At 44.8% G+C, this 136,574-nt stretch overlaps 2 protein-coding genes across 2 annotated transcripts; one reads left to right on the top strand and one right to left on the bottom strand.

Annotated features, from left to right (window-relative positions):
* The first annotated feature begins 15,535 nt into the window (after positions 1-15,535).
* On the top strand, positions 15,536-63,894 carry DHX58 (DExH-box helicase 58). The gene is made up of 13 exons (XM_029573245.1): positions 15,536-15,641; positions 18,754-18,947; positions 19,734-19,938; positions 21,948-22,138; positions 33,269-33,385; positions 35,233-35,359; positions 36,123-36,314; positions 41,285-41,541; positions 44,426-44,575; positions 49,774-49,935; positions 56,052-56,242; positions 58,043-58,136; positions 63,684-63,894. The coding sequence occupies exons 2-13, from the start codon at positions 18,780-18,782 to the stop codon at positions 63,870-63,872; spliced, it is 2,043 nt and encodes a 680-aa protein (XP_029429105.1). The 5' UTR covers positions 15,536-15,641; positions 18,754-18,779; the 3' UTR covers positions 63,873-63,894.
* A 6,322-nt stretch (positions 63,895-70,216) lies between these two features.
* LOC115073643 (zinc finger protein 658-like) lies at positions 70,217-95,056 on the bottom strand. The gene is made up of 7 exons (XM_029572243.1): positions 94,851-95,056; positions 83,693-83,819; positions 80,656-80,769; positions 80,103-80,216; positions 78,057-78,149; positions 74,160-74,267; positions 70,217-72,299 (listed from the first exon to the last, which is right to left on the bottom strand). The coding sequence occupies exons 1-7, from the start codon at positions 94,872-94,874 to the stop codon at positions 71,086-71,088; spliced, it is 1,794 nt and encodes a 597-aa protein (XP_029428103.1). The 5' UTR covers positions 94,875-95,056; the 3' UTR covers positions 70,217-71,085.
* Between the last annotated feature and the right edge of the window lie 41,518 nt (positions 95,057-136,574).

Raw genomic sequence — 136,574 nt, 5'->3', positions numbered from 1 at the left:
TTGGAGGAGAAGTCCATTACCTGCTATTAAGTTCACTTAGAGAGTAGCCACTGCCAGTAGCAATGGTAACATGGAATAGACTTAGTTTTTGGATACTTGCCAGGTTCTTATGGCCTGGATTGGCCACCGTTGGAAACAGGATGCTGGGCTTGATGGACCCTTGGTCTGACAGAGTATGGCATTTTATTATGTTCTTGGAATTGGGGGGGGGGGGGGGATCAGGTAGATGCTCACCATCTCTTCTCACTGGCAGGCTTTGGAACCCCCACCAATGCATCACTAAACAGCACCACCAAGCCTCTTCTCGCTGGCGGGGCGTGGGAGCATTGGTAGCGCATCTTTAATAGACCTGTGCTGCAGTGTCATTCTGCTGACAAGTGGCCAACGTGGGGGATTTTGGGGGGTGCTTTCTGCTGCCCCCAAATTTTGTGGCCTGAGGTGGCTGACTTATCCTGTCTAATTTATGGAACCTCCCCTATGTTTGATCTTTCTCTCTCAAAAGAACTCTCCTGTTCTCATGGCTGGAATTCCAGGGTTGGATCCCAGTTTCCTCTCTTCTCAGCTATGGATTCCAGTTGATATTGAATCATTTCCTTTCTAGCTCTTTTAGATGATACAGAGATCTTTCAATCTGAAGAATAAAAAAGTACTGTAGACAGAAAAACTACTACCCCACACCTCTCAGGTAGAAAGTGTAGACAAAAAAAAACAACTTCCTCCCAACAAAAGCATACTTGGCAATTTTTGAGTATTTGAGTGTTTTGTCTAAGACCACTTTTACCAAGCACTGGATGTGGGTTCATATACTGACCTCTTTCCTATACGTGTACAAACAAACTTCACGCCTAAACTATAAGTAATCTGGGGACATACCAACCAATCTCTTAAAAAAAAAACAAAAAAAACCCACCACAATGTCACCCAGTTGTATATTTCATAGCAGTATAATAATCTTCTTTTTTCTTTTTATATTTTAATGTATTTTTGTGGGACCTTCATGAGTACAGTTTGAAATAAATGCAAACTGCGTTCTCTGGAAGTCCAACTTTTGCTTTATTATTTATAATGTCATTCTTATTAAAAATTTTCCCTGGATCTCCGGATGATATACTCATAGTCAAGGTCCCCAACAGGAGCCGTCTTATAAGCATCCTATTTCATCATAGAGAGCAAAAGAACCCAAACTTAACTTAATGTTTCAATCATTGCCCTGACATGGATCCATGTTTCGATGTCCCATCTGCATATATCTTCTCTCATCCTTTCAATCAATCGCGCCGCTCCTGAGAAACAAGTTTCATTTGCAAAATCTCTTCATAAAACTTTAACAAAACATGGCGTCCACCACCACTATTTATATCCAAAGGAGGAAATGACATCACTTCAATTAGATCAGGGAATACCAATTAATCACCTCATTCAGTCCCTCAGGTTTAATGATCTTAATTCAAAAATCCAAAACTGTTTACGGCGGTTTTGTACTGATTGAATATCTCCTCCCCTCTCTGAGGTATATACTGACTGCAAAATAGTCCATTTAAACTCTTTAAATTGATGCATCTTTTCCACACAATAAGCTACAACTGGAGCAGTCAATTTTGCTGTTTTAATACAACTCTTGTGTTCTAACAACCACGTCGGATTTTTCTTTGTTCGGCCCACATAGATTAAATTACATGGGCATTGAAGAACATAAACCACACACTTAGTATTACAATTTGTAGACCCATTCAAAAAAATTGTGCATTTCGAACCCGGGTGTTGCCATTCCAACCCAACCAATGCCAAAGCACACATCTCACATGAGCCACACGAGGAATTCCCTTTGATCTGCTCTTCAGAGCTTCTTCTAGGCTCCGATCGTAAAACAAGTTCTCACAATTTTATCACAGAGATTACGGTTCCTAGCAAAATCAAAGTGTGGAGGCATACCCAACCTTTCACGTAAGGACAACATGGACCAATGTTTTTGTACAATCCCAATTACCTCTTTCACCTGATTACTGTAATGCAGAACACAGGTTAGCCCATCATTTCCATGCTCAGCTTTATAATCTAAAAGGAGAGAACTGTTAGCAAATAATGCTCTCTTGCAGGCTTTTTTTTTTAAGAACCGAGACATCATTTCCGATTGTATCTTGAACTCTGACATCATAGAGCATATCCTCCTCAATCACAGAAATTGACTGATGGGTAGGAGCACTGGATGTCCGGCGCCATCTTTACTCATCAGCCCATATTATACTATGGGCTGATGAGTAAAGATGGCCGGCGCCATCTTTAAAGATGGTGCCGGCCATCCAGTGCTCCTACCATGTGACAGGGGCCGGCCAATGGCACGGATACCCTGTCACATGGTAAGGGCAAAGGGGCATCGGCGCCATTTTTTTTTTTTTTTTTAATAGAACAGGTGATGCCTGGGAAATCTTTCCCCGAGGCCCCCCTGGACCACTAGGTAACTTTAAAAGGTTTTGGGGGGGGGGTCGGGGGGTCAATTTAAAGGGTCGGATGGGTTTTGGTTTTTTTTGCGGCGCAGGCCTCCGTAAAAAAATAATTAGCGATGGGTCGGGTCGATTTAAGGGGTCGGATGGTTTTTTTTTTGTGTTTTTTTTGTGGCGCGGGCCTCCTAAAAAAAAAAATGTGAATTGGAATCGGAAACGATTCCAATTCACATATCTTAACGATCAGATTCGAGCCCCCCCGCAGCCGAATCTGATCATTAAGATGATCTGGCACACGATTCACATCTCTAATATTTTTATCCTTTTGCAGCTACACTTTTCAGTTTTTTTTCTAACTATTTTCCTCATTTTATCAAAGTTTCCCTTTTGAAAATTTAGTGTTAGAGCTGTAGATTTACATATTGTCCCCCTTCCAGTTATTAGTTTAAACTTGATCATGTTATGATCACTATTGCCAAGTGGCCCCACCATCATTACCTCTCTCACCAAATCCTGTGTTGCACTAAGAATTAAATCTAAACTAGCTCCCTCTCTTGTTGGTTCCTGAACCAATTGCTCCAGGAAGCAGTCATTTATGACATCCAGGAACTTTGTCTCTAGCATGTTCTGATGTTAGAATTACCCAGGCAATATTGGAGTAATTGAAATCCAAACAAACAACAAGTGCAGAATAACTTATTGGATCCAAATATTTATTTGAGAAGGATATAAACGGCAACTCTAATGTCAAGTTTATCGTATGATTCCAATTGCAGGTAGGGGTCTCCCGACACAGACCCCGTGTTTCGCCCACTGGCTGCGTCGGGAGGGACAACACCGTATGATCACAAAATCTACAAATAAAATTTCAACATTTAACATGGATCCTAATACATCATAGGTACAAAACGGCACAAACTTCAATGAATTTACACATATAACATACCTTAAAGAATTTCAGCAACAGGTTAACAGGGAGTGCAAATACAAATCATCACTGTCAGCCCAGTGATATTGTATTTGCACTCCCTGTTGGACAAGAGTCTCTTGTTGGACTCTATACCCTCCCGGACATAAAGTGCCACACCCCCACCAAGTTGATCCTCCCTATCATTGCGATATAATTTGTACCCTGATATAGCACTGTCCCATTGGTTATCCTCCTTCTACCAGGTCTCTGTGATGCCAATTATGTCAATCTCATCATTTACTGCTATACACTATAATTCTCCCATCTTATTTCTTAGACTTCTGGCATTGGCATACAGACATTTCAAAGTGTGGTTTTTTTTGTTTGTATTAACAACATGCTTTTCAGTTCTTGGAGATAATTTGGAAATATTTAGCTCAGGTGATTTTTTACATATAGGCAAATGGACTACATTTGCTTTTATTGGAGCCTCTCTGTTGGGTTGCCCTGACTCTCCTGTTTCATTAGTATCCTTCAAGGATACATTCCTCCGAACCATGCACTGCTGAGTGACTGCTTTCCCCCTTGTTCTAGTTTAAAAGCTGCTCTGTCTCCTTTTTAAAAGTTAGTGCCAGCAGCTTGGTTCCACACTGGTTAAGGTGAAGCCTATCCTTTCGGAAAAGCCTATCCTTTCGGTAGGCGTTAATTTCTGCCGGCGCCGGGGAAGTGCACAGAAAAGCAGTAAAAACTGCTTTTCTGTGCACCCTCCAACTTAATATCATGGCGATATTAAGTCGAAGGCCCCAAAGTTAAAAAGTTAAAAATAAAAAAAAAAAAAAAAATTTAAAATGGGCCTGCGGCTCGCGGGTTGAAAACCGGATGCTCAATTTTGCCAGCGTCCGGTTTCCGAACCCATGGCTGTCAGTGGGTTTGAGAACAGACGCCGGCAAAATTGAGCATCTGCTGTCAAACTGACATCCGCTGCTTCCGTCAAGAAGCACGCGCTAGTGTCCCTAGCGCCTCTTTTCACCGTGGGCCCTAATTTAAATAAAGTTACTGAATCGCGCGCACAGGAGAGTGATGAAAGGTGAAAGAGTAGATTTGAATCATGTTCTCCCTACCCAGCTTGATGCACTCCAGATCACATTAAATCTTCACTGATTAAGGGGTAAAGCTAGTGCGTTGAAAACGCATGTCCAAATGCCGGTTAACAGTCCGCTCCACCTGAGTGCACTGTACTGTATCGGCCTGATAGATGTTAAAATTGTCTTATGAAATCTTGGGTTTTCCGCTCGTAAGATCTGGGTGATCAGAGTTGTTGTGGTCGGAATTTTGCCCAATGTAATAAGGAATTACTTTGTGTTCATGGCTGTCCTTGTTGGCTAGGTCTAATGCTACCTCATTCTTAAGGGTGTAATGGTCACTTGGGCAGCCATTTTTGTGTGTCTTTCCTCCTCCCTTTATCCTGCACGTGCTGGGGAAAGTGAGGATGTGCCATAAGTGCCAGTGCTAGCAAACCCCAGGCCCTGCAGCACCAGTGATGCTTACTTGAGATTGTAGTGTGATTGGCGTATCTGTGCATGTGCCAATGTGGTGATAGATTTTAGTAACCGTGCTTAGCATGCTGAGTGCATTGCTGTCGGCTGCTTGCTTGTGCCAACAGAGAAAACCCTGGGGTATTTCGTAGCATTAGCGACAGTGCATTTTTTGCACAATATGTTCTAGCGTGCCTGACTGGAAGATAAGTTTGTAAAAATCCTGGTTGATACTCTGTAAATATATCTGGTTGATAACTCATATCTTTCTGTACTTGCTAAGCCAGAAAAACCAGTTCAGTCCATATTTTCTCCTCAGCTATTTTATTTACTTTTTCTTTGTGTCTTTCTCTCTTATTTCTGAAACTCCCTTTCTTTTTCATAAAGACCTCTCTCATGACAAAAATAAGAGTGGAAAAATTACTGGCTTTAGGCCATGCTATCATAGTTTGGAGATATCTGTATTTTGCTTTGCTTCTCTGGAGTGCTAATGAATTTTTATTTTAATGAGAAAATGTCTAATTTTGTTTTTATTATTATGCATCATTTAAGAAAGTGTATTTATATGGCATGCCGATGTTTGAACACATCTAAATATTTTGAGATGTCGCTAACTCCAGTATACACTGGCATTTTGGCACAGTCAATTTTGGGGTTTAATTCTTTTTAAAGTTTTTTTTATTCTGCTTCTGCTAGTTCATTAAAATGCATGAATTTGAGAGAGAACTTGATAAGTACAATAATTGTTTTTTTGACTGTGAATAAGTCATTGCGACTGCATTTGTATGTGTGTATGTATATATTTGCTAAGGGGTCAATTTTAAAACATCCGCGCGCAGTTCCCGGCACGAGCACACGGACACGCCAGTTTTATAACATGCATGAATCGCCATGCACGTGTTATAAAATATGATATCTGCGGGGGTGGGGGGGGGGGACTTTTCGATTACGCGTGGCGATGCGATCGGCTGTTTTCCCAGTTCCCTCCCAGTCCGCTCCAATTAAGGAGCGGACTGGGAGGGAACTTTCCTACCCCCCTACCTAACCTTCCTCCCTTTTCTCCTCTCCACCCAGACTCCTAACCCCCCTACCTAGCTACCCCTCACTCTTTTGTTTTAATACTTGCTGCTCCTTGGGAGCAGAAGTAAGCTCCGTGCGCCAGCCGGCTGCCAGCGCGCCCTCGCCCAGCCCACCCCGTTCTTCAGGCGTAACGGGGGTTACGTGTGCCCTGGGCCCTTTTGAAAATGCGCGCAGTGCACACAGGTCCCAGCCACGCGTGAATTTTACACGCACAAGGGTTTTAAAATTCGGGCTTTACTGTGGTAAATAAGTATTTGCCCAGAACTGTAAAAATCCTGTTTGTAGTTTTATATGCTCGTGTGCACTATTCTGGCACTTGTCCAGATGTATTGATTGATTTTCCTTTTGAGCAAATAAGTACAAACTGGCAGCAGTGAAGCTATATAAATCTTTCTAAGCAGTTTAGACAGTAAAGGTTAAACTTATTTGATGTAAAGGTTTCTTCTCTCTTCCATGTTAAACGTATGGCATCACTTACATTGATTTGTATTACATGGGAAAAGCATTCTGGGTAAGAAAGCTTTTCCTCACTCGTTAGGTAAATGAGTAATGAGATTTGTTTGAAGACCCTCTGGTTTAAGAAAAGAAAAGCGAGATTAAGCAGCGTGATGCTATTTGTTAGTGAATGTAGGAGTTTCTGTAAGGTTTATATTGCTCGGGACCCTAAGCATTTTTTTCTGCAGATGAGTGAATAACCATGACAAGCTTGGATATAAACAAAAAAAAAAAAGGTGTATTTGTACAGAAATATATTTGAATGGTGGAATCTTGCCCCTTGTTTGGCTTTGTCTAACCTCTTTGCCCGTCATTTTCTCTAAAGGAATTCCTCCTCCTTCCATTCACAGAACTTGATGGAAAAAAAAAACTTGAGAAAAGAGAGCGAAACTGTTGGGCTCCCTGTGTTTATTATATAAGTTTTTATCTAAGTTGGGTTGTCTGCCTCTATACAAAAATAAATAAAGCCCATATTTACTGTGGAAAGAAAAAAATAACTCACAGGTGTTGTGTGTTAAGCTTTTGAGCAGATGAATCCAATTCTTTCTGCTTTCTCCTCATTTAATATGTAGGTGTATATGACTGCCTGTATATGTGCATATAAACCTGTTTGTGCGTGTACTGCAATATGCAAGCAATGTTGGGAACAATTACATTCAGAAAAAACAGTGGCCTCCAATAAATTTATTTATTTTTTTTAACTCTTCCAGGTGAATTTTAAAAGCCCGACACGCACATCAATCAGGGAATGTGCAGAGTGCATTTTAAAAGCCCGACACGCACATCAATCAGGGAATGCGCAGAGTGCATTTTAAAAGCCCGACACGCACATCAATCAGGGAATGCGCAGAGTGCATTTTAAAAGCCCCCCAGACGTGCGCCTGTCTCCCGCTATGCGCACAAATGAAAAGTTTTCAAAAAAAGGGGTAGGGTGTGGGCGTTCCAGGTTTTTAGCCTGGAATTTGCGCATAAATACTTCAGTGCACTGGCGCACCAGGATCCCCTGCCGCGTAACTCTACTTCTGCTATGGATGAAGTGTTAAGTGATTAAAAAAAAAAAAAAAAACAAACTAGGCAGATCAGCGGGGTTTTAAAGCTCATGGGTAACGGGGGGGCGGAGAAAGTCTATTAATCTAGGGGGCTTGGAAGACCTATCCCTGAACTGGGCGTACAGGAACAAACTGGTTTTAGTGGCAAGGGCGTTGGCGCGCGTCCCTTTGAAATTACCCCCACTTGTGCAGCAGAAGCGGGATTTGCACCCGCAGGCACATGCTCACTTAAAACTAAACATGTGCACACGGCCAGGCTGTCTTATAACATGCGTGTATGTACGCATGAATATTATAAAATAGCCGCGTCTCTGGGTGTGGACCAACCAATGCCTGCACTTGTGCCCTCGCACGCCACTTTGAAAGTTACCATCATGATGTTTATCTTGCATAGTTCCTTAACCATATTAACATCTTTAAGTTGGGTTGTTTTTTTTTTTTTTCAAGCGAAGAAATGGGAAAAATGAGGCAGAAATAAATATTTCAAAACAACTGATGAATAGAATAACATCCAACAAAAACTCATACAAATTTTTAACAATTTACTAAATACCAATAAAATATTTCAAAACACATCAAATAACAGCCAATGATTAAAATGAATAAGGATAAAAAAAAAAAAAATTCCCCATTCTCTATAGCTGGGGACGTTTGATTTCCAGTCACCCTCAGATTGTCCTGGATTAGTGGGGGAAGGAGAGGCTGCACAAACCTCTCCTTTCCCCCTCATATAGACACACTCTCTATCACACACACTCATTCTCTCACACACATTCATTCTCTCATACGCACTACCTCTGTCATGCAAGCAGCTTTTCATACATACACAGGCTCTTTTCCACTCGCACGGACACACACGGGTGCTCTCACACACGTTGTCTCTCACAACAGGTCTCTCCTTTGGCTGCTGGCAGTAGGGAATCCATGAGCGGCCCCACTGGGCTGCTTCAGCTGCTGCTTTGGATGGACTCTGCCAGCAGCTGAAAAAGCAGAGGCTTAGCACCAAGGAAAGAGGCTTGGGATTGGAACTGTGTGCACATAGCTAATGAAGTACCTGCATTTGGGACAATCTGTAGCTAAGGATTCCCCACCTGTGAGGGCTGCCATCCTCGTCCTTGGAGAAAGCAGAGTTTCTTACCTGTATCAATTGTTCTCCTAAGATGACAGAATGTCAGTTCTCAGAAAACCTGACCAATTTTCCTTGGAATTTTATCCAAGCCTGAGGTAAATAAACTGAAGAGAACCCCCATGCAGACTTGTGGCAGTATAGCATGCTCAATGGGCCTGATTTTCAAAAGCATTTACATGCTTAAAACTGGGCTTTTCATGTGTAAATACACTTTATCTATCTGTGTAAGTGGGCTTTTGAAAATTGTTGAACTATATGCCATTGAATTGTCCATAGCTTTTATCTGCGTTAAGTTTACTTAACGTGGTTAAATGACTTTTGAAAATTGCTATGACAATGTTACATTCATATGCGTAATTCCTTTGAAAATTCACCTGAAAGTTTCCAGAGTCTTTGAAATCCAATTTCCATGCTGGGCTCCATTTGATGAAGTCATCTATGTGATGACTGACACCCTGCTTTTCTCTGAGAACACCTGCTACAGGTAAGCAACTCTGTGATCCCCAAATCTTGCTGACAGGCAAATACTAAGGTCAGAGAGAGAAGGAGAGTATAAAAGCAGCCGTATTTCACCTCTCTCTAATACCCACCTGTACTACCTCTAGCTGGTGACAATGTGACTGCATTGGGATGATTAAGGGACCCTTGTTCGGTCTGAACCTGGCGGACACTGCAGAAGAAGTCGGAGCCTTGGCTTTGAGTATTACCCCTTTAACCTCCCCTTGTGATCTAACCCTATACCATGGTTTATAGCAGATGATGTCCTTACTGTAAAATCCCACCACAGCGTCTGGCTGGGCTGCCCATCTCTAGGCTGCAAAGTATTTATGCAAAGGAGGAAAAAGGTGATTTCTGGCTTGAGGGAGGAATTCCTTGGGCTGCTGAGAACAATAAGGTACTGGAACAACAAACACTAAAGTAAACCCAGAGCTATGTCTTTGTGACTATAAAGCAGAGAAGTGAAACCAGCACTTAGGTTTCGATTTCGTAGCATGACAGAGCTGGTGGGGTGGCTTTAGGGGGTTACGTACAGTATTTTGTTCATGTGCCTTGCTCATTCACACTTTTCCCTACAAATTGGTTCAATGCTCTAGATAAATTCTAATAACTGATGAACTGAGCCACAGTAATCTTTCACACAGATGTCAGATAATGCCTTTATTAGCGACGCTATGTAGACATGACCTGTATTAACGTCCTATTCACATGCATACCACACTACAAACATTTGTTCTAATTACCCCAAATCTGATTCAATCTGCTGTAACTCACAAATAATCTCTTGCAATCTTATATAGCCCGACCAACCAGGTGCCATATCATCGCTTCATGCAATAAATTGTTCTCCTCACATGATGTAATGAGTAACATATCTGCTACAAATGTTTTTGTTATATTGAATGAAATGCCAATTCAAGCTTGGCTGTATCGATTGTTGGAGAACACTGAACAATTATTTAAACCAAGGTTCCCACGGTGGCTCATCAGTTACTGAAATCATTGGACTGTAATGTAAATAAAACCATCCCGGACCCATGTAACGGAAAGAGTATGAATTTAATTTGGTGTAATTAGAACAAATGTTTATAATGTGGTATGCATGTGAATAGGATATGAATACAGGTCATATCTATATAGCGTAGATAGTAAAGGCATCATCTGTGTGAAAGATTACTGTGGTTCAGTTCATTGGTTGTTATATACATATCTATATATAAATTTGGCAATATTCTGCTTTCAGACTACTTAAACTGTTTGAACAAGTCAAAATTGGAAATTCAACCTGGCTTCCCCAAACTTTCAATGTTTTATGCCCATGCGGAAGAAATGTGTGTCCTGTGTTTGTGTCCAATCAAAAAGAATTATCAGATTCCTGCATTTCTCCGCATGGTATACCATTCAGTCTCCTGAAGCACCAGTGTATTCAATGGAAAAATCCAGTGCTGCTTTTGTAATTGTCTGCATTCACGATCCCCTCTTCTCCAGTATCTGTGAGCTGAGGCTGACAAGGAGATACACAGGAAGCCTGTTGAGAGGAACAATCCTTTGAAGACTGATAGTTCCTTTCTGAGATTGGAAGACCCAATTCCCACAATTAGCAAGTTTTCTTTATAGAATAACCATCTGTGTTCTAATGTACAGGATTGTAAACAGCAGGCTAAATTATTGGCAAAGAGCTTTTTTTTTTTTTTTTTTTTTTTTTTTTAGAAATGGGGCTCTTTTTTTCAGACCATGGCAGCCTGTTCGGTTACAAGGCCATTGGTAATACTCAGAAAGATGTGTGTGCTTCAGTATATCAGCAAATCGTCAGTGACAGTGGCCTCAATTCAGACTCTGGAATGTTCTTGCTATGCACAAGGACCTGCTCTTCTAGAGGACCTAACATTAAAAATTAGGTGACGTAAACAGCCTTAACTGAGGTACTGAATGTGTGATATGCTAGTTAGGGGGAGTTTGGTGCATACAACCTATCAATATTATGATTTGTGTGCACAAATCAGAAAAAATTTGGGAACATCCCATGGCCAAAATTTAAAATAGTTTGGACACCAAGAGCTCAATATTCAAAGCCATTTAAATTAATAACGCAAAAGTTATTTGTCTAAATGGTAAACCTTTGAATAGTGAGCCGCTTAGCCAGGTAAGTTGTTTGGCTGAACTCTAGCCGGATAAAAAAGACGTTCCAGGGGCATTCTGGGCCTTCGTTAGCCAAGTTTCAGTTCTGTCTGTCTAAGTTGGCCGGATAACTTTAGACCTGCTTCAGTTATCCAGTTAAGTAGAGGCCTGAATCTCTCCCTCCCCCAAACTTTATATGGGCTGCTGCTAGGCTGTGCACCCCCTCCCCCCATCCTCCAAACCCCTCTTAAATTAGAAAATGTTCTGGGGTCTGCAGGCCGGGTGCCCCATGCTGGGAGGGAGGTAGCACTTATCTGCTTCCGGGCTGTTTCTGGAAGCATAAGCTACCCACTGTTTATGGAAATCTTGTTTTCCTCTGCCGTGCTACTTATCTGAATATCTTTAAAGATGTCGTGGCAGGTTATCTGGCCACACCAGGCTGCATAACTTAAAACCTAGCCGGTTGCATTCAAACATAGCCAGTTAGGTTTTTTACGTTATCTTGCTCCATGAGGCTGGATAAAGGCTGAATATATTGTATCCAGGAGAAGTTATCTGCCTAACTTTAGCCAGATCCAAGCTCCCATTGTACAGCTTTGCATGGAGTTTTCCCACTCTTTTTCCCATCTGGCTTATTTAGTTTGGGGTTACTACCCCAAACTACATAAACCAGATACTTTACTTTCAATACATATCCAGCATAGCTCTCTGCTTCAATGGCAGGGGAGAAGTCTGATACTTCACGCATATCCAACATAGCTCTCTGCTTCTACAGCAGGGGAGAAAGTCTGATACTTCACTTTCAACACACATCCAGCATAGCTCTCTGCTTCAATGGCAGGGGGAACGTAGAAAGGTGGATCTATATACAGACAATAACCAACAAGGACTGAGTTACATAGTCTGGGTAAACAAAGGCATGGGTGTAGCTTGCTTATTGTGGCAGTTACTACCCCTAACTATGGTAGATATTCATTTGGATGCAGTTCCAACACTGCTCTCTACATTAATGGTGCAGGTGGAAGGGAAATAGAACCAAAAGGTTACTAAGAGCCTAGAGTGACAGAAGTATGAGAGAAAAAAAAAAAAAAGTGCATAGCTTGCTGGGGAGACTGGATGGGCTGTTTGGTCTTCTTCTGCCGTCATTTCTATGTTTCTATGTTAAGTGGATGGTTATAGATCGTGTATGGGAAACCTGGTGGGGAGGGGATCGTGAATGCTGACTTAATCACTAAGGACAGTATTGGATTTTTCCATTGAATACAGCGGTGCTTCAGGGATTGAATGGTACACAATGTGGTGGATTGCAGGATTCCCACCCAGTGCTCCTCCAATCAGCAACTGCAGTGAGCTTTTTGCCTATTGGTGGTGTTGGCCACATGAATGTGGCACAAAATGGCTATATTTGTGTGCGACAGGAATGTGTATATGCTCTGACTGTGGAAACAGAGAAACACGATGGCAGAAAAAGACCATTATGGCCCACCCACACTGACTAGTCTGCTCTCTCTCTCTCTCTCTCTGACAGGCGTGCACATCTTCTGGTCAAATGTGACAGGAATATACATGCTCTTTCTGCAAGCGTGACAGTAATGTTCGCTCTTCTTGCTATAGAATTGGATGCTTTATTTCTGTGCAGCTTTAGTATACGTTAGTTCTATGTTCATGTGACGGCAATGTTGTGTCGTGTAGGCAACAGAACAGTAGGGATGTGCATTCGTTTGAAGTGAAACAGGAAGTGGCACTACCATTTTCTATTTCATTTCATAACATTTGGAAAATGAAAGAAAAACCAGCACAATTTCATTGGTTTACTTCTGTTTTTTGTTTTGAAAAAAAAAGAGAGAGAGAAAGCAATCTGAGTCCAACCAGAGACTTCCCTGAGGCCACCCAGGACCTGACCCTGGCCCTTCTACAAGGTGACCAACAGGGATCTCCAAGCCCCCTACAAAGGTACTGGGGGTTTAAATTACCCTGGTCTCCTCTTACCCCATCCATGGGATCCAGAGGGGCACTCACCTCCTGTTCCTAGGTTGTCGACATGGAAATGTTGCCAGTCCACCCTGAAACCTGCGCCATAGTAGGACATCAAGAAGGTGTGTGTTAGGGCCGGCCAGCCAGTCATGTTTGTATGGCTCTACAAGAGAATGGGATAAGTGGAGGTCAGTAGGGGTCCTGGTCCCAGGCAGTGCCAGAGCTAGCCTATAGCCGCCATAAGCGCCATTGCCGAAAAGGTGCCAATGATTCCGCCAGTCATGTTGCGGGGACTTACGCTCCAGCACAAGCCTTTAATGCGGTGCCATGGCTACTGCAGCTTCCCTCCCTCTCGGCTGCTCCTTTCCTCCCTCCCAGGACCGGTGCTTAGAGCGTGCTGAAACGCTTACAGCAGGCACAACCACGCAGCCGCAGTGCCTGCTGAAAGCGCAATGGCGAACAGCTGAGCACGTGAAAGCCAAAGAGGCCCAGGGTATGCAGTGAGGTAGGCGCGCTGCCTGCAAAAGAAGGGGCTCTGGCCGATCCCGTTCGTACGGGTGCAATGCTCCAGTCCTGCTGATAGAGGGAGCAAGAGAGAACATGAGGAAGAGGAGGGGCCACAGCTGCTATAGAGGAAGACTTTAGAATGGAGGCAGACAGCAGACCAGCAGGGGCCACCCCCTGGTAGGAAAAGGCTAGAGAGAAGATGTTTAACACGAGAGGGTGATGTTGCTGGTGTCTGGAGGGGAAGGACAGAGAAGGATATTCAGTGGTGTCCTGTCCCTGGGAGAGAGGAGGATGTTGGTGGTTGGTGTCAAGGAGAGGGCTTATTGTCTGAAGGGGATACCAGGAGCAGAAAGGACCTTGGGGATGGGGAGCAGGAAAGGAATACTGGTGCTGGCCGGAAAGGGAAGGAGGGAGACAGAGAAGGGGATTCCGGTGCTGGCTTGTGGGGGGGAGGGGGACATTGAGCTAGGGGAAACGAGGCAGATGTTGGTGGACGCCTGGAGGGAACGAAGGGGGAACAGAGAAGAGGATACTGGTGCTGGCCTGGGCAGAGCCGGTGGATGCCAAAGTGCCAGAGTCCCGGGGGGTGGCAGAAAGACTGGGCTGGCTGTAGTCGAGCTGGACGCCATCTCACTGGCCCCTGTGGCAGGCCAGCAAGGAGGCGAGGCAGACGGGCAGCAGGATGCAGGGAGCACTGGGGCTGCTTAGGCACATATCTCCATCCCCTTTCCCCCTTGCTGCTGAGGCATTGTCGTAGGGAGCCAGGAGGCCCTCGCGTGCAGCAGAGAAGCTTCGTTCACACTCGGACAGGACAGGAGCAAGAGCAGAGCAGCATGGGAAGGCGAGGGCGAGGATCAGCTTCTTGTAGGCAGTGCAGCAGCTCCTCTCCTTGTACTCGCCAGGGGCATGGGTGCAAGGCTGGACTGCAGCTGCCAGTATGAGAGCGCGTACGGGTCTAGAGAGAGGTAGGGAGCGCGTACGGGTCTAGAGAGAGGTAGGGAGCGTGTACGGTCTAGAGAGAGAGAATGGGGGTGTATGTGGGGGGGGGGAGAGCACGTGTGTGTGTGTGTGTGAGAGAGAATGCATGTTTTGTACGTGTTGGGGAGATAGGAGAAAGTTTGTGCGCACACATTCACAACAATTTCAGGATGACTGGAAATCAAAAGTTCCCAGGTCTGGAAAGCTGGTGATTTTCTTGAAAATACATAACTTTTAATTATTGGCAGCAGTTTGTCTCTGCTGTTTTGAAATATTTTTTTAGGAAATTTTTTAAAATTTTGCATGTGTTTTTAATGTATTGGCTTTTATTCTGTTGGTCAGCTGTTTTAAAGTATTTTATAATTTATGTAAGAAGGATTAAGGATCTGTTCTTGCAGAGATTAAGGATCACATCCTTACAGACCTGAGGGACACATTTGGGGACCAAGGCCCCACTTTGTCTGTTTAGAGATAATAATGATGTCGTGTTGTGTACACAGGCTCACGGGGCCATAGGTGCCAAATTGCCTGGCTGGTCCCAGGACGTTTTGGGGGAGGGGGGGGGCACAGGATGGGCCTGGGGAGGCCCTGTTTTATAAGGTGTGGTTTGTTTGTTTAATGCTTGCTTTGAAACCCTGGGAGGAACCAAGAATGAAGCAAAGAAAAGGAAACTATTTTGGAGGCTGCCCTCGCCTACGAGCTAGTGCGTGCCCTGTTTGTGGCTGTGTGTGCGAGGAGGGCTGCGTTGCTTTCTGGGTGTTGGATGTCTGGGATGCCTTTGGCGGGGCTCCTGAAGTATCCTCAGTTTCTTTTTCTCACCATAAGGAAACTCCCGGCCACACAAAGCAGGCTCTTTAAAAAGCTGGTGAAACCCCAGTCTCCAGCTCAGTGTCTTCAGGAGGCAAGACAGCCAGACTGACAGCCAAGGTAAGCTTCCCACATCCCCTGCGCCTTGCACTAGACTGGAAATCACTGTCCTGCAATTTTAATCTAGCAACAGTGCTGGGTCCTGCAGTTACCTCTCTCCACAATCCACAGTAGCTATCAGTATAAATATATTCATAACTAATGTGCGTGTGTTATCTTCAGGGCCAGCTCTTTCATTAGGCAACTGTTAGGGGGCCAGAATTTTGGGAGGCAGCATGGCCCTATGAGAAAGGAATGGATGCTGGGTGGGTGGGGGACTTGTGGAAAGAGGGTGCTGGCTGGGTTCAGACAGAGGATTCTGAATGGTGGAGGGGGAGAGAGAGAGGGTGCAGGATGGGTTCAGATAGAGGATTCTGAATGGTGGAGGGGGAGAGAGAGAGGGTGCAGGATGGGTTCAGATACAGGATTCTGAATGGTGGGGGGTGGGTTCAGACAGAGGATTGTGAATGGTGGGGGGTGGAGGGGGAGATAGAGAGGGTGCTGGGTGGGTTCAGACAGAGGATTCTGAATGGTGGGGGGGGAGAGAGAGAGGGTGCAGGATGGGTTCAGATACAGGATTCTGAATGGTGGGGGGTGGGTTCAGACAGAGGATTGTGAATGGTGGGGGGTGGAGGGGGAGATAGAGAGGGTGCTGGGTGGGTTCAGACAGAGGATTCTGAATGGTGGGAGGTGGAGGGGGAGAGAGAGAGGGTGCTGGGTGGGTTCAGATAGAGGATTCTGAATGGTGGAGGGGGGGGGGGAGAGAGAGAGGGTGCTGCGCACTGCAAAAAGGGAGCCAAAGGGATTGGAGTGACGCTGGTGCTGAGCAGGCAGTGAAGATGAGAGAGGCTGGGGGAGGGGGGTGGGGCCAGGACTTGGCAGAGGGTGAGAGGTGGATGCTACGTGCGAGGGGAGCGAGGTGGTTGCTGTACCAGGGCTGCCACCCTTAGGCAGGTGCATCAGGGAAACGGCTTAAGATTGCAGCTTGCCTAGGGCGGTGCTTCTCAACCTTGGGGAGAGAGTCCTGCCTGTGCCCATGGCAGCCAGACAGGGGGGGGGACAGGCAGCAGCAGTGAATGGCAGAGAAGCCGCGGGCCAGGGCCCCTTCTCTGAGGGGCCGCATCTTGCTGGGCGTGGACGCTGCCCCAGGCCTTCCGTGTCTGTGCTGCAGGGACATCGATCCGGCTAACAGCAGGAGGGAGGAGGGAACTGCCCAGCGCTCCAGCCCTACAAGAGTGATAGGGATTGGAGGGAAGGGGAGAAAGGGGGGGGGGGGGGAATGCTTGGGAGAAGGGGCCAAAGGATGTAGACCCAGCACGAGACAGCACTGCTCCTGCCAGCCAGAGGTGGGAGCATGGGAGGGAGGAGACCAAACCTAGGCTAGGGGAAAGGGGGAGAGAGAGGGACGAGGGGAGGCAGAAAAATCCCTGGATAAGGACAAAGTATGGAGAAAGAAGGCGGGTATTGGGATGAGGGAGATAAAAGGACCCAGGAATGGGGATAGAGTGAGAGAGCTGGGGGATGACAGTGAAGAGAAGGAGGGAGGGAGAGGGCGAAAGGACTTGGGATGAGAACGGGGGAGGAGGAATGGGGAAAGGAAAGCCAGCTAAGTAAAACTGAAAGGAGAAAAGGATGAAGAGAGTAAAGAATGGAAAAGAGCAGGATGATTGGCAGAAGGAAAAGTATTAAAATCTGCATGCTGACGGAAGGAGGACCGCAGAGAGTGAGGGGGGAAAGGCATTCAGAGTCCTAAAAAGCAGACAGCAAGGTAGTGGAAGCTTTGATTGCCTGACGGTGTAAAACGCCATTCACTTCATATTTATTTCCTGCCTTATCTTCTTTCCAGCTTGTTACAAGCTTCCAAGTTCTCTTCCCTGTTGTTTGTAACTTTTGACTCATTCCTACCTACTGTTTATCTTTCTTTTACTTGAATAGTTACCCCAATTTTATTCTTGTTAATTGTAAACCGATCCGATATGGTTATTTACTATGAAGGTCGGTATATAAAACTGTTAAATAAATAAAGGCTGACCTGAATGTGTCTCCCAGAGGGAGGAGAGAATAGGATGACAATAGTTGGATTTTGTTAGCTTTTTCTGGTGTAAAATGAATTCTCTTGTATGCAGGTTGTACCTGCCAGCACTGAGTCTTAAGTAAGAAAACTTCAAGAATGTGCTTGTAGGTATAGCTTGAGAACAGATGGCTTCAGTTTTCCATCGGGACTGTCCACCAGGCTCACCCTCTCACCTCCCACTCAGGCCGATTCAGTATAGTCTGCTATCGCGCAGGAATACCTAATAGGGCCATCAACATGCCATTTGCATGTTGAGGGCGCTAATAGGTTTGGCGAGTTGGATGCGCGTTTTCCGCCCCTTGCTGAATAAGGGGTAAGAGAAAACACGCGTCCAATGGCGGGTTAACGGTGCGCTCCGTCGGAGTGCACTGTACTGTATCGGTCCGACTATGAGGAACAACGGTCCCAAATTCAGCTCCCCAAAAAAAATCTGGTAATCTGATCTTGCCTCTGGCGGGAGGCGAGCAGCGCTTCTTACCTGCATGTGCTTCCTCTGCCAGCTTCAGATCCTGTCCGATCGAGGCTGGCAGAAACAGGCCATTGAGAGCCAGAAGAGGGGCGAGAATGGGGCAAAGCTTGGTTTGGTGCGCCCCAGGCACTGAGCACACTTGAAGCCCTGATTATCTGTCTCTCTGGAAGCGCGGTGCAATGCATTTGTTCTTCCTTCTCCGAATGTCTGTTTTCAAGAACAGGAATTTACTGCCAGGTTCCTTTCTATTAACTCCTACGTAGATCAGGACTTGCCCAGTCAAAAAAGTAGAGAGATATTAGCACTGGGCCTATTTACTAAATGGCATTAACGCTTGTTAAATGCCTGCGGTAGCCCTGAAAGCACATTAAGGTTGACAATTTTAACAGTAGCACATTTTCAGTTAATCTAGATTTTTGGGTTAAAATGCAATGGAACTAATCAGTATGCAAAATTATGCTAAACAGCTCATTTAAATATTACACATTTTGCATTCATGTGGCCACTAATACAAACATTTAACTAAACCTTCGCCTATTTGGTTTGTGTTCTTTTTACTAAAAACTCTGCTTACAATTCTTGTTTGAAAGGTACAAGGTTTCGGCACAAACCCAGGATGAATCTGCACGATTACCAGTGGGAGGTGATTGAACCTGCCCTGGAGGGCAAGAATATTATCATCTGGCTGCCGACCGGCAGTGGGAAAACCAGAGCAGCGCTCTACGTGGCGAAAAGACACCTGGAGACCAGGCGCAAGGCCAAGGTGGCAGTGCTGGTGAATAAGGTGAGCCCAAATGTTCCCTGGAAACCAGACGTCGGGCTCTCCTGAATCCGCTGCAGGGACGGCTGGGTGGTGAGGGCTAATTTATTTAGCTGCAGCTTTGTGCGGGAACGTACCCAAAGCCAGCTGGGCAATCACAGTCCCTTGTCTAATACTCTCCCCCCCCCCCCCCCCCCGTGAAGATCTTTTACAGGGTCCTTCAGTTAAAGCCGGGCTGCTATGGGACTGGCTCGGAGTCTTCGCTAGTGCCACGGGAGGAAGGAGGAGGAGGGAGCAGGTAGAATGCACTGCGATCTAAGGAGAGCGCAGAAAAGCAGTCGAGGCTTTAGCAGTTAAAATGCAGTGCAGTAAAGCACAAAAGTGTGCATTTAGCGAGCAGAAATCCAAAGAAGTACAGAGAGGGAGAAAGAGTGTGCAGAATAGGAGGCAGATCTGTGTATATATATATATATATATATATATATATATATATATATATATATTCACACACATGCAATCTGGTTACCCCCTAATGCCTGCTTTTAATGTTCTCAGTCGAATGTGCAACCCTCTGATAGCAAAATATCAGTTCCTCCTGGAGCTCTGATTCCCAGATCGAATCCTCAAGAGTCCCACAACAGGTTTGCTTTTCAGGATATTCAGAAAGAAAATTAATGAGATACATTTGCTCGGAGAATCAGATTAATTTCCATGTTATGATTATCCTAAAAAAAAAAGAACTTTTGGGTTTTTAGATTTGAGAAAATGAATTCTCTGATCCTCAGTTCAATGTTTACTGTCTGGTCTCAGGTTCACCTTGTAGATCAACACTGCCAGAAAGAGTTCAAACCCTTTCTCGGGGATTCTTTCAAAATAGTGGCCATCAGCGGGGACAATGACGAGAAGAGCTTCTTTGCTAATGCTGTGGAGACACACGATGTTGTCATCTGTACTGCTCAGATTCTGCAGAATGCATTGACCACCCCAGAGGAGGAAAAACATGTCGAGCTGACGGGTGAGTCAAGTAATTGCAATTTCCTACTACAAGAGATCAGAGCTGGTAACTCTGAAGCATCTGATGGGAAAAACTTTAGGTGGGACAAGGATCCAACTGAAATGAAATTGCAGAAAATAATTTGTTGAAGACAGAGCGGGAAAATTGTCTTGTCTGTCATTTAAAAATTGTTAGCCAGGCAGTCTGTGGATGGCAGAGGTGCTCTTGCTAAGTTCAGCATGACCTTGCCCACTTTGTGGTACATTAGGGAATGGGCAATTAGTATAACAAAAAATCATAAAAGTATACGGGATCTAAAATAGACTCCATGAAATCATCCTGAGGCCAGAATGATGATGATGTCCTGCTGTCACCATTCAGTGGCTCAGTTCATACTGGATCATTAGGATCTTCTCCACCTTTGTTGGTTGGCCAACCAACCCACCCACCCTCATTCCCCTGCTTCTCAGGCTGCCAAGTTTTAACTCAGTCTGAGCTTGCTTCAGTAACACACAAGGGCTGTACTACAGCAGGAGAGTAACTTTAAAGCTCCATGTTAAAAGAGAACAGACTGAGCCAGTCCTAGTTTTACCCTATTGCATGCATGGAGGTGTAGTCCTGTTACTCTTCAGGAAATCCAAATTACAAGTCTATGAGTGCAATGGGGCGAAAAACCAGGACTGGCTCAGCCTGTCCCCCTTGACATGGAGCTGGATGCTTTTCTAAGTAGTGGCCTGGTGTGTAATTCTTCTTGATGTCCTTCTTGATACTCCATTGCCAGCAATTCAAAACTCTGATGAGAGGGCTGTTTTAAGGGGAATTGGGGCATGCCATAGTTACCTGCTGAAATACTCTAGGCATAAATAATTCTTCTGAGGGGTGAACTGAAAAAAAAACCGGTGAGGTCAATATTCAAAGCGCGTTCAGCTCTAGCCAGGTAAGCGGGACTTATGCAGCTAAGAAGCGGCTGAATATGCGCATATGTTCAGTGGCCGCCCCATAGCCATACAAGTCCCTTATATGACTAAAATGTTCGTACAAAAATTGTGGGTGTGCATTGGACAGATCAGGGGCAGAGCGAGTTAGACGTATAACTTATACGCCTAACTACCAATATTTGGAGATCGGCGTTTGTGTACCTCTTAAGTTTAGACGTACCTAGAGCAGGTCTAAGCTTAGCCAGGTAGACACACGTATATTCAGTGGCTTCACCATGCCACTGAATATACATCGTCACTTGGATAAGTTATAACTGGCTAAGTTACTTAAGTGGCCAGCTTTGAATAGCGACCTCGGTTTTGCAAAATTAAAAGGCTCTGCTTCCTGATGAACTATGCGAGACTCGCGTGCCAGGGATCGGTGCAAAGAATCCAACTGAGATTATCATGGTGTGTAATGTGGAATCTTCCCCAGAATCCATGGAGTTGCCTTCTACAATGTGACCATCTTGTTAATCAACTTGGATATGTAGAAATAAAGATCAACAGTATAGGTAACATTTTTTTATATCTTAATATGTTTCTAATCAGAGTTTCATTCCATTCATCAGGTCTAAAGAAAACCTGTTCATTTGTTTAGACCTGATGAAGAGTGTGTGGCTTTAAAAGCTAATGAGAAATGTATTGTTAATCCAATATAAGGTATTGCCCACAGAAACCAGCAGAGTAGATAGGCTATATGGCAGGGGTGGCCAACTCTGGTCTTGAAGAGCCACAAACAGTTCTGGTTTTCAGGGTATCGTCCATGAATATGCATGAGATAGATTTGCATGCACTGCCTTCATTGTATGCAGATATAGTTCATACATATTCATTATGGCCTTCTTGAAAACCAGGCCTGTTTGTGGCTCTTGAGGACTGGAGTTGGCCAGCCCTTTCTCTATGGCTTTTGCTGCCACCATGTTTCTGTGTTTCACGTATTTGTTGAACTTTATTTCAAATATATATTTGTTTATAATGGAATGTCCTTTCTAATCCAGCCTCTTAAACTCACCCTTGCATCATGTCTACTCTGGTCTCTTTGAATACCAGATTTCTCCTTACTGATAATTGATGAATGCCACCATACTCACAAGGATGGGGTCTACAACAAACTCATGGAGGGCTACATAGAGAAGAAGTTAAAGAGGCAAGGCAGATTGCCCCAGATCCTGGGACTCACAGCTTCTCCAGGGACCGGCAAAGCCACAACCTTTGAGAAAGCCAAGGAGCACATTTTACAGGTACGTAAAGCTACATTCAAGGGGAAATTTTCAACACAGGTCTATGTGGGTAACTGACGCGTTACTAAAATTATCCTGGGTTTATACGCATACAAGTACTTGCATAACGATCCCACGCAGAACTTTGATGCGCACAAAAGATAAGCATTCTGGAGGTAGATTGGGGGGGGGGGGGGGGGGATGGAGTTGGGATGTATACAACAAAGAGAGTAACTTTCAAAGAACTCCGTGCAGCCCATATACATGGGTGTACATTGTTGCGTGAAGATCTGCAGCAGTATTTTATAACCTGCGTGTATCTTGTCAGCATGTGGGAATATCAGCAATGCATTGAAATCATTTACTTTTCCTACCTATTTTATAAATATACCGTGGGAAAAAAAAAACCCGTATTCGCACAAAACCATGATTTACAGGCGGAAGGAGGCGCATTTTAAAAAGTGCGTGGGCACTTGAAATCACCACTTTCCTGACACCAGTCCATGCAGTCCATCTCCAGTTCATTGAGACGTTCATAGTGCTTTACCCATAAGCCCCTCCCCCCCCCACCTAACCAACAGCAGAGAACGCTCGAGTCTGATTCCAATTGCGTCAAATAATTAGCAGTGTAGAACTGTGCAAACAAGTTTCCTAATGTATTTGTGTTCATCTCTTATGAAACAGCAACTTACCCGCGTACCTCTTGGCCCCTCGACTGCTCCCTTTTTTTGTGCAGGTAAATGTGTGTGCGACAGCGGAAATACACGCGTACTTTTGATGTTTCTAAAATAGCGTGCACGTGAGTACCAACTACTTACGTGCACATCTGCTAATTTTATATGCGGAACTCCTTTGAAAACTACCTCCAACCTTTTGATTTTAAAATAAACACACAAATTAACACAACGTAATTTGTGTGGGCGAGTTTGCTTGTTTCAGGTAATTTTCGAAGTGGACTTAAGTGTGCAAGTCCACTCTGAAGCTTGGTGAAACTCGCACGTGTTTTTGTCGAGTTCCTTATGCAGGCTGTTTGACAGTTACTCTCCTGAAGAATAGTGTTGTAATACAAACTGATTATATAGTACCGGGAGCCTGTCGGCTGATCAGATCACTAGACAGGCCGATGCAGTAAGGTGCACCCGGCAGAACCCACAGTTTAACCTGCACAAATCATATGCAGCAAGGAGTTTTGCATACATAACATGTGCATGCAACAATTTACATACAGGTTACCTCCCTCTCATGCAAATTCCATGCTAATGATGGCCATAACCAGGCCCGGATTGGTCAGTAAGCATAATAAGCCTGTGCCTGGGGCAGCAGAAATCTGGTGGGCAGCAGGGCCAACTGAAGACTTGCTACCAACCAGCTGTGCTTAATTTCACTCAGCAGAGAACAGCCTTCTGCTTCCTGCTTCAACCTCTCCCCTCCCAGTGCAGAGAACAGAAGGGGCGGGATAAGGCTGGAAGGGACACAGTAATGGAAAACTGCTCTGCTCTATTCCAGCCCCTCCCCTCCTGTCCTGTACAGAGCAGGAAGGAAAAGAAAGCCACTCTGCTCCTTAATCAGGGCCAGTACTAAGTTTGTTGCTGCCCTGTGGGAACAATTACTGTTGTGCCCCCAGAACTTTCACCAAAATCATGGTGGTCGTGGCGGCAACACCGAGGAAGGGAAGGGATCTTGGTACACCCTTATCTGGACGATTGGCTAATCAGGGCAAAGTCTTCGGAGGAGAGCCAGCAGATGACCAGCAGAGTCAAGAGCCTACTGCAGGAACTCGGTTGGGGCGTGAACACGGGCAAGAGCTGTCTGCAGCCCTCTCAATCGCTAGAGTACCTGGGGGCCTGTTTCGACACCAAACAGAACAAAGTCTTCCTCCCTCCTCCGAGGAGAAGGAAACTGATGGAACAATTATGACAATTGATGACCAATGCACGCCCCAAGGTATGGGACTAACTTCAAGTCCTCGGCCTCATGGCATCAACCATGGAGGTCGTCCCGTGGGCAAGGGTTCATATGCGACCGCTCCTGCGCTCCTTACTGTCACGATGGAACCCACTGTCCCAGGACTACTCAATTCGCTTCCCAACTACCAGCAGAGATACGTTCTCAGCTCCAGTGGTGGCTACAGGAAGACCACCTAAGCAGAGGAGTAAGCATATCCCCACCGAACTGGATCTTGCTCACCACGGATGCGAGGGTGGGGAGCTCAGGGACAATGGAACAAGGAAGAGGTGGAATGGAACATAAACCGCCTGGAAACTCGAGCAGTCAGACTAGCGTGCCTGCAATTCAGCCACAGATTCCGAGGCAAAGCAATTTGAGTAATGTTGGACAAAGCGACAACGGTTGCTTACATCAACTGCCAGGGAGGAACCAAGAGCCAGCAGGTTTCTCTGGAGATAGACCCTCACATGGCATGGGCAGAGATAAATCTACAAGGGATCTCGGCCTCCCACATCGCAGGAAAAGACAACGTCTCAGCAGACTTCCTCAGCAGAGAGAGCCTGGACCTGGGGGAATGGATACTGTCAACCACAGCCTTCCAACTGATAGTAAATCGCTGTGGCCTCCCAGCCATGGATCTTCTGGCCACCCATCTCAGTGCCCAAGTCCCTAGGTTCTTCAGCCGCATATGAGAACCATAACCCCAAGGAATCGGCGCTCTCATCCAGACTTGGCCAGAGGAAGACTTACTGTACGCCTTCCCCCCCCTTGGCCACTACTGGGCAGGGTCATCCGCAAGATCGAACATCACAGGGGACTAGTCCTACTAGTGGCCCCGGATTGGCCAAGACGACCATGGTACACAGACATGCAAAGACTCCTTGTGGGGAACCCTCTGTGCCTACCTCCACACAGGGCCCTTTTCCAGCAGGGCCCAATTCTCCACGAAGATCTGTCTCAATTCTCTCTTACGGTCTGGCCCTTGAGAGGACTCGCCTGAAGAAGAGCGGTTACTCAAAGGCCGTGATTGACACCCTGCTCCAAGTGCGCAAGTTCTCCACTTCCCTATCATACATATGGATCTGGAGAGTATTCGATGCCTGGTGTGAGGACTGCGGGATTCTCCCGCGGACAGCCAAGATTCCCATGATTCTGGAATTCCTACAGGACGGTATGAAGAAAGGGTTGTCACTCAACTCCCTCAAGGTCCAAGTAGTCACACTGGCCTGCTTCAGAGCCGAAGTGGATGGTATCCGGCTATCAACCCATCTGGATTTGTCCCGCTTCCTGAAATGGGTTAAACAACTCCGACCACCCCTAAAGTGGCTGGTGCCTCTATGGAATCTCAATCTAGTATTAGACTTCCTAGCTGGGGCTTCCTTCAGACCAACATGCGGTCTGTCACTAAGCCTCTTAACATTGAAGACGGCATTCCTGGTGGCATTATGTTCAGCTCATCGCATCTCTGAACTACAGGCACTATCCTGTCAGGAACCATTCCTTAGGTTCACGCCTGGAACCATACAACTGCGCACTGTCCCCTTCTTCCTACCGAAAGTGGTTTCCAAGTTTCACTTGAATCAAGCCATCTCGCTACCATCTCCGGATGAACATAAGGACTCGGAAGACTCACGCTTTCTTCGCCATCTAAATGTCAGCAGACTCCTAGTGCAGTACCTGGAAAGATTGGAACCTGTGCGCAAAACGGACCGCTTGTTCTTTCTTCACAGCTGGAAGAAAAAAGAAGGCCTAGCGGGAGACCATAGCCTGCTGGATCAAGGAAGTAATCAAGGCAGCCTACATAGAGGCAGGAAAGCCCTTACCTCTACAGGTTAAGGCTCATTCTATGAGGGCTCAGGCAGTCTCTTGGGCAGAAACCAAGCTGCTGTCGACCGCTGAGATCTGTTGGGCGGTGACATGGTCCTCCAGACACCTTCTCCAGGTTCTACCGCCTGGATGTTCAGGTCCGAGAAGACGTAGCCTTCACAAGGGCAGTATTATGTGGGCCACGGGAGGCTCCCGCCCTGTCCAGCAGTAGCTTTTGTACATCCCATTGGTCCTGAGTCCATCTGGATACACACTAGGAAATGGAGAAATTACTTACCTGATAATTTTGTTTTTCTTAGTGTAGACAGATGGACTCAGCATCCCTCCCATGGCTGCTCCAGAAAAAGAGAGCCTCTGATAGCAAACCTTGAAACTAAGCAAATACGGGTAAGCCACGGCCTACCACTAGTTCAAGAAACCCACAGTTTGTCCAGTGTCTGTGTTAATTGGTTGAGTGCACTGGTGGTCTCTAGTTTGGAAATTAGTTGAACCAGTTCAAGTTTTACTCAAGTTTAATCAAGTTATTTAAGCAAAGATATATCTACAATGGCTTTTTGAAGAGAGTACTGAAGAGTTGAGGTTACTGCAGGGGTATATCTAGAGTGATGTCAGCTTTGAAATATGACTCTGTCTCTCATCTGCTAGCAGAAGAGCACAATATTGGTCCTGAGTCCATTTGTCTACACTAAGGAAAACGAAATTATCAGGTAAGTAATTTCTCCAATACACTTCCTATTAGGAGAATGCCTCACCTCAGTCATACATGCAGAACATAAACAGACCCTCACCAAATACAGAACAGAGCAAGCGTGCAGACAAAAACTGAACTGCAAACCACAAGAAGCCAGACTCTCTATGCAGTGCAACAATGAAAAAACAGAGCCATCACAATTCCTCAAGCATCAAACAATAAAGTCAAGAAAAAAATAAATATATAATCATAATACTAAAAACATTCTAATAATATTAAAAAAAAAGCTATTGAATAAAAGATCAAATAATTAAAAACTCATATACAAGTTTTTTTAAATGTCCCAAACACCAATAAAATATTTCAAAACAGCAGACACAGCAAATAACGCCTGAAAAATAAAACTAAAAAGGATTTTAAAAATTCACACTCTCCATACCAGGGAACTTTGATTTCCAGTCACCCTGAGATTGTCATGGATTAGCGGGCCAGGGATGCACTAACTTTCTCCTCTCTTTCTTATATACACACACACAAGCTCATGCACACATACGCATGCTCTCAGATAAACCCACAGGCGCCTCCAGCTCTTCTTTGGTTGGGATCTACCAGCAGCATCAGGCCCTCATCTTCATTTCAGCTACTGGCAGGTTGGAATCCACCTGCAGCCCCCATTTTCTATATCTTTCTCTCTCAAACACACACAACCCGCCCCCCCTACCCCAGGCAAGCTCCCATTCTCTCTCTGTCACACACACCTACCCACCCCAGGCAAGCTCCCATTCTCTCTCTCTCTGTCACACACACCCACCTACCCCAGGCAAGCTCCCATTCTCTCTCTCACACACACCCACCCCAGGCAAGCTCCCATTCATACACATGCACACACTGAAAGCAAACCCTCCACCCCTCTTTCTTTTGCCAGAAACCTCAGAGCCTCTCTCGTTCCTCTGTTGCCACTGTCACTGCTGCCACGTGGCTATTGGGGAGGTGCCGATTGCTGCTACTGGCACTGAAGCCCGTCCTGCCGCCTCTGTGGTATTAAAAATTTGCAGCGCTTCCAATTTGGTGGCGCTGGGCCTGTCCCTAATCCATCCCCTCTTTCTGCCATTCAGGGTGAGCCTGGAGCAGATGAGTGAAGAAGATTATGCCTTAAATCTTCTGATCTGTGTCTGGGAGGGGGGGGGGGAGGGGAGAGCAACAGCACCAACAGTTCCTAGGCAAGGCCAAATCCATCCCTGGCCTTAGCCATTGCCCCTTAATGCAGAGAGGTGCACTTATTTAACTCGTGTTTTCTCATCACTGGAGTGGAGTACAGTTTTCAGGGCTAATGTTAGTCTACGGGTGGAAGCCAGGACCTGTAGTCAGGATTGTATGTGCAGAAAACATGCTCTTGCACATAAAGCATGTGTTGTTGGTTTAAAATATGGTTTATGAGCACAAAATATTTTTTGCACTGAAAGTAGTTTTGTGTACACAAATCATTTTATGCACAGAAAACATACTTCTGACTCATATTGGCTATAGCTGTGCATCCTCATTAAAGAATGGAGTTTGTTTCTCCAGTTCTGTTATGAGTTATTGGTATTTTATTTTGATTTATCATCTCATGTTTTGTTTATTTGCTAATTCATTTGCTTTTCCCGGAATCTTGTGGTGTCATGGAAAGCAAATGTAGGGAGCGTCATTTTCGAAGGCATTTACGCTGGGGAAAGCAGTCTGAGGGAGTCGGCCTTTTAGCCAACTGCCAGCTAGATGTGGGTAAAAGTAAGAGCAGAGGGCCTGCATTATCGTGCAGTTAGCATGAGCACTCCCGGGGATGGGAAGGGGGAGGGGGTTTGCACTTAGACACATTTGCATTCACAGTAGCAGGTGTAAATGAGAGAAACCATAGTAAATGTCTGCAGAAAAAGACCCAAGTGGTCCACCCAGTCCGCCCAGCAAGGTTTATATTTTTTTTTAGGGTAGTAACTGCTGTTCTGTGCAGGTTACCCCCATTCAGAAATGTGGCACCTAAAGTTTAGTAATAGATTACCCATTTCTTCATTTCCATCATTAAATCATGACCCCCTACTTCTATAGCTTTCTTTCCATCGGCAAAAGTTTGAGTCTTGTGTATCATGAATTCCTTTCAGGTTTTAGTCAGTATCCTTCCTTTCCTCTCTTCTCCTCCAGGGTACGCAAATCCAGATGGGACTGAAGGCCTCGGGGGGCAGTATGCTATTCTTAGTTGAAGGCCGATTTAATGTAGTAGTGAGTTTATTGCCTTCCTAACAACCAGGAATTAAGTAAACTCTTTTTTTTTTTTTTTTTTTTTTGGGAGGTCATTCCAAGATTTGAGATCTGCAAAGTGGAAAGTTCTGTTTCTGGAAGTCTGCAGTTTAACAAAGCTCACCGAAAGCTGCTCCAATAAAGCACTCTGCGAGGACTGGAGAGATCTAATGGGATTAGAAATCAATAGTTTTTCCTTTAAATACACCAGGTCTAGATTGTGAAGAGTTCTAAATACGAAGGTCAAGGACTTAGAGCACATGCAGGGAAACTGGGACAGTAAGCAAATCCACGGCTCTCGTGCTAAACTTTCGAAAGGGAAACTTTGAGAAAATGAGAAAAATAGTTAGAAAAAAACTGAAAGGAGCAGCTACAAAGGTAAAAAGTGTGCAAGAGGTGTGGACATTGTTAAAAAAAAAAAATACCATCCTAGAAGCACAGTCCAGATGAATTCCACACATTAAGAAAGGTGGAAGGAAGGCAAAATGATTACCGGCATGGTTAAAAGGGGAGGTGAAAGAAGCTATTTTAGCCGAAAGATCTTCATTCAAAAATTGGAAGAAGGATCCAACAGAAGAAAATAGGATAAAGCTTAAGTGTTGGCAAGTTAAATGTAAGCCACTGATAAGACAGGCTAAGAGAGAATTTGAAAAGAAGTTGGCCTTAGAGACAAAAACCCAAAGTAAAAACATTTTAAAATATATCAGAAGCAGAAAGCCTGTAAAGGGAGTCAGTTTGATTGTTAGATGATTGAGGGGTTAAATGGGCACTTAGAGAAGATAAGGCCATTGTGGAAAGATTAAATGATTTCTTTGCTTCAGTGTCTACTGAAGAGGATGTTGGGGAGATACCCATCTCGGAGAAGGTTTTCATGGGTAATGATTCAGATGGACTGAACCAAATCACGATGAACCTAGAAGATGTGGTAGGCCTGATTGACAAACTGAATAGTAAATCACCTGGACCAGATGGTATACACCCCAGAGTTCTGAAGGAACTAAAAAATGAAATTTCAGATCTATTAGTAAAAATTTGTAACTTATCATTAAAATCATCCATTGTACCTGAAGACTGGAGGGTGGCTAATGTAACCCCAATATTTAAAAAGGGCTTCAGGGGTGATCCAGGAAACTACAGACCAGTTAGCCTGACTTCAGTACCAGGAAATATAGTGGAAAGTGTTTTATACATCAAAATCACAGAACATATTGAAAGACATGGTTTAATGGATCAAAGTCAGCATGGCTTTTCCCAAGGCAAGTCTTGCCTCACAAATCTGCTTCACTTTTTTGAAGGAGATAATAAACATGTAAATAGCCCTGCTCATAACCAATATTTGTCACCCTCAGTTTTATCTCCTCTTATTACCCTCTCCTTTATTTACAGCCTAATTTTTTTTGTTCAGCCTCTTACACCCCTCTCTCATTTCCCTTCTCCCTCTACCTTTCCCCTCCCCCTGTTTCAACTTCAGTTTTATTGTAAAACCCGTTAAGCTGCATTTTTGTTACATGGAAACTGATGTGATGTTCCCATCGAATGTCGGTCTACAAAAACCATTAAATAAATAAATGTAGATAAAGGTGAACCGGTAGATATAATGTTTTTAGATTTTCAGAAGGCATTTGATAAAATTCCTCATGAGAGGCTTCTAGGAAAAGTAAAAGGTTATGGGATAGGTGGCGATGTCCTTTCATGGATTACGAACTGGCTAAAAAGACAGGAAACAGTGTAGGATTAAATGGTCAATTTTCTCAGTGGAAGGGAGTGGGCAGTGGAGTGCCTCAGGGATCTGTATTGGAACCCGTACTTTTCAATATATTTATAAAGGAATACAACGAGTGAGGTAATCAAATTTGCAGATGATACAAAATTATTCAGAGTAGTTAAATCTCAAGCAGATTGTGATAAATTGCAGGAAGACTTGTGAGACTGGAAAATTGGGCATCCAAATGGCAGATGAAATTTAATGTGGATAAGTGCAAGGTGATGCATATAGGGAAAAATAACCCATGCTGTAGTTACATGATGTAAGGTTCCATAATAGGAGCTACCACCCAAGAAAGAGATCTAGGCGTCATAGTGGATAACACATTGAAATAGTTGGTTCAGTGTGCTGCGGCAGTCAAAAAAGCAAACAGAATGTTGGGAATTAGTAGAAAGGGAATGGTGAATAAAACGGAAAATGTCATAATGCCTCTGTATCGCTCCATGGTGAGACCACACCTTGAATACTGTGTACAATTCTGGTCGCCGTACCTCAAAAAAGATATTTATTTATTTTATTTAATTTATTTAAGGCTTTTATATACCGACTTTCTTCATACAAATCAAATCAACTCTGTTTACATCGAACAAGCGGTTAATCGTAACCGTAACAATTCACAAGAGACATAGATTGAGGAAGCAAAAAAGTTACATTATAACAGGGGCGCAAAAACTGGGGATTGGAAATAAAGAGGGGAGAGCAGAGATGAGATAATTAACTTTATACAGAGGATGGTGTGGGAGGGGCCCACCACAATATAACATATATGAATACTTAGTGTTTGTTTAATCACAGTAGAGTTAGGAACAATTCTAATTCAAGCTGTTGGCTTAGGAACAGGGAAAGGCTCGGCAGAAAAGCCATGTCTTGAGTTTCTTTTTAAAAGTTATAAGACAGGTTTCCTGCCTGAGGTCCGGTGGCATGGTGTTCCAGATAGAGGGACCTATTGTTGAGAATGCCCGGTCTCTGATGTTTGATTGGTGCACTGCTTTGATTGGAGGGACGTGTAAGGATCCTTTGTAAGCTTCCCTTAAGGGTCTGGTCGTGGAGTGAAGTTTGAGAGGGTGTAGCACAGGGGTCAGGAACCTATGGCTCGGAAGCCAGATGTGGCTCATTTGATGGCTGCATCTGGCTCGCAGACAAATCTTTAATAAAAAAGTAAAAATCTAATAAAAACCCCCACCCTCCTGATGCCCCCCAAGACCTCCAAAATTAATTTACTACAACCCCCCCCCCGCCCCAAGACCTGCCAAAAGTCCCTGGTGGGCCAGCGGGGGTCCAGGAGCAGTCCGGGAGTGATCTCCTGGACTTGGGCTGTCGGCTGCCAGTAGTCAAAATGGCGCCAACGGCCCTTTGCCCTCACTATGTCACTGGGGTCGACCAATGGCGGCGGTAGCCCCTGTGACATAGTAAGGGCAAAGGGCCGTCGGCTGCCAGTAATCAAAATGGCATCGACGGCCCTTTGCCTTTTGAATAATAGAAGGACTAGGGGGGCACTCCATGAAGTTAGCATGCGGCACATTTAAAACTAATCTGAGAGAGTTCTTTTTCACTCAACGCACAATTAAACTCTGGAATTTGTTGCCAGAGGATGTGGTTAGTGCAGTTAGTATAGCTGTGTTTAAAAAAGGATTGGATAAGTTCTTGGAGGAGAAGTCCATTACCTGCTATTAAGTTCACTTAGAGAATAGTCACTGCCATTAGCATTGGTAACATGAAATAGACTTAGTTTTTGGGTACTTGCCAGGTTCTTATGGCCTGGATTGGCCACTGTTGGAAACAGGATGATGGGCTTGATGGATCCTTGGTCTGACCCAGTATGGCATGTTCTTATGTTCTCTCACTGTCAGAGCACCCTGTAATGTCAATATGGAGCGCCCCGAAATATGGGATTTGTAGGTGCTTTAGAGTAAGTTAATAGATATTGCCAGGCATGTGCTATGATATAAAACATAAATCTTTCACTCTTTGGGGCCAACAAAACCCACTTGGCTTTAGTCATTATGAGATGACATTGCTTGCTGTACTTATTAAACCACAAAATAAGAATCAGAATAAAATATTTTAATTATCCTAATTTTTCAACATGGAAACTGTTGTGTCTCACTCTTTTGAGGCAAGGGTCTTTCTCGCTCCTGCACTGCTTACCTTGCACCATCCATGGCCTCGTGCTGACAAATTATATCTTTGCTTTCTTAGAACTAGAGCAATTCAGATCGTCACAGGCTTCATGTTTAAAGGGGCAATTTTCAAACTGCCCACTTTGGTGCAAAGCAACAGGTGCAAATTGCCCGCAGCCTTAGAAACCTCAAACTTGGTGCAGAATGTTTCTGTGGTGGATGATGCGGTCATGGAACAAGATTTAGCAGCAAGGGTGTCATCAGGGCTGGGTTTTCTAATCAAATGACTTTCAACATTTTACGGTTTTGGGGCAACAGAAGTTTGCTTTCTGAACAAGTGCTGGTAGAAATTGGTAAATGTTTACATTGTTCTCTTTTAATATTATATAATTTTCTTGTTTCTTTCCAAAGCATTGGGTTACAAGTAGTTAATAAAATAGATAACAATGGTAATGTGAGGGCACTAAAAGGATTGCACTGTGCGCCCCTTTGCATTGTGCCTGAGTGTTTCCGACTTTTTCCTCTTGCAGATCTGTGCTAACCTGGACACATGGAAAATCATGTCCCCCAAGAACTACCAGAAGGAGCTCGAGACCAAAACCCATCTGCCCAAGAAGAATTTTGATTTGACTATGGAAAGACCCCAGGTACTCAGCAGGCCTCCAAAAAATTATTCCTGCTCAATAAAGAACGCAGAGAGTCACTGAACACTGTTAAATTAACCTGCTGTGTTGACAGAGTGGCTCCAGAGCATTGATGTGCGAGTTCAGAGAAATTGTTAGTCCAATTTTAAAAGGACCACGTGCCTAAAAACCGGGGGTTATGCGTGTGTCTGGGCCTTGCGTGCGCGCATTTAACAACGGCCCGAGGGTTACGCACGGAAGTGCCAGGCCCTGCAAAAAGGGGTGGGCTGGGGGGGAGGGGAGGGCAGGCCGGGACAGCACCATTAGCTGCTGTCCTGGGGAAGCGCACACTGGGAGTTTACGTCTGCTCCCGAGGAGCAGTAAGTATGCAAATAAAAAAATAATTGGGGCTAGCTAGGCTAGATTTCGGGGGTCAGGGTGGAGGCGGGAAAAGGGAGGAAGTTTAGGTAGGCGGGTAGGGAAGTTCCCTCCCAGTCCGCTCCTTAATTGGAGCAGACTGGGAGGGAACTGGGAAGAAGCCGCGCATAATTTAAAAAATCCCCCCATCCCGGACGGAGGAAGCCACCTGCCCATACATGTGCGTGCGGACATTAAAATCCGGCACCCATGTAAGCCCGGGAAACGTATTTTATAACATGCGGGTGCCAGGAACCGCGCGTACATGGACACGCACACGCACCTCTTAAAATTGACCCTTGAGATTGGTTTAGGGAAGCAGGTTTTGTGATAGTTTGTGGCTCTCGTTTTTAGCATTTTTTTGATCGGGGCTGAGAGCACTTTAGCAGTGATTCAGTCTGGCCATCTGTCCAAGGGTATGAGAACTTCCCTAAAAGACGAGAGTTCAGTTCCAGATTGGAGGGAAAGGTGGAGCATGGGCCTGGTACCTACTCTATTGCGAATGACCTTGATCTGATAAAGATGAGGTCATTTGAAATAGGATCAAACTTGAAAAGCTCTGGAAAACCCATGCATGATCCTGCATTATATTGGACTTCCCTTATGGAATCAAATGTAAAATGAGTGTGAATTAGTGAAGGTTCTTAGTTTGCTGCACACTTTGGAACTTGTTTGCTGGGGATGGTAGAGCTCATCAGGTGCTGCGATGAATTTGTGTATTACCCCTCGCCTCTAGCCTGAAGCCCCTCCAGCATTATACTGCACCCAAGGAACATGACTGAACTTCCTGCAGTTCCTGTACCCTTTTATAGGGCCTACTAGCTGGACTTTCTGTGACACGCACAGATGACATCACACTTTGCCTTGTATAAAGGAAGCTCGGAGCCCCCTTCCACTTTGCAAATGGTCTTTTGCTCATTCTGCAGTGTTAGTTGCTTCAGCTTGTTCCTGGTTTTGTTTCTATGTGTTCTTGCCCTGCCTTGTTCCAACCTTGTCTGTCCTGTTGTGTTTCTTCCCCTGCCGGATTTCTCGTTGCCCTGACCTCAGCCTGGATCTTGAAATCGCTTTGTATTCTGCCTGCTTCGACCTCAGCCTGGAACCTGAATCTGTTTTGCTCTCTGCCTGCTCTGACCTCAGCTCGGTCCCTGACCTTGCTTACTTCTATGTTTTTTCATATCCAGCCTGGAAAGTCTTTCCAGCCGCCAGAACCAGCAGGCTCAACCCAAGGGGGAGGCAGCTTGACAGGCAGAAGATCTAGTCTTATGGTGTATCAGCTGCCGCCTGTTTAAGGCCTATTGTGTGCTTACATAAGATAGGCTGTATAAACTTAATAATGGCCCAAGGATTCCTTGCCCCCACCTTGTGACAACCTGTTGCCGGGTTATCTAGATTCTGAAAAGGATCACGCAGTGGTACCTGAAACCTTTCCTTGCTCTCAATTGCATTTTTCTTAGGATCCCTTTGGCTGCAAACTTACGGAGATTATGAGAAAGATCCATGAGTTTCTAGATGACCCCAGCATCTCTTCAGAGTTTGGTACCCAGAGATATGAGCAGAACATTGTTCAGCTGGAAAAAGAAGGTAAGAATGAATTGTAGTGTCTGGCTTTAAGGCATCTATATCTACCCAGATCCATGAGTTATTTTTCTGTTTATCAGCATATGAAGAATACAGGGCCTTGATTCAGATATTTAGAGCTTGCATCAGCCCCTGGCACAGAGGAGATTTACACACAGGAGAAAACCCAGGACAATCCAGTTTCACTACTTTGGCCTTTCTGGGATGTAAATCCTCCTGTACGTTAGATATGCTGGACTCAGAAGATTTGAAGCTGTGATGCTTTTTATTGGACTAACATTGCTTTAGAACTGTACAGAAAAGACATCACCCTAGTTGAGTTCTGTGTTTATCTTTTCATAATCTTGTGGACATTCTGCCTATTAAAATTATTTGATTGGCAGAGTGATGTGAGTGTATGCTCAGTGGGGCAGGGTCCCTTCTCTGGAGTTCCTTGCCAGAAGAGCTTCAGAATGAGTCTCCCTCTACTGGAAGAATCTCCATTCTACTGAATCACACCTGAAAGGGAGATGCCGCAGGGAGCAGGAGCACCCACTCACTCTCTAGTCTTCACTGCCAGCCTGTGGATGAAATGCCTGCTATAGTTTGAAGAAGAGTATGGGGGGGGGAGGGAGTGTTGGGGAGAAACGGGGTTTCAGTTTGCTTCTCCCTGCCTCCTAACAATATTCCCGCTGGCACCTCTGAGTTTATAATATTTTTCCAGCCCTGATCTCCAGTGTCATGGCCGTTACTCTGTCACACTTTATTCTCTCGTTGCCACATCCAGGAGCAGTGACGTTCAACAGTAGGAAGCGGATCTGTGCTCTGCACCTCCGCAAATACAACGATGCATTATTCATCCACGACACAGTCCGCAGGATTGACGCCTTCAACTACCTGGATGAGTTCTACGTGCTGGAGAAGGCACACAAGACAGGGGGTGACCCCACAGAGGAGTTCCTTTTTCAAGTTTTTGCCGGTAAGCAGAAGCATTTCAGCCCCAGGCCAACCTTAATGATATTAAAACGCTCAGGAAATGAGTACAGTAAATAGAGCGGCCAACTTGAGTGTATGGTCTTAAGGGACATTTTTGGATTTGTCATGCATTGGACTGGATGAACACATTTACAGAACAATGTGGAAAAATGGGCTGCTTTATTTTTGTTACCATCAGTAATAAATGTGTGTTAAAAAAAAAAAAAGGGGGGGGTGTCAAACTAAAACACTCTCTCAAAAATATTATCAAAATAAACTTAGGACAAACACCAGGCAGGTATTTAACATCCTCCACAATGCACGGGTAAAGGGACTGACTGGGTTGCTGGTTTCGTTGGACACAGGAAAGGCATTGGACAGGGTGTCGTGGCAATTTATCAATACCAGGTCCTTCATCAATACCCAGGCCTGTATGCAAAACCATGAGCACATTTAGTAGTAAATGGATCTCTGGCTTCCCCCTTTTCCATCCCCCGAGGCAGCAGACGAGTTGCTGTTTGCTCTGGTAATAGAACCCCTTGCGATGGCCATAAGGTTGAACCCTGATATCAAAGGCATTAAAGCAGGAGGAAGAGAGCTCACAGCCTCAATGAATGCTGATGATCTCCTGCTGGTCCTTACAGATCCAAATGTCTCGGGGCCTGCTCTTTTGGAGCTTGTCTCTCAATTTGGAGTCCTTTCAGGGTACAAGCTGAGTTATGGCAAATCAGAAATCATGCAGCTGGGGCACAAGGCAAGGGTGCCCAGTTGGGATGCGGGAGGTGGATAAGGGAATAAAATACCTGGGTATATTTGTGCCTAGAGATCATAAGGAGCTCTATGCCAGGAATTATTTGCCTCTGTTAGCAAATATTTGGCAACATTGTAAAGATTGGGAGGATATCCCAGTAACCTGGGCAAGCCGACTGACTATACTTCCAATATTATCATACCTCTTCCGGCGCAGGTGTTCAAAGACGTGCCATAGCCAGGGGAGTGGGTTTATATGGAATTTTAAACTGGCAGGAATTAAGTTGAGTACACTCTGGCTGCCTAAAACACAAGTGGGAATGGCTTTGCCTAATTTTAGAGCATATTCTGGACAGCGTGATTGATGGGTCTCGAGCAGTGCCTCATAACCAAAGATCCCGGGTTGGTTGGCCTAACTCTACATCCATGTTTGCCAGCTTCTTCCCTCCTTAGCAACGAATTTGCAGGAGAAGCCCCATTATTGCTCACACCTTACAGGTATGGTGGCAGGTGACAAAGTATATGGGCAGTGAAGCTGAACAGCTTCTGCCCATAGAAATACCATATACAGAAACCCCAGTATTTCGCAGTGCACTTTCTCTCCCATCTTTAGGGGCTGGAGAGATAAGGGGCTGGATTTTGTGGAGCAGCTGTGGGATGAAGACTGGTTCTTAACTCACTAGGAGCTGGTGGAGGGTTTTGAACTGAAACATGAGTCGCCAGCTTCTCATTTGCAGATAAGGAGAGCTTTAGGCACCAAATTAGACCTACATACCCCTCTGCATCCGCTCAATAGAATGGGACGTTATATGTGTGCTCTGAATTTAGGTCCAAAGGGATAACAAATAAATATATATTGGGGTATTTTGCTACATAAACTTGGGACAGAAACTCCTGCCAATATCATTGACAAATGGAACGTAGACCCAGGCATGAAGCTGGATGCAAAAAAATGGAAGGGAGTTTGGTCAGCAACTCATTGGGTGTCTGTATGCTGCAGGCAGGCTGAACTGGCTATTAGGCCTCTCCACCGAACATACGAGCTGTTGGAGGGGTTGTGGCGAGCAGGGCACATATATTCATATGTGGTGGTACTGTCCAGGAATATCCTGTTTTTGGGGCGAAGTTAAACATGCAATGTCTAATCTTCTAAGTACCCCAATCAATATATGCCCGGCCCTGGCCCTATTGGGAATCTGGCAGAGGTCGCTTATTCTGATGGTACTTCGGCCGCTGGCAGGTCAACCAATCCTTGCTGCCAGATTCATAATAGCTAAGCAATGGAAATCGCACCCATCTATGGATTACTAGCATGTACAAATTAGAAACACAGTTGATATTGAAAAACTGCGCTATGACTTAGCAAGCAAGGGTTTTAAGTACGTCATTTTTGGGGACGATATTGTGACTATATTGGAGAGTCACATTAAATGGGGCACAGCGTGTAATCTGTTATGTACTTCCTAATCAAGTGAATATTTAAATATTGTACATTCAGACAAAGCATGACAAATAGTATTGTATTGTGTAGAACTGTTAGTTGGGACTTTATCATACTTTTTGTAAGATACTGATGCATAACAATATATTTTCATTGTATGCCTGAAAATTGTTAGCGATTTAAAAAAAAAAAAAAAAAAAAAAAAAAAAAAAAACCCCAAAAAAACTTAATAGCACTAATTCAGAAATGATTTCACTTTCTTCTATCAGTACCTCTGAGAGCTTGCCCCTGAGATATCAATCCTCATCCACCCAGCGAGCATGCGGAAAGCTATGTATGGATTCTCATGCTGCGTTGTGCACATCAGCATGAGCTCGTAAACAGGAGTCAAAACTGTCAGTAGGCATATCCCACAGTCCCAATTCTCACAGTTTGTAAAGCATGTCACAGTTACTTCATTGCTGAAAGCCAGTCCAAAGCTAAGAAAACTTAAAGGTGAATGTTAAAAACCCGTTGTGCTCATCAATCGGGGAATGCATAAATAAGTCGGGCTCGTGCTTGCCGGCCGTATTTTGAAAAGCACCCAGCTACGCGTGTAAATGCTGCGGCGCGCACGTCTCAAACGTTTCCAACAAGGGGCATGGGTCTGAGCATGGCATGGGCTGTTTTAGGGCCCGGCCAAAAGATGCACGCGGCGTGCACAGAGGTCAGAGGTCCGCCGCTGCGTAGCTTTACTTCTGCTATGGAGGACGTGTAAGTCAGAAAATAAAAGGATCGCACCATTTCTGAGGGGTTTAAAGGGTTTGGGGGTAACTCGGGGTGGTGACGGCTATCAAATCGGGTGGGGGGTGGGAGGGACCTAGCTGTTAACTGGACGAACTGGTAAACTGGGAATGGCATGGGTGCACGCCCCTTTTAAAATCCCGCTGGAGTTGATTTGGGCAGTGCAAAGCAATTAGCCCAATCTTGTTGGTTGATACCTAGCTGTGTTCTATGTTAAAAAAATTTAAAGAAATTGAAACGCAAAATCCCCCGACTTACACAGTAGAAGCGGGATTTGCGCGCCCACTCAAAATTTGGCACACGTGTGCATGCGGCCAGGCTATAATATAAAATAGCCTACATCCCTGGGTGCGGGCTGCTGCGCCCGCCCGCCGGTTTGAAAGCGACCATCTCAATGTTACACCCCTAACACCGGCCCGTGTTTCAGCGAACACCAAAAGTACTTAAGCTTTGGTGCCTTTTGGGTTCTGTAAAGGCTCAGGCCCTCCAGGTCACAGAATGATGCAAGTTCCAACATCCACACATGGAGACTGGCCTTGGAGGTGGTCTCTCCAGTGTGGTTTGATGTGCCTCCCCTTTTTTTGTACATTTATTACTGGTCGTGTTTGACTCTGATTACTGCAATTGATTGTCAGCAAGATTTGCTCTAAGTGGAGGGGTTGTAAAGGAGCACTACTAGCAGCAGGCCCCTTTGATGTGTCGGCATCCAGCAGAAGATAATTATCCGATGCCTCTTATGCACTCACTTCTGTGTTTTTCATTAGGGCGGCCAACTGGTTCCATTTTTTTGAAGACAGGTTGATCTGCACTTTCACCCCTTCGACATGCATGCACTTGTGGTTCTGATTTCCATAAGAAAATCTGCTGAAGTAATGGAATTAAAAGTCTTTAAAGTTTGTGTTCATGGAATCAGTTTGGCTTCCAACCACTGAAAATGAACTAATATGGATTGAAGTTGATTAGTTTTCTAATCAAAGGACATTGAGCTTCATTCACCCAATGTGAGGCCAAAAGGGAATGCAGTCCATGGTGAATAACTATTTGGGAAGATGGTGAATAAGATAAAATGCTGTTCAGGATAAATATAAAAGGCAAGCGGGTAGAAGAGTAAACGGAAAAAGGGTGACTCGGTCTAACTCCCATAAATTTCCATGGGAGAAAAAGAAAATAAAAAATACATTATTCTTCCCATTGGAAATCATGGGAGCTGCATGGACTTACCCTTGCTCTGAGCTGGAATAAATATATTAAGCGTATAAACCCTGGGGAGATGAATAAAAGATGTGTATTGAGTTGGATGAATAACCCCCCGGGGGTGGTGGTATAGGCAGAGAAGAACCTGGAGTACAGATTGCCTCTTCAAAAGTGGCTAAAAGTATACGTAGCCTGTGCACTTTGAGCCACTGGAAAAAAGTGATGCTTCTGTGGGAGTTCTTAGGGGGAAAGCAGCAGGGATCCATTTCATTCCTGTAATGCACATGTTTTGCTCTCCATCATTGCCTGCGTAAATAACAAGGGCAAAGTTAGCAGACACTTCTAGCACACCTCCGTTTCGCTGCTTTATTCTCAGAGAGAAACACAGACAGTTTCTTTTTGAAAATTGTCACAGTCTGTGTGTTAGTATGGAGCTAGGCAGCTTATTTCAGTACTGCCCCTGAAGAGTGTAGGTGGGCTGTGCCTCCCACATGCTCCAAATAGCTTTATTCAGGCCCTTCCGAGTAACTTTTTGAGCATTTCAAAACCCTTCAGATATCAGCCAAGCACATCCCTAGATATTCAGGAAAAATTGACTCTCTTGTCAGTATTCATCTAGTGAAGCCCAAACGCCTGAAGGTGACTTGAATCCACTGTTGACAGGCTGCTAAGGAAAATGTATGCTTTGTCCTTTTTCATATCATCAAACATCAAAAAGAAATGTAGGGCCTCAGCTGTGGGCACCGCTGGTGTTGTCAGTCGGGTTTGGCGTAAGTCTCTTTAACACGCTGTCTGTTCTGTCTCAGAAAACAAAGAGCCTCTTCTACTGAGTGCCACCAATGTGAAGCACGAGAACCCCAAGCTGAGCAAGCTGGAGGAAATCCTTCAAGAGCAGTTTGAAACATCCGCTGAATCCCGAGGGATTGTTTTTACAAAGACTCGGCAGTGCGCCCACTCGCTGCAGAAATGGGTTGAGAGCAATGAGATACTGCAAGCTATCGGCATTAAAGCCGCCGTCCTGACCGGAGCAGGATACAGCAATCAAACCAAGCACATGACTCAGGTACATGGGCCCCCCCCCCCCCATTTCTAAATATGGTTACCAGTGGCTTCATGTTATAAGAAATGGGCTAATCCGCTCCTCCGAGCACTGCATGCATGTACTTGTATCCTTAAGAAAAACAGGATGACAAGTCCAGGCATGCAGTAGGATAAAAGCAGGACTATACTAGCCTGTACTCTATGGCTTGTAGCCAGTTGTCAACCCTAGTTAAAGGTTTCTTGGAAACGTATACCTAGAAAATGTTGTCATTATTTTTTTTGTAATATCATTAAACTACTCATTATATGGACAATTTTGAAAGAGATCTAGGGTCCTAGATTCCAGAGTGAGGAAATTGCTTTGGGCAAGAGTAGCTAATTATAGCCAAATACTTTTACAACGTGGCTATATAATTAGAGAATGTAGCCAGATAAGTCAGAGGTTATCCGGCTAAACGAATATTTGGACACTTATCTGACTAAATTCTAGCTGGATAACTGGGGGTCTCTGAGTTAGCCGGATAAGTCCTCCTGTAGCCCTGTCATAAAGTTAGCTGGACAAACTGATCTGACTAGCTTCAGGTTAGCTGGCTATATGCAGCTGCACTGCTGAATGTATGGGCTGTAAGCTGGATACGTTTATCCACTACCCACACAGCAGCTGAAGATGGACCTCTCTGTATTTAGCTGCTTTGCAAGCACGGATTCGCCAGCTGCAACGATAACAAGCAAATTTTCCAAGAGCTGCAGAAGTAAAAAACCAGTGCATACAAGGGTGCGCTCTTCTATAAACCTCAACATGCACGTGCAAGGAAGGATACACGAGTACATTTGCATAGGTAAAGAAGGGGCATTCCGGGGCAGTGCCAGCATTTATACGAGTAAATGGCTATTTTATAAGCAATTCACAAATGTAAATTTGGCAGCTTCCTCGTGTATCTTTATGCCTGCTCTAGATTTGGAGTAAGTGATAGTAAATGACTTAAAAGTGGATTACTGTGTGGGTGAAATGGGGGGACTTCAGGCTGAAGAGGCAGGAGGGTCTGCATGAGCTGCAGATGGACTGGGCAAACTGGTAGACTAATTGGTAAAACTGGGAATTTCATTGCCCTGCACATGTTAGAAAGTCTCCCTACCTAACATGGAAAAAATGCAAGCACATTACGCAGGTAAAACTTCCATGCGTATATTGTTTAAAATTAGAGGTGGAAACATGCAAGTATAGCAGATGCGTGCTGCTTACCCAGAAAAATGCTAATTTATCTGGCTGAATCTTGAAAGTGGCCTTTATCTGGACAAATTCAGATATATTCAGCTAAGTAACAGCAAAGTCACAATTTATCCAGATAAATCTTAAAACACTACTTATTCAGCTGAGTCAAAGAACTGGACAAGGCCAAAAAGTGCTATTTATCCAGCTCTCTGACTTAGCTGAATAAGTGGCATTGTAACATTTATCTGGATCGTCCTGAATAACAAGTGTATACTGTAATTCAAGTGTTTTTCTTGTTGGTTCCAACATAAATAAAGCTGTGGCTATATGTATTGAACAGTTATATACTTATTGTGCCACACACCTTTTTGATCTGCCATATATCATATACGCGCAAGTTATAAAATACAGAAGTTGATTTTCTCGCATCCATATATACGCGTATATGGGCGTGCATGTTTAAAAGTTTTCCTCCCTGGGCCCAATACTGAAAGCCCATTTAGTGCTAGGTAGCCAGATCAGTAGGACCTCTCTAGCAGCTGCTGAATATACGGTTATGTTCAGCGGACCCTAGATGGCCAGAAAAGGCACATCCAGCTATCTGAATAACCAGATAAAATGTGGGCAGGCTGTGAGCAGATCAGGGCAGCACAACTTATCTGGTTAACTTAACTGGATAAGTAGAGATATTTGCTCTTCTCTGGATAAGTTATACCTGCCAAAGAGCTTGTTTAATGTAGCCAGATATAACATTCAGCTAAGTAGCGACTTGTATGGAGATATTAGCAATATAGCTGGGCCGCTGAATATGCCTTGTAATCCAGCCGGATAACTTTAAAAATTGGGCCCTCTATGTTGAAAAGTGACATTTTCTAGGTTTTAGAATTGCTTTTGCTAATATTCTTTCAGTTTTTGTTTAAGGGAATTGCCTTGTTTTGCAATGGCAAGCTAACTCCCTGCTAATTTTCCTGTTCCAAAGCTTGTTCTTCTCTCTGCAGCTTACTTACCTGCAGTAACCTACAAAGTTAAGCCTTTTCAGAAGAGCTGGTTCCCAGTTAGAATCCCACCCACCCACCCGCCTGCCAGTTCCTGCTTTTATTATTCAGTGGGCTGTTTTCAGATGTTTTTGCACTGGTAAATGTGCTTAATTGTGTAAAGACAAATTCTGACATTTGTTCCCCCACCTCTGTGTAGGTACAAATGTGCACGTTTGTGTCATTTCTCCCTTGTAAGGTTGATCTCACACCTAAACTATGTGGGTGCTTCAGTGCCTCAAAGATTCAAAGACAAAACTACCTGGGTACTTTCGCTTTATAAGCGCACAAAGTACCCGCCTGCTCTGCCTCCAGTTTCCCCCCCCATGGGACTTTAGTCAATATGTCTGTCTGCATAGGAAAAGTTAGACCTACTGCTTCCAGTTAATGTAGATGCACATTTTGCTTTAATTCTCTGACACTGCTTTTCATTGCTTCCCTATTCTTCCTACTGTGTGCACATGTGCTGCAGGGTCCTGATTTGTACAGTAAGAAGGACCTTATGGGGGGGGGGGGGGTCAGAGCTCCAGTCCAGGCCAAACAAGGTCACTGCAGCTTAAAGCTTGTAATGATGTGGGGGGGGGGGGGTGGATAGTCTCCGAGAGCTCTGCCCAGCTGTTTGTAATGAAGACTCCGCTTTTCGCTCTGCTCTCCGTTAGAACAACCAGCAGGACGTGATTCAGAAGTTCCGCAAGGGGGCACTCAACCTCCTGATCTCCACCAGCGTGGCAGAGGAGGGGCTGGATATCCCAGAATGCAACATCGTCGTGCGCTATGGACTGATGACCAATGAGATTGCTATGGTTCAGGTGCGGCTTTTGACCTTTAAAATTCCTTGATGCCAGTAAATATTGATGCAAATTGTCAGGGATCGATGGTAGAGCGAAATGATGGAATATAGCCAGTGGAAGGTTTCCAGCTGCCCTTGGCACCCCCACACTCCCGCCAGCTCCTGGGTAATACCAATGCAGATGATGTCTCCATCCTCTTCCTCTCAATCCCACTGCTGGCACCTGACAGCCTCTGCTGCTGCCGCCTCCTAGCAGAGCTCCACCTGACTCTCCCGCTTAGCTCCCGAGGGGGGGGGGGTTAATTTTGAAAGCCATTTCTGAGGATAAAACAGTGCTTTACCCATGGATGTGGGCTTTTAGGAATTAGCCCTGCCTGTGTGTGGATAAACTTACACAGGAAGAGACGCTACATGCATACCATCATCCGCAGTGGGATGAGGTGGGCTTGCATTTATTGACTTTGGAATATCCTAAAGAATGCATGTTTTGTTTTCTTTTTTGGGGGGGAGGGGAGAGAAACTACACATACAAATTAGCAGGTTTAAGTGTGTGGGGGTAGTTTCCTGAGAATTTTCAAAGGGAAAATGTATGCATACTCGAAATGAGTGCAGAATCCATGGGCTAGAAACCTTAGGCGGTAATTTGGTGAGTGCTTCCCCTTGGTGTAAAGTCTGCAGACACTTTTCACGTGCAGACTACACTGATTTTCAAAGGGAAAGTACCTGCCTGAATGGATTGTAGTGACAGGCACCGCTTTGTTAGCCCTGCTGAAAATAATAATCATAAAACTGCTTTCCCTTTGAAGATAAATCCCAGGAAAACGGTCTGTGCACATTTACACCTGTTTGTGTGTGTGTGTGTGTGTGTGTGTAGCTTTTCTGGAGAAAAATTCTGCGCAGACTTTTGAAAATGCAAAAGTCTGAGCATCATTCCAAACCCCACCCCCCATAAGAATGCCTCTGCACACTGCTGGTAAATGTGCACGCGTGTACCGCTGGTAAATGTGCATGCGTACAGACCTTAAGTGTGTACATTTTTACGCCTGGGGCACAAAAAAACCAAACACATTTCCAAGGGTAAAGCACTATTTTACTCATGGAAATGGCTTTTAAAATGTCCCTTTCCGTGTATACTGGGAAAGGCTGTGGAGGAGCTAGGTGGTGCAGCGGGGGAGGGCCTGCGGGACAGCTGCTGAGGAAGACAGATCCCACCGGCCTTTGCAGCTTGGCGCTGGCCCTGAGAAAAAACTGACATTGTCAGCCCAAGATTGGGCTTCGGGGCCTTCCCTGGTAGAAAGAAAAGATGACGCAGCCATTAATTAATAGCTATCCATTTTCTACAATTTCCCTGTGCAGGGGGAACTTAACCTCTCTTCCTAAGCCCCTGAGCACAGTACAGGGCTGAAAGTAAAAACGAAGCTTGAAGTAAAAGCGATAAACCAAACTGTGGTGAAAAGCAGCACTGGGGCAGCTGCCGATTTGTACACAGAACAGATGTGAAGACAAAGGGATCTAGGAACGCTAGAGGAGGACAAAAACTCCAGGGGGATACCATTATGGCAGTTACAAAATCACTGAGGGCTCAGTTTGCATAAACGTACTACACGCATATCCTGGTTTCACTTATACTTTTATACAAACTAAGCAGAGGCGTTACAGAGGGCAGGTTAAATTTATCCCCTTGATTTCTAGGTGGGGTAGGGAGAGAAAGGTGGCTAGTGTCAGTTATCAACCTCAGCAGCCTAACTTACAGGCCGATTCAGTAAACTGCACGGGAGAGCCGGCGCTCTGAGGCGAGCGCGCGCTCTCCCAACGCGCACCCAGGCCACTCTCCTGGGCGCACAATTCAGTTTGCAAATGAGGGCCCACGCTAATAAGAAGGCGCTAGGGACACTAGCGAGTCCCTAGCGCCTCCTTATTGGCGGAAATGGCGGCTGTCAGCGGGTTTTACAGCCGACGCTTAATTTTACCGGCGTCGGTTGTTGAACCCGCTGACAGCCACGGGCTCGGGACGCAGACACAGGCAAAACTGAGCATCCATTTTCTAACCCGTGGGCAGATTTTTTATTTTTTTTTATTTCTGGGTACAGAAAAAGTGTACAGAAAAGCAGTTTTTTCTGCTTTTCTGTACACTTTCCTGGTGCTGGCCGAAATTAACTCCTGCCTTTGGCAGGAGTTAATTTCTGAGAGTAAAATGTGCGGCTTGGCTGCACACTTTACTTTCTGTAAACATTGTGACATTGTGAGGGCAAAGGTAGCGCCAGCGCCATTTTGAATACTGGCAATACGGCCCGAGTGCAGGAGGTCGCTCCCGGACCCCCGCTGGACTTTTGGCAAGTCTTGTGGGGGTCAGGAGGCCCCCCCAAGCTGGCCAAAAGTCCCTGGGAGTCCAGCGGGGGTCTGGGAGCGATCTCCTGCACTTGGGCCGTATTGCCAATATTCAAAATGGCACCGGCGTTACCTTTGCCCTGTCACATGGTAAGGGCAAAGGGCCATCGGCGCCATTTTTTTTAGCGCAGCTGATGGCCTGGGAACGGGAGATCGCTGCCCGCGGCCCCCCTGGACCACCAGGTATGTGTAAAAAGTTTTGGGGGGGCTCGGGAGAGTGGGGGAGGCTAAGGGGGTAATTTTAAAGGGTCGGGTGGGGGTTTTTTTTATCGGGCCATCGGCGCCATTTATATTAGTGGCAGCCAAAATGGCGCCGATGGCCCGAGAGCGGGAGATCGCGCTGGGACCCCCCCCCACTGGACCACCAGGTAATTTAAAACATTTTGGGGGGGTTCGGGAGGGTGGGGGATTTGTTTTAAAGGGTCGGGGTGGGTTTAGGGGTTGTTTTGGTGTGCTGGTTTTCCCGCCCTCCCCCCTCCCCCGATTTACAATTTTTCACGATAAATCGGGGGAATTTCTATTGTATTGCGACTCTAACGATTTTTGACGATTTAAAAATTATCTGACGATTTTTTTAAATCATCAAAAAACGATTCACATCCCTAGGGGTAGATTTTAAAAAGCATTTACTCGAGCAAAACTGGTTTTTGCTCGAGTAAATACACTTTACTCAAGTAAGTGGGCTTTTCAAAATTGCTACAATATATGCCATTGAATTGTCCATAGGATTTACTCAAGTAAGTGCACTTTACTCGAGTAAATAGCTTTTGAAAATTGCTACGATAGTATGTCACATTTACATGCGAAACTCCTTTGAAAATGACCCCCTTAGTGTTTAGTGTTAGTTTAAGCTGAGATAGCTTTTGCTGTATTGCCTTCATGTATGTTGAGTGTCGATGTATTTTCAAATGATTTATCGATAGAAATGTAGAACTTTAGGTCGTCAGCGTATAAGTTGATTCCTTGTTTTGCTAGTAATTTACATAGAGGAAGCATATAAATGTTGAAGAGTGTGGCCGCGACTGCAGAGCCTTGTAGAGTGCCTGTATTAACTGAGAATGTGTCAGATACATGGTTGCCCAGTTTGACTTGGAATGTCCTATCAGCTAGGAAGGAGGAGAACCATTTGAGGACACTTCTGTCTATTCCAAATTTTTTCATCTGATAGCATAGCAGAGTGTGGTCAACCGTGTTGAATGCTGCCTTTAAATCTATTAGTGCCAAGATATAAGATTAATCATTTTCAAATCCCTGTAGCACAAGGTCCATTAAAATATGAGTAAAGTGCCTGTTGGGCAATCTTTTTCTGAATCCGAATTTGGTTTGGGTATAGAATATCATTGTCTAAGTGACTTTCCAATTGTGATAACACTGCTTTTTCTAAAAGAACATTATCTTTATCATTCAGCCAGGTTTCAGAAATGCATAAGATAGTTGAATTTAGATCTTCTAATAGATCATTTATCAGTGTTATTTTTTTTTGCCAGTGATTGAACATTCAATAGTAGGAGTGTAAACGTTAGGCAGGATGAGATTGTAGGAGAGTTATTAATCATTGTGGGGAAGATTTGCCCTGAGTTTCTATTTTGGTTCTTTTTTGTGTGTTTGCCCTGTCCAAGTATGGGTTCGATAAAGTTTGTGCTCCATTGTTAGGATGGTTTCAGTTAATAGAAGAGGTTATTGTGGTAAATGTATAGCAGTGCTCAGGAAGGGGCACACAAAGGGGCAAGCTTTTTTGTTGTGCTCCTTCATGCACGTGCCTGCTGGCGTGGCCGCAGGGGCCTTATTCACTCCGGTAGTGGTGGGTGAACAAAGGGGCGATTGGTGGGTGGGTGCGGCCAGCTGGTGCCAGAGTATTCTTTCCCTCACCTGTGGGGGGAGGGATTGCCCCCTCCCGCGGTTTCCCGCCAACGTGTCCGTGCTCCATTGATGTCAGGGCTCGGGGGTTGGTGAGCCAGCTGTCTTCTCCCTCTGGCATGGCCGCCCCAGTGGTGGTGGGCGGACAAAAGAACGGTCAGTGGGAAACATGTTTTCCATTGTCTTTTTGGGCACTTTCTTCCAGCTTGTTGGAGGGGAGGGAGTTTGTTTAGAAGTTTGATTAAAAATTTATGGTTGTTGCTGTCATCTTTGCTTGGAATCAGGTCAATACTGAGGGACTGCAGGTGGCACACTGGTTTATGTACAGTGTCAGTGAAACTTTCTCTGTCTCCACCTGCTGGCAGAGAAGCAAAACCCAGGGGTCTGGATTGATCTGTGCTACTACAGCAATGAAAATTAGCAGGTACAAACCACTTTTTCTTTAATAGCCAAGATGCCAGCAGGCTGGATTCTAAGGCAGAAAACCTCTGGGGTTGGTAAAGTTTTGAGGTTTACAGAATGCTGTGGTAGATCTGGACCCCCAAAATGATACAGCTACTCAGCCCACTGAGGGAAATAGCTTTGCAGCCTTGATGGCCCTCACAGGGTTAAGAATGATGTTGTTGGCATCAGCCTGCTGCCACCTTTGCAGCTTTTAATGCATTGTGCAGGCCGCACGCAAGGGCTTGGCCATGAGATGCACCTTGAGCTCCTGCTCCAGGTCCTGCCTGATCTTCCTAGGAAAGGGGTAAGAGGGGTGCAATAGCACTAACAGAGACTAAGGGCAGGACATTGCCTAATCCTTCACTGTGGAACAGGAATTCTGCCCCCTTCATGAGGTTCTGATGCACCTTAGTACTGTGAGGGATGTCAGTGAAGTAAGAGAGTCAAAGAACAATAGCTAAATATAGCACAGGATGACACTGCGCCTGGAAAGATCAGGCTTGTTCTGATTAACTCTCATTTATCCAGGCCAGGGGCCGAGCTCGTGCTGACAACAGTGTTTACTCTGTCTTGGCTAAATTGGGCAGCAAAGAGGTGCAGCGAGAGAAGATTAACGAGTCCCTGGAGGAGCTAATGAAGAAAGCCATTGAGGAGGTGCAGAGGATGCCAGAGGAGGAGTATCGGCAGAAGGTACCACTATGCCACAGGCACACTTATCCTATCACAGGCACTGAGAGGCATTGTGGGTGGGAAAAGAAGGGCACAGCTCAGTCATTTCAAAAGAGAAAAGAAAACTAAAATATTTCTGGTGCTGGCGGTTACCTGTGTCCCCCTCCCCCCAATACCATGTCCTGGGCACCACACCGGGATTTTCTGGATGGATAGATCCTACCCCCTCCACAACCCAGAAAGCAACTCTCATCGTCACACACAGCAGACCTTTTTTTTTTTTTTTTTTTTTTTTTTTTTTTTTTACTGATAACCAACTTGAATAAAGCAGGTATTTAGCAGAGAAAAAGAAAGTGATAATAAAACAGGGAAGTTGGCAAAGATGTGACAAAACACTGGAATGCAAAATATAAGCAATTACAGCACATTTAAGTCTCCTAAACATTAAACATGTAACTCCAAAAAATGTGTTGAGCAACTGGGCAGCAGTTGTACCTAAATAACAGGTGTTGGGTACCCAGAAGTTTAGCCTGAATCTCTGACTGTGCACACAAAAGAAAGTGAGCAAAATAACATCCGTGGCCTTTAGTGCTGCAGGTAAAATAAGTAGATGAACTCCTAAAGACTGGGGTAGATTTTCAAAGGGATACGCGCGCAACCCCCAAAAACCTACCCCTGCCTCCCCCTGCGCGCGCCGAGCCTATCTTGCATAGGCTCGGCGGCGCGCACAAGCCCCGGGACGCGCGTATGTCCAGGGGCTTGCAAAAAGGGGCGGGGCGTGGGTGGGGCGGGGCCTGAGCCTCCAGGCACAGAGACCATTTGCTGCTGTGCCTGGGATCGTGGGCCGGCCGTCGGCCAGCGCGCGTAACTTCTTCAACAAAGGTAAGGGGGGGTTCTAGGTAGGGCTAGGGGGAGGGGAAGGTGCGGGGGGGGCTGGAAGGAAACGGAGGCAGGCTGCACGGCTCGGCGCGCGCAAGTTGCACAATTGTGCACACCCTTGCGCACGCCGACCCTGGATTTTGTAACATGCGCGTGGCAGCGCGCGCATGTTACAAAATCGGGCGTAGATTTGTTCGCGCCGGGTTGCACGAACAAATCTGCGCCCGCACGCAAGTTTTAAAATCTGCCCCTCTGTGTGTTAGTCCCTGGCCGGTATTGTTTGTACAAGCTGGATGGTATGGTTTCCCTTCTGTTTGCAGAGTCCGGTTTTCCTATGGGCCTCTGTAATTCCCAGCTCCAGTAGGAGGGATAATGGACCCCTCCCCCCCTTCCTTCCTCTCTCCTACTGTACCCTTGATTACTTACCTCAGTCCCTATGAGATCAGGCTCCTGGTTACGGCTTGTCCCTGGGGGTCTCCACGCTGTGCACAAGGCGCGCTCTGGTCTGATGTCATTCTCCAACCACTTGAACAGCTCTTACCTGTTTCTCTTTCTCTGCTCAGGTCTCCTCCAAAAGCCCAGGCAATTCAGAAACCCAGATCTCTTGTCGTTTTTTCCCCCCTCCTCTGGCTAGCTCAGCAGTCTCCAGCACCAGCCTGGCTTCTCAGTTCTCCATTGGCTCCTGAAGTCAGGTGGTTCCTCCTCTCTGCTGAGATTAGGTCATAGCAGAAAGCCCCCTTAACTTCTTAAACCTGCCCCGGGGTCAACCTTAAAACAGATTTAACTTGTTAACCTTGCAGCTGCAGGAGCAGGTAGCAGGCCAAACATCTCAAGGCTCCCATTTTAAGGGTTGAATTTTGATTGCTTATCTGGTTTCAGTTCCCTAAATAGCATAAGCTCAGGGGCAGTTTTTGAGACCAAATCAAATACAGAAAGGGAAGAAAATATCAAGCGTTGTACACAAAAAAATATGATGGAATTATTGCAAGTCATGAGTTTCAGACTGAGAAGAAATGCCATGTTGGGTCAGACCAAGGTCCATTGAGCTGGATGGGATACATCCAAGGGACTAGAGGGAACTTAGAGAAGTCCTGGCAGCTTCTCTGAGTGACCTTTTCAATGCTGCTTTAGAGTCAGGAATAGTTCCAGAGGATTGAAGAGGGGCAGATGTTCCTGTTCATAAAAGTGGAAGTTAGGAGGCCTTCTATGGTGAGTATGTATCTACTGGATCCTTAAGTAAACTAGCAGTTCTGGGGATAGATTTAGATATGGTGGGTTCAATTGTTTTGAGGGTTATTATCGGGATGTTGTCTATTGGATGGCTGGCGGGGTTCATTTTATTTATAATAGATTGAATTTCGAGAGTGGAGGCGGTATCAAAGTTTGACCAAGATAACCTCATCTTAGTGTTCAGTTTGATGTTTTGGTTGTTGTTTGTTATGTTGGATTGGATTAGATGAGATATTTTGTTATTGAAGAAGTCAGCAGAGTCATCGCTTCCATGTTTGGTACATGTAGAATCTTGAGTGGTTTTAGTAAGTTTCTGAACTATTGTGAATAACATTCTGGGGTTATGATGAAATTTGGAGATTTTGTTGGAGAAGAATTCCTTTTTTGTATTGTTGATATTTTTATATTGTGCTAAGTTGTTCCGATAATTATTTAGTGTGGTTGTGTTTTTGTTGTTTCTCCATTCTCTTTCTTTTTTCCTGAGTATGCATTTGGCAGTTCTGATGTTTTCATTATTTATTTACTTTTTATTTATTTAAGGTTTTTATATACCGGCATTCAAGATAAAATCCCATCATGCTGGTTTACAATAAAACGATGGTGCATAAACAGAAAACACAAACAGGAACTGTGGTGCGGAAGAGAGCAGTTACAAAAAACAGGGATGCTTAAACTGGGAGCGGAAGGAAAAAGAAAAGGTTAAAAGCAATTTAAATATTTACAACGAACAATTAAATGAGCTGGTTGTGTTATAGACCTTGAAATTGAGGGACGTTAGCTGGAGTCCGGGAAAGCTTGTTTGTTATACCATTGGTTATTGTGTTTGGGTTGTTGTTTTGTCTTTGTAATAAGGGGATTGATGCTGTCTGCTACTTTTTTTGTGATATTTAGCCATGATGCAGTTGCATCCTCGGAGTTTGATAGATTTATGTTGATTAATTCGGCTTGAAGAGTTTTTTGTAGAAGTTCAGTGTTGAATGGCGGACGGTAGGATATCTTGTTTGGAGTGATTTGGGGTGCTTTAAGGTTGAAGTTGATATATAGGTTAGCTTGGATTAGGTGGTGGTCAGACCAAGGTATCTCTGTGGTTTGAGTAGAATTTGATTGCCAGATTTCAGTGTTGATAAAGATGAGGTTGATGGTGTGACCTGCCTTATAATTTGGAGATTGGATTATTTGCTTTAGATTTAGTGTTGATATTGCATTGATAGTTTGGTAGGTTTTTGAGTGGGTGGGTAAGTTGAAGTGTATGTTGAAGTCACCAAGGATGATGATGGATTTGTCGAGAGATATGTTATTCATGATATATTCAATTAGTGGGGAGCAGTTTTTTTCGAGAGCTCCTGGAGGACAGTAAACGAGGCAGATCTCTAGTTTTGGCGAATCAAATAAAGCAATTTCAAATGGTGGAGATGTGTTTGGACGAAGTGACAGTTGAAGGTTTTTTGTTTTTGTTTTTTTTTGTTTTGTTTTTTTAGAGATAAGCATTAAGCCACCTCCTTTTTTTGTTTTTTTTTTGGGGGAATTGAGGAGGTATTGTATTCCTGGTTGGATAGTTGGTTAATTAGTACGGAATCTGTGTTTTTGAGCCAGGTTTCAATTATTGCGATGAAATCTGGTTTGTGGTCGATGAGTAGGTCATTGAATAGAGGAATCTTTTTTATTATTGAACGGGTATTGACAAGTATGAATGAGTAGCATATAGCTTGAGAATTGGATATTTGTGTTTTTGTTGTTTATTGGTTGTTTCAGTTTGTAGAGAGGTTTAGAGGGTGTATGCTTTTGTGCTGAATGGTTATTAGAGTGCGTGGGTTGTTTGTTTGGAGGTGAGATTTTGTTAGTAGTCATCTTATCTTCTGTATGAGCTTCCTTTAGTTTGAAAGGTGAATGCGAGTGATATTTGAGAGTAGAATTGGTAGAGGGCAGTAATTGTAAATAATGAGGATTTTTGTTTTCTTCAGTGTTGGGGGGGGTGGGGAGAGAAAACTAAATTTAGGAAGGTGGAGATAAATTGGGGTTAGGGCCCAGAGTCCTATGCGCCCGTTCTATCTTGATACTAAGAGCAATAGTAGCAAGGTCTTCCATCACACTGTCTCTGCTACTGAGAATAAGAGCACAAATTGCCCTTGCCGTATCAGTGCAATCATTAAACACTTCAGGGATGCCTCTAATACAAGAGGTTGCTGCGTCGTGAATGGTTTTCCAAGATCTCTAATTTTTCGGTGAGTAAAGAGAGCTTATTGGTCATGATTGTATGCTGAGCATTCAGAGTATTAATTGCCTCTCAATGATTCTTGGTGCGAGAATCTAGCTTGTCCACTCGATGCCCCACTGCAGCCAAATCATCCCTTACTTCCTTAATTGAGGCAGTCAAATCTGTTTTGCACTGCCGCATGTCTGCACGTAACTCAAGAAACCACTCTCATAAGAACATAAGAAATTACCATGCTGGGTCAGACCAAGGGTCCATCAAGCCCAGCATCCTGTTTCCAACAGAGGCCAAAACCAGGCCACAAGAACCTGGCAATTACCCAAACACTAAGAAGAACCCATGCTACTGATGCAATTAATAGCAGTGGCTATTCCCTGGGTAAAATTGATTAATAGCCATTAATGGACTTCTCCTCCAAGAACTTATCCAAACCTTTTTTGAATCCAGCTGCACTAACTGCACTAACCACATCCTCTGGCAACAAATTCCAGAGCTTTATTGTGCGTTGCGTGAAAAAGAATTTTCTCCGATTAGTCTTAAATGTGCTACTTGCTAACTTCATGGAATGCCCCCTAGTCCTTCTATTATTCGAAAGTGTAAATAACCGAGTCACATCTACTCGTTCAAGACCTCTCATGATCTTAAAGACCTCTATCATATCCCCCCTCAGCCGTCTCTTCTCCAAGCTGAACAGCCCTAACCTCTTCAGCCTTTCCTCATAGGGGAGCTGTTCCATCCCCTTTATCATTTTGGTTGCCCTTCTCTGTACCTTCTCCATTGCAACTATATCTTTTTTGAGATGCGGCGACCAGAATTGTACACAGTATTCAAAGTGCGGTCTCACCATGGAACGATACAGAGGCATTATGACATTTTCTGTTCTATTAACCATTCCCTTCCTAATAATTCTTAACATCCTATTTGCTTTTTTGACTGCTGCAGCACACTGAGCCGATGATTTTAAGTTATTATCCACTATGATGCCTAGATCTTTTTCCTGGGTGGTAGCTCCTAATATGGAACCTAACATCGTGTAACTACAGTTCAGCACGGAACAGAAAGTCCGGTGATTTTATTTCGTGTTGCAAAGAAGAGGGTGAAACCTCCAGGTCTCTGCCACTACTATCCTTAATCGCTTTTGCGGCCTGGTCGGCGGCGTCATTGTTTAACCCTGAAGCATGTTTGCTGTAAAAGAAATGCTTCAATTCTGTTGTTTTTCTCTTAGATGCCATGTGGAATGGTACCGCACAAGATCACTGCATGAAATATACAAAATAGTAGCAGATACACTGTAAAGTGTTGGCTGCAAAAGATAAAGGAAAGCAGTTTCCAGATTAAGTGGCCATCTTGGTTCACACCAGTAGAGCGCTTCCCTATCTTCTAACCCTTCCACAATGTTGCTTACAAAGATATCGAGCAGAACAAGTCCCAAAACTGATCACTGGGGCACTTCACTTAACACTGTTATCTCTTCAGAGAAGTTTTCGTTTACCATTACACTCTGTCTCCTGTCAGTCAACCAGTTTGTAATCCACTCCATCACCTTGGCGCCCACTCCCAAACTTCTTATTTTAGTTATGAGCCTCCTAATCAGGACTTTATCAAAAAGCTTTGCTGAAATCCAAGCAAATTGTTTTGCGCGTTCTTCCTTGACCCAGTTCTTTAGTCACCCAATCTGTTTGGGGACTGGTGTAACAGGCCTCCTGGAAAGAAAATTAACAGGTTCTACATGCCTCTGAAATTCCTTGGAGCTATGAGGAGCAGAGCATATTGAGCAGCTTCTAAGGATGGCAATGGCTTGTGTTTCATTCTGTAGATCTTCGAGCTACAGACGGAGTCCATCATATCTCGGAAACTGAAACAGGAGCAACAGGAATACAAGAAGCAGAAGTATCTCGCGGATGAGGTGCTGCTGTACTGCAGAAACTGCAGTGAACCTGTGTGTCATGGCAGTGACTTGAGGACGATTGAGAAAACGCATCATGTGAACATCAACCCAAATTTCAAGTAAGTGCTCAGTGGAAGAGATGTGTGTCAGATGCCTCTCTGCCCCAAGGAGGCAGCCCAGAGTTCTGTTTCCCCCATACGAATGCATAGGTGCCCTATGCGTGCAGGATATACCCATGTGCTTTCAATGCTATGCAGTGCATATGCTGGCTGCCTATAGGATGTGCATTTCTCTAAGGTTTGGATTGCACAGTTTGTAAGTAGCTTTCTCTTCAGGTGGCTCTAAGCAATAGCAACTCAATAACATCGGTCAGTGTGAAATCTTTTGACCTCATGTGGCTGAGCCATGAAGATTTCTATCTGATTGTCTTGGAAGGTCAGGATGTTTTCCTTCTGCTGATCTTTCATTTCCTTTTAACATTTTTAAGGTGTCCCATTGATTATAAGTCACCGTGTAAAAATGAATCCTTTTGGGGTAAATAATCAGGCTACCCTTGCACTTCTAAACACAGGTAGTTTTAAATCAAGGGGTCTGGTCAATAATGAAAGCAAAAGTGCACACTTTTTTGTTTTCATTGCCCCCCCCCCCCTGAAAAATTACCTGCAGAAAATGTCACCTGCTTCCACTGCAGGTCATTTTTCGGCTGGAAATAATGCACACAGGTTTGTTTGTAGAAAACCATGTGGCCTTGTGCCCTCTCCCCGGCCCCAGAATGCTCCTAACAATGTGGACAAAATTACCCAAAATGAATGGCGAGCAATGTAGATAATTTTTCCCACATTGAGGACAGCCCATAACCAAAGCCCCCCCATTTCCACCAGTAGAAAAGTGTTACTTGCGGATTGTCGCTGTCCTCGCGCTCTGCCAGTGTGCGTCTATGTCGCAACTCCTGGCTGATCCCTGTTCAGTTTGCCAGTTCCTATCACGGTTGAAAGGACTACCCAGTTATTGCTTGATGTAAGGACTTACCTGTCGCATTCTTACCGTGATTACTTTGTCCTGTCCTTCATAAATCCAGTTCTTACCTCAAGAACAGAGTCTGCAGTCAAATCTGCAATGAAACCAGGTCGTTAAGACACAAACTGACCCATTTCTCCTTTTGTTGCATTGCACATAGGGATTTGCAGCTCTAATTTCACCTGATAGCAATGTTGGTGGCACATGTTACCAGTGTTGCTGTCAGAGCTGCGCAAGACCTGGCGGGAATGGTACAACCCCTACTGCTCCAGCCAGCTATGGGGGGGAGGGGGGGTTCAGAGACAGAGATGGGTTGGGAGGGTGATGGTGGGGGCTTGTCAATTTGGTGGGGGGGGGGGGGGAGAATAGAGCCAAGAGGCCGCCTTGGGCCTGTTTGTTTCTGACTAATTTTGGGAGGTTAGAGGATGGGGGATGACTGGGCGTTAGCCCCAAGCTTGTCTTAATTATTTTGGGGAGTGAGAGGATGGGAGCTCATCCTGCTTGCCATTTATTTTTGTTTCCATTTTTACTTTAGCCAGATATATCCTGAATATATTTTGTTAAGATTCAAGTTATGCAGGTAACCATTCCTGGATAACTTTAGGGCTTCTCTGAGGTAGCCCGAACCTGAATAATGCTGAATATGTGTTATCTGGCTAACTTATCTGGATAAGTCTGGAGCACCCCCAAAACATCCTAACAACTTATGCAGATACATTTTACAGTCAGCCAGATAACTTAGGGGTATTCTGATCAGCTGAAAATTGAAACCCCCAGAATTTGGCCAGCTGGCCCATCCAAGCCCCTGAATATGGACCCCTCGGATACTGCACATTGCAACCCTCCCAGCTGATCATGGTGTTACGACCGATAATGGATTTTAGCTTTATTATTTCTGGCAGGATTTACTACAATGTATCACCTGAACGAATAGTGATCCCCAAAAAGATGGAAGATTGGATACCAGGAGGAGAAATAACCTGCTTATGTGGCCAGGTGAGTTCCAAAGGTTCTCCCCCCCCCCTCCCCCCACTTTGCCCAAGTTTCCCTTCGACCATGTCTTGCCTGCAGGTGCCAGGAAGTAAAAAAAAATAAACAGTTTGAGGCCAATATTCAAAGACATTTAGCCGAATACCTCACACGTAATCTGGCTGAATGCTGAATTTTCAATTTCACCGCTACTTATCTGGCTAGCTGTTAGCCGAATCAGTCATGGGTATTTTGGGGGTGTTCTGGGGCAGGGGCAAATTAGCCAGGAAATGTATCCAGCTAACCCCGAAATAAGTGTTAGCCAAATAAGTTTGATGGCTAACTCTAGTCAGCCCCAGAAGCAGGTCTAAAGTTATCCAGTTAACAGGCCGATACAGTAAAGTGCGCTCCGGTGGAGCGCACTGTTAGCCCGCGTCTGGCCACGCGTTTTTGACGCGCTATTTTTACTCCTTATACAGAAAGGGGTAATAGCACGTCGAAACTAAAACTAATAGCACCCGCAACATGTAAATGCATGTTGATGGGCCTATTAGTTATTCCCAAGCCGCACATTTTACTTTCAGAAATTAACGCCTGCCCAAAGGTAGGCGTTAATTTCGGACGGCACCGGGGAAGTGTACAGAAAAGCAGAAAAAATGCTTTTCTGTACACCCTCCGACTAAATATCATGGCGCTATTAAGTCGGAGGCCCCAAAAATTAAAAAAAATTAAAAATCTGCCCGCGCCCTGCGGGTTGGAAGACGGACGCTCAATTATGCCGGCATCTGTTTTCCAAACCCGTGGCTGTCAGCGGGTTCGAGAACCGATGCCGGTAAAATTGAGCGTCTGCTGACAAACCCGCTGACAGCTGCCGCTTCTGTCAAAAAGGAGGTGCTAGGGATGCGCTAGTGTCCCTAGCGCCTCCTTTTACTGTGGGCCTTCATTTACATTTTTTTTTCTGTATTGTGCACCCAGGCGAGTGGCCTGGGCGTGCGCCGGGAGAGCTGGCGCTCGCCAGCTCTCCCACGGATTTTTCTGTATCGGCCCGTAAGTGCTTAAAAAAACAACAACAAAAAAAAACAAACCTATCACCAAATACAAAACTTTTTTATGGAAACATGAGGATAACAAAAGGAAAAAATCACAAAAAACAATGCAATAAGTTCGACATCGTTATATTTATACTTCAATCCAAATGTTATATATATATAAGAGAGATTTAGATAATGTTATCCCCAGAGAAGAAGAAAGCAAAGTAAGGGGGAAATCGAAATATAAGGGAGTTATAAGAAAACCAATGCAGAAAAAGCCATAACAAGTATAGGACCCCTACGGTCTCGATACTGATCCTAATATAACACTATGAATCTGCCAAAACTGGTGAGAACGTAATCATCTTCCTGGCATTATGGAAGGATTGTAGCTGCTCAGGTGCGCAAAAAACAAAGGTCTCGGAACGGAACTTCACAAAGCATTTGCAAGGATAACGTAATAAAAAGGTTGCCCCCAACCCAAGGGAATCTTTCATGAGGGCTAAAAAACCCTTTCATCTTTGCTGAGTAAGCCTCGTAATATCGGGGAAAATTCTAAGATTATGCCCATAGAAAGGAGAGTTAACATTTTTGAAGTATAAAGACATCACATCACGTTGGATAAATCTGTATCAACCACAAAAGATAGTAATAGAGTGGCCCTTTCTGTGATTTCTGGACCAGACGATGCTGAAAGGTCAGTAAGGTTCAAAGGAGGGAATTGAGTTCCACCAGGGGCACCAGCAGAGGCTTGAGATGGAGAGACAGAGGTTATTTTTACTAATGGAAGGAAATTCTTCAGGTGCAAAACCTGGAGGAAATATTTTTTTTTAAGATAACCGTAGAAAGTTCACCCAAAATCTTAGGAAAATTCAAAATCCTAAGGTTGAGTCGACAAGACAAATTCTCCAACAATTCAAGCCTGCGAGATAACACTTCACTGTCTCGAATGGACATGGAGTGACCCCCCTGGATTTTAGCAATATCCTATTGAACTACAATAAGTTGTCACAAATGCTCATTAATAATCTTTTCATGCTGGTCCACCAAAGGATCTAATTTGGAGACCAGAGAGTCCACATTGAGAACAGATAAGGACAAAATCTTTGAAATATTCTCCATTAACTCCTAAAGAGAATCAAGTGTGACAGCTGCCGGTTTCTGAGGCATCTGAAAAAGTTCCTGCAGGGTTGGGACTGCTGATGAAAAGGCAACATCAAAATTTAAAGTCCCCAACTCTCTTACTGGTGCAGCACCTTCGGAGGAAGAAGGAAAAGAAGTAGAACCAACCGCAACCGAGCCATCAGCCACCTTTGAAGCTGGAACAGAAGACGCTGTGACCTCATCAGCTCCCGCCCGCTTGAATGCAGGCACCAATGAATCTGTCGGCATCTCTGCAGCCGCAACAGAGGAGACGCATTGTCCGGGCGGCGGAGGAGTCAGTTCTCGGGGGCTGAGGGGAAACCTTGTCTCCAGGAAGCAACTTCAACGGAGAGCTCACCCCCGAGCAATATGGTGCAAGGGCCTGACAGCTCGATTCCCAGCCCCCCCCCCCCCCCCAACTGAATGTGTTCACCCTGCAAACCCCTTCGAGTACTATTTAAAAATAAAAGTAGCACTGGTCGGTTGCCAGTTCTTCCCCCCCCCCCCCCCCCCCCCCAATTCCTGGGTGGCCAAAATCTTATATCAATGCCCCCTCCTCTCCCACCCTCCTTCTCCAAACTCCCTACGCCAACCCAGCCACCCATCTGATACCATCACGCATCCCTTTCCGCACTGGGATGGCAAGGTTTAAAAGTGTGTATCACATCTCCCCTGTCTCTTAAATACTGAAAGTTATTAATCAGGCACAAGAATAGAAATTTTACCATTGGAAAGAAAGCTGGAGAACTAGCGGTCAGGATATGCAAGAGGAAAGTCGAGAAATATTTCATCCCGGAAAGAGTGAAGGATGCATGGAGCGGTGAAGATGAGATAAACAGAGGACCTCTAGTGGCTAAAGGAGGGAAGTGAAGAAACAGAGTAGCCATTTGGGTCCATATTCTCTGTTACTATATAACGTGGGCAGGTTGTTTTCTGGAGAAAAGCTGTGTGCAAAATTATGCATGCAGAAACTCCTTTCCCATCCCCACCCCAGGAATGCTTATTGTCACTGCCAGTAAAAGTGTGGTCACAGAGGGACCTATGCAAGTGCTTTAATTTTCTATAACAAAAATGAATTGTGTTCTTTTTCCTTTGTTTTGTTTTAAAATATATTGTCTGATCCCTGCCTTTCTGCATGGAACCTCCTCCACCTCCTGTGCCTTTCCCCAGACCCTCCTTCCCCATGAAATCATTAAAATCTGTGTTAAATCTTCACAGTTGCAGGAGTGATCCTCAGTCACTCCTGACCCACTGCTGCCACAGTTTCAGCTGGCACTGGCAGACCAAGGCTAGCATGATTATTACTTTCCTCCCTGCCAAATGGCACCAGATAGACTCGCTGTTCAGCAGTTTTTCCGTGGAAATAAAAGCACAAAGTAAGAGGAGATCCCCGCGTGCGGAAGAAACTGACAACCTGCAAGTTATGGCACTAAGGTGCATTCCCATCATCGCAGCAAATCTCTCAAAGACCAGTGAATCTTTGACACAGTTTAAAGGAATCTGATTCGCTTCAGGATCCGACCTAGAGTCCCAGTTCCCGCTCTAATTTTACTTTGTCACCAGCACCTCTGAAGCTCTTGGTTATTTTTCTGTGGAAGTAGCAGTTTTCTGTAAGTTGTTGCAGCAATCCAGTCCCCAGTTGACGCTTCTCTTTGGCCAACGCAGTCGTCCTTTGGTGAGGAGGCGAGGTGGGAGAATACAGAATACCCCGAGGCGCACCAGATGAAGGCCTGCATGGGGCATGCTCCATGTCAGAGAGGATTTCTGCCCTGGACAGCAAAAGTGATGTGGCAAGAGGAGGCCACACCGGGGCAGATAGGTGCTAGTGCTGCGGAGGGGGAAGCAGCTGAGAGGTTATTCAAGACCCTTTCCTCTCAGAAAAGAGGTTGTTTCCTTCCCTTTTCATTGTTAGGGCTGTTTAATTCTCTGTTTCTCACTTCTCATAATGTACATAGCTACAAAAAAAAAAAAATTGCATCCACCATGTACTGGCTAAGACTTCAAAGGCCAAAAAACAACAGAGCCGACTGGGTAACCCATACAATTAAAGCATCAAAAATAAAGGGGAACCAAATACATAAATCACAAAAGAAGGGCTTTACGATGAAGGTGTCAGCAAGCCAGACGGCCTGTTCAACAGAGTTTGAACCGGCCGGACTTTTCTATCATCCACCTTGTGTTTGACCGGGCGGTTCAAACTCTGTTGAACAGGCCGCCTGGCTTGCTGACACCTTGTTTTGTGATTTCTGTATGAGATTTAAAAAGGGCCATACATTTAGTAGTAATAGCCAGCCTGTTTCAAAGTTACCATTTACATTCTTAGCTACTCCTCATGGGCGGCTGTCCCTCCTAACGTCACATGTTATATAAGGCATGGGATATGTTTGGTCCATCCTGGGTTTTGACCTCATATAGTGGGCATCTGTTTGGAGAGTGAAGATGTTTATTAGTGGAAATGATCAGGGAGCTGCTTCAGTATTTCAGTTATAACCAACTTCACAGCACTGCTGGTTTAGTCCTCCTTAAAGTGCTTTCTCTAACGTGCTGACAATCTGTGACAGCAGCCCATGAGGCCGCATGGAAGCATGGCAGCTCCTGACGTATCCATAATGCTGCCCTGGATTGCAGCAACGTAAAGCCCTTGTCACTAATTGCTACACGGTCTGCGTTACTACTTGCGGGATGGACATGAAACACTGCTGTGCCTGGGCACGTTACAGTTCTGCTCAGCCTGTTCTTGATTGGTAGGGTGAGGGACAGGGGTTGGTGTATAGTAATTTTTCTCTTTCATCCCGCTCCCTGCTAATACACTCTTTTTCTCTCTCTCCTTCCCCCCCCCCCCCCCCCCACTTCCAGGGAACATCCCAGTACTCTTTCCCTTCCCCTTCCCCTGACCCCAATACTCTTCTTGCCCCCCACTCACAGCTCCCTGACTTGTGCTCCGGGATGTGTCCCACTCTGTGCTGCAGGCTGAGCCGAGTCTGCTCCAGCCTCCTCCTCTTTCTCCCCACATACTGCTTCTCAACATGAGGACAGGAGCGGAGGGAGTGAAGCTGGAGTGGATACAGCAGGGCTGAAAACAATTGTCAAACTCCCTTCTCCGGCCCCCTCCTGTTGTGCCTCTAAACAGAAAGGGCTGGAGCTATAAAAAGCGAGGCCCCCTGCCCTGAAATTTCCTGTGATTCCCTGGAGACTCTGGCAATGTATAGGAATTCCTGGCATCTCGAGGTTTCCTGGAGAGTTTCCCAATGCATAATTCCCATAAGAGAATCCCTCCCATTGGCATCAGGAGCAAGACATTTCATGGGGGGGGGGGGGGGGAAGGGTTGCTGTCCACTCTCTGCCCCTTGGGTGCCCGCATAGCTTGTATTTAGGTTTTTTTTTCTCTCCTCCTTTGCAGAAATGGGGCATGGAAATGATTTACAAGGCCGTCAGCATTCCCAACATTGGAGTAAAAAACTTTGTGGTGGAGACCCCAGATGAGAAACGAACCTACAAGAAGTGGAAAGATGTTCCTTTCTCCATCGAGGAGTTTAACTACATGGAGTACTGTCAGTCGCATTTTCCAGACTTGGATGTGACTTGCTGAGTTTTTCTCTCTGAAGTGAAGGTTCCAGAACAACAAACGGGGCCAACGTCCAGCAGCGTTGCAATCAAGGTAATGGGAGAGTCCGTTTGATTCGGGCTCTCGTCCATAGCATTTTACAGCCTTTGCAGAGGAAACTTTTTTTTTTTTGCCCTCACACAGAGAAGCCCCTGTCAGTTTTGGATTCTGAACTCACAATTAAACTTGTTCTGTTCCTGTTAGGGGGGAGGGGAGATGTAGCCCTGTGATTCCACGTGACATTGGCAAGTCCAGCAGAAGAACAGCAACTCCTGTCATCTTCCAAAGTCCAAAGAATGAAAGATATAACTTCAAAAACAACATTTCAGGACCGGCCTGGTGGCAGCACCGGGAACGGCCATTGGAAGGTCCCCAGTTCAGTCTCCTAGCTGGCTCTTCTGCACCCCGGGTCCAAACAATCCGAGCCCTCAGTTTTCTGCCGCAGCCCAAGGGTAGATTCTCAGCAAGAGTTTGAAAATTCTGCTGCAAAGTTTCTGAAATTGTGACAGTAATGGGTTACAGACGCTACAGGATTTTCTGGGAGAAGGACTATTGCATGTGGGTGCTATTGGTGGAACATATTATGGAAACTCCCTGGAGCAGAACGGGACTCGAGGCACAGCATTGTGTCAGGACCAGCAGCTGCGTTACGCCTTTCCTACAAGGACTAAGTTTGCTTTGAACCCATTAACATACAAAAATATTTTTAAAAAATTATTAAAAGGGCTGTTTATCCTTTAACAGCCCCATGAGAATGCTACTAAGTGACTCTCGATAGATCAAGGTCCAACAAGTACCTGTTTGAAATATTGCCTCGGGGGGATATTTTTTAATGATAACAGAGAGGAATGGCTGCATGCAATAAAGTAGCTAACGTTTTGCAATCTGAGGTGGTATAGATTCCCCAAATCTCTTTCTAAGGAACTGTGAGCTGTGTACTCCGGTGACGTGGACATAAACGAACAAATTTGAAAAGCCTTTCGGTTCCAAGGGAATACAATGCATGCCGAGGCAGTCCTGCTTCTTTTGAATCCATCGGAGGAGGAGCGTGACCAACGGCGGTCCTAAATAAACCGAGAAAGCGATCGCCCAACACGAATTGGGGAACTGGTTTAAGGACTGCCAAAAAGGTATTACTGCGGTAAAAGAGGAGGTATTAGAAATCGTTTCAGATCTGCGAAGAGGCGTTAAATGACGTCGGGGTCTGGCTGAGTGATGCAGTGTAAAAGGTGGATGAAGAACCTGAAAATGTGAGTGAGATGCAGAAGCAAATGGCACTTTGTAAAGAGACTGTTTCTACTTTTCATTCTGATTGGGGTCCCTTTGAAAGTTGGAACAAACGCATTATAAAATGAAGATTTTATACCCTATCCCAAGGAATCTACCCTGACGACCTTAAAATGGCTTCCATCAAACCGCTCCTGAAAAAACCAAATTCAGATCCAGATGACCCCACCAACTTTCGCCCAATCTCCAACCTCCCTTTCATTGCCAAGGTCATGGAAAAACTAGTTAACACTCAATTATTAGACTACCTTGAAGATCACAAAATTCTCTTCCCCTCACAATATGGCTTCAGGAAATCTTTAAGCACCGAATCACTTCTTATTTCCTTGACAGATTACCTCATCTTGGGCCTTGACAAAGGCCAGGCCTATCTATTGATCCTCTTGGACCTCTCGGCCGCCTTTGATACTGTTAACCATACTATCCTCCTGAACCAACTACTGAACATCGGCATAACAGGCACTGCACTGACCTGGTTCAACACATTCTTGAAAAACAGAGGCTTCAAGGTCAAAATACACAACAAAGAATCCAAACGCTACCCTTCATCTCTAGGAGTCCTCCAAGGCTCATCCCTCTCAACCACCCTCTTTAGCATCTACCTCCTCCCTCTCTGCCAGTTATTAACCAATCTGAACCTAAAATTTTACCTGTATGCCGACGATGTCCAGATCGTGATACCTGTCAAAGAATCCATCAAAAAAAACCCTAGATCTATGGGAATCATGCCTTCAAGAAATCAACTCCCTCCTCTCCAACCTCAATTTAATCCTAAGCTCCTCAAAAACGGAACTCCTTCTCATATCCACTGAGAACAGCTACCCCCTCACAAATCATTCAACAAACCTTCAAACAACCCAAGTGAGAGATCTGGGAGCGATCATCGACAATCGGCTAAACCTAAAAGCTTTTATAAACCAAACCACAAAGGACTGCTTTCATAAACTGCAAGTCCTAAAAAGAATAAAACCACTGTTCCACAACCATGACTATCGGACAATCCTACAGGCAATAATCTTCTCCAAGTTAGACTATTGCAACTCCCTATTATTAGGTATCCCTTCATCACATACTAAACCTCTTCAGATGGTTCAAAATACGGCAGCCAGAATTCTGACAAATTCACGGAGAAGAGATCACATCTCCCCCATCCTCAAAGACTTACACTGGCTGCCGATTCATTATAGAATACTATACAAGTCCATCACCACAATATACAAATCTATCTAACAAATCGCTCCGCTCAACCTACAAATCCCTTTCAAAAAACATACATCCTCCAGACCTATAAGAGAGCACTATAAAGATTCTCTTCAGGTACCTCATTCCAAAACCTCCCTTCACATAACTCTCAGAGACAGGGCATTCTCCACTGCAGGACCTCCTCTGTGGAACTCCATCCCAACGGAGCTAAGGCAGGAACCTTGCCTCCCAACATTCAGGAAAAGACTCAAAACGTGGCTATTCAAAAAAGCCTTCCCAGTCTCGGAGTAAACTCATCACCCACTTCACCTACAACCAACTTCCAACACCACCAGCATGCAGAAAACCATCATTTATGACCACTACCTTCATATAAAAAACTGCAATTACTTCAAATGAACAAATCATTGTAAATCACATAAGTCTTGTAATCTACCCCGTCATATCTCGGTTAATATACTATGCTCCCAGTTGCACTCATCCCTGTTTTATTGTAACTGTAACTTTTTTATGTTTAACACCTAGTATTTATTTCGTTCATTGTTCCTTTTATCACTCCACTGTTTATTGTAAACCGGCATGATGTGATACCCTCACGAATGCCGGTATAGAAAAAACTAAAATAAATAAAATAAGATTTGTGATCCCAATATGAGATTATTTATGCTTGTGTTATATTTTGAGATGGAGGTGGGTGAGATGGGGGGGGGGGGAATTGTCTGATTCTTGTTTAATTGTCGGTTGAAGCTGTATCATTGGATTTGCTTCTGTTGGACTGTGTATTTATCTATTGCAGATATAGAATCAATTAAAAAAAAACTCCAAAAAAAAGATACATTTGCATATTAAATGATGTACATTTTATTTTATTCCTCTCATATTGCACAAACTCCCCCCAGTCTCTTTCTCTCCCTTCCCTCACTTACTCTAATCCCTCCTCACGCGTGCTTTCGTCCTCTACCATCTCCAGTCACCTCGCTCACATCCTGCTCCCCCCCCCCCCCCCTCGTCCTCGGCACCTTCCAATTTCAGCCTGGTGGTAGGAGGTCTTAGGGACGTGTCTTCCTCCTTTGCTGCCCGGGGCAGGGGTGGCTGCACGATGGTCTCCTGCAAGGCTGAAAGCGCCACACGCTGGACCCTAGCAGTCTCCAATGGCGATTTTATGAGAAAAAAAAGGGAATTTAGTAGCCAGATCCAAATTTTGCAGCCCTTACTGCAGTTAGGAAATCATGGGAGTCCGGGGGCCTCTGCTTATTGCACATTGGGGTTTTTTTATGTGAGTGTAGAACAGTCCATGTTTTATATTAGCTCTAAAAATGACAAAAATAATAGGTTTCAGCCTATGAGATGTACACAGAGAATGGAAATATGTGACTGAGCGCTGTCAGCATCATATTAAAAGGCAGAAAATGGTGACCTGTAATGAAATGGAGCCTCTTCCGGATGGAAACCATCCCATAAATGATTTAGAATACAATATAATGCTGAAGGTGATATAAGCCCCCTGTGCTTGTGCTTAGTAGTGATATTTTTAGCTATGTTTTCATTTTTAAAAAGTCTGTGTCATAGTCAGGTATTAGTGATTATCCTACACCCGGATACCGCTGTTAGGTTGGTAAAACATTGGTAACCGATGTTTCTTGCCGTCTTCCGATGAAAGGAAACTTGAAGTTAACAGATTCCTTAAATTTAAGTGTTTATATTCCTGGCATTCTACAGGGAAAAAACCCCACACTAATACACGTTTTTAACGTGCGTTAGTTTCCAGCAGTAAACACAGAATTTACTAAAAATGCTCCACTATGATAAACAGCTTGCAGGTTTTAGACAGCTAATTTATTAGTTCATAGGTTTTTTTAGGACTTTGGTCGATCTTTGGAAAGAGAAGTGTTCTTCCTCTTATTAGCAGTCTGATCAATTGATTTTTGCAGTTTGCTAGGTGGACTGGACCACAAGATGACAGCTGGACAAAGATTACTTCACAAGAACAAAAAACAGGGTTTTGAAATATAGATGCAAAATACTGAAATTGAAATAATCAGAATAGCATTTGATAATCTATTATATTTTAAATGCCCACACTGTTTTATTTCTACATAAGGACCATTATAACATGCTTGCCGAGGTTACTTAGCAATTCTTGAAGTTAGCATGTGGCACATTTAAAACTAATCTGAGAAAGTTCTTTTTCACTCAATGCACAATTAAACTCTGGAATTTGTTGCCAGAGGATGTGGTTAGTGCAGTTAGTATAGCTGTGTTTAAAAAAGGTTTGGATAGACCTGGTGACATTGGGGGGATCCCTTGGGACACGATGGAGACAGCTAAGCTTAAAGCTCCCATCCCTGGAGTATATATCAGCTAGCACGCCTGGTATTGGGGGAGGTGGGGGGAAAACCAGAAAAGAATGGCAAGACATTGATTGTAAAAGATTTCTTGTACATGTAAGTGGTTTGTATTTGAAGTGACTATGGCTATGTTATTGTTCTAGTTGCCAATAAAATATAAATAAAAAAAAAAAAAAGGTTTGGATAAGTTCTTGGAGGAGAAGTCCATTACCTGCTATTAAGTTCACTTAGAGAATAGCCACTGCCATTAGCAATGGTTACATGGAATAGACTTAGTTTTTGGGTACTTGCCAGGTTCTTATGGCCTGGATTGGCCACTGTTGGAAACAGGGTGCTGGGCTTGATGGACCCTTGGTCTGACCCAGTATGGCATGTTCTTATGTTCTTTCACCTTATGGCATCTTAGGGTTTGTTTTAATCATTGGTCCAAGTTAGTCCTTTTAGTCTTTCCCTGTGTTCCTCAAAGAGACAGTTGTATCCTCTTCTATAGGGGCAATACGTCTTCCCCTATCCATCTGTTTGGCCACCTTAAGGTCATCAGATACAATCACCCCCAGATCCTGCTCTTTTCTCATGCGTGGAAACATTTCACCCCAATACTGTACTTTTCCATTGAGTTTTTGCAACCTAAATTTGACTTGCATTTTTTTAGCATTAAATCTTAGCTGTCAGATCCAGACCATTCCTCAAACTTTGCTAGATCCTTACTATTTTCCACACCTTCCTGACTCTCTATGCCGCTGCAGATTTTGGTATTATCGGCAAAAAGACAAAGCTTTCCCGACAATCCTTCTGCTGTGTTGCTCATGAAAATGTTGGGAGGAAAAAAAACCTGTCCAAGGGCCCGATCCCTGAGGCACAACACTAGTAACACCTCCGAGTGAATCTGTGTGGCAGTTCATTTTTTGGTGTACGGCAGCCTCAGGCCTGCCTATGCGCCGTAACCTTGGATCCCAGACGGAGCAGGTCAGTGGGGATCATTTTTGCAATTGGGAATATTTCTTTATCTGTGTTACATTTTCTTGATCTCTAATTGCATCTTTTGGTACTCGAGGATCTTCTCTCTCTCCGTGCATTTCACAGAGTAGTCGCTTAGTACTGACACTTCCATCAGCAATGCCCTTTTTGTGGTGGGGTTTTTTTTTTACCGCAATGTCTGGCTTTCTAGCATCGAGTTTAACTTCTTTTTACGTGGGAATGAGAACGTCTCAGGTGATCAGAACTTCTTCATTCTCTGCAATTCTGTCAGGAACAAGATCCCAGTGGTGTTCTGGTACAGCAATGTTTTCCCAGTGGCTGGGCCGTGCCACTTTGCTGTGTCTTTCTGGATTTGATATCTGCATGTGTTCTGTTTTCCCAGTGGCTGGGCCGTGCCACTTTGCTGTGTCTTTCTGGATTTGATATCTGCATGTGTTCTGTTTTACCAGTTTTTAACCATGCTGTCCTGTGCTGCAGCTATCAATCTCTCATCATCAAATTTACTTCTCCTTAGTCATTCCTGTAAAAATCTTTTATCGATGGGGGGTTCCTGAAGTAGTTTTTTTTTTTTTTTTTTGTATTGCTCATTGTATTGGTGCTTTTGCCAATTGTTGCTGGGCAGATTGGACGGACCAGTTGGGTCTTTATCTGCTGTCATTTTCTAAGTTATGTTTAACCTTGTTTGCTGTTCCAGCTCTTTAAAGAGATTTTTTTCTCTTGTTTTGCAAATTCTGATGCTTCTTTCCCCCTTTTTTCTGATGTCATCTCAGCTCAAATGTTTAACTAAAATATTTAGCACAGATTCATGAGCCCATTTTAATGTTGTGTGTTTTGTGCATATCTTGTCAGGAATGACCTTCATTTGTAAGCCAGAGTATGCTGGGAATGATCTCAATCTCTCAAATTTACTGCCCATTCCCTTCTTAATACTTGCAGTGTGCCAAAGAGAGCTCCTCTTGGAGTTCATAGGATGTAATATGTATAACATCTTCTCAAACCTGTCCTGGGGGTCCTACAGTCAATCTGGTTTTCAGGATACCCACAATAAATACACATGAGAAATTTGCATCTACTGAGTCTCCATGGTATGCAAGTTTATCGCAGGCATATTCATTGTGGAAAACTTGAAATTCCAAGTGGCTGTGGTGACCCCAGGACAAGTTTGGGAAGCCCTGATGTATAGGAATATGTGCTTAGAAATTCTTTATAAGGCTAGTTGCGCCCAATAAAATTGGGAAAATTTCTGTATCTTTGTGTCACAGTTTCTTGGTCTCTGATTGCATCCCTAAGTACTTGCGGATCTTCTCTCTCTCTTCATATATTCCATGGAATTGTCACTTGGCACTGACCCCTTCTAGTAACAATGCTGATCTTGTGCATCCCTAAGTATGTATCCTTTCATGGCGTCGCAGATCAGAATTTTGAATAAAACATTTTGCACATGCAGAACATTTAAATGGCTTCACTCCCGTGTGGATTCTTTCATGTCTTCTCAGATTGCTTATGTGACTTAAACATTTATGACATTCAGAACATTTAAATGGTTTCCCTACAGCATGGGTTCTTTCATGTATTCTCAGATTGCTTATGTGGCTAAAACATTGATGACATTCAGAACACATAAACGGTTTCTCTACAGAGTGGATTTTTTCATGTTTTCTCAAATGGCTTATCTGACTGAAACATCTATTACAGTCCAAACACTTAAATGGCTTCTCTCCAGTATGGATTCTTTCGTGTGTTCTTAGATTGCTTATGCAACTGAAACATTTATGACATTCAGAACATTTAAATGGTTTCTCTCCAGTATGGATTCTTTCATGTATTCTCAGATTACTTATGCGACTGAAACACTTCTGACATTGAGAGCACTGAAATGCTTTCTCTCCTGTATGACTTACCTGATGAATTTTAAGCTGTGATCTGCATCTAAAACATTTTTCACATTCATTACATTTAAAACACTTTTCTCCTCTATGAGGTTTCCTTGTTGCTCCAAGTTTTGATTTCTTTGCATCCTTTTTGTCACTTCCAATAAATTGACATGAACCTCCTAAGTGAATATTTAAATGCCATTCTAGATCAGCTCTGCCTGCAAAGCATTTTTCACATTGAGTACATCTTAATGGTTTCTTTTGCGCATAAAGGTTTCTGTGTGCTGTAATGTTTTTCTTAGAGGCTCTTTTCTCACTTTCAATATCTGTAGTTTTTGGCTCACTTTTATGATATTGCTGGATAGATCTGTGAACTGACTTCTCTGTGAACTTGCTCTTGCATTCAGTCATTACTTGGTGCTCAAGAGAATGTGAGTTTGTGGTATCAGCACTTTGACATGGTCTCTCTCGCGCACTGAGACCCTGAGTTTGTACAAGCTTTGAGTAGCATTTGGAATTGCTCTCACGTTCAGTACATATATTGGGTGGGTCTCCTTTTTGAGCTCTCTCTTCCAGCCTCCTTGATTTTCCTCTAATGATGCCTCCTTCACAGTGAGAGGAAGAATCCGGGCTGGCTCTTGAGGGGTCTCTGTCTCTCCATTCCAGCCTCTGCTGCCCACAACCCATTATCTCTCTCTCACTTTTGTAGCTGAATCCATCATCTGTTAAATAAAAAATGACAGTATGCTCAGTGATTTTACAGTTATGGAGAAAGATAGATATAGGGAAGTAACACATTGTTTGCATAAGACTCCACTAGCACAATTTTCAAAATGACACAGGCTGTTGCAAAGTTTGCAGGTACTTTTCCCTATGCATTTTCCAGCATTTCTGAAGAGAAAACATGAGCATACTTTCCCTTTAAAAACTGTCTAGGGAACAAGAACGCCCAACAATCTGTAAACTGCTTTTCTGCAGTACTTTTTCCAGCAAAAAGAGGCAGAGTTTTAATCACGGAAAAGTGGCCCTCTTGGATTAGATTTGATTATGCTCCACATCCGAGCTCGAGGTAAATTACAATTCAGGTGCTATCGTTCTTTCCCTGCCCTGCAGAGGCACCAGATGATGAAGTGACTTGCCCAAGGTCATAAAGGAGAGGCTACGGGAGAGAAGCAGGATTCTAACCCTGGCTCCCCTGCTTCTCAGCCTGCGGCTCTACTGTTACCTCCCCGCCCTGGGAACACCTCCATAGAATTGTGGGCAAAAGGAGACACCTTGCGCCACAGCAAGCATACCTTTTATCTCCTACACAGGTGGACAACAGCACATGAACAGGCTTCAGTTCTGGGACGGGGGCCTTTCCATAGATTTATAAATGGCCTGGAAAAGGGAGTGATGAGTGAGGTGATCAAATGTGCGGATGAAACAATTTTTCAAAATAGTTAAATCACAAGCCGATTGTGAGGAATAGTTAAGAGGATCTTTTGAGACTAAAGGGTTGGGCATCTAAATGGCAGATGAAATTTATTATGGACAAATGCAAAACGCACACAGGGAAGAATAATCCAACTTATAGGTACATAATGCTGGGTTCAAGATTAGATATCACCCTTGGAATCCATGTGAAATCCTGGGCCCAGTGCATGGACAGTGGTCAAAAAGCAAACAAGGTAGTATTTGGAAAGGAATGCAAAATAAAATGTAAGAGATATTGCCGCTCTGGTGATCCATGGTGTAACCACACCGATATTATATGCAGTTCTGCTTGCCACATCTAAAAAATGTAGTGGAGCAAGAAAAGGTACAGAGAAAGGCAATCAAATTGATAAAAAGGAATGAAATGGCTCCTCTATGAGGTGACACTAAAGAGGGTTGGACTCTTCAACCTGGAGAAGAGACAGCTGAGAGGAGATATGGAACAGGTAAACAGGGAATGGTTATTTACCTTTTCAAACAGTACTTGGACTAGGGGTCACTCCATGAAGCTAGTAAACAGCACATTTAAAACAAATCGGAGAAAGTATTTTTTTTTCCACTCAGCGCACAATTAAATTGTGGAATTTATTGCCAGGGGATGTGTTGAAAGCAGTTTCTGTGAATGGGCTCAAAAGGAGTTTGGATAAGTTCCTGGAGGAAAAGTCCATAAACCACTATTATCCATGTAGACTTGGCGAAGCCATTGCTTATGACTGGATCTATTCTTTGGGATCCTGCCAGGTATTTATCTGGCTTGGCCACTGTTGGAGGCAGGATGCTGGGCTTGATGGATCTTTGGCCTGAGCCAGCCTGGCAAATCTTATGAACAGTGGGGAAACAAGCCCATGCCTGATCTCATCCTGCTGGTTCTTTGCATCTCATCCTCATTTCCACTCCCTGCAGTGTTTCTCTTCACTCTGATTGCAATTTCTAAATACCAAATACCCTGAAAAGCCCTGCTGGAGCTTCATTCTGGACCCTAGGTCCTGAACCTCAGACCTGCTGTCTTAAAGCAACAGAATCCCTCGGCACGTACTAAAACAAATGTTAGGGAGAGCTCCACTGTGCACAGCAAGCATTTTATTATAAAAGAAACTCTCTCTTACCTGTCTTAGTCTCGATCATCTTAGCGCCTCCCTCCTTCTGCTCAATAAGTTGAGGTTCTTCCATTTTCAGGATTTCTTCTGTGGAGTCAAGACTGCAACCTTGGCTGTCTATTTCAAAACCGGAAAAATAATCTTCAGCTTTTAAATAGTCTTGAATATAGACCCAAGTAAAGCAGCATTTGGCTCCAAGCAAGAGGATGGACATTTTGTGGGCTCTAAAAACGTAGGTATCCAGTGGAAAGAGCCTATGGCCATAGCAAGGGCACCTGGGAAACTAGAGTCCGGAAAGTAGCCGCAGATAGAGAATTTATTTACTTATTTTATAAGATTTTTAGGAATCATATTCTTTCATGTTTTCAATAAAAAGACTTAAACTAAATTAAAGATGTATATATACCACCTCCCCAATCCACACTGGACCACCACATGCAGTAAATACAAATAAAACATAACAGTATAAATAAAAGAACAAACACAAATATTTTTTGAAACTTTCAATGAAAATATAAATCCTCCTCCCTGATCAAGATCTTACTTTATATTGGAGCCACCCAGCCTGAGCTGGAAAGAGGAAAGCATTTACCTTTTTCAGAAATGCTAAGTAGTTCACCTTCTAATGGACTTCCAGAGGTAACTTATTCAAGAAAAATGGGGCAGTGACTGAGAAAGCCCTGGGATCCACTTCAGGCAAGACACAGCTGCTGTAATGATGGAACCCGTAGGGGGCACCTCCGCCTCGAACGCGCGGTTCCTGTGACGCTGGAACCCGTAGGAGGCACCTCCGCCTGAAAGGAGGTTCCCGTGACGCTGGAACCTGTAGGGGGCGCCTCCGCCTGGAAGGAGGTTCCCTGTCGGGTATGTACCAGTGCAGGCCATTAGCCACATCAGGGGGGACCTTTTCTGTTAGTACTAAAAAAGCAAGGGCCAAGATTTTTAATTTTTCCTGGTTCCCCACAGGGAGCCAATAAGAGTCTGGGAAGGAAAGGAATGGACTTGGCTCTCCTAGGGCTTATTCATCACCACCCTCACAGGCACATTCTGCAAAATTTGCAGTTTGCAGCTTTCAAGGGCAAGTCTACGAACAGGGCATTACCATAATCTGTCACATTTTATTGCTAGCGAATCACAATGCTGCCTGTAGGGCCTGTAAGTGCAAATATGGCTTCAGTTGTCTAACCAATCTAATTTAGTATGGGCTTCCTGAATCAACCCAGCATCTAACTTAACTGATCCCTTCTGCTGCTGCCAGTGGGGGCCATCCTGCCACCCTCCCTCGTGAGTGGGAGAGGGTTTCGTCCAGGCTCCTTTTCTCCGGCAGTTCCAGCGTGTTCCTGCAACCTTCTGTCCTGGTGCTGCCAGCGTCTCCCTCCCAACCTCCTCCTGCCCCCATTATATGGAAATCTACCTTCATCCCCACCCCCCCCCCTGCTGCTGCCGGTCCTGGTCATGCCTGCAGCTGCCAGCACTGAATGCCTCACAGGAAGCAGGAACCATAGGGGCGGATTTTCAGAGCCCTGCTCGCGTAAATCCGCCCAAAACCGGGCGGATTTACGCGAGCAGGGCCCTGCGCGCCGGGAAGCCTATTTTACATAGGCCTCCCGGCGCGCGCAGAGCCCCTGGACTCGCGTAAGTCCCGGGGTTCTCCGAGGGGGGCGTGTCGGGGGCGGGCCCGGTAGTCGCAGCGTTTCGGGGGCGTGTCAGCAGCGTTTTGGGGGTGGGTATGGGGGCGTGGCTACGGCCCGGGGCGGTCCGGGGGCGTGGCCGCGCCCTCCGTACCCGCCCCCAGGTCGCGGCCCAGCGCGCAGGAGGCCCGCTGGCGCGCGGGGTAAGGGGGGGGGTTTAGACAGGTTTAGACAGGGCCGGGTGGGTGGGTTAGGTAGGGGAAGGGAGGGGAAGGTGAGGGGAGGGCAAAGGAAAGTTCCCTCCGAGGCCGCTCCGATTTCGGAGCGGCCTTGGAGGGAACGGGGGTAGGCTGCGCGGCTCGGCACGCGCCGGCTATACGTAATTGATAGCCTTGCGCGCGCCGATCCAGGATTTTAGCAGATACGCGTACTTTTGTTTGCGCCTGGAGCGCAAACAAAAGTAGGCTATTCGCGCGCCTTTTAAAATCCGCCCCATAATGAGCTGAGGAGGAGGAAGAGAGGTGGGGAGGGGGGGTGGGAGGTCAGAAATCAGGAGGATGAAAACTTTCATAGGAGCTGATGAAGGAAGACAAAGGGAGGGGCAGAGAGACAGAGGAGAGAAACCACGGGAGAAGGGAGGTGCCTCTGGGGAAAGAGGCAGGCTGGAGTAAAGTGCTGGTGGAGAATGAGAGAGGGAAAGGATCAAAAGGCAAAAACAAAAAAGAGGAACAGGAAAATGAAACCAAAAGCGGAAGAAAATAGACATCAAGGGGCGGATTTTAAGAGCCCTGCTCGCGTAAATCCGCCCGGATTTACGCGAGCAGGGCCCTGCGCACCGGTGCGCCTATGTTCAATAGGCCTACCGGCGCGCGCAGAGCCGCAGGACTCGCGTAAGTCCCGGGGTTTTCCGAGGGGGGCGTGTCGGGGGTGGGGCCGAGCGGCGTGCCGTTTTCGGGGCGGGACGCGGCGTTTCGGGGGCGGGCGGGCCCGGGGGCGTGGTTTCGGCCCGGGGCGGTCTGGGGGCGTGGCCGCACCCTCCGGAACCGCCCCGGGTCGCGTCTAGGCACGCCAGCGGCCCGCTGGGATTTACTTCTCCCTCTGGAGGCGTAAATCCCCCAACAAAGGTAGGGGGGGGGGTTTAGACAGGGCCGGGGGGGTGGGTTAGGTAGGGGAAGGTGAGGGGAGGTAAGGGGAGGGCGTTAGCGAATTCCCTCCGAGGCCGCTCCGATTTCGGAGTGGCCTCGGAGGGAACGGCGGCAGGCTGCGCGGCTCGGTGCGCGCCGGCTACATGGAAATAGGCAGCCTTGCGCGCGCCGATCCAGGATTTTAGCGGATACGCGCGTATCTACTAAAATCCCGCGTACTTTTGTTTGCGCCTGGATCGCCAACAAAAGTACACGAAAGTGCCGTTTTTGAAAATCTACCCCCAAATGAACAAATGATCCAGAGGACAAAGGCTGGAAGTCAGAGCCTTTGATTACAATGGCTTTTTCACTTTCAGGCCGATACAGTGCAGTGTGCTCCGGTGGAGCGCACTGTTAGCCTGCATTTGGACGCGCGTTTTCGACGCGCTAGCTTTACCCCTTATTCAGTAAGGGGTAATAGCGCATCAAAAACAGGCGTCCAAGCCCCCCGAACCTAATAGCACCCGCAACATGCAAATGCACGTTGATGGCCCTATTAGTTATTCCCACGCGATTCAGTAAGTAAAATGTGCAGCCAAGCCGCACATTTTACTTTAAGAAATTAGCGCCTACCCAAAGGTAGGCGCTAATTTCTTCGAGCACAGGGAAAGTCATATCATGATATTAAGACCTCCGACTTAATATCATGGCGATATTAAGTCGGAGGTCCCGAAAGTTAAAAAAAAAAAAAAAAAATTGAATTCGGCCCGCGGCTCGAAAACCGGACGCTCAATTTTGCCGGCGTCCGGTTTCCGAACCCGTGGCTGTCAGCGGGCTCGAGAACCGACGCCGGCAAAATTGAGCGTCTCTTGTCAAACCCACTGACAGCCGCCGCTCCTGTCCAAAAAGAGGCACTAGGGACGCGCTAGTGTCCCTAGCGCCTTTTTACCGCCGGCCCTAATTTAAATATTTTAGTTTACTGAATCGCGCGCACAGGCCAGTGCCCTGTGCGCGCGCCAGGAGAGAGGGCGCTCACCCGCTCTCCCACGAACTTTACTGTATCGGCCTGTGTGCCTGGACCTGAGGAGGCATCCAGCTTCTACAAAATGTTTGGATCGGCCCATCCCGAGCTTTAATCCATGCTACGTCACCTGCTTCATGCAGTTCCTCACAGCCCTGGGGCTCCGTCCTGAATTCCTCTTGTTTAAATCGGATTAAAAGGTCTGGTTTAACATTGGGGAAGCCTGTTATGAGAAAAGAGGGTTACAATATGTTAAAAAAAAAAAGTTACCCCAGTGTCTCTGTTATCAGTTCAAGTGAACTCAGAAATTTTGCTCTTTTCTTAGCCACTGCTCACAGAGTTGAGCAATAAAAAGGGTGCTGCGGTGCTGATCATCATCCTAAATTCTAGCAATATCCTGATCATTTTAACATGGCGTGGACATACCTCAAGAGACAAACAGCTCTGGTGATCAGGATATTCAGAGCAGGATATTCTCTTCCATCCCACAGAGATAGATATCTCCAGAAAAGCTTTAGATACTATCCCACACAGTAACTGCCTGGTGGTGGGCCCCAAGCTTGTAGCCTGGATTAGAAACTAAAAGATCAATAGCAGAGGATGGAGGTAAACAGAGATCACTCTGAGGAAAAACGAATGATCAGTGGAGTGCCTCAAGGATCTGACCTGGGGCCTGTTCAGTTCAATATCTTTGTGTGCAATCTTAGTGCCATTTTGCCCATGACACTAAAATCAACAGGATGTAGACTCCTGAGGTTGAAAGTGGTATGAGGAGGGATTTAAGAAAACTCAAGGCATGGCAGACTGCTTGTGCTGGGCAGTTAAGATTCACAGCAAGACTGCATAATTTAGCATTTGGGATACAGAAATCTGAGGGAGCATTACATGATGGGGATTGAAATACTGACGAGCACTGACTGTATCCAATAACCTCAAGCTAATGAAACATGCAAGAAGCTTGTGGCCAGAGTCCAATGGATGTGTGGGAAATGTGGAAAAGAGGATTTGCATTCAGATAACAACCAAGGACTGAACTTCACAATCTGGGTAAACAAAGGCGCATGGGGGTAGCTTGCTTATTATGGCAGTTACTACCCTAAACCAATTAAGCCTGATACATCACTTTGCATATACAGAGTTACGGCAGGGGGAAATGTGGAAAACAGGCTTTGCATTCAGACAACAACCAACAAGGACTGAACTTCACAATCTGGGTAAACAAATAAGCGTGGGGGTAGCTTGCTTATTACGGTGGTTACTACCCTAAACCAATTAAGCCTGATACATCACTTTGAATACATATACAGCACTGCTCTTTGCTTCAACGGTAGGGGGAAATGTGGAAAACAGGTTTTACATTCAGACAACATCCAACAAGGCATTGATCTGTGCAGGCTGGGTAACCAAGCATTGGGGTAACTTGCTTGATGGGGCGGTTACTACCTTTAACCATTAAGTCTTATGCTCACCTTTGATGCAACTCCAACATTGCTCTCTGCATCAATGGCAGGGGATGGCAGGAAATTTGAATCAAACAGTTATCAACAAGGGCCCTGAACTTGGTGGTTGATGAAACAGATAAGGATGGGAAAATAAGTGTGGGAGCTTGCTGGGCAGACTGGATGGGCCAATTGGCCTTTTTCTGCTGTTGTTTCTATGTTTCATTTCTATGATGGTAGATTTCATAGGAAGAGGCATGAATAGAAAATTAAGAGTGATCATGCCTCTGTACAGGGCAAGGGTTAGAATTTACCTAGAATACTGTGACTAGTTTTAGAGGCCATAAATCTGAAAAGTATACAAAAGGCAGGAAGTCTAGAGAGAATATCCCTATGAGATGAGACTTAAGGACCCTCATGTACCCCAGAGGAAAGAAGAGACAGGATATATGACAGAGGCTTAAATTCCCCACCTGAATTAATGCACCAGAAGCAAACTATTTTTAGAGGAAATACACTAGAACAAGGTATCATAGTGCGAGGATCCAAAAGAGGTAAACCTTGGCCGAAAGAACTTGCGGATCATACCCCGGGTCACCTATCCCCATGCACACACCATCCAAAGTAGGGAAGGGGGCAAAAGAGAGGATGATGGCCTTTAGCTCTCCCAGTGCTGAAAGAGAAAATGGCACCGACTGAGCACAGTAAAGATGTCTGGGGGCAATTTTAATACTTGCCTGTTACAGGAGGGTGAATCGCTTCAGCCGACTCTGATTCTGGACGACACATGAAGGGCAGATCCTCCTCCTGTTTAATGCTCAGCGAGAACACAGACGTCACAATCGGAAGGCCTGTGAGGAGAAAACAAATATGTTCAGAAGGATTCACCGAAGTCCTGTGGATGACAGGTTAGGAAATGCATTTCAAGCCTCCACGTTTGATGTTAATGAAGCATCTTCTGTGCTCGGAAAATGCAAAACCCTTTGCATCCAAAATCTACACTCTGCCTGCTAGAGCAAGAAGCCAACTATTGAATGGCCCTGCTTAACTGTGCTTTTCTAGCGCTTCCTTATCTGGGCTTTGAGCCCCTCGAGCCTCTTCCTTCTCTAACAACGTCTGGGTGGGAGCTTGGAAGGGGATAAGGGGTTGTGGGGTCTGAAGAGGAGTATTTTTGTATTGTATTTTCTTGTATTCTGGTGTGTCCGCAGTCCATCACTTCATGTCTGTAGACTATGTTGCTTGTAAAATTTAGTGAGCACATCTGCATATAAATCCAAACTATTTACTTACTAATGGTGGGCTCATTCGTGTGCTCTTTTCCTTCCCACTCATAACGTTGAGTGAGATATTTCTCATCTGCCTTCTTAATCTTGAATATAACATCAGGATTAACAATTGAATATCCTGTCAATAAAAAGAGCAAAATTACATTTCAATTTGTATTTGAAGAGCTTCACCTGTTGTTCTGAGGTGGTGTGCTTATCTGCGAGTCAAAATCTAGTGAGATCAGACTGTTGTGGCCCGACACTAACTTTATATTAAACCTAGAAGTCATTTCCTCCTGGATGAAGCATCACAATTGTCCATCTTCTCTGCCAGCCTGCTCTCTCCTTCCCCTGGTGAAGGAGGTCCCAGAACCATTCCAGTAAGCCTTATTTATAGTCCAGGATTTGGGTTTTCTATCTTGAGGCAAGTGAGAGGGAGACAGGGGGGATATTTGACCAGTGACATCTGGTTACGCCCCATAGAGGCTACACATTGCACAATGACGTTATCTAGGGCAGAGCTAAACGGAGCAGGCCCTTATGCAGAAGTCGTGGGTCTCAGGCGGGAATCGGGGAGGAGAAGGCTCCCTCCTGTTCCCCTGTGCCAGCTTTTGTCGTAGAGAAGAGAGACAGCTTCCAGCTGTTATATAAAGCGTCTACTGTAACACATAAAAAGGTTTTAACTTGCAGGACACACCTGCCAGCGGGGATGGTGAAATGACTCGCCAAAGCGAGATGAACAAAAACGGAAACTTCACCTCTACGCTCTGCACGCCCCCTGCCAACCCCCAGACAAGGGGACCTGAGGGGGGGCTGCCAACCGGCACCACATCGTACACTCACTAAACTTACACTCCTCCCTTATTTGATGTAAAGTGTTGAGACAGGGCACTAGTGTGTAACACAATGAAGTTAAAACAGGCTTCTCCTGCATCAGCAGGGTAAAAAGTGTAAACTCCGTCCACCTAACTTTGCTGTAAATGTGCTCTCTCCGGATCCTCAGCAGTGTGAGTGTACAGATTTGTCAGATCCATTCATTAGACATTTTTTATTTCTTTTTTCTCAGCTGGAGCTTTCTTCTTGGTCATCAATGTCTACTCTTTGGCTGCCATTGTAGCAGGTGATGCCCTGTTGACGTCACCTGTTGTTTGTTCCCTCATGGACATCCCTTTTGAGGTTCGTACTCTGATCACCGACACATTATGTCATGCCCTGACAACGTCGGGCATGGGATCTTCTTAGTGTTTGGGTAATTGTCAGGTTCTTATGGCCTGGATTGGTCACTGTTGGAAACAGGATGCTGGGCTTGATGGACCCTTGGTCTGACCCAGAATGGCATGTTCTTATGTCGCTTGCAGCTAGGATTTAAAACTGAGTTTTGGCTGCACACCGGTCAGGTTTCAGACTCTTCTTGACTTTGTGTGCTGAAAGTCCGAAGAGAGCTCATTTGCAGTTAAGTGGACAGAGTTTATACCTTGAACGCCCCTGATGCAAGAGTAGCTGAAGCATTGGCCAATGTCAAATTTTTAAAATGGTTCCCACCTTCTGATTGATGCCCCTTTCGCTTTTTAACACCATTGTGTTGCACACTAGTATCTTACCTCAAGGCTTCACTAAATTTACATTCCTCCCTTATTTGATGTGATTTTGCAATAAATTTGTTTTGTTGTTTTTGCTTTTTGCTTTTCTATACTGATGTTCATCGTACATATCACACTGGTTTACAAAGTAGCGGAGGGGTCTATTGGTATAGACTTCCTGATTTGCATTGGAGCTTTGCTAGCTTATTGTGCTTTGACATTATGTATTGTTATACTTTGTACAGTGACCTTAGTAGCTTCATACATTGAGGTTAGTAACTTTTTACAATAGAAATAGGATTAGTAACTTTTTACAATAAAATTAGTGGCTTTTTATACTGAGTTCTGTTGAGTTTAGTAACATGTGTCATTATACATTGCATAGTGGGTTTAGTGGCTTTTTAAAATCATTATACTTTGCACAGTGAACTTAGTAGCTTCTTACAATGAGGTTAGTAACTTTTAACAATAAAATTAGTAGCTTTTTACAATGAGTTTTGTAACATGAGTCATTATGCATTGTGTAGAGGGTTTAGTGTCTTTACAATTAACTTAGTAACTTCTTACAGTGACTTTTGTTGAGCTTTGTAACATTGTGTATCATTATACATTGTACAGTGAACTTAATAGCTTTTTACAGTGCGATTAGTAACTTTTTACATTGAGGTTAATAATTTTTACTAAGAGATTAACAACTATTATATGGTGACTTTTGTGTCCTTTAGCCAAGCAACTTTGTGGCTGCCTCGTGATTGGTCCGTGGCGGGTCATTCTCTGAGATAGTGGGGGTGGATAGCGAGCGATGGAACTCTGTATGTGGTCGAATAAGAAAGCTTGTATGGTTGGGGTTGATCATGATACGTGATTTGTGGCAGCGCCTCTATTTTGTGGCCACTTCATACAGAACAGGCTAAACCCCAATTTACACAGATATCTGTAATTTTCTGAGGGAAATTGAGGTGAAAATACAAACTAGATGCTCGTGCAGGCAATAGGGTAAAACCAGGACTGTATCAGTCTATTTCATGCCCAGCTGGCAACCTTTGGTAAGAGAAAATACAAAATGTAGAGTGGAAAAATTCTCTGAAATCTGTTACCAGGCAAATTTATTTAGGAGCTAGTAGCAATTTTCTCTCACAATAACAATTTTTTGGCTTCTATTCAGTTTGTTTTTGACTACTTTTTTGCATGTTTTATGTTTGCTTTTTTTAAGACTCTTCACTTTTTGCCATTCTTCTCACTCAGCCTCTCTCCAGTGGCCCCTGTCCCTGAGCCCAGGTGGCACAAGCAGCATCTTTTGCCAGTCCTGGCTTGCTGGCTTGGACAACTCCTGTTGGCCTCAGGATGATTTCAGGTACTGGGCCACAAATTTTTACAAACCCATGGGATATGACACCTGCGAGTATCCCAGCCCTGACAAAGTGGTAACAACCATTCTGCTTTGTGTCTATGGGTGGTAGATGATAGAAAAGGCATATTTACCCCGTGACGTTAGGATGCTATGTATCTCCTTGATGACTGTTTTGTACAGCTCCTTCTGCCATTCTCCCAAACTGTCCCACTCCACTTCCATGAAATAAGCAGCAACGTCAATGAATGTGACCGATGCCTAGAACAGCAAACAGGACACCCTCAGCCCTCTCCTTCCAGCTTCAATGTATTTATTTATTTGGTTTTATATATTGTCACTAAGATAAGCCATTGCAATGGTTCACAACATAATAAAAAGAAACAATCGATGATACAAAAACAAATACAATCATAACATTCTTCTCATAAAATCAGAACTATTAAAGATAAATATAAAAAAAGTGCAGCCTAAAAGTTCATAAAAAAATAAATCCCATGATAACGATAATAAGAGAGTACAAAAAATAAGTGTTACACAATCCTAATAACTACAATAAAATGTGGAATCAAGGCCTAACAATGTACTAAAAAAATAAAAACAAAGGTAAAAAAATAAAATAAAATTATCATTAGAAACAATCAGAAACAGACTAAAACAGTAAAAGGTATAAAATATAGAATAAGAGCATAAAGCAGAGTAAGCTCAAACTGTGTATGCCTCACTAAAAAGCCAAGTTTTTAAATCACGCTTAAACTTTCTAAAATTGGTCACAAGTCTTAGAAAAGTTGGTAGCATGTTCCAGATTTTAAACCAGCCAATAATTATGCGCTCTCCCTCACTTGGTTCAAGTGTGCAAGTGTACAGAGGGTAGAGATAATAAGCCCTTATTTGCAGAACGTAAATTTATAGAAACATAGAAACATAGAAATGACGGCAGAAGAAGACCAAATGGCCCATCCAGTCTGCCCAGCAAGCTTCCCTCATTTCTTCTCTCATACTTATCTGTTTCTCTTAGCTCTTGGTTCTAATTCCCTTCCACCCCCGCCATTAATGTAGAGAGCGGTGATGGAGCTGCATCCAAGTGAAATATCTAGCTTGATTAGTTAGAGGTAGTAGGGGTAGTAACCGCCGCAATAAGCAAGCTACACCCATGCTTATTTGTTTTTACCCAGATTATGTTATACAGCCCTTATTGGTTGTTTATCTTCTCCCCTGCCGTTGAAGCAGAGAGCTATGCTGGATATGCATCGAAAGTGAAGTATCAGGCACATTTGGTTTGGGGTAGTAACCGCCGTAACAAGCCAGCTACTCCCCGCTTTGTGAGTGTGAATCCTTTTTTCTTCTCCCCTGCCGTTGAAGTTATGCTGGATATGCGTGAAGTATCAGTTTTTTCTTTTCCCCTGCCGTTGAAGCAGAGAGCTATGCTGGAAATTCGTGATGTATCAGTCTTTCTCCCATGCCGTTGAAGCAGAGAGCCATGCTGGATATGCGTCGAGAGTGAAGTATCAGGTACATTTGGTTTGGGGTAGTAACCGCCGTAACAAGCCAGCTACTCCCCGCTTTGTGAGTGCGAACCCTTTTTTCTTCTCCCCTGCCGTTTAAGCAGAGAGCTCTGCTGGATGTGTGAAGTAACAGTTTTTCTTCTCCCCTGCTGTTGAAGCAGAGAACTATGCTGGATATGCATTGAAAGTGAAGTATAAGAATGGAGTGATCAAGCTAGTTGAAAGGCATCAGGAATAGAGGAAGGTGGAGGTAGTAATTTGGATATTTGGTTTGGGGTAGTAACCGCCGTAACAAGCCAGCTACTCCCGTCTTTGTGAGTGCAAATCCTTTTTTCCACATTTCCTCTTGCTGTTGAAGCTTAGAGTGATGTTGGAGTCACAGTAACCATGTGTATGTTTATTGAATAAGGGTATTGTCTCCAGGCAGAAGCCATCATTCTGGCGAGTCACCTACTCTTCATTGGCGGCCTCTTGACTTTATGGATCCACAGTGTTTATCCCACGCCCCTTTGAAGTCCTTCACAGTTCTGGTCTTCACCACTTCCTCCGGAAGGGCATTCCAGGCATCCACCACCCTCTCCGTGAAGAAATACTTCCTGACATTGGTTCTGAATCTTCCTCCCTGGAGCTTCAAATCGTGACCCCTGGTTCTGCTGATTTTTTTCTTATGGTAAAGGTTTGTTGTTGCCTTTGGATCATTAAAACCTTTCAAGTATCTGAAAGTCTGTATCATATCACCTCTGCTCCTCCTTTCCTCCAGGGTGTACATATTTAGATTCTTCAATCTCTCCTCGTACGTCATGCGATGAAGATCCTCCACCTTCCTGGTTGCCCTTCTCTGTACCGCTTCCATCTTGTCTTTGTCTTTTTGTAGATACGGTCTCCAGAACTGAACACAGTACTCCAGGTGAGGCCTCACCAAGGACCTGTACAAGGGAATAATCACTTCCCTTTTCTTACTTGATATTCCTCTCTCTATGCAGCCCAGCATTCTTCTGGCTTTTGCTATCGCCTTGTCGCATTGTTTCGCAGACTTCATATCATTAGACACTATCACCCCAAGGTCCCTCTCCTGCTCCGTGCACGTCAGCCTTCCCCCCCCATCGAATACAGTTCATTCGGATTTCCGCTCCCCATATGCATGACTTTGCACTTCTTGGCATTGAATCTCAGCTGCCATATCTTCGACCACTCTTCCAGTTTCCTTAGATCCCGTCTCATTCTCTCCACTCCTTCCGGCGTGTCCACTCTGTTGCAGATCTTAGTGTCATCCGCAAAAAGACAAACCTTACCTTCTATCCCGTCCGCAATGTCGCTCACAAAGATATTGAACAGGACCGGTCCCAACACCGATCCTTGTGGTACACCACTTAAAACCGCTCTCTCTTCAGAGAAGGTTCCGTTTACCATCACACATTGTCTTCTGTCCGTCAACCAATTTGCAATCCAGGTCACCACCATGTCACTCACTCCCAAGCTTCTCGTTTTATTCACCAGTCTCCTGTGCGGAACCGTATCAAAAGCTTTGCTGAAATCCAAGTATATGACATCGAGCGCTCTTCCTTGATCCAATTCCTTGGTTACCCAGTCAAAAAAGTCAATCAGATTTGTCTGACAGGATCTTCCCCTGGTGAATCCATGTTGCCTCTGGTCCATCAATTCTCCGGACTGTAGATAGTTCACTATTCTCTCTTTCAGCAGAGACTCCATTACTTTTCCCACCACCGAAGTGAGGCTAACCGGCCTGTAGTTGCCAGCCTCCTCCCTGTTCCCACTCTTGTGAAGCGGGACCACCACCGCTCTTCTCCAATCTCTCGGCACCACTCCCGTTTCTAGGGATCTATTGAACAGGTCACACAGCGGACCCGCCAGAACATCTCTGAGCTCCCTCAATATCCTTGGATGAATCCCATCAAGCCCCATGGCTTTGTCCACTTTCAGGTTCTTTAGCTCTTCCCACACATTTTCTACTGTAAAAGGATTTTCATCTATTCCACTTCCCTCCAGTTTCTTGTTGTGTAGAGATGGTCCTTCTCCAGGGTCTTCTTTAGTGAACACAGAGCTGAAGTATTCGTTTAATATTTCTGCCATTTCTTCGTCTGTCTCCACACATTGATCATTACCACCTTTCAATTTCACTATACCACTTTGGACCTTTCTCTTTTCGCTGATGTATCTGAAAAATGTTTTGTCACCATTTTTTATCTCCTTGGCAATCCTCTCTTCTGCTTGATTTTTTGCCAACTTGATTGTTTTCTTCGTCTCCCTCAGTTGATACAAATATTCTTCTTTGTGCTCCTCCCTTTGGGATCCTTTATATTTCTTGAATGCTGTTCTTTTAGCTTTAATTTTGTCAGCCACCTCCTTTGAGAACCAGATAGGTTTCAATTTTCTTTTGCTTTTCTTTATGTTTCTAACATATAGAGCAGTTGCCTTGGTGATTGCTCCTTTTAGATTGGTCCACTGCTGATCCACATCTCTCTCGTTCTCCCATCCTTTAAGTTCTTCCTCCAGGTACTTTCCCATTTCCTCAAAGTCTGTGTTTTTGAACTGTAAAACTCGGGTCTTTGTGGTTCTTTTCCCTATTCTATTAGTGATATTAAACCATACCGTTCGATGATCACTGCTGCTGAGGTGGGCGCCCACCTGGACATCTGAGACATTATCTGCATTATTGAGCAATAAGTCGAGTATAGCACCTTCTCTCGTGGGTTCCAACACCATTTTTTTGAACAAAGATACTTGCATGGCATCCATTATTGCTCTACTATTTTTAGTTTCTGCAGATGGGATTTTCCAGTCTACATCTGGCATATTAAAGTCACCCACGATCACCACTTCTCCCTTCCTGCCTATCTTATGGATGTCTTCAATCAGATCTCTGTCCAGTCTTCAATCAGATCTCTGTCCAGCTCTTTGTGGAACATGGACTCTAATAGCTGTGTTTAACCAATGGGTGTTCAATAAACTTTGTTATATGGCCTCTTGCAGTAAGATAAAGCTCCAGTAGGTTACAGATCTACTAAAATAAAGCAATTTTTAATAGGGAAAGTTTTAGCACAATGCAGACTTTTGTCCTTCCAGAAAAATACCTTATTTACACCAGTGACTACAGAGGTGGATGAGGACAGATAACACAAAAACTGCAACACTAGGTCAGACCAAGAGTCCAGCCCAGTGTCCCATATCTGACAGTGGCCAATCCAGATAATGATACCCATATTGTTACGAACCTGCCTGTAGCAGGAGCCACAGGCCATCTCTCCACCCTTTTCTTCCCTTCTCCCGCGGCCAGAGGCCGCCCATGCTCCTTTCATGCAGCATGGAGCCACCGTCAGCGCTGCCAACCCGCAGCCCCCACTGCTCCGCTACTTCACTCCAAGCGGCCCGGAGGCCGCCAAAGTATTCCCCATGCAGCCGGAGCCGCGCTTTGGTACCTCAAGAGGCCAGGAGGCCGCTTTGCTACTCCTCATGGGGCCCGGAGACCACCAGCCTTACCTCTGATCCTCAGTGGGGAAAAGGACCTGCATCCCCGACCTCTCCTGGGGCACCTCTCCAGGTGCTCTTCAGCGGCAGGAAGCCGCCTGTATTGTCGGGCCTGCTCCTTCTCCTGCTTCCTCACATAGTTGTATCAGGGCCGCTGTCCAAGGTCCTGCACCTTCTCCTAAGGGGCGAAGCTGTGCTGCCTCTTCCTTCTTAAAGGGACAGTGAGGGAGTGGTCCTTTAGTGATGTCTTCAAGGGAGCCACCTTTCCTGCAGTATAAAAATGTCCAGCTTTCATTCCTTCCTTGCCTTCGCAAGAAGCCAGTCCTCTGTAGTCCAGCTTCTCAAGGCCCTTCATTCTATGTGGGATCCCATGTCTTCGTCTTCTCCTGGTCTCTCGTCTCGTCAAGCTTCTGTGTTCCAGATGTTCCTGATGTTCATCCGTCAGATGTCTTCACATCTTGATGTCTCCTTTTTCCGGATGACCTTCCTTCTTCATGGCAATGCAAGTCTCCAAGAGGTTCCAGCTTTTATCTTCCTTATCCTGACTTCATCACAGAGGCATTCCCTCGAATCTTCAACCCTGTCTGGATCCTCTGAATCTTCTACTTGCCTCCACTCCATGAATGAACTCTATTCTCCGTTCCGTTCCGGCATGGTCCTTGTCTGGCCTTGATTGGCTGTGCAGGGCGCGCTTGGTCCAGGCTTCGTCAGAGTCTTCACTTCATCTTCCTTTCATCCTGTGTGGGGAACCACCAGCGTGGTCCGTGACCTATCTTCATTGGCTGAGTAGGGCGCGTGATGTGTAGTACTGACTCAGCATTCTGCAAGCAACTCGAGTGGGGATCCACTAGCATGGTCCACGACCAGCCTACCCAGCTGTGTAGGGCACGCTGCCTGCGTGGTCTGGGACCAGTCTGGCTAGGATGTGTAGGACACGTGATGTGCAGTACCAACTCAGTACTCTTCAAGCAACTCATGACATTCCTGAGTTTCTTTCTCTAAGTGACCAGAGTCTCATTTTACTCCACGTATCCAGAATCTCCTTTCTCTCTACGTGTTCAGAGTCTCGTCTCTCCATGTATCCAGAGTGTCGTTCCACTCCACGTATCCAGAGTCTTGTCTCACTTCAAGTCTTTGTCTTGTTCGATGTCTTTGTCCTTCAACCACTGTCCATCCTGTCACAGTTGCTGCTCCCGTGTGGCAGGTCCGAAAGGGCTATTGAGAGACCACATTGCGTTGTGGGTCTCTCTGCTGTGTACAGGTTTGGCAGTGGCCAGGGCGCTACTTCCAATACTTCTAGCAATACCAGCCCATGCTTAGACACTCGTCACCTGCCTTGGTGCTAATCAGAGCTCCTCTGCAGCTGCGTCATAGCCCAAGGGTACATGAAATCACCAGAGATGGGTCCGCCACCCGCGTACCCACAACACATATAATCAATAGATTCCATGCTGCTTACGCCCAAAGATAAGCAGTAGCTTTCTTCAAGTCCATCTGGTTAATAACAGTTTATGGACTTTTCCTCCAGGAACTTGTCCAAATCTTTTTTAAATCCAACTATACTAACTGCTTTTACCACATCCTCGAGCAATGAATTACAGAGCTTAAGTGTACATTGAGTGAAAAAAATATTTTCTCTGATTTCTTTTAAATGTGGTACTTAGTAGGGATGTGATTCGGCCAAACCTTTTGGTTTGGCCTTAGTTATCGGCCCGCCGCAGGAAATTTGGTTTTCCTGCGGTTTGGGCCTTTTTTTTTTTATTTGGCCGCCCCGAATTTTGGGGTTAGTGCGTGCTAACGGGGAGTTAGCGTGTGCTAACCCCGAAAAATGAATTTTCCCGAAATTTCAGGAAAATTCCCTTCGTTTTTCGAGGTGGCCAAACCAGGATGAATGCACATCCCTAGTACTTAGTAACGTTATATACTGTCCCCTAGTCTTTTTTTATTTTTTGAAAGAGCAAACAACCAATTTCTATTTACCCAATCCACAACACTCATGATTTTTATAGATCTGTCACATCTGCCCTCATCTATGTAGTGATCTGTACTCCATAAAAGCTAGACTTACTGAACATCACAGATGCATTCATACTGGGAAATTACAAGCCCCTGTGGGCTTTCTGATTTTTAAGTGGATTATTGTCAAGGTTTCACAGGTTCTCCATGCCTTGGTTCAGCCTGTTGTTACCTTGCTTCTTGTCTTGTGGCTTATCTAGGCCTCTCCTTGCCTTGTGGCCTCCGGGCTTTCTTGTATCTTGCTTCTTGTCTTGTGGTCTATTCAGGCTTTACCTTGCCTAGTGGCCTCCGAGCTTTATGTTTAGCGACCTATGGGCCTTCTGTATTGCTGCCTTTGGGCCTCCGTGTTCTTTATCCTGTCCTGTCACGTCTTGCCCTTGTCTGGTCTTGTCCTGCCCTGCCCAGTCCAGTTTCTAGTATCCATTTTCCTACCCTGCTATTGCCTTGCCTTTCCCCAGTCTGGATCCAATCCCAGTCTCTACTCAGTATCCTGCCCAAGCCTGTGTCCATCTCCAGTTCTGTCCAAGCCTGTGTCTGCATCTAGTCTTTGTCCCTTAGAATTCTGTCCAACCTGTTCCAGTATCCAGGTCCGCAGCTCCCTGCCTGTTCCATCCCCAGACCTCTGCTTCCAGTCTGTCTCTCCTCACAACATTCAGCCTGTGCCAGAACTCAGTTCCAGCTTGTGCCTGCTCTGCCTTCTCCAAGCTGTCCAGCTAAGCCCTACGGACCCCCAGAACCCAAGGGCTCCACCTGCGGGGGAGAGGGCTGGCTAGGCAGAAACAGTCCTTGTCCAGCCCTGCAGTCCTGTTCCACACCTGTGGGGGTATATTTGTAGTTATTACAATTTAATAACCGCTTATACCAAAGCCAAGAAACAATACATAATTGATACAATAACACATTTTAAAACATATTTTAAACAAACGTTCACAAAGCCTATGACAATTACTATTTATAACAAAAATAGCCATCTTCAAATTTATATTCAAGTTGCCTGCAGAATCAGTAATGAAGTAAAAGCAGAGTCGGTCAAAAATCAGTCCTAGCAAAAATGACTTTAGGATTGTTTTAAAAATGTGTGTGACTCTAAGTCCTAGGGCTTCAGGAATTGTATTCTATAGGGGTGTATCCTAACCCCAGCCAGGCATCCCATGACGATTATATTAAATAAATTAAGCCTAATAAGCAAGGTAGGAATAGAGAGACTGTTCTCACTATAAGGGGACAGTATTTGATCTATATGTTGTGATCTACCACAGCCAATGGGAATGAAAATAGAGGTTGAATTGTCCAGCCTAGTATAAGTCGAGGGGGAGCGTTATATTTTTAGTAATTTGCGAAGGTTTTGCTGGACGTATCCATTAAGTGAAGCTTCACACAAGGGCACTTCTGAATGGAGCCAGGTGGTCTTTATATGTTTTATTATTATCACCGATTCGACTGGGTAGTTTAACTTCCGTTTTCAGGAAACGCCATCAGAAGCAGCCGCGTCCAGCATAGATACTCCTGAAGCAGATTTAACCTTCGAAACATGGATCTGTGTCGAGATGAGGCATCGTCCACTGGCTGTGCAAGTTAAATGGATTCAAGCATCATTACCTGAATTTTTGACCAATTTAAAAAAATATACAAGAAAGGATATTGACTGAATGGAGACCAAGGATTACACATCACAAACATCAGGCTACAATTTCAATATATGAGCTGGTTTTGTGTGTATGAAGGTCTCTCGTCAATATTACTATTTATTTTATGGTGGCTCTCTAAGAAGGTGGATAGTGGGATAATTCAGAGTTGTCCAGCCTTTTTTGGATTTCAGATAATACTGTATATCATCTCCTCCAAGCTGCAGAGCCCTAATCTCTTTAGCCTTTCCTCACATGGAGAATCGTTCCAATCCCTTTATCATGTTGATCGCCCTTCTTTATCTTTTCTAGTTCTGTAGTATCTTTTTAGTTCAAATCCAGCATAAACACCCAGTAACATATTCATACCATAACATAGCATTCTCTTACTCCCAAACATTACCATCATAGACAATAACAGATTATCTGTATCTATAAACGTTTTAAGCCTCCCCCGATAAGTCCATTAGCTGAGAACTAGCTAAATGTGGTACTCTTGTACACCAAGCTAGTAAGATAATTATTCTATTCCACCTCCCCTTTCCCTTGAACCTACACAGATCGAGTTGCTATCTACTTTAAAGAGAATTCAGAACAAGACTTCTAGCCCGATGTGAAAGAGGAAATGCTGCAACCAGAACTGCACACAGTACTCAAGGTGCGGTCTCACCATGGAGCGACACAGAGGCATTATGACATTCTCTGTTATATTCTCCATTCCCTTCCTATTAATTCCTAACAGTGTTTGCTTTTTTCACCACTGCCTTAAGCTGAGACGAAGATTTCAAAGTACTGTCATGACAATGCCCAGATCTATTTCCTGGGTGGTAGCTCCCAATATGGAACCTAACATCGTGTAACTACAGTGTGGGTTGCTTTTCCCCATGTGCATCACCTTGCACTTGTCCATATTAAATTTCATGCCCGGTCCTCCAGCAATTTATCACAATCCGCTTGTGATTTAACGACTTGGATTAATTTTGTATCACCTCACTTGTTGTTCCCTTTGCCAGATCATTTATAAATATATTATAGAGCACCGGTCCAAGTGCAGATCCCTGAGGCACTCCACTGTTTACTCTTCTCCATTGACAGAACAGACCATTTAGTCCTGCTCTCTGATTCGGATCTTTTAGCCAGTTCGCAATCTACAACAGGACATCGCCTCCTATCCCATGATGTTTTAATTTTCTCCGGAGTCTCTCACGGGACTTTGTCAAACAGCTTCTGAAAATCCAAATACGTTACGTCCGCTGGCTGATAGTTATCCATGTTTAGTGTAACCCCTTTCAGTAAAAATGTAGCAGATTGGTGAGGCAAGACTTCTTTTGCTGGCTTTGTTCAATTAAATCATGCCTTTCTATATGTTTTATCGCCCTATATCCAAGAGCCTACCTAGCACAGGAAACAAAAAGGCAGGAAATCCTTTTGTCTGTAATTTGATTGAAAAAGCCGAGATAAGAGGGAAGCAATCTTCTCTTGGTTCCGCCTCTGCTGCCTCCCTCTTTCTGGGGCTCTCTCTCTCTCTTCCTTCTTTGTCTCTTTGCTTCATGGTGGATGTTTTAATACTCTCTCTTCTCTCTTTCTGCTCTCGTCTCTTCTTCTTCCTGGTCTCCTCTTCCTATTCTTCCATGTCTTCCTTTCCACATTCTTTCTTCCTTTCCTCCCTCACTCTCTCCTCCTGTTCACATTCCCTTCCCACTTCATTGCCCCCTTAGAAACTTTCTTCCCCTTCTAAACTCTCCCACCCCCCCAACCCAGCTCTTCTCTCCTGTCACTCTATACCTGGTCCTCTTTCCCCCCCCCCCCCCCGGTCATCTATCCCAAGTCCTCCTTCATTCTTTTTCTCTATCACAGGCGTTGGAACGAGATGCGCCACAGAGGCCATGGCCCTAGCACAGTGATCCTGTGGGAAGGGACACAAAATCTGGCTCTTCCCATGGGGAACTGTCTGACCCCTGCAGAATCGCAGTGGGAAAGCCAGGGCCTGGCCAGGCAGGCAGCAGCGTTTAAACTGCCTCCCACGCTTAGGGGGGCAGTAGGAGGAGAAGAGCAGTACTCTGGGTCACGTCTTCCCCCCTCTGCAGTAGTTCAGGCTCTGTACAGCCCCACAGTTGGAGGCAGCAGAGCAGGAGAAGGGAAGACAGGGCCCAAGATACTGCCACTCTTCTCCTCCTGTTGCCAAACAGCATGGTAAGAGGAGAGTCTTGTAACTGCTGCTGGGCAGACTCGGCCTTGGCTGGGAGAGATGGGGGAGAAAGGAAAACAGAAAGGGAGGAGATAAGGGAAAGAGAGAGGCAGGGGGAGAGAGAGGTGGGGAAAAGATGAGCGGGAAGGGATATAGATGGAGCTTGACTGGCTTCGCCCTCCCAGCCCCCAAAATTCTGCATCCCCTGCTTCCTCTCTCTAGTCCCTGCCCCTCCGCACATCTCCAGTCTTCATCCCCTCTCCATCACCAGTCTTCTCTTCCTCCCTCTGTCCCTCCTCCTCTCCATCACAGGTACTCCGTCAGGGAGATCAACTTTCCAGTGAATTATTGCATGACGAGAGCTCGGCTCTTTTCAACATCCTTGCACTGTGCTGTGAGGAGGGAAGGCTGGAAGAGCTACACAGGGAAACAAATGTTCCTTTAAGCTTTGACTAGGAGAAAGATGTCTTACCTGATCAGAACCCAGGACAGACATTTCCCTCTGAATTCTGCAGCTGTAAGGGATGGATTCGGACTGAAAATTTTCCCCTTTCCTGATCAGATGCTGAGAAACATGAATAAGCCAGGCCTAGCTGATTCCGGAGAGTCTCCGATAAAGCCCCTTCTCTCTCACCTCTGCAGCCAGCCAGATCTGCGGCTCTGCCTTTCTTTCCAAGCTTTTCTTGCTATTTGCAGCCTCGCACACTACAGAAAGAGCAACAGAGCATGCGCAGAGTCCTTCCTCCGCACGCCGGGGCAGAGCCTGCCGGCTTTGCTTAAGGTAGAACTGCAGAGATCCCCGATTGCTCCAGAGAAATAAGTCAGAGAGCTGGTTTGGGCTTGTTGCATATATGGATGACTTCTGCTGTTTATAGGGAAATCATTATGAAAAACACATCAACGGCTGCAATAGGTGCTCCGCGTCTCCCTGGGGTCAGTCCTTATTAGAAAATACCGCAAGGCTCATGACTTGCTCTGTCTTGCATACCCCTGGGTCTCTGCTGCAGCCAGAGCATTCGGCACCTGCCTATGGGGGCCAATAAAAAGGTGCGTGCACAGTTGTTCAATCCTCAGTTGTAGGCACATATTTTATGCAAACTCCACTGCCAATGCAGCATAAATGTAAGTACGACATTGTACGTTTCAGTTAGCGCCCCTGCATGGAAATTTCATGCTAATGATGGCATTAGGTATTATTCCCCGATGCAGAGGTGCGCTAGATCACCCCTTGTTTTCATAGTGCTGGTAAATCTAAGATGAAGTAAAGCTTGCAGGGCTAATATTAGTATATGGGCGGAAGCTGGTGTTTTGGTGCCAGGACCTCTAGTTGGGCGTTTATGCATAGAAAATATTTTTTGCACAAAAAGAATGGTTTTTCATGCATAAAATATGAGTTAATCACACAAACAGAAGCCAACTCCTCTCAGTGTTAACAATCAAAAAAGCACCAAAGAGAGGGAAATAGAATTCAAATCCTATTATCACCAAATACTATACACAAGAGACAATATCATAAGCCAAAGCTCAAGGAATGTAATCTACTGTCTCTCGCCAGCAATGGGCCTCAGGCAGTCGTCAGCCTTCTGAGCAGCATTGTTATAATCATTTATTGTCTCTTGTATTGTTGCTCTTAAAAATTCTATTATCCAATTTTTTAGCCAAACTTTATTAAACGCATCTCCTAAAATGTCGACCTGTTGTCTCTATATTGAAACTGGAATACTTAGCCAACTCAGATGCTCTTCAGCCACTTATTTTTCAACTGGATCGAATCCTCAAATTTTATCACCCAAATTTTTCACCCGACATGGGCCATGTTTCGACTATTACAGTCTTCTTCAGGGGAAATAATTACTGTCCACCATCGGCACAATATTCTCTTAACCTAAAAAAGAACATACAATGAAAACTCACAGACGCTCTTATTTCAAGACGTGCAACTCACTCGTATCACTTTACTACCTCATGGGTTCCAGTTCTAAAAAACCTGAACCCTAGTAAATATCTCTTCTCTTTTCTACTCAAAATTACTAGGAGATTAATTACTTGGTAACAAAAACACAACCGCTTACCCGGACACTTAGTACACGTCTCTTCAGAGTAAATGCCACAACATGGCGTCTCGGCATCTCAGCTCATTCAGACTTCCCAGTATCGAATTCAAATATACCTCTCTTGCTACCATCACCGGAAATAGTCATGACTTCCCTGTGCCAAAGACTATATTACCCATAATCCAAAACACTGATAAGATTTAAAGAGAAAGCAAAACATCTAGCCCTTCAAAAAACAGACCAGTCTATTTCTTTGTTTGACCCTCTCGGAGTTACTGGGTCAAAGTAATAAATCCACTTTTGTTCCCTCTGTATTACGTAATTATCAAAATCACACACACACACACACACACACACACACACCCCGATTGCATGGTTTAGGTTGTTCAATTACTGCAAAAGTCAAATCCAAAAATGTATGATTTTTTTCAACACAATGTTGAACAAGAGGAGCCTCAATTTTATTTCTGACAATGGCACTTCGGTGATCTATTAAACTTAATTAAACCCCCCCCCCCACCCCCACCATTTTGGTTGTCTTTCTCTGGACCGCCTCCATCCTGTCTCTATCCCTTTTGAGATAAGATCTCCAGAACTGAACACAGTACTCCAGGTGAGGCCTCGCCAAGGACCTGTACAAGGGCATCATCACCTCCTTTCTCTTACTCGATGTTCCTCTCTCTATGCAGCCCAGCATTCTTCTGGCTTTAGCTATTCCCTTGTCACATTGTTTTGCCATCTTCAGATCACCAGACACTGTCACCCCAAGGCCCTCTCTTGCTCTGTGCACAACAGCCCTTCACCCCCCCATCACATACAGCTCTTTTGGGGGTGACCTGCACGGAGCGGCAGTCACCACCATGAGTAACTTGCTGGGCAGACTGGATGGATCATGTGGTCTTTATCTTTATCTAAGTTATTATGTAGTACTGTTAATTTAAAAAAAAAAATCACTTGAATATTGGAAGAGCCTGCACACAACCTCTAGGTGGTGCCGTTTGACCATAGACTACAATTTTATTCTCATTATTGCCAGGTAGGGATGTGAATCGTTTTCCATATCGTCTTAACGATAGAAATCGTGTGGCAGGGCAAGAAAATCGTCTTAGGCACGATTTTTTAGTTAAAAAATCGTTAAAAATCGTTTTTTTCCGATTAGTGCGCACTAACTCGAGTTAGTGCGCACTAACTGGGAGTTAGTGCGCACTAATCGGAAAATGATACAATTTGACACTTTTCAGGTCAGTTAAGGTCAGTTTAGGAATGAATATGTATTCCTATTGGCTGCCCTCTTATTTATTCATGTTACCAAGTTTCCTACTGACAGTATATGGGGGATGGGAAATGGAAACAGTTGGTAGCTTGACAAAACAAGTAATGTGATCAGTCAATGTGACTAGAACTTGTGCCCTAACCCTGATACCAGGGGTATTGTGATCTTCCTGCACACAGTGCCCTATCCCTATTAATACCAGGAGTGTTGTGATCTTCCTGCACACAGTGCCCTATCCCTAATACCAGGGGTGTTGTGATCTTCCTGCACACAGTGCCCTATTCCTGATACTGGGGGTGTTGTGATCTTCCTGCACACAGTGCCCTATTCCTGATACCGGGGGTGTTGTGATCTTCTTGCACACATCCCGATATCAGGGATAGGGCACTGCATGCAGGAAGATCACAACACTCCTGGTATTAATAGGGATAGGGCACTGCATGCAGGAAGATCACAACACTCCTGGTATTAATAGGGATAGGGCACTGCATGCAGGAAGATCACAACACCCCTGGTATCAGGGATAGGGCACTGTGTGCAGGAAGATCACAATACCCCGGAGGAGTGAGGGTCAGGCAGCTCCCCCCTGTCTGTGAAGCCAGCCTCTCACTAGTAATGCAGGGAGGGAGCTGTCTCAGACTTCACCATCCTCCCCCCCCCCCCCTTACCCACACACCATTCACTAGCTGGGACATGGGGGAAGTCAGGAGTGAGGGTCAGGCAGCTCCCCCCTGTCTGTGCAGCCAGCCTCTCACTAGTAATGCAGGGAGGGAGCTGTCTCAGACTTCACCATCCACCCCCCCCCTCACCCACACACCATTCACTAGCTGGGACATGGGGGAAGTCAGGAGTGAGGGACAGGCAGCTCCCCCCTGTCTGTGAAGCCAGCCTCTCACTAGTAATGCAGGGAGGGAGCTGTCTCAGACTTCACCATCCTCCCCCCCCCCCACCCACACACCATTCACTAGCTCGGACATGGGGGAAGTCAGGAGTGAGGGTCAGGCAGCTCCCCCCTGTCTGTGAAGCCAGCCTCTCACTAGTAATGCAGGGAGGGAGCTGTCTCAGACTTCACCATCCTCTCCCCCCCCCCCCTCACCCACACACCATTCACTAGCTGGGACATGGGGGAAGTCAGGAGTGAGGGTCAGGCAGCTCCCCCCTGTCTGCGAAGCCAGCCTCTCACTAGTAATGCAGGGAGGGAGCTGTCTCAGACTTCACCATCCTCCCCCCCCCTCACCCACACACCATTTACTAGCTGGGACATGGGGGAAGTCAGGAGTGAGGGTCAGGCAGCTCCCCCCTGTCTGTGAAGCCAGCCTCTCACTAGTAATGCAGGGAGGGAGCTGTCTCAGACTTCACCATCCTCCCCCCCCACCCCTCACCCACACACCATTCACTAGCTGGGACATGGGGGAAGTCAGGAGTGAGGGTCAGGCAGCTCCCCCCTGTCTGCGAAGCCAGCCTCTCACTAGTAATGCAGGGAGGGAGCTGTCTCAGACTTCACCATCCTCCCCCCCCCTCACCCACACACCATTTACTAGCTGGGACATGGGGGAAGTCAGGAGTGAGGGTCAGGCAGCTCCCCCCTGTCTGTGAAGCCAGCCTCTCACTAGTAATGCAGGGAAGGAGCTGTCTCAGACTTCACCATCCTCCCCCCCCCCCTCACCCACACACCATTCACTAGCTGGGACATGGGGGAAGTCAGGAGTGAGGGTCAGGCAGCTCCCCCCTGTCTGTGAAGCCAGCCTCTCACTAGTAATGCAGGGAGGGAGCTGTCTCAGACTTCACCATCCTCCCCCCCCCCCCCTCACCCACACACCATTCACTAGCTGGGACATGGGGGAAGTCAGGAGTGAGGGTCAGGCAGCTCCCCCCTGTCTGTGAAGCCAGCCTCTCACTAGTAATGCAGGGAGGGAGCTGTCTCAGACTTCACCATCCTCCCCCCCCCCTCACCCACACACCATTCACTAGCTGGGACATGGGGGAAGTCAGGAGTGAGGGTCAGGCAGCTCCCCCCTGTCTGTGAAGCCAGCCTCTCACTAGTAATGCAGGGAGGGAGCTGTCTCAGACTGGTATCAGGGTTAGGGCACTGTGTGCAGGAAGATCACAACACTCCTGGTATTAATAGGGATAGGGCACTGTAAGAGATGACTGTAGTAGATTGAATAAAGATCTGATGTTTCTGCTCTCCTCACACCAAACAAAAACAACACACAAGCAGAGAAGCCCTTCTTACAAAGCTGAGCTAGTGAGTTAAGTAGGAGGAAAAGTAAACATACTGGTGCCAGTGTGGCTACTTAAAAAATACACTTACCAACAATCAATTACATATATTTGAACTGTGTACAGTTCCAGCCAGGACCACCTTTCTAAAATGCACAGTGATTGGCAAATTCAACATGCACTAGCATTTCAGGTGCCTGCTAACAAAAATAATAAACAAACAAGTTCTAGTCACGTGAGTGCTGATCATTACATTACTTTTTTTGTCAAGCTTCCAACTGTTTCCATTTCACATCCCCCCCAACCATATTGGTAACATCAATAGATAAGAGCACAGCCAGCCAATAGGAATACATACATACATATTCATTCCTAAGTGACCTTTACTGACCTGGGAAGTGTGAACACTTTGTTTCATTTTCTGTTGGTGTTCGTTAGTTTCCAGTTCCATTTCCCATCCCCCCAACCATCACCTCAGTGGTAACCTTGGTAATATCAATAGATAAGAGGGCAGCCAGCCAATAGGAACACATATTCATTCCTAACTGACCTTCAGTGACCTGGAAAGTGTTTATTTGTATCATTTTCAGTTAGTGCGCACTAAATCGAGTTAGTGCGCACTAACTCCCCGTTAGTGCGCACTAACTCGAGTTAGTGCGCACTAACGGGGAGTTAGTGCGCACTAACACGATTTAACGATTTTTAACGATAAATCGTTAGAATTTCTATTGTATCGTGTTCTATAACGATTTAAGACGATATAAACATTATCGGACGATAATTTTAATCGTTGAAAAACGATTCACATCCCTATGCCAGGTCACCATGCATTTACACGGATTTTGTAGTGCTTCTCGTCAGCCACTGATCTGGATCCCGTAAATTCCAGGACCATGGTTGGCCTTCATGTGAAGTCTGAAGCTGATCAATCCACTGTAACAAAAATGATTAGTTGAATTGCCAGACAGACAGATGGATGGATTAAATCATTGCATGAGTGCTTTTCAGATGTGTTGCAGAATAGTAACAAAGAAAATTAGGAGGTTCACATAAAAATAGTAGATTAGATAGACCCCTGTTTAAACGCCCTTCCAAAAAAAACAAACAAACCAACCCAGATGTAGTGAATGTTTCTTCCTTGGTAGACCCAAGGGTTCACAGTGTGAATTTCTCAGCTTTTAAATTAAAATCGTGACTTTTTAAAATGTTACTTCTTTTAATTTTTTTTAAAAGGTAATGGAGAAGGTGGTGCAAGGACATCTTTAGCACTGCCTCGGGCATTCTCCGGGGACTACGTGAGAGTGTAAAGCAAGATGGCTACTGAACCAGAGCAGATCGGTGTGGACCACCCACGCAGGGGCAGAGGGTGCAGAAACCCCTGGAGCCAAAGGGGAAGCTTGCTCCACTCTTGCGGTAATAACTCACTAGCAGCTGGATTCTTAGTGACCTGGCTGGCATTAAGCTGCTTCACGGAATTGAGTTCAGAAATGTGTCAGCTGCACCGACATTTTTAATTGGTTGGTTCTTTCTGGCTCCTTTTGGGCCTCCGGTTCAGTTGGAACTCATTTCTGTTAGGCTGTGGTGCAACTACTCAGGGATTTTTCATTTGTTTTTATGTTTAAATCTGTTTTATTGATCTCCAGTAACATATAGAAAGGAACAACACTTCAGTTGTCAATGAAATAATTCCATTTAAGCACTACTAAGTTAGTCGTGTCCTAATATTCCTACTTTCCCATTCCCCCCTGCTCTCCCTCCCTCCCTAGACAACAGGGATTCAGAACAGAGAGAGTATTAATATATAAGACCTTAGTACACAGAAAATAGTTATATTTCTTCTCGTCTTAGAACTCATTCAAAATTTGACTCAGTTGGATGGGGTAAGGTCATAACATATGGGAGCCATATGTCCAGCGTAATCCTTTTTCTTACAGGACATCTGTTCCATTACTCACAAATGATGTATTTTATTTTTCCAGAAAATTATGGAAGGAGGGTCCGGTTGATGCCAATAATGCAATATCACTTGTCTCACCACTAGCAGCACCTTCCTTATCCACACCCTCCTCCATGCGGAACAAGGAGGCGCAGCCCGCACCTCCCCAAAGAAAGCAACTAATTCATCAAATACCAAGCCCAAGGAAGTAACCCTTTCCATATAAGAAATATTTTTCCAGAATATCTGAATCGTAGGGCATGACCAAAAAGAGTGCCCCAAAGTCCCCCTTTCTGGCAGGACGTTTTATAATTACCTCCGACTCTGTGATATGTGCCAGAAAGGGTTGATGTTGGGAAATAAACGCTCTATTCAAAAATATAAATTCTTTCTCATAGCTGAACATTATTGGATATCTTAGCAACATAGGAAAAATTAACACTTTGATAGGACCTTGTACTTGTAAACCTGCCCTCCATTGAGACCGCAATGAAGTAAAATCCCATGGACCTTCAGTACAAAGTAAGGATTTATAGAAAGAAGAAAGAGTGCTTCTACCTGGGTCCTCAATGTCAGTGCTGCTTGGTTTAGTGATCTTAAATAGTGACGGGCCTGGAGCTATGGAAAATAATCCGTCCCCTGAATTCCATACTCCTCCTCTAAGTCCTTAAACTGGAGAAACTCCCCTTGCACATACAATAGCTGCCCTACTATTTGTAAACCCTGGCTTCTTCACCTCAAAGGGCCCTCGGATTACATTCCTGGTAAAAATCCAGTGTTTCCCACTAGCAGCAGGAAAGGAAGGATCCGGTAGTATAACTGTAATTTTTGGGTGAGCCATGCCATGACTTCTAAAGAGGAGCAGTTAAACAAATGGACTGGCAATTGGCCATCAGCAATATGAAGAGCGAAAGATAAGGTTAATAGAGATAGCAGGTTGGACTCAAACTGGACCTCTGTTTAAAATGTAGTCTTTAACAACCAATCCCCGAAATGACATAAATTTGCTACTGTTATATAATATCAGTTTAGGTAATCCTACACTTCGTTTACCCCAAGGTTTCATAAGTTGTATCATCATTATGTGGGGTATCCTCTCTCGCCACAGGTAGGCTCTAACCTCCTTGATATATAACTTCAGAGAAACTTTATCAAGATATAAAGGGAGTATGCTGAAATCATATAACCATTTGAGTAAAACCACCATCTTAAATAAGTATACTCTGCCCCGTAAAGAAAGGTTCAATGGTGTCCATGTTTGCATCCAACAGACGTTTTACATTTACTAGTTGCAACAGACTCAGTTCTTGAGGTAGTATAATCCCTAGATACCCTACATGTCTATCCGCCAATTTAAGAGGGAAATCCCCTATGCAGTCCCCCGATTGCCATTCTCCTATTTTAAGCGCTTGAGACTTATCCACGTTCAACTTAAATCCCGCTAAATGTCCATAGCACTGAAATTCCTTAAGCACTTCTCCCACAGAAGTCTCTGGGTCTGTCACTTGCAGCAAAATATCTGCAAATGCAGATAATTTGAATGACTGTGTACCCACTGATAGCCCCCAAATATGCGGGTTAGCCATAATATCCCTCAATAAGGGGTCCAAGGAAAGCACAAACAGCGGGGACAATGGACATCCCTACCTCATTCTCCGCTGCAAAAAGAACTCTTGAGACATATCCTTATTAATCATTATTTGAACTTTTCGATTCCTATAAAGCACTTGTAATAATTGTAAAAACATCCCGCCGTAATAATGAAACTTCAAATATTCAAACAAAAACACCCAGTCCACCTTATCAAACACATTCTTGGTGTCAAAACTAATCAACAAACTTGATTTTTGCCTCACCATCCCATCAGTGGTCAACAAGACCTTCTTTACATTTATTACTGAAGCCCTGCCTTTCACAAACCCTACTTGTTCAGACATGATATGCCCCCAGGTTCATGGAATCTCTGCCTGGTTTAGGAAGAACAATTATGGTCACTCTATTTGGCCTAAAAGGCATTTCTTCAATGTCTGAGTGATCCCAAAAGACCTTCTCTAAAGGGCCACACACTTGGTCTATCAAACTTTTATACCACTCCCCTGGGTAACCCATTGGGTCCTGGGGATTTAAAGAGTTCAGATTGATGAATGGCCATCCAAACTTCTTGCACATTCATGGGGCTATTTAAAACCTGTAGTTGCTCAGATGTTAATTTTGGCAAGGAAGAAGCTTCCAGATATATTATGAATAGCATTAATGTCTCCACTCTCAGCCGTATAAAAGTATTTGTAATATTTATAAAAAAAAATCACTGATCTCTGATGTTTTAACCCCCCTTCAGTGTCTCTCATGACTGCAATGTGTTGCAGACCCATTTTACTTTTCACTAACTTCCCCATCATACGACCAGGTTTATTGCCATACTGAAAACATTTATGGTTATAAAACAAAAGGCCTTTTCTCATTCTTTGATGAATAAGTGTGTTCGATTTAACCAGTGTAGCCAGATTTTGAGCCTTAGTACATCTGTGGGGTCCTATCCAGCATAAGTTTGTCTTTATGTAATTGGTGTTCCAGCCTCAGTATTTCCCGAGCCATAGCCTGTTTTTTGCATGCCACATATGCAGTGGTATCCCCTCTTAAAACAGCTTTTGCTGTTTCCCAAAATATTGGTTCTGCATGGTGTTGGTTAAATAAAGCAAAATCTTTCCATTTCCCTTTTAGGTATTCCCGAAATTGTAAATCCTTATATAGATAAATAGTGGATCGCTAGGGCCTTCCATCCCTATCAGCTGAAACGCCTTGGCGGACAACACCCTTTCTCTGGGGTCCAGACTCTCCCTGCTGAGAGAGTCTGCTCGTACATTGTCTTTTCCTGCAATGTGGGAGGCCGAGATCTTCTGACGATGTCCTCCCGCCCATTCCGTAAGTTGGTCTATTTCCTGCGACACTTGCTGGCTTTTGGTTCCTCCCTGGTAATTGAGGTAGGCCACCATCGCTGCGTTGTCTGACATCATGCAGACCATTTGACCAAGTAGTCTGTGACTGAATGCAAGCATGCCAACCTGACCACCTGGGTTTCCAGGCGATTGATGTTCCAGAGAACCTCTTTAGCCATTCAGTGCCCGTGGGCTGACAGTTCCTGATGGTAAGCTCCTCAACCCTGGAGACTCACATCTGTTGTGAGCACCAACCCGTCTTTGGGGAAGACAAAGAAACTCCTTTTTTCAGATGATCCTCCTGCAACCATCATTGGAGGAGAGCGCAGATTTCAATTAGCAAGTGCAGTTGAACCCAAATAGTGCTGAGACTGCAGGTTCCAATGAGACAGCAGTGAGTGCTGAAGAGGATGCATATGCACCCTCACCCATGGCAACACTTCCAGGGTTTCCACCATCAAACTGAGCACATGTAAATAGCTCCATACTGTTGGGCAGATAGTGTTCACCAACTGACGCACCTGAGGCATCAACTTTTGGATCCGTGTGTCCAGTGGAAAAACCTTGCCCTGCCTTGTGTCGAAGTGAACTCCTTATACTGAATATATATATATAGTATATACCTAATGCTGGTTCAATAGGGAGCCTCTGGGAGGCAAGTCTCCCTAACGCTGTTTTAGCTTCATGGTTTCTACAGGATTCTTGCTGAGCCAGTCCTGTAATGTTTGGCAGTCCGCGGTCTGCTCCCGCAAACCACAGTACTCACCTCCCCAGCCGGGCTGTGCCAACTGGCTTCCGATACAGCCAAATGCCATGGGTTCTCCATACAATGAGGTGCTGCCAGTGCTCTACGCCAGGGGTCCCCAACCACCGGTCCATGGACCGGGACCGGGCCATGGGAGTTTTTTGCCGGTCCGCAGCGCCGCCAAGCACCGGCAGGTGTGTCGCGCGCTCCTGGTCTCTCCCGCTGCCGTTGCCGCCGGGCTGTCAGCACGTTCAAGCCCAGTGGGAATGGCAGCGGTGCTAAAAGAAGCTGTGCACCCGTGGCTGGCCTTTTCTTCTTCCCGCGCCTGCCCTCCCGTGACCCGGAACAGGAAGTGGTACGCGGGAAGGAGAAAGAGCCGAGCCGCGTGGAAAAGTAGCAGCGGCGGCTGCAGCATCGGTCCCCGAGCAGTTGAAGCAGCCGGTAATTGAGAAAGGAGTCAGCAGCATGAGCGTCCCGCGGCCGATGGGATTCTTCTTTCTTGGCCTGCGGGGGCTGCTGCAGCTCCCATTTGTGCTCCGGGGGGGGGGGGGGGGGGAGGAAGTGAGTGAGAGAAAGAGAGAGAAGCAGCCGGCCAGCCTGTGTGTGATTGACTGGTCAGAGAGCTGATGTGTGTGTGTGTATGTGAGAGACAATGAAAGTGATTGCTCAGGGAGATGACTGATGTGTATGTGAGAGTGTGAGACATTAGTCAGGGAGGTGACTGATGTGTGTGTGTGAGAGAGAGAAAAGGCATGGAAGTGAGAAATCTGGGTATGTGAGAAAGCATGGGAGTAAGAAGCCTGGTGTTGGGGGAGGGGGGATGTGTGTGAAAGAAAGCATGGGAGTGAGAAACCTGGGTGAGTGTGCATGCATGAGAGAGAGAGACTGCTTGGTAAGGTGACGGTGTGTGTGAGAGAAAAAGACTGGTGTGTATGAATGTGAGAGAATGTGATTCAGGGAATGAGAAGCCTGTGCATGTGGAGAGTGAGCATGGAAATGAGAGAGACTGGTGTGTGTGTAACAGAGAGAAAGTGATTGTGGGAATGAGAAGCCTGTGCATGTGAAGAGAGTGAGCATGGGAGTGAGAAAACTGGGTGTGTGTGAGACACAGCATGGGAGGGAGAAGCCTGTATATCTGAAAGAGAACATGGGAGTGAGAGACTGAGTGTGTGTGTGAGAGAGAGAGAAAGAAAGTGATTATGGGAATGAGAAGCCTGTGCATGTGGAGAGAACAAGCATGAGAGTGAGAGACTGGTGAGTGAGTGAATGAGTGTGTGTGTGTGTGTGTGTGTGTGTGTGTGTGTGTGAGAGAGAGAGAGAGAGAGAGACAGAGAAAGTGATTATGAGAGTGAGAAGCCCATATATGTAAGTAGAACACGGGAGTGGGAAGCCTGTGTATGTGTGTATGGCATGAGAGAAACTATTCAGGAAGGTGACTGGTGTGTGTGTGCCAAAGACTGTTTGGGAGATGATTGGTGTGTGAGAGACAGAAACTGGTCATGGGGGCATGACTGGTATGGTGTGTGTGTGAGAGACATAGGCACTAAGGAAGAGGACCATAAGTATAGAGCTTAGCTTCTACTGCTGCTTCTGGTGAGTGCCACGGCCTGCAGGGAAGGGGAGTAGGAGAGCTGCTGGAGGGGGTAAGTAAAGGTGGCTTTTTAAGTTTATTTTTCTTGACTGCCATTTTAATTGTGTGATGTCTGCTTTTTTGAAATATTTTATTGGTGTTTGGAGAATGTTTAATAGTTTTTATGAGTTTTTAATTGTTGGATGTTATTCTGTTCATAGCTGTTTTGAAACATTTATTCTGCTTATTAGTATAGTTTTACAATTATTTCTGTGTGGGTTTAGGATCTGATTTAATATTTGTAGTGTTGCCTTTTCATAGATAGGGTTGCTCCTGTTTGAGTGTATTCCATAATACAGGTGTAACTGTGTGCAGATTAGTTATGTGCATTACTACAGATCCTGGGAGTATGTTAGGTCGGTTCTGTGTCTGTTACCGAGATGAGATATTTTGCTAGCATGTAAGCGTTTGTATCGGTCTTATTTGTTGTGTTTTCTCAAGAGGACATGCATTGGTGGTAAACTGCTGTCTTTTCATAAGTAGGGCTATTGAGCCTGGAAGTAGAAGGAGTTTGAATTGCTGTTACTGAGATGTCACCAGAACCAGAATATCTTTTTTGTAGGGTGAGTTGTATGGGGAATGTCATAATTCTGCTTTACATCCATTATTGTGGGTCAGGGGGGTTCCTGTGGATACAAACTGTACTTTTACATCTAGCCCCGTGACAATCATGGGTCAGTGTGCCATGCATGTGAGAACCTATGGTGAGTTGAGTCACATTCACATTATAAATGTCATAATTAAATAAGTGTGCACTAAAATCCAACCCCCTCCATAACCCCGCCCCATATGACCAAAGCCCCGCCCCTGCCCCGCCCTGCTGGGCCATGGAAAAATGGTCTTGCTTGAAGCCGGTCCCTGGTGCAAAAAAGGTTGGGGACCACTGCTCTACACAACTGGATGTCCAACAAGTTGCACGTCTCCTTAGGCACGCGCCCGTCACTTCGTTTAAAGTGCCATGGTGAGAAAAGCCCCACAGCGCCTCTGTCTTTCTCTCACTGCCTCAGCAATAGTTACAGCTACTTCCTAGCAGTGAGTGTTCCTTCCCAGCATTCCAGTCTTGTCCAGCTTGTTTTGTCTTCATTCCAGTCTGTTCCTTCTCTGCCTGCTTGATCCTGCCCATGCCTGCCTGCCATGCTATCCATCCTTCTTCTCTCTTGGATGGATACCTGGTTTTGATCTCTGCCTGGACCCCGGATATGCCTTACCATTGCCTGCCTCTGACCATTGTCTGGATCTTGAATACACCTGAACACTGCCGACCTCTGACCATTGCTTGGACCCTGGATACTTCTGACTGCTGATTTCCCACAACCCTAGCTAACTATGGACCTTCTCTTCTGCCATCAACAGCGACCCCACCTAAGTCCTACCGGCCCTGGCACCCAAAGGCTCAACCCAAGGAGAACATGGACTGATATAGATGAAGATCCTGACTGGTCTCTTCTATGCCTGGGTCCACCTGCCAATGGTGGGAACCTGCAGGGCTCCTCCCTGCAGGTAGAGTCAATCCTGCCTTGGTCCAAGGGTCCACAAACATTGCAGGTCCACAGACACTGCAGGTTGCTGAGGCCATGGACTCTGTGGACTTGACTTTGCTGCAGACCATTCCCGACATAGCTCGCAAGCTGCAAAACCAACAAGGCACTCTTTGGAGCTTCTGGCTGCTGTGATGGACTGGCTCTGCACCCGCCTGGACAACTTGAACACACCAGTGCCACCTCCACCTGCAGCATCCAGTCAGCCAGTTCCTCAGCTGCCAGCTCCTCCCCAATATGTTGGGGATCCCAAACAATGTCTGGGATTCCTGAACCAGTACAAAATGCACTTCCAGTTACAAACTCCTCTATTCCCCAAGGACCCAGCTAAAACCACATACATCCTCTCCCTGCTCAATAGAACAGGACTGGCCTGGGCTTCTCCCTTCTGGGAGCAAGGGGACCTCCTCTTGGTTGACCTGCAACAGTTTATGGACCAGTTCCGCACTGAATTTGAAGAGCCAGGTCATGCAGCAGTGACTGTCTCTAATCTGCTCCACCTCCATCAATGCTCCCGAAACGTAGCCGAATATGCAGTGGAATTTCGGCCATTGGCTTCCGAGCTAAACTGGTGAGAGGATAGTCTAGTTGCCATATTCTTAAAAGGCCTTGCTAGGAAAATCAAAGATGAGCTTCCGCCCAAGATCTTCCCATCTTGCTAGAGGGTGTCATTGCCCTAATCGGCAAAATAGATCGTTGTTTGCAGCAAAGGGCTCGAGAGACCCATCCTGCATGAAGCAATGTCTCAGCACCCTAATTCCAGCACCCGCTCTTGCTCCCAGCTGCCACACCCTCAACCTCTCCTCGTTCAGAAGAGTTGATGCAGTTGGAACGCTGCCGCTTGGTCCCAGAAGACAGGCTCCATCGTAGACAGCAAGGCCTCTGTCTTTACTGTGCCACCCAAGGCCATCTTTGGGCCCAATGTCCACAGAGGTAGGGAAACTTAAATCCTAGGGTTTTTCGGAGAGATGACCCTAGGCCTTACCATTCTGACTCCCCAACTACTTCTGCCAGTCACACTGGAATTGGACTTCACACTGTAGATTCCGGCTCTGGAGGAAATTTCATCTTGCAAGAACTAGTCGGCCAACTCCAGATTCCCATGATCCAAGTGACCTCTCCTTTGGTGATATCCTCTGTCTACAGAGACCCACTTCTAGGCCAGATTATGCACTGGCCTCCTGCATGTGGAAAACAACAGTTTTCACGTGATCTTCAGAGCCATCTATCCCATCATCCTATGCCTGCCATGGCTCCAGCAACATCAATCCCACTTCGATTGGTCCACCTTACAACTCACCCGATGGTGCCACAGGTGTACAGATTCTTGTTGGGTAACTGTAGAACCTTCTCATCTAGTGACCGTGGATTCTTTACTTCTGGGACTTCCACATCAGTATGTGAATTACAAGGATGTCTTCTCAAAAAAGAATGCTGAAGTCTTGCCTCCTCACCACATGAACGACTGTGGCATTGAACATCCCAGAAACCACACCCCTGCGTGGCTGGGTTTATCCCCTATCTCTCCCAAGCTATGTCTGCCTATATTCAGGAGAATCTAAAACGTGGATTTATATGCCCTTCTGCTTCCCCTGCTGGAGCTAGGTTCTTCTTTGTCATGAAGGACGGATCTCTCCAGCCATTAATAGACTACGCAGCCTGAATGCTATTACTAGGAAGGACCGCTACCCACTACCACTAATAGCGGAGCTCTTCAATCATCTACAGGGCATGAAGATATTCACAAAACTTGATCTTGGGTGCATACAACCTCATCAAGGCTGGCGATGAATGGAAAACCACATTTAACGCTTGAGATGGACACTTCGAGTATTTGGTCATGCCCTTTGGGCTTTGCAATGCCCCAGCAGTATTCCAGAAAATAGTCAACGAGATCTTTCATGATCTGCTATACCCCTGTGTGGTTGCATACTTGGATGACATATTGATCTTTTCTCAAACCCTGAGTTCCCATCGGATAGATATCTGCTTCATCTCACAATGCCTGTGAGAAAATAATTTCTACACCAAACTGGAAAAATGTCTCTTTGAACAAGAGAAGCTCCCCTTCCTTGGATACATAGTCTCACAAGATGGCTTTTGAATGGATCTGGCCAAGGTAAAAATCATTATGTACTTGCCTCGCCCAGTGGAGCTCTAAGCCCTACAAAGATTTTTGGGGTTTGTGAATTACCACCAGTTTATTCCTAATTACTTCTCCATGGCAGCCCTCCTTACTGCCCTTACCCATAAGGGTGCCAAGAAGAATTGGTCTCCAGAGGCTATTGAAGCCTTCCAGAACTTAAAAAATGCCTTGTTGACAAGCCTTGCCTATGTCACCCTGATTCCACATCTAGAGGTAGATGCCTCTACCCTGGGGGAAGGGGCTGTCCTCAGCCAACACACTCCAGAAAGAGTATTTTGTCCGTGTTCCTTCTTTTCTAAGAAGTTCTCCCCACTGAATGCAACTACAGCATTGGAGACTGAGAGCTCTTAGCCATCAAACTGGCTCTCGGGGAATGGCACCATCTTCTTAAAGGGGCTCAACACATAACACCATATACACAGACCACAAAATCTCAAACATCTAAATCAAGCCCAGCAACTTAATGCAAGACAGGCCGCTTGGTCTTTATTCTTTGCTTGCTTCGACTTTGAGTTACGATATCTCCCAGCTCTTGAGAATCAACGAGTTGATGCCTTTTCTTGCTCCTTCCAGACTGAGGATACCCCAGAACCTCCCAGGCACATCATCGACCCAGGGAAGACAGTTGTATGTTCCAGATTGCATGAGAATGTGTTGAAATAGGCCCATGACTCCTGTGTCACAGGACACCCTGGGCAGGCATGAATCCTTGAATTTTTCAATGGCACTATTGGTGGCTCCAAATGAAGCAAGATGTCGAGGCCTATGTCAACTCATGCCCCACTTCTGCACAGCAAAAAGCACTTCATGGCTGACCCTAGGGACTATTACAGCTATTGCTAGCGCCCAGGGAACCTTGGACTCATCTGTCTGCAGACTTTATCGTGGATCTCCCTGTCTCTAACGGCACTACCATGATTTGGGTGATGATTGATCAATTCTCCAAAATGGCACACTTCATCCCATTGCCAGATTTCCTTCTGCTCCAGAATTGGCATGTCTCTTCACACTTCACGTTTTCGGTCAACATAGTTTGCCAAACCACATAATATTGGATAGAGGAGTTTAGTTCACCGCGAGCTACTGGCACTCTTTGCAAAAAGATTTGGTATAACACTCGACTACACTATGGCCTATCACCCTCAAGGCAACGGGAAAGTGACGCGCACCACTCGTATCCTTAAAATCTTCCTCTGCTCTTACATCAATGAGTGCCAGGATAACTAGGCCATTCTCTCTTGCCTTGGGCTGAATTCTCCTATAACACTCACATCAATGCAGCCACTGGCTCCTTCCCTTTTCAGCTGGTCTATGGAAAGCAGCCTCTACCTCTTCTGCCATTGCCTGTGACAGTTCCATCACCAGCAGCTCAATTTTCCACCCAGGAATTACATGAACTATGGGAAGGGGCTGATCAGTTGATTGAGAAAGCCATTGCCTGAGCCAAGAAAACACCAGATGTCCATAGGAGACCAGCTTCTCAGTTCAAAGTAGGCAAGAAGGTTTGGCTGAGTATCTAGCACTTATGCTTACGCCTCCCCTTTATATATGCCTGGCACTATATTTTATTGGCATAATAAATTTAAAAAAGGAAAACTTGATTACAAAGCAAACATACCACCTATTACTTGAAGGAATCATATATAATACAATAATATTTTTTTCTACATTTAATAATCTATTACTACATTAATGAAAACCAACTTAGTAAAATGTATCACCAAGTTTAATATAAAAAATACAGTGAAATTACACTGAATACATATATTGTCATATGGCACAAATACCTACAGTTTGACTCTATTCTAAAAATCATTCACACACATGCATTCATACTCACAAATACTGATACACAATACATTTTAAGAATTACATCAAGTATGTAAACATGTAACCCTTACACATACAAGAAAAAAGCTCAAAAGAGAACTCCTGTTAAGAGACAACATAATCATAACACTTCATGAAATGTAACAATGTCTCACTAAAGAATACTGATACTTCACTTTCAATGCAAAGCCAGCATAGCTCTCTGCTTCAACGGCAGGGGAGCAAGGGGATACTTCACTTTCAATAGATAGCCAGCATGGCTCTCTGCTTCAACGGCAGGGGGGAATGAAGAAACGTGGATCTATACTCAGGCAACAACCAACAAGGACTGAATTACATAGTCTGGATAAACAGATAAGCATGGGTGTAGCTTGCTTATTGCGGTGGTTAATACCCCTAACTAATTAAGCTATTTCACTTAGATGCAGTTCCAACACTGCTCTCTACATTAATGGCGGGGGTGGAAGGGAAATAGAATAAAAAAGGTTAATAAGAGCCAAGAGAAACAGATAAGTATGTGAGAGAAAAAAAAAGTGCGAAAGCTTGCTGGGCAGACTGGATGGGCCATTTGGTCGTCTTCTGCCGTCATTTCTATGTTTCTATGACTAAACATCAACAAATAAACAATATAACAGATCGTAAAGATACTTTTAACCATTGAAACCTGTTTTACAATGTTGACACTCAATGCAGCTGATGACTTATGTTCCACACCTCAATGTTTCAAGTAAATAAGTTGCTGCTCGCTGTTGCAAACTGATGTAACATCCCAACAAAGAACGAATTCTTTTTGTTTCACCACATGGGCTTCCTCAGGGGATATTTATCAACCCAATTTGAATCATGCAGCGATTGTCAGGCAACATCTACTAACTTGTGTGTCTTTAATAATCATAATAACATGTTCAAACATTATTTGGGAGTGAACACAGTCTTCCCTAACTATCTCTACTTCATGAATTATTTAGATTGAAGAGTATAACGCAATGTTATGAAAACCACTGATTTTGACTGTAGTGTCCATTGACAACATAGCGCAGCCGTTTAAAATTTCACGGTGTTTTTTTCGGAAGCACCATGTTCCGGCAGTGCATCCATTGGACTTTTCGAGCACTGAGAAATTTTAAACGGCTTGCACTATGTTGTCAGTGGACACTACAGTCAAAATCAGTGGTTTTTCATAACATTGCATTATACTCTTAAATCTAAATAATACAACAGATCGTAACCCGCCTCGAATGGATGGGCTTGGTGGGGCCGCAATGGAGCTCAACCCACCATTGCTGGATGAAGGGCTCAGTGGGGCCGCAACGGAGCTCAACCCGCCGTGGCTGGATGGAAGGGCTCAGTGGGGCCGTGACGGAGCTCAACCCGCCGTGGCTGGATGGAAGGGCTCAGTGGGGCCGTGACGGAGCTCAACCTGCTGCCCATTGCGGCCTGAAGAGAGAGGCCTACAGGCCTGGAAGAAAGATCCTTCTGGCGGTTGAAGGACTACCAGAAGCATTGACCTCCTCCCACCTGCCCTTCGGCAGTAAATAAGGAGCAGCACCAGTGTGGCCAAGGCCTAGTAGAAAGGAGGAGGCTTAAAGTATGTGTTTATGAGAGAGAGAGCATCTGCAAGTCTGTGTGTATGAGAGAGCCTGCATATGTGCATGGATGAGGGAGAATGCCTGTGTGTGCATGAGCGAGATAGGAGGAACCTGCATGTGTGCATGAGACAGAGAGCCTGCATGTGTGTTGAGAGAGTGCCTCATGTTATGAGATAGAGCCTGTGTGTGTGTGTGAACCTGTGAGTGAGCAACTGCTTGTGTGTATGAGAGAGAGGATAAAGATTGTGTGGCCCCACCCCTTCCCTCGAATCTACAACAATCTCAGGGTGAGTGGAAATCAAAAGATCCTGGTATTTCTTTATTTTATGGTATGGAGAGCTGGAGATTTTTTTATCTTATTTTAAATGTTGGGGTGTTATTTCATGTGTCTGCTGTTTTGAAATATTTTAGTGGTATTTGCAAAATATTAGAACAAATTTATTTGACATTTTTAAATGATTAGTTGTTTGTGGCCTGTTTTGAGATGAGGAAGTCAGATACCCCATGGGCCGGTTTAGAAAAAAATTCCCCGGGCTGATATTTTGCTGCAGTCCACCCCTGCTACTCTGGTAAGTATTGTGAAAATGTCCTGAGAGCCTGCAATAGAGGCACAAACCTTCTTGATGCTGCTGCTCCTTTTCTTCCTCAGAGAGACCTTCATGCCTTCGGCCAGCATGGGCTCCTCAGGGATTAGTGGTCTGTGGGTGGGGCCTAATTGCCCCCTCATGGTTTGTAGTTCTCTTTCTTTCTTATGGCTCTGTTCTCCCAAGCATCCCTCAGTGATTGGGCATAAAGTGAGCAAGGTTTCTAGGTTGGCTGAGGGTTCTAGCTGGGCCAATTCATCCTTGATGTGGACTGGAAGTGAGCACACAGGGGACGGTTCATTCCAATTCAGATCATTCGTTAACTAATTAAGCTCCATGGCATATTCAGTCATGCTCTGCTGGTCCTGGTGGAGCCCCAAGATCTTATTTTCCACCAACTGAATGTGATCTGGATCATCAAAAGCCTGGAAGAGGACAGGCACAAACAGGCCTATTTGGTTTAGGACTGGATCATCTCGTTCCAGAAATGGTTACCCACACCAGGGCCTTCTTTGTCAGCAGGCTAATCTGTACCCCCGTGTTGAGCAATTCCAATGGATACGAGTGCGGGTGTAAATGAAACCAGAGTATAAAGCTTGCGGGACTAATGGACCCTTGGTGCTGTGGTGTGATCGGTGCTGCCTAGTATCTATTTATTTATTTATTTGAACAATGTTTATATACAGTTGCACAGAAACAAGTTCTATCTCTATGGTTTACATTAATCACATTTTAAGAACATGATTAAAAGAGAAGGAAAATAACTATTTCTTAAAAACAAAACTATTTAAAATTTATATTAAAAAGTTAAGAACAGACTAAGAGCAGAAAATAAAATCATAAAAAAGGCTTGGATTATGCTTCAGTGACCATTTCAAAAGTTTGTTTAAAAAGCCATGTTTTAAGATCTTTCCTAAACCTCTTCAAATTATCCTGCAGCCGTAGCTCTTGAGGCAGTTTGCTCCAAAGGATCGGTCCAGCTATAGAAATTGCACATGCTCTGACTTCACTTAAATGTGCAGACCTTATTGTTGGAACTGTCAAGAGGGCTTTATTGGCAGACCTTAAAGTAAGCAAGCCACTAGACTCATTCCAACAGCTGGTGGAGAAGCCCTGTGGTGGGACCGGTTGGAACTTCGCCTATACCAGTCATCTCCCCCGCAGGTTGAGCCCTTGGGTTCTGGCAGCCAGAAGGTGGGTCCCTAGGATAGTCCAAGAATGAGAGTCCAAAGCCTATTTTGCATAGGCTCGGCGATGAGCGCAGGATGCGCGTATGTCCCGGGGCTTGAAAAAATGGGCAGAGCGTGGGTGTGGCCAGAGGCCTCACCACTGCCGCTGGGCCCGGGGATCGCATACCAGCACTCGGCCGGCGCGCACAACCTATGCCTGCCTGAAGGCAGACGTAAATAATAAAACAAAGGTGGGGGGGGGGGGGCGGGTTAGATAGGGGAAGGGAGGGGGAAGGTGGAGGGGGCAGAGGGAACGGGGAAAGCCATCGGGGCTCCCCTAGGGCTCGGCGTGTGCACAAGTGTGCACCCCCTTGTGTGCACCGATCCCGGATTTTATAACATGTGCACGCATGTTATAAAATCGGGTGTAGATTTGTGCGCGCCGGGTTGCATGCACAAATCTACGCCCGCGTGTAGGTTACAAAATCTTGCCCTGTATGAATATGATTTTACTATTATGATTGTTTTAAATTTCTTGATTGTATTATTTAATGTTTTATGAAGACTGGTAATGTTTCTGTTTTTCCATTGTTGCTCTGCATACAGCCTTGTTGTGGGTTCCAGTTCAGTTCTTCTCAGCGTGTTTCTGTTTATACTTTCTGATCTCTTTATTCTGTATTTGGTCAGGGTCTCTCTGTGTTCTGCATATGTGACTGAGGTAAGGTATTTTCCTAGCATGTAATTCCTGTGTAGGGACCTATAGCAGCCTGGTTTCTAATAAGAGTTTTATTGGTGTGCCAGAGCCTGGTGTAATATGTGCAGTGTTGCCTTTTCATAGTTAAGATTGTTAGTGTTTTGGAATGGGAGGTTTACTATATTGTAATGGTAATTCTGTTTGCTGATGGCTTTCTGAGGGTCAAACTCTTACCCAAAATGTGTTACAAAAAGTCCAATTCCATAGGAGTTCCAAATATCTTTTTTGCAGTTTTCTGGTTTGCACCATAGCAGTGCATGTAAATATAATATGCATGCTGTAAGTGATAATTTTGCCCCAGAAGACTACTTTTGAATGTTCTTTGTCATGTAAAATTTGTTATAAATGCATAATGTAATTCTGTGTCTGTTGTGAGTGCAAGGCTGTAAGGTTTGCTTAGAGTACCTAATACCCTTCCCTATCCATGGGTTCTGGGGGGGAGAGGGGTCAGTTTTTTAAAATATAGATTGCAGGACGGAGCTGGGCTTTATTTGATAGGCCCGGGACAGAAACTGAATGAATTGGGAGGGGGGGCAGCACAGTCATTTTTCGTACAGAGCAGCAAAAAAGCTAGCACCGGCCCTGGTCAGGCAACAGGATAACACGGAACGAATTCAGGCTAGAGTTCCTTGTATACAGCCCTCAATTTGGGGCACTCCTAACGCTGGTCCCACAGGGAGCTTCCAGGGGGCAGGTTAGCTTAATGCTAATTTAGCTTCATGATTTCTGCAGGATTATTGCTGCACCAGAGTCCCTAGGGCTCCACTGAAGGATCCCCTGGCCTTGAATACTTGCAGGTTGGATGCCCGCTGCCCCCGACAGCAACTCAAGTGTACAAATTTGTGCCCAGTGTCCTTTCTAACCCCATTCTGTTTTCCTTTTCTTGTGCAGGCTGGGTTTCCCAGTGTGTGCTTGTTTCATGTCCTGTGTGCACATGCAACATTGGACTTATGACTGAGGTGGGGGATTCTGCTAGTCTGTAATTCCTGCCTAGGAATCTATAGCAGGCCAGCTCGTTCTATCAGAAGGTGTTCTGCTTCCTGGTGTGATATTTGCAGTGCTGCTTTTTCATGGGTAGGATTGTTGGTGTTTGAGTCTGGCAATTAATGATGTTCTGGTACGGCAGGTTTGTTAAGCGTCTGAGTGCATTTCTTTTGTAAGGTTTTGTATTGTTTCACAGTGTGCCTAATAGCAGAGGGAGCCTATGTTGCTGTTACTGAGGTGACACAGAATTTGGATGTTGAATATGAATTTAAAAATGTAAAAGTGCAACATCCAATGATGTATTTTTTAAAGGTTTATTCTTGAGGTGGAGGGAAGCAGCTGACCGTGATTGAAGGGTATTTATTTTGGAAACATTACTTGCCTTATCACTCTAATGCCCAAAGCAAAGTTCAAATCTCTGAGTTGGAGAGTGGAAGAGCTTATGGGCTCGAGCCTGGAGTCTAAGTACCCAGCAATGCTCCTGATAGATTCTCTCAGAAAAGGATGTGGCTGGCTCAGCTGTGATAAGTGTCTTCAGGAAATGAAATGGGGAGTGCTTATCCTTAAAATATGGCTGAAATCCAACAGCAAATGAACTGTGTCTTAATTCTGTGAGGGTTTGTACCCCCATCCCTTCATCAAGTTGGAAGCAGCTGTGTTGGTGCCCTGACGCATGTTTGCAGCCAAAAATTTATAACAGCTAGAAAGACCGCACTGAGAATGCCAAGAACCATTAACACACCTCAATTAGGGGTCAGCTACTTGCAGAAAAACCCAGGGATAAACCATGCTAACTGCCTGGGCATTTATCTGGTAACTACAGAGTAGTAGTAAAACCCAGTCTCACTCTCTAGCAGTTAAAAGTTCTTCTGATAAACTGTTTTCTTTTGGATTATTTGACAGCTCCCTGGGAGCAGCCAGATTTGGAGCAGCATCACACATTAGCAGATGTTGCATGGGTTTGGATTGTATCTGTGGTGGAGAATGCCACTGGTCATGGGATCATTGGGTATCGCAGGTTGCGTCTAACTCTTCAGTAATGCGTCTTGACCTGTAGTAGCTGGAGGTGTAGAATACGGTAGCAGGGGCTGGGCCCTGAACTGCATGCGGCCCTCACCTGCGGGGCTCTAGATAATATTTTTTTGTGATTTTGGGCAGTCACTTCATCCTCTGTTGCATCAAGTACAAAGATTGTAGGCTCTTTGGGGTCAGCTGGCTAACTACTATATGCAATGTAACTCATCTTAAGCTACCAATGAAAAGATGCAAACTAAATCTAAATAAATACATAAATATTGTGCTTGGATTTCTGCAAGGGCACCAACATGAGGTGTAAAGAGAGACCACTGAGACAATGGCTTGCAAGGTCTAGGTGTGAAGGGATGGCTGGCATCCTCTAAACTGTGAAGTCCAATAATCCACTTCTCAGAATAGAATTAAAACCAGAACATTGCAAGATCATGAGTCAGCCCTGAGCAGAAGAGAATCAAGAGGAATATCTGATTGAAATCAAGATACTGAACTTCTCTCATTTATGAGTCATGCGAGAGAAGGACAAAGAGCAGATGTAAAAAAAGGCACGATTAAAACATTTCTGCTGTGCTGGGTGTTTATAGCTGTCTGCCCAAGGTCTGAGAAGGTGATAAGAGTTTATTTCAACGCACTGGCTAGGCAAGCTTTCATCCATTAGACTATTAACTGAAACGGTTTCCAGTCAATAATACATCGGTGTAGTAATGTCACAGGATATGCATGTAGCTAATCTAACTTGCTGCCGTGTATGGGAATTTGGGATGAGAGATGTAAATGTTTGATTTGTCCCTAGGCAGATGTAAGAACTGCGTTCTCTCCTGCTTTTATTTTTCTCTCTGCTTTTGTAACTAACAAGTCCTAATAATAAAGAACCTACTAATTATGCTAATAAGACCAGCTCCTTGTGATATATGAAGAAAGAGAAAGGGGTCTCACAAGTGGTGCAAAACATATTTAGGGATTTACAATTTACACGACTCTCGTGCACTGAACACGGGAAGGAATTCTCAGGCCTCAGGCTGCTGGGATGTTCTGTTCCCCTTTGCTCTTTCATCTTTCACCTGCTGCTAAGTTAGGGGAGGATTATTTATTTATTTATTTATTTAACAACTTTTAATATACCGACGTTCGTGGGGCACATCACGCCGGTTTACAAGTAACTCAGTTAAAGGAGGAAATTACAATGAACAGGGGGCCGGGGGATGGGAGCAGGCCAGAAAGGGGGGGGGGGGGGGGGTAAGGGAGAGAGGAAGATTAATAAGCCCTTTCAAGGTTGGGAGCCACTCTGTGTTATGTTATCGAGCTCCGGGTCTCCTCTGGGTCAAGCGTTTGAGGTGGCGATCGATGCCATGAAATGACTTCGGCATGAGTGAGCACAGAGATGAAAGATCACATGTGGAACACGGCCATTAAAAATAGAAACCAGTCTCAAAGTGCACTGATCTGCTTTATATAAAACAGAGGGGGGTGAGGGTGATGGAGACAGGTGTAAGGAAAAAAAAAAGGGCAGAGGGGAGGCAATTTCACAAAGTGGTTCTTTGCTAGGTGTTTGAATTTAGTTCTGATCTATCATTGATGGTGCAATAAGATTTAAAGAGCCTGTTAATATTTTGATGAGAGGATGAGCGCTCAGTCCCTCAAATCTTGCAACTACCACAGGTTTCCTGCAAAAAGGTGACCTCATCTGACACTATGCAGCCAGCTCATCCCAGAAGAGGGAAAGTATTCCTAGAGATAAAGATATTTCCCATGATTTATAGCTAGAAGAGATTAAATATAAGAGTGTTAGATGCATGCCAGCATACTGGGGAGACATAGGAAAGTGATCTGGGGATCACTGCATATCTGGACTAACTCCTAGAACTAACTCTGGTCCTGGAGAGCCACAAGCAGGCCTGATTTTTCAGGATTTCCACAATCGATATGTATTGTATTGCCTCTATTGTATGCAAAATACATTGTGCATATCCTGAAAGCGACAACCATTTGTGATTCTCAAGGACTGAAGTTAGCGACTGTATCCTAGAAAGTGCAGAAAAAGTGTCTGCAGTGATATATGCAGGAATAAGCCATCTGTACAAGAAAATCAGCAGCTTCCAGTGCACTAATATAAGGGGAAAAAATTCCTGCCTGAGACCTGATGTAATCTCAGCAACAAAAACCATGCAAGAATTTAAGCACGTTTAGGACACAGGCAGTAAGCAATGGTAAGGGCAGGAGGGGGAGTAATAGAAGCAGTGTGTGGGGTAGGCAGGGACCTGAGTTGTTTGCTCAGGAACGTGGAACATTAGGGGGTCAAAAACAGGAGAAGAAAGAGGAATAGTGCAGCCCACTGTGCAAGCAGTACAGGGCGGCAGCCTGAGGGCCATGACCAAGTTGAGTGAGCTGCTGACGCCGCCATGCCATGAAGAAGGGGAGGAGCCACAGGGCCTCAGCGGTGAAGAGGGAGGGAATTGCAGGGCCATGCAGCAGTTCCCAACCCGCCAGGAGCTGCGGGGTTACAGGGGAAACATGAGGAGGAGCTGCAGAGCCACACAGTGAAGAACGAGGAGCCGTAGGGCTGTGCAGTGAAGAGGAGGAGGAGCCATAGGGCCAGGCGGCAGTGCCCAACCTGCTGTGTGGCGAAGATGAATGAGTTGCAGAGCCGCAAGGTAAAGATGAGGAGCTGCAGGACCACATGGTTCCCAACCCTTTAGGTGGCCAGAAGGCAGTTCCCAACCTGCCTCGTGAGTCCTGGCAGAAGTGGAGGGCCGGAGCTGCTGGGAGAGGCCTTGGTATATGTATGAGCAGGAGGAAACATGTGTGTGTGACTGAGCATGTGTGTATGGGTGTCTGAGCGTGTGTGTATGAGGAGGAATGTGTGTGAGAGGGAGCACTGAGACAGATGCAAGCTCTAGGGAGGATGGAATAAGAGGTCTAAATAGTAGTAAGTTCTTTTTGAGCAGTAAATTCAGTTTATAACAGGAAAGGATGAGGTATTGAAGCATAGGGTGTTCTCTTCGTGTGTGTGTGCATTTGTGAGCGTGTGTGTATCTGAGCATGTATGTGTGAGAGACAAAAATCTTGTATGTGTATATAAAAGAGAATGTGGGAGTGAGGGAGCATGTGCGTGTATGAGGGAGAGAGCATATGTGTGTATGTGTATGTATAGATATATATCTATGAGAAAGAGAAGAAGGTTTATACATCCCTCTCACTAATCCATAACAATCTGAATGACTGGAAATCAAATGTTTCCAGGTATGGAGAGCGTGAATTATTTTATCCTTATTAGTTTTAATTTTTGGATACTGTTTGATATGTCTTCGGTTTTGAAATATTTTATTGGTGTTTGAGAAATTTAAAACTCAAATTGTTTGAGTTTTTTTATTATTGGATCTTCCACTCAGCAGTTTTGAAATATTATTTTTATTAGTATGTTTATACTATTATATTTGTATTTATTATATTTCTTGATTTTATTGTTTAATGTCTGAGGACTGGTGATGGTTTCTGGTTTTCCATTATTGCTCTGCATAGAGTCTGAATTATTCAGTTTTCCTATTCAGGTTTTGCCTGCATGTTTCTATTTATATGGTCTCTTTATTCTCTATTTGGTGAGGATCTGCCTTTGTTCTGCATGTGTGATCGAGGAGGGGTATTTTGCTAACTTGTAGGAATCTATGTATAGCAGCTTGGGTTCTTCTGTTTTCCTAATAGGAGGTGTATTGGTGTTTTAGGGCCAGGTGTAGGGCTGTTACTTTTTAAGTACTGGAAGTTAGTGCTGTTTTGTTGTGGGAGGTTTATTATATTTTAATTGTAATTTATTCATGGCTTTCTGGGGGTCAAGCCCACACCTAACATGCATTTACTGTAGTCCTAATGCCATAAGGGTTCCAAGTGTCTCTTTTTGTCGGGTTTTCTGGTTGGCACCAATGAAGTGCATGCACATACTTATGATATATTTTTGTTTTACCTCAGAAGACTGTACTTTGAATAATCTGTTGTTATAAATGCATAATTTTTAACTGTGCATGTGGAGAGAGGAGGAGGCGGGGGTGCAAGTATAAGATTTGCTTAGGGCACCTAATACTCTTGCACTAGCAATGGGTTCTGGGGAAGGGGGTGAAGACCCAGAGGGTAGAAGGTGACAGTTTTTAAAGTTTAGCTTGCTGGAAGGAGCTGGGCTTTTTTGGGCGGGCCCAAGAGAGAGACTGAATGAAGTGTGGTGGTTGGGGGTGTAGGGGGGGGGGGGGGGGGCGCGTGTGGGTGCAGCTCAATAATTGTTCGTACAGGGCAGCAAAAATGCTAGCACCAGCCCTGGCTGCATCAGGCATCCAAGAAGAGGAGGCAAGGTCACAGAAACAGAATCTGACAGCAAACGAGGATCGTAGTGCCAGTCCACTCTCTGCCTACTTTAATCCCTGGCACAATGCCACAGAGCCCAGTTGATCTCTGGTTATCTCCTCACTTCTTCACAGCCAGGCATTCTCTGTACTTATCACAGGCTTTCTTGAAGCCTGTCGCTGGTTTTCCCTCCGTTGGAAGCCGTTGTATGCATCCACCATCCTCTCGATGAAGAAATATTTTCAGATGTTACTCCTGAGCTGAGCCTACTCTCTCGAAGCTTCAGATCATGACTTGGTCTAGAACTTTCTTTTCCACTGCATCCAGTGCATTATTTATACCTCTGGGGTATATGAATGTCTTTATCATATTACCTCCTCTAGAGAAGGTCCTTAAGTCATATCTCATAGGGCATTTTGGTAGCCCCTCTCTGCACTAGCTTCTTGGACAGGAATATTATCAGCTCCTTAGGTCAACCAACAGGAAACCACAAGAAGAGACTGATATATTCTTAGGCAGGGAAACAGACCATATGGTCCTTATCTGCCAGCATCTACTATGTGCTCTGTAATGTGTGTTTGGGGAGGGGGGGGGGGGCGGTGCAAGAGGAGAAAGGGACACAGTAAAAACAAGGATCTTTATAAACTTAAGTTTCAGGATTACTAAGCACCTTTCCTGCAGCAGGGCTCATACTGAGAGAGGGGCTGCCAAATGCATTAGTCATGGCAGGCAGAGAATGTAAGATCACTTTCGCACAAGCCTAACGGATGCAAACTGTCACTCAGCCACACACACAAACAAGCTGGCTACTGCAAACACAGTCCTCTCTTCTCGGCAGCCCTGGTATGACTTCAGCTTCCCTTTCACTCATGACTGCCAGCAGTCTGGAGTCATGGGGTTTTTCAGCCAGTGTGGTGCATGCTGGGTCATGATCAGATCTGGAGCCAAGCAACTCTGAACTCTACACTTAGTAATAATCCCTGTGGCTGAAGGGGCACTGCTCACAATGCCCGTTCTCTCGTTCAGCAGCATTCATCCTACCATTATACAGAATGCTGAGGAGACAAAGCCCTGTTAGTAAAGGCAGATCTCTCCCTCAGCACTGTTTTGCTAGGAATATTAAAGAGACTGGCGGGCTGACTGGATGGGCCAGAAGCAGTGCTCTAGGCTGCTGCACAGGAAACCCCTGATTTAATTACAGAATGAGCTCCTGACCTTGGGTTGGCAGGGGACATCCTCTCGGGTTTAACTCCTCTGAGAATAGAGAAGAAGAATAGAGAAGAAATGAGGAGACGTGCAAGCCACAAATGGAAGAAAAACAAGATTAAGCATTTTTTGTAATGAGGTTTAATCATCTTACTTTATCCAGGATCCAAAGTTTGGTTTAGTGTTTCCCATGGGGCTGGGTGGCAGGGCCATAACCACCCCCTATATTGTACAGGTTATCAGCCAAAAGGTCAAGAAGAGCCAGTCTTCAGCTTATGGTCCAGATCTTACACTTGCAAGATTAAGCAAGAGCTAGGATAGTTAAATTAGGTCTTACCTGCTAATTTCCTTTCCTTGAGTCCTGACAGACCAGTCCAGACATGTGGGATTTGTTTTCACCAACCAGCAGATGGAGGCTCTTTTGGTACAGATCCCACACCATTTTGGTCACCTTTCTGTGGATCGCCTCCATCCTATTTCTATCCTGAACTGAACACAGCACTCCAGGTGAGGCCTCACTAAGGACCTGTACAAGGGCATTATCACCTCTTTTTTTTTCTTACTGGTTATTCCTTTCTCTATGCAGCCCAGCTGCTTCTAGGACCCTCTGTTACAAAGGCCGTGTCCCTCTTTGAAAGTTAAACTGTAGTACTTTGTGAATGAATGTAAGGATGCCCATGTTGCTGCCTTACAAATATCCAATAACCTATAGTCTAACCCAAGATGCCGTCTGTGCCATTAGCCTCCCTGAGACTGTCTTACCTCTTAATATATATGCTATGGTAATTGTCTCCTTGATCCATCGTGCAATGGATGCCTTTGAGGCTGTCTCTCCTTTTTGGGGCCCTGTGAACAAAACAAAAAGCCTGTTGCTTTTAGGTAGTACCAGAGGGCCCTCTTGATATCTAAAAATTGTAATGTCTTTTTGTGACCCTCATAGTCTGTTTTCTGAATCCCAGCAGTTTAGATGGCATTCTGACACCACCTTTGGCAAAAATGAAGGTACTGCCCTAATTTATGACCTTTTCCTTCTAGAAATTGAAGTAGGGATCCCTACAAGACAGAGCTTTTAATTCTGAAATTCTTCTCATGGAACATGTTGCTGCTAGAAAAAATATCTTCAGAGTCAAGCTCTTCATAGAAGCTTTTCTCAGAGGTTCAAACGGTGCTTTTGTCAGAGTGTTCAGGACCAAGTTCAAATCCCATAGTGGAACTATACGCTTCCTAGGCGAACATAGGTGCTTCACCTCTCTTAAAAAAAAAAAAAAAAAAGCAGACTATGTCTGAATGCGCCACTAGGGAAGCTATCCTAACTTAACTCCTGAAACGCAATGACTGCTGCTTGTACTTTTACTGAACTGACTGTCAGTCCTTTCGCCAGACTCTCTAGGAGTAACTACAGAATAATGGCTAAGTGCACTTTAGATGGTATGCATCACATTTCAAAGGCTACCTATATTTTTTAAAATTCTTTATTTAGAAGATTTTTCACAAAATGAGCAGAACATTCAGCTGTTAGAAAATATAATGTAACCCCCTCCCCCTGTATTTCCCATCCCCCCAAGTCCCTTCCCTCCCTATAATCTATACAGTTGGAGTATAAACTTTAGATCTCCTCTTCCTACTAGCCAGGATCCTCCCTGAATGGTATCAAGAACTACAATAGTATTGTCAATCCAAATCCCCAAAGAGTTAACTAAAATCTTGGAACAATATTAGTATTGGCACGTCAGCCCTTCCCTCCCGTCTTCATTGTAAAGCAAAAAATATACAACATGCTTTGGCATTCAGAGACAGAAGATATGCATTCCAAACTTCCCGAAAAACTCATACTTAGAGGGCGAGGACCGACGAGTTGAGAGATATTCAAACACCGCCATCTTATGCAGCTTTAAATTCCAATGTGTAAGGGTCGGCTTCTCCGCTGTCATCCAATCATCTAAAATCGACTTCTTCGTCAGTAAAAATGCTTTTTGCAGGAGCAATCTTTGGGGTTTTGTAGATATGGGGTACTATACCACCATACAGTTAAACAAACATATGTGAGAAGACATTGATATGGGAAGGCAGACCAGTTTTTCAAAATATTGTAGTAAAGCGGACCAAAAGGACCTTATTACCCCACAACCCCAAAAACAATGATAAAGAGTACCATGAACATATGAACATTTTAAACATTTATCTGTAGGCAGCAATTTGGCTGATGAAACATACGGATGTCCTAAAAATTTGAAGTATGTTTCCCTAAGTAGCACATTCTCGGAGAGGCTGTTAATATTTGTAAAACAAGTTGTTAATGTTTTATAGGAAATGGGGGCACCTAACTCCTGGTTCCAACAGAAGACCAACTCTGGCAACGAAGATTGCTGTTTTATCCCTTTAAGAGCTTTAGTTAATGAGGCACAGGATAATCTTTGCCCTGGACATATCTGAAAGATCTGGGCTATCTGCTCAATAACAGCTAACAGTAACCGTTGATATAAGTTGTGTTCAATAAAGTGTCGAACTTGCAAATAGGCATAGAACTCCTGATGGGACGTCAGACTCCATTCAAACATCTTCAAATGACTGGACCACACCAGTACCTGCTTATATAAACTGTCTAAATCCACTCAACCCTTTACTTCCAGTGTGAAAAAAGCAAATTTTCCAGGCTGGGAGAGAATCTAGGTGGCCAACAATGGTAAGGAAATAGGAAACCTTACTACCTAAAAATCTCCAGACCTGTTTACAAGCGAAAATGACAGGGTTACATTGAACAAACCCAGGTAGAGTATGTCAAGCAACATGGATCAGGTTTCCCAGATTTAATGGCTTGCACCAAGCCTGTAAAAAAACAGTAGGTGAAAACATATCTGACCCAAATAACCAATCCCATACATGACAAAGTAGGCAAGCTAAGTTATACGTCTGCAAGTTAGGGCAATCTATCCCGCCTTCTGCCCAAGGGAACTGCATCATACTTAGAGCTAGACGAGCCCTCCTACCCCCCAAAAAAACGTACGCTTCACAACATCTGTAGGACATATAACCACTTGGGGGAGTTCATTCATTTTAAACAATTGAATCCTGCCACTAATGGAAAGGAGGAGCAACTGCCAATCCTCCAATTTCTTTTTGGTCTTTGTGAGTAGGGGCAAAATATTATGATTATATACATTTAAAGCATCTGCCGGTATTTTAATCCCTAAGTATTTCATCTCACTGGTTACCCACTGTAAGGGGAATAATCCCGGCCAATGATCTTTGAGGGGACCCAGTAACATCCAAAGCCTCAGATTTGTCAAGATTAATTTTTAGACCTGAGAATCTGCCAAATAACTTCTGCAGATCCATCATGGACTGCAACGAACACATGGGATCTGCCAAGAATACCAAAACATCGCCTGCAAAAGCTGCTATTTTAAAACATTCCCCGCCTATCTCAATGTCCCGTATGTCCAGGGATTCCTCTATCTTTCGCAAGAGAGGGTCCAGGGAAAGAATATATAGCAGTGGGGAGAGTGGGCATCCCTGCCTCATGCCCCTTTATAGCTTAAATTCTTGGGACATACAACCATTTGCAAAAATAATCGAACAAGGTTCATGATATAGCAACAAGATATTTTAAATAATGTCACCCTTGAGCCCATATCTATGTAATACTGAAAACAAATACTTCCATTCCACCCAGTCAAATGCCTTTTCAGCATCAAACCCTACCATCAGCGCCAGTGCCAAAGAGAATTTACTGTGTGCCATCGCTGTCCATAGTCTCAGAACATGTTTACTTGCTGTCCTACCCTTCACAAAACCCACTTGATTCAAAGAGAACAGGGAAGGTAACACCATATTTAATCTGTTGGCAATGATTTTAGCAAAACGTTTTAAGATCAAAATTCAAGAGGGATATGGGCTTATATGAAGCTGGCAGGCAAAGATCTTTCCCCCCTTAGGTAATACAGCAATATAGGTCCGTTTGGCCTGTCTAGGAAAAGACTCCGTATTTAAAGCCACCAGAAAAACATCTTTCAATATGTACCTCCTATGTCCTCCCCAAAAATCTTATAAAAATCCGCATTGAAACCATCTGGTCCTGAGGTCTTATGAAGTGGGCTCGTTTTAATACCTTCCAAGATTTCCATAATATTAAACGGTCTGTTTAACCAAGACAATTGATATTCAGTAACCTCTGGCAGTGTAAGTCCACGAAAGAACAACTCTTCCACTTGACCTGCCCCCTCATCACGATAAAGTTGAGCATAAGAAGCACAAAAGAGCTTACAAATCTCTTCCGGAGCTGTGTGCTGTATCCCACCTTGATCCTGCAAAGCCTCAATGTAATTTCACCCCTTCCTAATTCTCACTAGATTAGCCAAAAATTTTCCAGCTTTATTCCCAAAGCAATATAATTTATGCGATGTATAGTTTTTTGGTGTAAATGGGAGTTTAAGGAACATAGGTTCTCCCAATAATATTGCTTATTGGCCACTGAGGGGTGTGCTATGAGTTGCGCTTTGGCTTTTTGAAAATCCTTCTCTAGTTCCACTATGTATCTATTAAGCAATTTAACCTGTCTAATTTGATATGCAGTGATCTCACCCCGCATTATGGCCTTTCCAGCTTCCCAAAATAATAAAGGATCCACCTTATGTACGGAGTTATTGCTCTCACACTCTACGTTTATCTCTAAGATACACCTGAAAGTCACAGTCGCCGTTAAGGTATACAGGAAACTTCCACCGCCTGTGCTTCATTGTTGGGCCCTCCTAATCTAACATCTAGCCATATCACAGAGTGATCTGAGAATTCACTGGGATGTATTTCCACCCTGATCACCTTGGCAAAGTTACCGCGGGGAACAATATATAATCGATACGCGACATCGACAGATATGCCCTGGAGGTGCGTAAAAGCCTTTTCCTCAGACGGTAAAAGCCTCAAAACAGCAGTTGTAGATGTTTTTACAAATATTTATTTATTTATTTATTTATTATTTTTGTTATACCGAGTTTCATGACAGGCATCACATCAACCCGGTTTACAAATAACAATGTGTGTAAAGTATAGCGTAACGTAATAAATATTTCCAATAAAACTGTGAACTTTAAATACAGAGAATCAATTAAAGGGTGTGAGAAAGTTACAATAAAACAGGGAAAATTAACTTGGAACTGGAAGAGGGGAGAGGTTAAACAATGCAATATTTACATTTCATCCAATTAAAGTAATAGTGTAGCAGAGTAAATAAATAAGCCTATTTGAATGAATGTGACGGTACATAAATATGAACGGTAAAATAAATAACCAAGAGAGTAAATATGACACAGTAGTGCATAGTGATGATATGATAAAAACTCAGCAGGTAATATTGAGTGTAAGTTTGTGATAGGTGGATTCTTATTTAGATCCAGTTATTACATAAGAGTTTGTGTTGATGAGTGAGTTTTATTCAAGGCTTGGAAATGCTTTTTTGAAAAGCCAAGTTTTTAGTCTTTTCCTAAATGTTAGAGCGCATGGCTCCTGTCTCAAATCAGGTGGTATAGAGTTCCACAGAACTGGACCTGCTGTAGAGAAGGCTCTGAGACTCAAGGATTTATGTTGGTAGGTTTTGGCATTTGGAATTTGGAGTGACTCTTTGTAGTATTCCCTGATGGGTCTGGCGGAAGTGTATTTTTTAAATGGTATTTGTAGATCGAGTTGCGTGTGTTGGTTGATGGTCTTGTATATGATGTTGATGGATTTGTACATGATTCTATAGTGGATTGGTAGCCAATGGAGGTTTTTGAGAATAGGGGAGATGTGGTCCATTTTCCTGGAATTTGTAAGAACTCTGGCTGCGGAGTTCTGAACCATTTGTAGGGGTTTGGTATAAGAAGCTGGGAGGCCTAATAGTAATGAGTTGCAATAATCTAGTTTGGAAAAAATTATTGCTTGCAAGATTGTTCTAAAGTCCAGAGCGTGGAAAAGTGGTTTGATTCTTTTCAGAATATGTAATTTGTAGAAGCAATCTTTGGTGGTTTGGTTAATGAATGTTTTGAGGTTGAGACGATTGTCTAAGATAGCTCCTAGATCTCTTACATGGGTAGTTTGAAGGAGTGCGGTTGGTTTTGGAAGTGTGTTATTGTTTTCTGGTGATATGAGCAGGAATTCCGTTTTCGAAGCATTGAGTACGAGGTTTAGGCTGGTGAGGAGAAGTTTAATTTCTAATAAGCAACTGTCCCAGTGTTCCATTGTTTTTGAGATTGTTTCTTTTATGGGAATCACGATCTGTATGTCGTCTGCGAAAAGGAAGTGTTTCAGGTTTAATTTTGGTAAATATAGGGAACCCCCTTATTTCCTCCCATTTTGGGAATGGCCACCTGCGAGAATCTGTCTACTGTAGGATCTATGACACAGTTTAAATCCCCTGCCAATAACAGAATACCTTGAGCTTGTACTATTAAAGTTCTCACCAATTCCTCAAAAAACGCTTGATGGTAAACATTCTGGGCATATACACTACACAGCGTAATTATCTGGCCATTCAACTTCCCAATGACAATTACAAATCGACCCTCTTTATCTTTATGGGTAGATATAAGATCAAAGGCCACCTGCTTGCCCACAAAGACTACAACTCCTCCTTTCCTGTGCACAGCCAAGGAGTAGAACATATTACCCACCTAATCCCTAAGTAATGTATCATGCTCTTGGTCATTTAAATGTGTTCCCTGTAAGCATACAATCTGGGCCTTATGCCTATGAAGCGAGGTTAGTAATTTTGCCTGCTTCACTGGGGAGCCTACCCAGCAATATTCCATGATATTATTCGTAGGTTATCAACCATATTTTATCCAGAAGAAATGAAACCGGTCATAGCACTACCACAACAGCATCAAAATGGTGTCAATCCTCTCGCAGCCTAGAGGACCAACACTCACTGGGGTCGTCCCCCACCATTCTATAGAGGTCCTGGTAATAACAATAAGAAGAAAGCCCTACCCAAAACAGCTATCAGGGATGCTAGTGCGCTTCCTCTGCACCCCAACCCCCCTTCACCCAACCTCCCCCCCCTCATTCCTCAATACTATAGATGAACATTATCTGTCCTCTGAACAAGAATACAAGGGGGAATTAAGAAAAGAGGATTTATATTCAGACAACAACCAACAAAAGGACTGAATTGCACAGTCTGGATAAACAAATAAGCATGGGAGAAGCTTGCTTATTGTGGTGGTTACTACCCCTAACAAAGCCTGATACTTCACTTTGAATGCATATCCAGCACAGCTCACTGCTTCAACGGCAGGGGGGAATGAAGAAATAGGTTTTATATCCAGCCAACATCTAACAAGGCATTGATCTGAGCAGTTTGAGTATACAAACATCGTGATAACTTGCTCGATGCGACGGTTACTACCCTCAAACATTAAGCCTTATACTTCACTTTGATACAGCTCCAACACTGCTCTCTGCATCAATGGCGGGGGTGGAAGGAAATAAGAATAAAAAAGCTACCAATAAGGGCCCTGAACTCAGCGGTCGGAATAACAGATAAGTATGAGAAAATAAGTTTGAAAGCCTGCTGGGCAAACTGGATGGGCCGCCTTCTGTCGTCATTTCTATGTAAGGTACATATTTATGTCTGTGTACACCTCCCCCTCAAGAATGACACAACAGACTGGGAACCCACTGGTCATATTTAGTAACAACAAAGAGCCTAATCTTAGTAGTTCTTTGTTCTTTCCTAAAAGTAAAAGCATATAGGTAAAGAACAAGATTAGAAAACCAAGAGTAAGGAAACAATACCCTGCAATATAACTGAAACATTTTGACACATTAACAGACGGATTCCCATCCAGTTTATAAAAATGCAATAGAGCTGATCTGCGATGTGAACAAGAAATACTATGTCCAAATACCGGAAACAAGAACTGTGCACAATGATTTCATGCTGCAGCGGGTACGAAACGGCCAGGTAACTGAGTCCAGAGGCAATACAGTGCAGGCACTGAGCGTATCTAATACTCAATCGACGATCTCTGTCCGCCACTGCAACCATCATCTCCGGCATGATCTCCAGGCAGTCCCTTGCCGAATTTCCGTCACAAGAGCAATTGCAATGGTTTTACCTGGAAATGTGTATTCCAGAAAGTTTGAGGATGGTTCTAGGCAGTAAAGCGAGCCAATGACTCTCAGCCCTAAGTGGCCTGCCTTGAAGTCCTCCTGGTGTCTATGTGCGACTCTTCGCACCCCATCGTACCGTGAAAAACATTGTCACCCCCCCCCATTGCTCGGCGCCATCTTAACTGCCTTTGAAACTATAACTTTATTGCTCTCCCAAAGCAATTCAACATACCATAACCATGTTTTTATTGCATGTGGCATAAAAAATCTGCGCAAAAAAACCAGTGCCAATTTTGGTGCGGGTTTTATTACATTGGCTCTAGTGTAATATAGAAATGAAATGACGGCAGAAAAAGACCAAACAGCCTATCCAGTCTGCCCAGCAAGCTCCCACACTTATTTTCCCATACTTATCTATTTCACCGACCACCAATTTCAGGGCCCTCGTTAGTAACTATTTGATTCGAATTTCCTGCCACCCCCTGTCATTGATGCAGAGAGTAATGTTGGAGTTGGTGAATCATAAGGTGAATCATAAGGCTTAATGGTTATGGGTAATAACCACCGCATTAAGCAAGTTACCCCAATGCTTGTTTACCTAGACTGCACAGATCAATGCCTTGTTGGATGTTGTCTGAATGTAGATCCTCTTTTCCACATTTCCCCCTGCTGTTGAAGCAGAGAGCAAAGTGAAGTATCAGGCTTAATTGGTCTAGGGTAGTAACCACTGCAATAAGCAAGCTACCCCCACGCTTATTTGTTTACCCAGACTGTGTAGTTCAGTCCTTGTTGGTTGTTGTCTGAATTCAAATCCTCTTTTCCACATTTCCCCTTGCCATTGAAGCAGAGAGCAATGTTGGAATTGCTTTAATCATGTGAAGACTTATTGAGTAAGGGTAGTAATCACCAGGTTGTAGCCACCATTCCAGTAATCCACCCCCATGACTCCTCTCTTCATTCCCATCCTCTAGCCTTTATGGATCCACAGAGGTAGATTTTAAGACCTATGCGCGCACTACCCGGCGTGCAGACATGCACAAGTTATAAAATTGGGGGTTGGCGCGCGCACAATTGAGCACCTTGCGCGCGCTAAGCCCGCACCGAACCACGCTGCCTTCCCCGTTCCTTACCCCCCCCCCCCTTTCCCTTCCCCTACCTTCCCTGCCCTTTCCCCCCTACCTTTTTTCTTTCGTTATTAAACTTACTTCAGCCCTGGGGCTGACGTAAGTTGTGCGTGCTGGCACAGCAGCAAATGGCCGCTTTGCCAGGAGCCTTTGTTCCCGCCCCCAGACCGCCCCTTTTTCCAAGCCCCGAGACTTCCATGCATCACTGGGCTTTAAGTGCGTCGCTGGGCCTTTTGAAAATCCAGCCCACAGTGTTTATCCCATGCCATTTCACCTCTGTATGTATGTATGAGACAGAAAGTTTTAAGGAATTAGAGCATGCACCTGACTTTTCAGCCTCCTGGACAATTTTTTTCTATTTGAGATTGTAGAATAGAGGTTGGATTTTGTGATAATTTGCAATAATAAGCAGCATCTGGTAGTTGTCATTTAATTTCTGATGTATATTCTCCACTCTGTAAAACCACTGCAGTGCCCTTGTCAGCTGGTTTAATGACTAATTCTTTATTGCACATTAATTGATCCAAGGGCCATTCTCAAAATGAAAAAGGCTGTTGCTCAAGCCCTGTCAGATCTTTTAGCACTAACTCTTTGTAAGTAGATCCCTGGGGCCTGGAGGACTCCAAATTTATTTAGGTCTGACTCTTGAACCATCCATACCAGTCTATTCTGTAGTGGCAGAATTGAAGAAAAAGTGGCCCTTGATCAATTAAAGTGCAATAAGGAATTAGTCCATAAACTGGATAACAAGGACAGCACAATGGTTTTAGAGAACAGAGAACAATATACATCCCTTTAAGAGAGGCAACATCAGCGAGTGCGTGTGCCTAGGGAGAGGCACAACGTGCAGAATCCAGTGGCGTCAAGCCGCTTGTGTGCTGGCAGCGTTTTCGCCGCATCTTGGGTAAAGCCGACCCGAGCCTGGAGGTAAGAGCAGCGGTTCATGGGGGTAGCCCGCAAACCACTGAGCGTTAACACCACCTTTTTGAATCCGAGATTCATGCAAAGTGGGTTATAGCATATTAGAAATATAGCTTCCAAACAAGTCATTTGTAGCTTCCTATTACAAAGATGTAAACAGTTTTCAGGAGAGGTAAAATCACATTATAATTTGACAAAATTAAGGTGCTATGTAGACTTGGGAAAGCCACTGCTTATCCCTGGTTGTGAGCAAGAAGGAAAGAATCTATTCTTTGGGATCCTGCCAGGTACTTGTGACCTGATTGGCCACTGCCAGAAACAGGATATTGGGTTTGATAGACCTTTGGTCTGGCCCAGTATGGTATTTCTTATATTATCTGGCTAGTTTATAGATTTTTCTTTCAGGAACCTGGCCAAACTCTTTTTAAACACAACTATGCTAGATGCATTGACCACATCCTCTGGCAACACATTCCATAAGTTAATTTCTTTATTTGATTTATATTTTGCTTTTCAGCACTTCAGAGTAGCTTACACTCAGATACTGTAGGTACTTTTCTGACCCCAGAGAGCTCACAATGTGTTTGTATCTGAGGCAACAGTGAGTAAAATGACTTGTACAACGTCACAAAGAGCTGCTTCCCCTTTCTTCATGCTCCCGTGAAGGACGAAAAGATGATCCAACTTCTGAAAGACCTTGATAACCTTAAGATAATGCAAAAGATTCCTCTGAATGTCTAAAGGGCGCAGCTGCTCAGATTCTCCCTCATCCATCTGCCTATCCAGCGAAGGCAAGGAAATTGACTGATTCAGGGGAAAACCTGAAACGACCTTTGGTAAAAAGTAAGGCACTGTATGAAGCTGCACTTTATCCTGAGTAATTGGCAAGAATGGCTCCCTGCAAGAGAGTACCTGTAATTCCAAGATCCACCTGTGCTTAACAGACCGCAACCAGGAAAAAAAACATTTTTTTAAAATAAGCATCTGCAAGGAAATCTGCTTAAGAGGAAGGAAGGGTGGCCCTCGCATAAAAGTCAAGACTAAATTCAGATCCCAAAGAGGAACTGGAAGCTGAAGTGGCAACCGAATGAGTTTAACACCCAAGAGTCTATAGATATCAGGGTGAGGAGAGGGAATTACCTTAAATATGCTCTCTATAACAAGCAGTAGCTACCATCTGTACCTTCAGAGTATTAAGGGCTAGTCCCTTCATCAAACCCTCCTGTAGAAAATATAGAATAAGAAGTACGGTTCCCTCAGCTGGTAAGCACTTCTGTTTAGAGTACCAATCCCCAACTGCTCTCCAGATCCAGTTGTAAGCCAAAGACGTAAAAAACGTATGAGCCTTCAACAGAGTGCTCACTACTGCCGAGGAATAACCCCTTTACTAAGTGTGCCCTTGCAAGGGCCACACAATAAGACAAAACTGATCTGGATCCTCATGAAGAATCTGTCCTCAACAAACCAAATTCTTATGTATGGTAAACTAAAGGACTGTTGACTAACAGACGCCGAAGATCTGCATATCAAAGCCTCCAAGTGTTCTGAACACCAGGTCTGGGTGTTCTGCCATTTTCTGAAGCACTCTGCCAACCATGGGCCAAGAAGAAAAGATATACAACATCACTTCCTGTGGCCAAATTTGCACCAGTACATCAATACTGGCTGACCAAGTCTCATTTGTAACTGTAGAAATGGTGTACTTTTACATTCCTGCTGCTCACCAACAAATCTAGCAATGACTGACCCCAACAGGAGACAATTAGCTAAAAGACTTCATCTAACAGCTCCTAATCCCTTGGGTCCAGAGCATGACAACTGAGGTAATCTGCTTGAACATTGTCTGTCTGCTATATGAAATGTTGATAGGGCCTAGAGATGATGTTCTACCCATGGTAGAAAAATATCCATTTCCAGAGAAACCTGTGGTCTACGGGTTCCCCCTTGAAGATTTATGCATGCCACTGCCATAGCGTTGTCTGACATCTCATGTACTGCTCAGCTGATTAACCAAGCTGAAAACTCTAGGAGTTCTGACTGAATTGCTCGAACCTCCAGGTGATTGAAGGAACCAGCTTGCTTCCTCAGGACACCACTGCTCTTGAGTC

This window comes from Rhinatrema bivittatum, chromosome 12, assembly GCF_901001135.1.
Source record: "Rhinatrema bivittatum chromosome 12, aRhiBiv1.1, whole genome shotgun sequence".
NCBI lineage: Eukaryota > Metazoa > Chordata > Amphibia > Gymnophiona > Rhinatrematidae > Rhinatrema > Rhinatrema bivittatum.
The sequence above is the reverse complement of the archived record's forward strand: the minus strand, read 5'-3'. Positions and strand labels throughout refer to the sequence as shown.

Coding starts and splice junctions, on each gene's coding strand:
- LOC115073643 (XM_029572243.1), bottom strand. CDS start 94,874: ATGTCTGTCCTGGGTTCTGATCAG. Junction 80,770..83,692: donor TAGCATCCTAACGTCACGGG/GTAAATATGCCT, acceptor TTTTATTGACAG/GATATTCAATTGTTAATCCT. Junction 74,268..78,056: donor TGAGGAACTGCATGAAGCAG/GTGACGTAGCAT, acceptor GTTTTGAAATAG/ACAGCCAAGGTTGCAGTCTT.
- DHX58 (XM_029573245.1), top strand. CDS start 18,780: ATGAATCTGCACGATTACCAGTGGGAGGTGATTGAACCTGCCCTGGAG. Junction 36,315..41,284: donor CCTTTTTCAAGTTTTTGCCG/GTAAGCAGAAGC, acceptor GTTCTGTCTCAG/AAAACAAAGAGCCTCTTCTA. Junction 49,936..56,051: donor AGGAGGAGTATCGGCAGAAG/GTACCACTATGC, acceptor TTCATTCTGTAG/ATCTTCGAGCTACAGACGGA.